Source organism: Ornithorhynchus anatinus, chromosome X5 (genome assembly GCF_004115215.2).
Source record: "Ornithorhynchus anatinus isolate Pmale09 chromosome X5, mOrnAna1.pri.v4, whole genome shotgun sequence".
In the NCBI taxonomy this organism is placed as follows: Eukaryota; Metazoa; Chordata; class Mammalia; order Monotremata; family Ornithorhynchidae; genus Ornithorhynchus; species Ornithorhynchus anatinus.
This window is the reverse complement of record NC_041753.1, coordinates 7093631-7197428: the sequence shown is the minus strand read 5'-3', so window position 1 is coordinate 7197428 and position 103798 is coordinate 7093631. Positions and strand designations below refer to the sequence as shown.

Below are 103798 nucleotides of genomic sequence, written 5' to 3'. Positions count from 1 at the left end.
AGACACCGTCATTATTAATAATAATAATAATAATAATAATAATGATGGTATTTATTAAGCGCTTACTACGTGCCAAGCACTAAGTGCTGGGGGGGAAACAAGGTGATCAGGATGCCCTCCATCCCCATTTTACAGATGAGGTCGCTGAGGCCCAGAGAAGTGAAGTGACTTGCCCCAAGTCACACAGCTGACAAGCGGCGGAGTCGGCATTAGGACCCATGACCAGCGTGGCTCAGTGGAAAGACCCCGGACTTGGGAGTCAGAGGTCATGGATTCTAATCCTGCCTGCGCCCCTTGTCAGCTGTGTGACTGTGGGCAAGTCACTTCACTTTTCTGGGCCTCGGCGACCCCATCTGTAAAATGGGGATGAAGACTGTGAGCCCTACGTGGGACATCCTGATGACCCTGTATCTCCCCCAGCGCTTAGAACAGTGCCTGACACATAGTAAGCGCTTAACCCATACCAACGTTATTATGACCTCTGACTCCCAGGCCCGGCCTCTTTCCACTGAGCCACGCTCTGAGTCGGCTCACTATTAATAACGCTAATAACCACAACAGTAACACGAAGACATCGCCGACGACGAGAAGAATAACATAATGAATAATCCGACGACGGAACCGTAACGACAAAGATAAGGACCAGCCTAAAGAGGAGGGCTACAGAAGGCCCAGGCGGCGGAGACTACAATTCCCAGCGTGCCCTTCGGCAGCGGGTTCCCCCCAGCCCGGTGCATTGTGGGCGCGGGCCGGGGAGGGGGCGTGACCTAGGGGTTCGGGGCGTGGCCTGCGTCGTGGGGGCGTGGCCGGCGACGTCGGGGGCGTGGCCGGCGGCGGCGGCGGCGGCGGTCGGGGCAGCGCGATGCAGGCGGCCAGGGTCACCCCGACATGGGGGCGGCAGCTGCTGAGATTGGGGGCGCCCGGGTAGGTTTCGGGGCGCTCCCGGTGGGGGGGAGGAGAAGCGGGGATGGGCGAGGGTTGGAGGGGGAGGGTCCGTCCCCCCGGTGATCCCCGCCCCCCTCCCCCCCTCCCCCGTGTCTCCCGCAGCCCCCGGGGAAGTCTGGGCCCGGGGAGACCCCGGCTGCACCCCGAATTTCGCCTCTTCGCCAACGCCGCCACGGAGGTGAGAAGGGACGGGGAGCGGGAGGGGGAACGGGCCGTCCCGGCTCGGCCCGGCCCGGCCCGGCCCGGCCCGGTCACCTGCCGCCGGACACTGGGGGAAAGGTCGGAGGGGGGAGGGGGCCCGGGCGGGGAAGTGGGGGAAAGGTCAAGGGCGGCGGCCGGCGCGGCCCGGCCCGGCCCGCCCCCGCCCTCTCCCCCGTCTCCCTCGCTCGTCTTCCTGTCCGGGGACCCCTCCCCCCCGCACCCCGGGCCCTCCCCCCCAAGGGCTTTCCCCCTCCCCAGGACCCCCCTCTTCAAGGTCTCCCTTTTCCCCGGCCCCCCGCCCCGCCCCCCCCCCCCCGGATCTCACTTTTTGGGGCTTTCCTCCTCCCAGGCCCTCCTTGTGGACTCCCCTTCTCCAGGCCCCCCTACCTGAGCTCCCCCCTCTCCAGGACCGCTCCCCCTTATGGGCTCCCCCTTTCCTTCCCCAAGCCCCTCTTCGTGGACTCCCCACCCCCAAAGCCCCCCTCCCATTATGGTCTCCTCCTTCCCCAGGTCCCCCCTCCTCCCCCCATGGACTTCCCCTTCCCCCGGGCCTCCCCCTCATGGGCTCCTCTCTCCCCAGGCCATCGTGGAGAAGTCCGGCCCGGTCTCTTCTCCCACCTCCATCAGTGACAAGCAGGTGCAGGCCAAGGTGGTAGGTGTCCCCCTGACCCCTAACCCCTCTCTGCCTTCACCCCTCTTCTGCCCCCCCACCTCCAGCCCCCCCTTCTCACCCGACTCTGATCCCCCTGCTCTTCCCCTCCCCATCTGGATCTCCTAGGAGTCAAAATCCTTTGCGGTGGGCATGTTCAAAGGACAGCTGACCACAGACCAGGTCTTCCCGTACCCCTCAGGTATACCGTAGGGAGAGAGGATGGGGAGGGTGGCCGTTTGGGTGTGGGTGGGGGTGATCTTTGGGGGTGACCCTGCATTTTGTCTCCGCCAGTTCTGAACGAGGAGCAAGTAGGCTTTCTGAAGGAGCTGGTGGGGCCGGTCTCCCGGTTCTTTGAGGTGAGTCAGGTTTGGGGTTGGGGAGTCGCCAAGCCACCAGACTCTGATCCTTCCTTCCTCTCTTCCTCCTCCTCTTCCTCCAGGAAGTGAATGACCCAGCCAAGAACGATGCGCTGGAGCAGGTGGAGGAGGGCACCATGCAGGGGCTGAAGGAGTTGGGAGCGTTTGGCCTCCAGGTGCCCTCGGAGCTGGGGGGCGTGGGCCTGTGCAACACCCAGGTGAGAGGCCGCCCGCTCGCCGCCGTGGCCGAATGCAGTACCCTGTGTGGAGTGCTCTGGGGAGGGCCCTAGCATTAGTAAAGGGCCCATGATGCAGGAGACCTGAGTTCTCTTCCCGGCTTCGCCACTCGCCTGCCGTGGGGCGTTGGGCAGGTCGCCTCGCTTCTCTGGACCTCATTTTCCTCCTCCATAAAATGGGGAGTCAATGCCCGTTCTCGCCTCCTTAGATTGGGAGTCCTGTTTGGGACAGGGATTGGTTCCAACCTGACTTGCATCTCCCCCGGCGCTTAGCACACAGTAAGCGCTTAACACTGTCATTATTGTCATTATTATTACCACCCCTGCTCATAAGGACTGCAATCTAGTGGGGGAGGCGGATACAATAGGAGAGATGCGCTTAAATAGCATGTAACCCACTGCTACGTATCGTTGTTGTGAGAGCAGAAGTTCTGAGATGATGCTAGGGAGGTCAAGGTCTAGACAGGGGGAACAGTGAATGGTAGGAGGGGCGGGGTGAGGGGTGAGAGCCCTGGGGGAGGTGGGATTTCAGGAGAGCTTTGGTCTCGTGGATGGGGAGGGGGAAGGGGGCCGCAGGCCGGGGACGGGGTCCGAGACCCAGGGAGCTTGAAACAGAGAGTGAGATCCACGCCCCCCTCCTGCCCCAGCCATGTACTGGCTAAGCACTAAGAGGCTCAGTCTCATCTCCAGTCTTTGACACCTCCCACCCCGGCAATCCTCCGAAAGGGAGAACGGAGGCCTCCGGGGTCCTGGTTGCTGGGGGGTGGGGGTGCTTTCCCTGGTAACGGGGCCTAGCGGGCCCCGAGGCCTGTGTGCGTGCCTATCTTCCCCTGGCCCTCCTGCCCGCAGTATGCCCGCCTGGTGGAGATCGTGGGGATGCACGACCTGGGCGTGGGCATCACCCTGGGAGCCCACCAGTCCATTGGCTTCAAAGGGATCCTGCTCTTTGGCACCGACGCCCAGAAGAAGAAATACCTGCCCAAGCTCGCGTCCGGTGAGGGCCTGGGGGGCGGAGGCCAGAGGGGGGGCCGGGCAAGGTCGGGGCAGGGAGCCGGGGGGTGGTTCTGTGGCCGTGCCCACCCAACCGTACCCGCTCTCTACTCCCCGACTCTCAGGGGAGACGCTGGCGGCCTTCTGCCTGACGGAGCCGGCCAGCGGTTCGGACGCCGCCTCGATCCGCACTGCGGCCGTGCCCAGCGCCTGCGGCAAATTTTACACCCTCAACGGCAGCAAGATCTGGATCAGGTCTGGGGCTCCCCATACCCCCTCCTCAGATACCCTCAACCTCCCGCTCTGACCCTCCCCGACACTGTTCCCCCGGGCCTGAAACACTCTCCCTCCTCTGCCTCCTCTTCTCCCTCTCCTTTCTTCCTCCCTTTTCCTCATCTCCCTCCTTCTTTCTTTCCCTTGTATTATCATGCATTTGCCCCAGCACTCAGTACTGTGCTTGCCTCAGAGTAAGTGTTTAATAAATACTATTATTATTATTTTAATGGTATTCGCTAAGCACTTTCTACGTGAAATTCGAATACTCTTACTATTTATAGTATTCATTAAGCACTTCCTGTGTGTCAAACTCCATTGTAAGCATTGGGGTAGGTATAAGTTAATTAACTCAGACATAATCCCCGTCCCACAAGGGGCTCACAATCTAAAGTAGGAGAGAGAACCCGCATTTCATCCCCATTTTGCCGCTGAGGAAACAGAGGCACCGAGAAGTGAAGTGACTTGCCCAAGATCACACAGCAAGCAGTTGGCAGAGCCAGGGTGAGAACCCAGGTGCTCTGACTCCCAGGTCCAGGCTTTTTCTTCTAGGCCAAGCTGCTTCGTCAGTTGTTGGTGTTCTGCTTTCCTAAGCTTCCAATATAGTGCATTGCACCCAGTGGGTGCCCGTTAAATACCATCCAGGCCCTTCTGCCTTAACACCTCCATCCCCTCCGCCCAAACCTCCTAACCCCCCATCCTCTCTATCCTAACCTCTCCTCTGCCTGCTTTCTCCCCTGGCAGTAACGGAGGCCTGGCCGAGATCTTCACCGTGTTTGCCAAGACGCCGGTGAAGGACCCCAGCAGCGGGGTGGTCAAGGACAAGATCACGGCCTTTGTGGTGGAGCGCAGCTTTGGGGGTGTCACTCAGTGAGTGGTGGCGGGGAGGGGAGGGGTCCCGGGGACTCCCGAGGAAGTGGCCGGCAGTGTTAAGTGGGGGGGCCGGGCTGAGCGGGGAAGAGGGACGTTGACAACCGGAGATGGGGAAACGTGACGTGGGGCTCCCCCCGCCACCCTGACCACCAGGGTGAACGGGAGCTGCACCCTAATTGTGAGCCCTACAGGGGACACCTGATTACCTTGTATCTACCCCAGCGCTTAGAACAGTGCTTGGCACAGAGTAAGCCCTTAACAAATACCAATATTATTATTATCATGAATAATTCAAGTCAGGCCTGGTGCATGCTGGGGAGACGTCATCCCGCCCTGGGGAGTGGGGGGTGGAGGGTCTCGGGGTGACTCATCCATAAACCCCCCCGCCCCCCCCCACAGCGGGCCCCCGGAGAAGAAGATGGGCATCAAGGCCTCCAACACGGCAGAGGTTTACTTCGACGGGGTGCAGGTGCCAGCCGAGAACGTGCTGGGCGAGGTGGGCGGAGGCTTCAAGGTGGCCATGCACATCCTGAACAACGGGCGGTTCGGCATGGCCGCTGCCCTGGCCGGCACCATGAAGGGCATCATCGCCAAGGCCGTGAGTCGCCTGCCCCGCCCAGGCCGGGGGACCCCCCCAGGGCCCTCGCCCAGCATTGGTCTCTCCAGCCCAGTTCCGCGCATCCATCCCTCAGAAGGATTCCTTGAGCACCTGCCGTGTGCACAGCGCTGTGCTAAGCACCAGGGAGATCCCAACCATTTGTAACCTCAGTCCCTAGACTGTAAGCTTGTTGTGAGAAGGAAATGTGTCCGTGTATTGTTGGATTCTACTCTCCCAAGTACTTAGTACCGTACTTTCCACATAGTAAGCACTCAATAAACATGATCGAGTGAATCCCTGCCTTCGAGGAGCTCACAGTCTCAGGCAGTCAGCCTGAGTATTGAGCTCTTACCATGTGTAGGACACTGTACTAAGCACTTGGGAGAATACAGTATGATGATAGAACAAGACACGTGCCTTGCCCGCAGCAAGCTTATAGTCTCCGGCTAGAGCTGAGCCACCGGGCTTCGTTCAGTCCCTCCTGATTGGCCTGGGGGTCCTTGACGGTTATTTAAGTCTCATCTCATTTGCCCCAAAAAGTTTCCGCAGGCCCCACCGTGGAGGCTCCCCCTTGCCCCTCACGCCCCTCCCACCCCCGCACCCCCCAGGTGGAACACGCAGCCAATCGCACCCAGTTCGGCGACAAGATCCACAACTACGGGCTGATTCAGGAGAAGTTGGCCCACATGGCCGTGCTGCAGTACGTGACCGAGGTGAGCCGAGCCGGGCCGCCTCGCCCGCCACTCCCACTCCCAGCCCCCTTCCGTCCATCAATCAACCGTATTTATTAGGCGCTGTGTACAGAGCAGTGGACTAAGCATTCGGGAGAGGATGACACAACAATATAGCGGGCACATTCCCTGCCCCCGGCCAACACCCAAAGCCTGGACCCGTAGGGGCCGGTGGGAGAACAGAGCGGTTACGGGTGCACGACCTTGGGGTCATGCGGAGCCTTCCTCCCTCAATAATAATAATAGTTTTAATCAATTGATGGTATTTTTTGAGCATTACTATGTGCAGAGCACGGTTCTAAGCGCTTGGAAGAGGACAAAAAAGACTAAGCAGACACGTTCCCTGCCTGTACCGAGCTTACGGTCAGAGGGGGAGGCCCACATTAATATGAATAAATAATTTAAATTAAATAATTTAAAAATACATGCAGAAGGGCTGTTGGGGTGGGTTGGATAGCCATTGTCCAAAGGTCACAGATCCAATTGTTACTCTGTGTCGAGCGCTGTACTGAGTGCTGGAACAGATACAAGATCATCGGATCTTGGGGAAGCAGCGTGTCCTAGTGGGTAGCGTCTGGGCCTGGGAGTCAGAAGGATCTGGGTTCTAATCCCAGCTCTTTGTGACCTTGTGCAAGTCACTTCTCTTCCAGTGTCTCTGTTACCTCATCTGCAAAAGGGGCGGTTAGGAATCTGAGGTCATACGGGACGTGGATTGTGTCCATAGCTTGTATCCACCCCAGTGCTTAGTACAGCACCTGGCACATAGTGAGCATTTAACCACAATCATCAGGTCCCACATGGAGGCATACTATCTAAGTAGCAGGGAGAACAAGTATTGAAACTCCCGTTTTGCAGATGAGGGAATGGACTCACAGAGAAGTGAAGTGACTTGGCCAAGGTCCCACAGTAGACAAGTGGAGCAGGATAAGAACCTGAGTCCTCCAACTCAGAGGCCCAGGCGCTTGGCCTTAGGCCGTGGGGCTTTTCCTCTCCTCAGACACACTTTGAGAGACCTCCCTAAGGAATCGATCAGTCAGTGGTTTTGAGTGAGCTTTGACTACGTGCAGATCTTGGGAGGGGACAATAGCTCAAGTAGACCCGATCCCCGGCCCGGGAGGAGCTGTGGTCTAAGGGAAGCCTGATGGGCGGCGCCCCCCCTTTCCTCTCCTCCCCCAGTCGATGGCGTACATGGTGAGCGCCAACATGGACCAGGGCTCCAAGGACTTCCAGATCGAGGCCGCCATCAGCAAGATCTTTGGTTCGGTGAGGAGTCCGGCGGGTGCGGGGGGGCCGGGGCTAGGGGGACTCCCGTTGGCCCCCACAACCTGGGGGCAGGGCGGCGGGGACGGGGGTGGTCTCCCACTCCCCCGGCCACCCACTCCCCCGGCCACCCACACTGACCGCCCCCGTCGGGCTCACTCTGACAGGAAGCAGCCTGGCTGGTGACGGACGAGTGTATCCAGATCATGGGGGGGATGGGCTTCATGAAGGTGAGGGGAGGGAATGTGGGAGGGGGATCCCCGGTGTAGGGGGCTTCTCCCTGGGCCCAGGCAGAGGCAAGTCCCGAGGCTTCGACCCTCCCGGGTGAAGTGGGATGACTTGGGGTTGGGGATGTGACTGTGTCTGGGGCGGGAGGTTGGTACCTCGCCCTGGGTTAGGCGGGTGTGGGGGCGTCGGTGCCTCTGGTGGGATTGGGGGGAGGGGAGAGCCCTGTGCAGGGGCCCCGACCCCTCCCCCTCTGGCCGACAGGAGACAGGGGTGGAGCGCGTGCTGCGGGACTTGCGCATCTTCCGCATCTTCGAGGGGACCAACGACATCCTGCGACTCTTCGTGGCCTTGCAGGGCTGCCTGGTGAGGGGCCGGCGGGGGGGCGGCCGCCTGGTGAGGCGAGGGAGGCCTGGGGAGGCCACCCGGGGACCGGCGTGACACCGGCCCCTCCTTCGGACCCCCGCTTCTCCCCCGCTCCCAGGATAAAGGCAAGGAGCTGACCGGACTGGGCAAGGCCCTGAAGAACCCCTTGGGCAACGCCGGGCTGCTGCTGGGAGAGGCCGGGAAGCAGCTGAGGAGGTGAGGAGGGCCGGGGGGCCCGGGACTCCTGTTCCACCCACCCCTGACACCCGCCACTCTTCACCTCATCCCCCTTTCCTCCTCCCCCCTCCAGGCGGGCCGGTCTGGGCAGTGGCCTGAGCCTGTCCGGAGTCGTCCATCCGGAGCTGAGGCGTAGCGGAGAACAGGTGAAGGCCGGAGGGGGGGAGGTTGGCGAGAGCGGGGGGTCCCCCACCCCTGATCCCTTCTGCCCCTCGACCCTCGGGACCTCCCCCATCTGACCGTCCCCCTTCCACATCCCACCCTCAGGCGGTGGCCGCCCTGGAGAGTTTTGCGGTGGTGGTCGAGGCCTTGCTGGTCAAACACAAGAAGGGGATCGTGGGTGAGTGCCCGGGAACCCCCTGCTCCCCAAACCCCTCCCTGCCTCCTCCCCCTCTCCCGGTGCCCGACGTGACGTGATGTGTGTGTCGTCCCCCCCGCGCCCCCCAGATGAGCAGTTCCTGTTGAAGCGGCTGGCTGACAGTGCCATCGATCTCTACGCCATGGTCGTGGTGCTGTCCAGGTGAGTGGGTTTGGGGCTCCAGGTGGAGTGGGGTCCTGAGCGGCCGAGGCCCTGATGCCCCACCCCCTCCCCCGACCACAGGGCTTCGCGCGCCCTGAGCGAAGGCCACGCCACGGCCCAGCACGAGAAGATGCTGTGCGACACTTGGTGCATTGAGGTGAGGGCGCGCGAGAGGATGGGGGAGCGGGGATCCCGGCGGGTCGAGCCTCTTGGGGTCCCCTGCCCCCGCTGACCGGTCCGCCACCCCCAGGCGGCCGCCCGCGTGAGGGAGAACATGACGGCCCTGCAGTCCGATCCCCAGCAGCAGCAGCTGTTCCGCAACCTGCGCGGCATCTCCCAGGCGCTGGTGGAGAAGGGCGGCGTCGTCACCGACAACCCCCTGGGCTTCTGAGGGGCGGCGGTCCCGGCTCCCACGGCCCCCCGACCCGTGCCTTCCTCTCCGCCGGCCGTCGGCCGGTGGACCGTGCCTTCACGCCGGTGCTGGGGGAGCCCCGATCCAATAAAGGTTTCCAAACCGACACCCTCACCTCTCCCTCCTTCCCTTTCTTCTTCTGGGGTGTCCGTTAAGCGCTTACTGCGTTCCAGCTACCGTACTGAGCGCTGGCGCAGATACAAGCAAATCGGGTTGGATGCGGTCCCCCTCCCACGTGGGGCTCAGTCTTAATCCCCATTCTGCAGCTGAGGTAACTGCGGCACAGAGAGGTGACTCACCCGAGGTCTCACAGTCAAGTGGAGTGAGGATTAGAACCCATGACCTTCTCCCCACCACTTCTCGGCAGGGAGGCTCATGCTCCGCCCCCACCCCAGCGGGCACAGCCTGAGCCATGGCACACTCCTTCTATTGCTTTATTTAGTGTTTTATACAGACAGGGCGCTAAAATAAATACAGTAAATAAGGCAGCTCCACAGCTCCCCACTGCTCAAGGCACCGGATGAGGGGTCCCCCCACCACCCCCGTCTGCTGTACCGTGACCGCCCTCCCCTCCCCCCGGGAAGGATTGGGGGTCTGAGTGCAGGGGGTGGGGGTGGGGGTCACAGTCTGTGGGTGCAGTGGGGGGGATGGAAAGAGGGACTTCTTCATACAAAAGGGGAAAAAGATCTATAAAAAGTCTCAAAAGGTTTAAGAAAAAAATGTGAAAACCCCCCAAAACGTTTATAGAAAAAAAAGGATAAAAGACCCAAAAGGGGTGGGGGGGGGGGGTGACCGAGGCACTGGTGGGGGCGGGGCCTACATGACATCCACAAAGAACTCACTGGGGTTGCCCATGGCCATGTGGAAGCTCTGGCGGCTGGCGGTCAGCTCGGGTGGCACGGACCCCAGGTCCCGCAGCGGGGGCGCCCCGGGGGGCTGCAGGGGCGGCGGGGGAGGGGGCGGCGGGGGCGGGGGGATCATGACCACCATCATGGGGTTGTAGGGCATCCCCACGCCCGGCGGAGGCGTGTAGGGGTGGAGGCCCGGGTGGGGCCGCGGGCCCCGGGGAGCGACGGGTGCCCCTCCTACCCCGGGCTCGGTGCCGCTCTCGCTGGGCGGGCCGGCGGCCCCCCGCCGCAGGCTGCCCCGGCTGGATGGCTCCGACTCGCTGCCGCTGCCCGACTTGGACTCGGGACCTCCGCGCTCCTCGGGGCGGCCCCCGCGCCCGGCCCCGCCATCGCTGCGCGGTGACCCGCTGCTCCGGCTCCCTGCGGGGGAGAGAGGGCCGTCGGGAACCCCGCCGCGCCCCTGGCCGTCGTCCTCGCCCCCGCCATCCTCACCCCGCGCCCCGTCCTCCCCCGGGCTCCCCGTGGCCGAGGAGTCGGGAACCCCACCGAGCCGAGGGGTCCCCCGGCCGCCGCCCCTCACCCTCGCTGTGCTGGCTGCCGGTGCTGCCCCCGCCGTAGCTGTAGGAGGAGAGCTCGTGGTAGGGGGGCGGCTGGGGGCTGTAGGGGTGCGGGGCCGGGTACTGGTAGGAGAAGGCGGGCAGCAAAGGCCAGGGGGTGGCCCCGGGCAGCGGCAGGGGAGCCAGCGTGTCCTGGTCCGAGGCCCCGCTCGACCCGTCGTCGTTGAGGGAGAGGTTCACCAGGTCTATGGGGAGAGAGAGCGGGGGCGGTCGGTGTGGGAGAAATCGAACCTACCGCATTTATCCACGGGGCACTGAGGGACGGGGAGCAGACAACCTCCCACCCGGGGCCCGGTCCGCCCCCCCCCTCCCCCCACCCCCCTAGCACCGCAAAGCCCGCGCCCGGCCAGCCCGGGGGGGAGGGGGCCCGGCAGATGGGGGAGGCGGGATGCGGGGAGGGGATGGGCCCTCACAGCTCTCGCAGCCGCCGCTGAGGTCACCGAAGACGTAGTAGCACTGCTCGGAGAAGGTGATCTTGTTGACGGTGTGGCGGATCAGGCCGGCCTTGAGCAGGCTGCTGGCGTATTTGCGGGCCTCGCGCCGCTCCGGGAAGCCTTCCACGTGGTGGTACAGCCAGTCCACCACGTCAGACCCTGCGGGCGGACCCGACCTGACCTCAGCCCCCGCCCCACCCGCCCCTTACCGACCCACCCGTGGAATCTCGCGAGCGCCTTCTGCGCGGGCCGAGCTCTGCGCCAAGCGCTTGGGAGGGGACCGTACCCAGGAAGGCGTTGGGGATGGTGATCTTGAGCCACATCCGGTCCCGCACCTCCAGCCCGGACTCCGGGGCCGCCATGGCCTTGGTGACCGACGCCATGTCCGTGTGCACCGACAGTCCTCGCCCCTCACAGCCTGGGAGCCGGGGGAAGGGGAAGGGGCCTCAGGCCGAGCCCCGCCCTCGTCCGCCCTCCCCATCGCCCACCGCGGCCCGGTGAGGGGGGAGGCCGGGACCGAGAACGGAAGGGGGATAAGGGCCACGCCGGGGCCGACAGCAGAAGGGGGATAAGGCCCATGCCGGGCCTCGGTGCCTAAGGGAAGGGGCCGGGATGGATGGGGGCGAGGCGGGGTGCGGGGTGCGTGGCACGGCTGACCTTCGGGCAGGGAGGATCCGGACGGGATAGTGCTCATGGACGACGAGCCGGGATAGGCCGGAAAGGCCCCGGTCAGGGCCGCCGAGTGGGACACCCAGGCTGCCGGGTCGATGGGCTGGATTGGCTCATCTGCGAGGCGCGCGGGCGGTGGGGAGAGGGAGAGGTGTCCGGAGGGGCCTGCTTGGGCCGCCACCCTGGTCCCCACCTCCCGCCCTCCCCGCCCGCCCCCGAGGGCCACCTCCCCACCCTGCCCCCGGCCTCCACTCACTGCGGGGGAGGGTGAAGTAGGCCTGGGGGGGCGGGTCCCAGCACTTGGCCACGGTCAGCACGATGGGGCTGTGGGAGTTTGGGGGGGACACCGGTCAGAGCAGGGAAGGAGACAGAAAAACCGAGTCTTGTTTGGACCTGGGTCACCCCGAAGACCCTGACTTCCTAGGGAATAGGTGGGGATTGGGGGGACGGGCAGGAATATGGTGAGAATGGATTTCGGGGAGGCGGGGGCGTCCTCTCCCCTCACCCACGGGGACCCTCTCACCCGGGCTTATGCACGATGTCCCTCAGCACTCGCACCGCGTCATCGTTGCTCATGTTCTCGAAGTTCATGTCGTTCACCTGTGAGGCCACGGGGAAGGGGAGAGATGGTGGGGTGAGGGGAGGGAGGTCCACCGGTGGTGGAGGGGGAGAGGGGAGCCGGGGTCCCGGTAGCACCCCCCACCTGCAGGAGCATGTCCCCGGGCTCGATGCGCCCGTCGGCCGCCACGGCGCCGCCCTTCATGATGGAGCCGATGTAGATGCCCCCGTCGCCGCGCTCGGTGCTCTGCCCCACGATGGAGATGCCCAGGAAGTTGTACTTCTCTAGGGACAGCGGGGGGACGGGGTCAAGGCCGATCGCCCGAGCCCCACGGGGATCCGGCCTCGGGGCCCCGCCCCCTGGGTCTCTCCAGGCTAGCACCCGCCCTCGGGCCCGTACCCATGTTGAGAGTGACCGTGATGATGTTGAGAGACATGGTGGAGTCTGTGACGCTACTAAAAGATGAGGTCTGTGGGGGAGAGAAGAGAAAAGTTTGTGGAGGCTCTTCACCCGAGGAGGGACCCAGGACCCCACCCTTCGCCCAGCCCCTCAAACCCCAGCCCCCTCACATGCCTGATCCAGTCCCAGCCCCACCGTGGGCTACTCCTTCCTGGATCTCGGGGGCGGAGGCCGCCAACCCAGCATCCCCCAGAGGTCTTGCCCTCCCCGACCTCGCTCCTGGGACTAGGCCCCCGCCCCCCCCGGGCTCCATCCAGCCCCTCACCCGCTCCAGCCGCGGGGGCCGCTGCTTCCGCCGCCTACGGTGCCTCTTGAGGAGGCGTGACGCGCTGCTCTGCTCCGTGGAGCTGCTGAACCTGCCCCGACAGAGACGGGGAAGCAGAGAGCGATGGGTGGAGGGTCCGTGGCCAGGGGAGGTGGGGAGCAGGGCGGGGGCAGTGGATACAGAGATAAGGACCTCCACGGGGGTAGGGGCAAAAAAGAAGGTTAATCTCTGGACGTCCTGTGGGGATCACCAAGCCAGGAGCATCCCCGCCTTCACTTCAGGATCCTGGGGAGAGGTCCCCCAACCCTCTACTGAGCAAGTCCGGCCGTTCCCCCATCCCGCTGCTGGCACGGGGAGGGGAGGATCGGGGCAGCGCAAGGAGCGGAAGTGACCGGCTCTCTCCCACCGAAGCCCACCTGCTCATGGTATCGTCCTCATCCGAGTCTCCCAGGCTGGTGCTCTCCAGCTCGCTGGTCAGCAGGGTGGACGAGCTCTCGTAGCCGGCCAGGTGCCGCTCCAGCCGCGAGGGGCCGCCGGGTCGGTGGCCCCCGCCTGGCCACGGAGCGGGAGTCAGGACCCGGGCCGCCCCGCCCCCTCCGCTGCCGCCCTCGCCCGCGTTGCGGGACCCCGTCCCCTCACCCCTGTTCCCGCCGCTCTCTCTCCTCCGCGCCCACACCCGTCCCCCTCCTGGGATCCCGTCCGCTCACCCCCGTGCTCGCTGCTCTCCCTCCTCCGCGGCCGCTCCCGCCGCAGGGGCACCACCGACTCCGTCTCCGTCTCGGGGTCCAGGTTCTCCTGGCTCCCGGACACGTTGGGGCTGGATGAGGAGAGGGAGACCCGGACGGTTACGGAACGGGCGAGACGCCTCGCCCACAATCCCGGTCCCCGGGGGTCCCTCCCCCCCGGAGACTCACTGGAAGGAAGGGGGCCGCGAGTCGCCGATGCCGCTGGTCCGCTCGGTGGGCAGGGGCGGCAGCGGCGGGGGCGGGAGGGAGGGCTCCGGCCGGGGTTCGGCCGCGGCGGCCGGAGGCGGTCCCGTCTCCGGGTGGGGGCTCTCAGACGACACCAGCTGCAAGAGGGGCGGAGATGGGGTGAGAGGGCCGGCTCGGGCACCCCGAGGGGGACACGCCGCGCGTCACCGTTCCGCCCCAAAAGAGGGGGTGAGGGCAACGAGGAGAGGAGCGGGGGCTAGGCCGCAACGCCTCTGGGAGACGTGACGGAGGAAGCGTGTGCCAGTGAGGAGCTAAGCCCCAGAGGGGCAGAAGTGGCACGGACCAGGGGTGGGAAGCGGAGTAGGAGGAGGGGGCAGAGGGGGCAGAGGCGGCAGCCGGGGAGGGGGTCCCGGCTGGCCCGCTCACCCACGAGACGACCCTGCCGTTGAAGCAGGGCAGCTGGGCGTTGTCGTCCGAGATCTCTTCCTTCACCACCCTGCGGAGAGAGAGGAGAGAGGGGTCCGGGCCGGTGCGGGTGTCAGGGGGTGGGCTCCCTTGCCCCGTCCTGCGACCTCGACCCCGGTGGGACCCCACGGGCTCTGGTCGGTGGGAGGCTCGCCGTTGAGGGGATGCCCCTGGGGGGGGGGTCCCAGATTGGCATCCAATTCCCCCCCCCCCCCGAGACCCACCGCCATCGCCCCCCAAATGGGGGCTGGGTGGCAGCCGGGACCCCCGAAGGGGTCGGAGCCAGAAGGCCGGGGGTCAGCCCCGCCCCTCGCCCCTCGCCCCTCCCCCCGCGGCGGGGCCATTATCTGGGACCGAGCCCAGCGTTTAGGGCAGGGCCCGGGCCCGAACGGGCGCTTAAGGAGGCCGCCCCCCGGTGATCCCGGGGGTCGTTGGGTCCCTGCCCCCGCCTCCGGGCCTCACCCGAAGTCCTGGTCCATGGACTTGAAAAAGTACTTGGCGCCGGCGGGCCGCTGCAGGACGCTCTTGAAGTCGGCCAGGGTGATGCGCTCGGCGGGCACGGGGATCTTGACGAGGTACGGGGTCTCCTCCTCGTCCAGGTGGTAGATCACCTTGGTCTCGCCCGCGCCGCCGCCCCCCGCGCCGCCGCCCGCCATGGTCCGGTCCCGTCCGTCCGTCCGTCCGCCCGCCCGCCCTGGCGCGCGCGCGCGCGCCGCCCCCAGCCCGCGAGCCCCTCCGAGCCCCCCGCCGCGCCTGCGCACTCCGCCCCTCCGCTCCCCGCCCCTCCCCTGGCTCGGACCGAGCCCTTCCCCCGAGACTTGGGGGGGCGCCCCCCCCGCCCCCCGCGGGGCAGGAGGCGAGCCAGGAAAGGGGCGAGGGGGCCGGAGGACGTGCGCCCCGCTCCGCCTCGGCCTCGGCCGCCGCGCGCCCCCGACGCCGACGTCGGCGCGCGCCCCGCCCCTCGCGTCACGTGACCGGCGGTCGGGGCCCCCGCCCCCTTCTCCACCCCGGGCGCCCGCCCTCCGGGGTCACGTGACGCGGGACCTCGCGCCGGAGCGCGGCTGGGCTCCCCCCCGGCACGTGACGTCTCCTCGGCCCCTTGCCACGTGATCGCTCCCCTCAGCAACGGCCGCTCCGCCCTCCCGGGCCCCGAGGAGCCTCCCCTCCCCGCCCCCGGGCCCCCTCCCCGTTATCGCAGCCCCCAGGCCTCCACCCCGCCCCACCCGCGTTGGGCCTGCTGCGCCTCCGCAGCCCCCCACCCCCCAGCCCCTCCTTCGCAGCATCCCCCTCCCCACCCCACCGGTGACCCACATAAAGCCCTCTCCATTCAATCGTACTCACCCAGCCCTTACTGCGTGCAGAGCACTGCACTGAGCGCTCGGCCGGGGGTGGTCCCGGGCGGGGCTCGGCCCACAAGCCCGCACGGGCCGACCGCGCCTCGGTGCCCAGCCTTGACGCCGGCCGGTCCTTTTGGGGGCACGGCCCCTCTCGCCCCAGCACCCGCCCTCCGGAGTCCCCTCCACGGCCCCAGAAGCAGAGGCCAGCCACACCGGGTTAGAAACACAAAAGATCCCACTCGGTTTTATTTACATCCGCTGCTCTGTACAATCAGCCGTCCAATATTATTAAAACAAGGTGGGGAGGGGAGGCACTTCACACCCCTCCTCTTTTCGGATTCTCCCCCTCCCCCTTCCCTTTCCTCCCCCCAGCCCAACTTCCCCCACCCCCACCATGGCAAAATGGAGGTTCTGGAAAAGAAAGAGAACAGGAGAGGGGCGGGCGGTCTAGGGAGACTAAAACGGGAATTGAGGGATAGGGTTATATACACTAGAGTTTTACAGAGGGCAGGACCGGGCCTGACCCTCCTAGCCTCCCTAGGGGGTTGGTTTGGGGGGGGGGGGGGGTCGGGGGAACCGAGAAACCTCAGGCCCCCTGGCCCCTCACCCGCTCCGGCTTTCAGAGGACACCCGCTGTGTGCGTTGGGGGGAGGGGGGGGGGAGGGGAGGGGAGCCGCTGCCCCAAGGGGGAGCGGCAGAGAGTCCGGGAGGGGAGGGGTTGCCCAAGCCCACCTAGGGCTCCACGGGTTTCGGGGGGCCCCCCGCCCGGCGCGCCTCGGGCCGCAGCTCCTTGCACTTCTGGCAGTAGAAGATGTCGGGGACGTTGGTCTTCTTGATCTTGGCGCAGGAGAGGTGGATCCAGGTGCCGCACAGGCTGCACTCGATCATGGGCCGTCCCGCGAAGGGCTTCTGGCAGTAACACGTGATCAGGTCCCACGAGTCGTCCCCTGCGGAAGAGGGGGCGGTAACGGTCACCGCCGCGGGCCGAGCCCCGGCCCGAGCCCCGGCCCGAGCCCCCCAGCTCCCTGCCCGGTCGTCGCCTCTGGGGGATGGGGGCGGGGGGAGAGAAGAGATGCGGGCTCCCTCACCTGACTCCACCATGATGTCCTCGTCCATGACCCTCATCTCGCCCTCGCTGGAGCTGCCGTCTCCGTCCTGGCTGGTCTCCGTGCTCCTGCTCTCCTTGACCTCCCCGCCGTCCGCGGGGGCCGGGCCCTCGGAGGTGGGGGGCCGGGGGGCCTCGGGGACCGGAGCGGGGGCCGGGGCCTGGGGGGCGGGAGCCGTGACCGCCGCCGCCACGGCCGCCCCGGTCGGCCCGCCCCCGGCCGCCGCCGCCTCCTCGTCCTCCTCCTCCTCCTCCTCCTCGTCCTCCTCCTCCTCCTCCTCCGAGTCCGTGTCGCTGGCTGGGGCCCGGGGTGGGCCCGGGGGCGGGGGCCGCTCCCCCCGCTCGGCTTTTTTCAACTTCCGCTTCTTGCTCTTCTTGATCCGGGAGCGTTTCTCCCCGTCTCCGGCCGGCCGGGCCCGCCGGGGGACGCCGAAGGCAGCCCCGAGGCCCAGCTTGCGAGTCTTGCGGTCCTTCTTGCGCTGCGGCTGCGGCTGCGACGGCGGTGGCTGCGGCTGCAGCTGCAGCTGGGGGTCGGCGGGGAGGCTGCCGGGGGGCGGGAGGGCGGGGCGGGGCGGTTGGGGGGCCGCTGCCGGGCCGCCCCCCGGGGGCGCGGGGACGGGTTTGGGCCGGTCGAGGTCAAACAGGGAATCCTTGAGTTTCATCTTCTCTAGGAGGGTGGCACTGTCCGGGGGGAGGCGGGGGAAGGGCGGCGGGCAGCTCCTGGTCATGGCGGCCGCGGCCGCCGCCCGCTTCTTGGAGGACTTGGCCTTCTTGACGAAGGTCTGGATGGTGCGGAGGTCCGAGGGGGCCGAGTCCCAGCCGTCGCTGTCGGCCGCGCTCTCCGCCCGCAGGGGCGAGCTGGGGCCCGAGGCCGGCCATTCGTTCTCCTGGGGGAAATGGAGGGGGAGGGGGTGTCGGAGACCGGGGGGGGGGAGGGTCACTCCCTGACCCTGGGCTCCCCTGAACCCCCGTGCCCCCACCGGGCCCTTCAGGCACCACCCTCCGGGACCCCGTGAACCCTCCATGCACCCCTCGCCCGCGGCGACCCTCCCAAGACCCCATCCCTAAAAATCCCCAACCGAGCCAGTGCGATCGATCGAGGGCGTTCGCCCGGTGCTTCTAGACCCATCCTCAAACTCCCTCTCGCACCCGACCTAGCGTCCGACGCAGCGCTACGCGCACAGACGGGTGTCCGTAAATCGCATCGGTCCCCTGATCGTCCCAGGGCCTCCCCGCCGCCGGCCGACCGTCTACGAGCCCCCTTGGCCCCCAACGCTCCCCCCGTCCCGGCGACCCCTCCGCCGTGTTAGACCGGAAGCTTCTCAAGGTCGGGGATTGTGACTACTACCTCCCTCGCTCTCTCCAGAGCGTTCAGTCCAGTGCTCGGCACACACCGAACGCTCAAAAGAGGCCGCTGATCGTGCCAGCCCACCACCATCCCCGTACTTCCTCCGCCCGAGGTTTTGGGGGGTGGTCGACGCTCCCCGGGACCCCCCGCACTGACCTCTTTGGTGGGGGGGATGTAGCCGGCGTAGGCCAGCACGAAGCTGCAGAACTTATTGAAATCCTCGATGGTGCGACGCCGCTTCTCGGGGGGCTGGGGGGGCGCAGAGGGCGAGAGATAGAGAGAGAAAGAGACAGAGGATCAGGCTGGAGGGCGGGGGTGTCAAGACGCCCGGGGGTCCCCGTTGGGTCTGGGGTCTGCGCTCTCACCTGGGTCTCTGGCTTCAGAGTCGGAGGCGGATCTGGGGGGGGGGGGGGGGCAGAAAAACGGGCGCGTCAGGGGGGCTCCGGGCACCGGCCCCGCCCCCGGCCCGCCGCCCCCGCCCCGAGGGGCGGAGCCGGGCCGCACCGCCCTCCTCCTCCTCGTCGTCCTCCTCCTCCTCCTCCTTCCCCTCCCCGACCTCGCTATAGCGCTCCCCCCGCCCCGCCTGCGCCGTCACGAGCGAGCGGCCGCCCCGCCCCCGCCCCCGCCCCCCCATCCCCGACCTCGCCGCTCCTCCACCCCACCCCCACCTCCACCCCCGCCCCCGCCCCCACCCCCACCCCGCCATACCGCTGGCTCCCGGCAGCCGCACATCCCCAACCTCGCAGCGCAAACGCGCTCCGGGCTCCCGGACCCCCCGACCGACCGACCGGCCGACCGACCCCGACCCCGACCCCGACCCCGACCCCGCAGCGCCGCGGTCCCGCCCAACCGAGCTCCGAGCTCCCCCGTTTTGCGATTTTCTTTTTCTGGGGCCCCCCGGAGCGGCCCTCGGCGCCCCCGCCCCTTCCTCCCTCCCTCTCCCCTTGGCCGAGCGGTGCGGGGCCCGGCGGGGGGCGCGGCGGGGGGCGCGGCGGGGGGCCCGGCGGGGGGCCCGTGGGGTTCTTCCCTCCGGCCGTCCGGGCGGCCCCGCTCTCCTCCCGCCGCCCAGCCCGGGCCCCCGCGGCCCCCCGACATCCCAACCGCCACCCCCCCGCGCCGGGCCACCATTCAGCCGCCTCGTCCGCGAACCTCGCTACAGCGCGCTCCGCCGCCACCTCCCAACCCCCCACCCCGCCCCGCCCCGGGGGTCTCTCGGGAGGACCGGTCAGGCCCCCCCGGGGGGGGGGGTGGGCGCGCGCACACACACACACACACACACACACACACCCCGGAAACCCCCACCCCCCGGCCCCTCCCTGCCCCCACTCTGCTCCCTCCCCGGCGGAGCGGCTTCTCCCCCAGCCCCCCGGCAGCCCCCCGCCCCGCCTCCGGGGGCTCCCCCCGCCCCAACACACACACACACACACACACACACAGAGGCAGAGAGGCAGACGCACAGACAGACAGACAAGGACAGAGCGCGGCGGCAGCCCCCCGGCCCCGGCCCCGGCCCCGTCCGTCCCCGGCCTCCCCCCTTTGCAGTGTCCCTGAGCTGCCCCGCTCCCCTCCCCCTCTCCAGGCTCCGGTTCCTCAACTCCCTCCGGCTCCGCTTCTCCCGGGGTGTGTGTGTGTGTGTGTGTGTGTCCCGCCCGGGATCCCGGTCCCCTCAGGCCGGGGGTCTCCCGGTGTGCGTGCCCCCTCGCCTCCCCCCCGCCCATCTCTCAGCCCCTCCCTCAGCCCGGGGCTCTCCCGGCTCCGGTCCTGCCGGTGTGTGTCCCCCTCCCCCGCCCCCGGCCATCTCTCAGCCCGGAGCTCTCCCTGCGCCCCCCCTTCCCCGCCGGGGGTCGCCCCTAGCCGCCCGGTCCGGTCCGGTCCGGTCGGGTCCGGTCCGGCCCGGCGCTCTCTCTCTCTCCCTCCCTCCCTCCGGGCTCCGGGCGGCCGTCTCCCCTTCAGCCCCCGGCTCCCCCGGCGCCCCCGCCCGCCAAGTCCCGGCCCGGCCCGTCCCGTCCCTCGTCCGGCCACCCCCGACCCCCAGCCCGGGGCTTTTTTCCCTCAGCTTTCTCTTCCCCGCCCGCCCGCCCGCCCGCCGCGCGCCCCGGCGGCCCCGGTTCCCCGGACTCACCTTCGGGGCTGGGCTCCGCCATGGCCTCCAGCATCGCCGCCGGGGCCGCCGCCGCCGCCGCCGCCCCCCCACCCCCCGCCCGGGGGGTCCCGGGGCCGCCGCCGCTGCCGCCGCCGGTCCTGCGGCCGGTCCTGCGGCCGCCGCGGGCTCCGAGCCCGGCCCGGCCCCGGTCCCGGCTCTGGCTCCCTTCCTTCCTTCCTTCCTTCCTTCCCTCGCTCGTTCGCTCTCTCGCTGCCTGCTCCGCCCGCACTCCCGGGCCGGCCCCCCTCCCCCCCCCCCCGCGCCGCCGGCCGCCTGCTCCCCCCGCTCTCCCCGCTCCTCCTCCTCCTCCTCGCCCCCTCCCCTTCCCTCCCCGTCCCCTCCCCTCCCCTCCGCCCTTAGCCGCGCAAGGCACCACGGGGGGTGTAGTTCGGACTCCCCTGGTGGGAGGCTGGCGGCTGGGGAACGCAGAACTACAACTCCCGGCGGGCGCCGTTTCCGCGCATGCGCACCGCCCAACGGCACCCCCGCTCCACACACATACACCCCCCCTTCCCATAGTCTCCCGGGGGCTGGCCCCCGGGGAGGGGCGGGGGGGGGGGGGGGGGGGGAAGGGCGCGCGGGGCTTGCTGGGAAGTGTAGGCCGGGCGGAGCCGGCCCCGGCCTAAGGGGGCGGCTCGGCCCTTCCGTCCTCTGGGAGCCGGGCTTCCTGGGAGCCGTAGTTCTTCCGGCCGACTCTCCGGCCCCGCTCCTCGGATCGCTGCCCTGGGCCACGTGTCACTCCCCCGGCGGCTCCTCCCCCTCCCCCCACCCGGTTCCCGACCTCCCCCGTCGGGGGACGGGGCCGGGGGAAATCCACGCAGGAGGGAGGTCCCGGCTCGCCAAATCATTGGCCCGCCAGCCTTGGAGGTCTACGGGGCGGCGAGAAGAAAATGCCCCTGTCCCTTTCCCAGAGACCTGTGATAACTCAAACGTGAGGGGAGACAGAGCCCGGTTCAGCCCCAGCGTAGCCTCCCTAGCAACCCATGAATTACACTGAGCACTTACCGGGTGCAGGGCCGTGGACTTAAGCAGTCGGGAAGAGTACAACAGAGTTGGTAAAAATAATGGACTGACGAGGGGAGGCGGTACCCGGCTCTCATCTCAGGGCCAGCCTCCCTCTTCGACACTAGCAGTGGATCGTGTTTATCGAGTGCTTACTGTGTGCAGAGCACTGGGCTAAGCACTTGGGAGAAGACGGCGGAGTCGGTAAAGTGACGGATTGGGCGATGGGGTGGGGGAAGCCGCCTCCCCCTCTTCCACAGGCACCCCCGCCCCTTTCTCCTCTGCCACCCCGGCGAGCCACGACCACCCCTGCCAGAGAAGGACGCCAGTTTAGGGCAGCTCAGCATTCTCCATTTTATTGGTGCCCCTTCCCCCTCCCACGGCCCTTCCATCGCCAGCAGGTGGGGAGGTGGAACGGGGAGGGAAGAGAGGGGAAGGGAGGGGAGGGAGAGGACGGACCCTTCAATGAGCCAGTAGGAAGGGGGCTGGGGGAGCGGGAGAGGACGGAAACCAAAACGACCAGGGGGGAGACGGACAGAAGGAAACTCAGACAACCAAAAAGAAAGGAGAGCCGGAGCGGCGGGAAAGAAAGAGAGGGGGCCGTGGCCCTCTGAGCCGGAGGCTTTTTCAAAACATAGCAAAGTGCGGGTCCCGGACTGGTCGGTGGTGCTCGTTTCCAGGTTGGGGGGGAGGGGGGGACGGAGGGAGTGGGGGGACTCGCGCTCTGGCGGAAGGCATCTTCACAGACCGTAGACGCTTTCGTCGCTGTAGGCGATGTATAGAAAGAAGTCTTCCTCGTGGTGTTCCTGGAGCGGGAGGGGACGGGCAGGTGAGGGGCAGGGGCGCTGGGGTACCCCGAGTCGCCCCCACCAGACCCCACCCACCCCCCACGGGGTGACGGTCGAAGCTCAGGTGCCGGTGCTGGGGGCCAGAAGCCGGGTGGTCCCTCCGCAGCCCAGAATACACACACGCCGTCGCCGCCACGATGGCCTACTACAATACCCGTCAAGCCCGTGGGGGCCGGGGAGGGGGGAGAGCGCAGGTAGGTAGCAGGACAGCGGGTCAGCTGCCCTTGGACCATACCTGATAAAGCTGGCCCATGGTGGCGCTGGTGGGGGGAATGACGTTGTTGACAAAAAAGAAGAGGGCGTCTTCGGCCCGTAAGTGGATTCGCTTCCGGATCAAGAAGTAGAATTGGCCGACTGTGAGGTAGAGGTCAGAGGTCGGTGGGGTTGTCTGGCCTGGGGTCTCCCCCGCAGCGTCCCCCCCCCCCCCCTTCATCTAGGGGCAGTACCTGTGAGGTCTGAGGGCACCAGGTATTTCTTCTTGTCCAAATCTCCTATCCGGGCCTTGGGTGCCTTCTCTACGATCACCTGGAGAAAGGCGGGGTGGCACGTCGAGGCGGGGGCGATTGGACGGCAGGTCGTCAACTGACGGTCCCGTCCGGCTCCCGGCGTTTCCCCTCCAGTCCCGACTCCCCTCTGGGGCCCTGGGCATCCCGGTCCTCGTTCCTCTCCCGGGCCCTCGGCGTCCCGGGCCCGAGCTCTGGGCCGGGACAGTGTCTGTGTCTCTCCCGGAGGACAATGAGGGCTCTGTCTGGGAGCCTGGGGGAACTGGCACTGGCCGCCCCTCGCTCCCTCCTGTGCTCGTCTTCGGCTCCCGGGTCACGCCTCATAAATACCCGGCCCCTTCATCAGCAGGCCACGGCCCAGAGAAGTGCTCTCCGGCTGCCGATTAGCACCTGGGGCCGGCAGCCTGGCTCCAAGGGGCAGGAGGGAGGGGAGGCCTGGGCTGCCCCTTCCCCCGGCGTGGAGGAACCCGGGCAACCGGCTCCCCGGCGCAGACCCCCCACCCCGCCCCCTCCGACTCCCAGGCCCTGCTCCTGCCGCCCCGGCCCCCGTCCGTCCTGCGGCGGGGAGTGGGGGCGACGGACCCGGGCCCGCTCTTGCGTTGACAGCTCCACGGACGCCCCCTCCCGCGGCCCGCCCCGCCCCGCCCCGGCCCGGAGGCTCGGCTCGGCCCCGCCCCCGCCCTCACCGGGACCCGGTCCGGGTATTTCTTGCGGATCTTCTCGCCCTCGGAGCGGCGCTTCTCGAACGGGTGCTCCTCCTTGTAGACGAACTTCATCCTCCCGGGGACGGCGCGGGGGGACCGGGACCGGGAGCGGGAGGAGGAAGAGGAGGAGGAGGGGGCGTCGGCGGGTCAGGCGGCTCAGGCGGGCAGAGTGTGCGGAGCGATCCCGGGGGCCCCGGCCGCGGCTGCGCCACTTCCCGATTCCCCGGCCCCGCCCCCCCCTCCCCCGCCTCCGTCCTTTCTTGCGCCGGCGGCGGAGCGGCGCTGACGTCACCGGCCGGGGGCGGGGCCGGAGGGGGCGGGGGCACCCCCGCCAACGGCACGGATGGGGCGACGCCGCCGCCTCCTCGAGGACTGGCCGGGAGCCCGGGGGGAGGGGCGGGGCGGGGGGGGGGCCCCTCCTCCCGCCGACGCCGGGAAGGATTCACGAAGCCGGACGCTACGCCGGCGGAGCCTGCCGACGCCAAAACAAAGTAGCGCCGGAGGGAGGGAGGGAGAGGGGGCCCCAAACCGATGACCGGAGAGCCGGAGGGGGAGGCGCCCCCCCCGGCCAGTAGGAGATGAGGGACGTCGGGAGAGGGGGGCGTTGCCCGATTCGGATCTTAGATTCCCTCCGGTGCGGGGGGGGGGGGAGGGAAGAAATACGTCAGCGCGGAGGGACACACTGAGGTTGAGAGCCCCGCCCCCGCAAATCATGTGACGGAGGGAGGCGGAGTGGGAGGAGGCGTCACGTGGCGAGGCGCAGAAGTAGATCCGGCTGCGGGGGGCGGGCCTCGGTCCGCGCATGCTCCCAGGCCCCCCACCCGCCCCCCCTCCCCTCAGCGGGCATCTGCGCCCTCGGCTCAGCCGGGCACCGCCGGAGCCCGCCGCCCCCTGCCCGCCCCCCTCACGGCCGCCCGGCTCCAGGCAAGGAAGGGCCCCGGGCAGAAATGTCCGGGCTGGTCCCGGGGGGCACGCGGAGCTAGGGGGGTCCCCCTCCTCACCTACCGGCGGCTGGGCCCCCAAGGGAGAGTGAGGCGCGAGGACTGCTTTGTACAAGAGGTTTTTTTAAAAAAAAAAAAAAAAAAAATTCAAACCACAATGGGCCCCATGGGCTCCCCAAGACCCTTCGGGACCACCCTTTCGCCCTCCTCCCCGCCCCCCACCCTCTCTCAAACCGCCGTCTGTTCCAAGGAGGCCCCGCGGAGGCCCCCGGGGCTACCACCCCTCCAAACCCACCCCGCCATCCCCCCAGCCCCGCCGGGGCCTCGGGCGGGGAGGGCGGGGGCGCCACTGTCCGCAGTCCTCCGACGGGGGGCCGGCGGGGAGAAGGGGCCGGCGGGGCCGTGCCGCCGCCGCCGCCGCCTCCTCTCCCGCTACGAGTCCGAACGGGAGGGTGAGGGGGCCGGGCCCCACTCCGCCGTCTCTCGCCGCTTCTCGTCTGAGCGGAGCCCGCCGAGGGGGGAGGGGGCGGGGGGGGCGTCCGTCACCACAGTCGGTGCTGGTGTAGGTTCCGGCTCAAGACGGAGCGGACGTCGGCGGTGAACCTGGGGAGGGGGCCGGGGAGAGAGACGAGGGAAGCGAGGTTGAGGGTCGGATCTCACCGCCCCCCCCCCCCGGCCTCCCCGTGCCGGCCCCCGGCCCCGCGGGCCCGGCTCACCTGAGGGCATCGAGCATGGGGAGCAGGTTCAGGAGCGCGGTGTCGCTGGGGTCGCTGAACCAGGACTTGATTGGGATGGCGTTGTCTGGTGGGGGCGGGGCGGGGAGTCAGACCCCGCAACTGATCCCCAAAGACGGGGATCGAGCCCTCCTCCCGCCCCCGCCGCCCATCGACGGCGTGACCCACTCGCTCCCGCCCGCCCGCCCCCCGGGCTCCTCCTTCGGCCCTACCGGGGTGACTCCTGTAGGCCCCTGGGGAGTTGTCCAGGATGACGATACTGGAGAGGTCGCTGTGGACCACCGACAGGTCCTTGATGTAGCTGCCCAACTCCAAAGTGCAGTGCTGGGAGGGGGCGCAGACCGAGCCGGTTAGCGACCGAGATCCCGGTCACCGTCGTCCCCCGCGCCGCCGCCCCCGGCCCGGCCTCCCCGCAGCTCACCTGTCTGTAGTACCTCCTCTTGAGGATGCTGCGGCTGTTGTCCAGCCGGTCGGCCACCGCTGACCCATAGATCTCCATGCTGGCCGTGAACACCACCAGCTCGTACCACTGGCTCACCTGCGGCGCGGGAGTGGGAGGGGGGCAGGAGGAGGCACCTCGGGCTGCACTCTCCACACCCTCCATGGCTCCCGAACCCCTAGGACACCCCGACACGCACACCCCCACCCAGCCCCTGCTGGTACTCTCCCTTCTGACTCACCACTTCTAAAAAGAAATCCACGTGGGGCCGCTTGTGTACAAAAAAACGGACGGGGTGTTTGTCTATCACCACCTGCGGGGGAACGGGGGAGCTCAGGGGACGGGGGCGCCCACTGCCCGGTCCGAGGGGGGAGGGAAGAAGGGACGCGGCTCACGGCGGAGGGGGGTGAACCCGGGAGGGGTGGGGACGGGGCGGGCCCTCGGACCTTGAGGATGAAGTCGGGGGGCGTGCCGGGCCGCACCGTGGGCCTCAAGACCCCATCGTGATGAGAGTGGATCAGGGTCTCGTCCAGGTCCAGCACGAGGATCTTCCTCTTCACCTGGCCTGGGGGAGGGCGGAGGACGCGTTTGGGCGCTGGGAACCCAGGTGTCCTGCGGCCAGTTCCCAGGCCTACACGCACGGACACCCCATCACTCCCCTAAGCCAGACGGTCCTGGGGCTCCTGGGCCCCAATCTCCCTCACCCCCGACCCCCCAGCGCCCCACCGTTCCCCCCTTCCCAATCAGGGATATTTATCGCGTGCTTACTACGTGCAGTACACTGAACTAAGCGCTTGGGAGAGGATAAATAGAGCTGGTGGACATGATCCCTGCCCTAAAAGGAGTTTACGATCTAGAGGGGGAGACAGATGTTAAAATAAGTCACAGATAATGAAGATGGGCAAGTATAGGGATAGGAACGTAAGGGCTGGGGGGGAGGTGGCTGGGGTGAATATCAAGTGCTTAAAGGGTACAGGCGGTACAGAAGGAAGGGCAAACAGTGTGGAGGAAATGAGGGATTAGTCAGGGAAGGTTGCTTGGAGATCTGACTTGAGGAGAGCTTTCTAAGTGGGGAGAGCGGTGGTCTGTCGAAAATTAAGGGGGAGAAGATTTCCAGGCCAGAGAGAGGATGAAGGAATTCGGCGGCAAGACAGACGAGATCGAGGTACAGTGAGTAGGCTGGCGTTAGAGGAGCCAAGTGTGCGGGCCCGGTCGGAGTAGGGAATCATGAGGTGATGGTGAGGAGTTCCTGTTTGACACGGGGGGGGGGGAGCAACTACCGGAGGCTCTCGAGTGGGGAGACGTGGACTGAATGGTTTTTTGGAAAAATTAACCAGACGGCAGAGGGAGGTATGGACTGGAGCAGGGAGAGAAGAGAGGCAGGGAGGTCAGCGAGGAGGCTGATGCGTCAGTCTAGGAGGGATAGGAGAAGAAGTGCTTGGATCGGTGTGGTGGCAGTTTGGATGGAGAGGAAGGGGTGGGTTCTACAGCGGTTGCAAAGGTGGGACCGACGCAATCGGGTGACAGACTGAACTGTGACCCAGAGCCTGGCCGCTACCCTCGGGTTGGGGGACCCGGGTCCCCAGCTTCCGTGACCTCACCGAGCCGGTTCCGGGAGACGAGAGACAGGGGGAGGACGTCATAACGCACAGTCTGGTACTGGATCACCTGGGAGGAGAGGAAGAAGAGGGTGAGAGACCAAGCCGGGGAAGCCCACCTCCCCAATCTGAGGCGCTGTGACGCTGTCCTCTGGGGCCACACGCACGGCTGGATGGAGCCCCGGGGGCGATGGGGGGGGGGTGACCGGCCGGGGGGGAATCAGAGTGGAGGTGGGGGGCTGGGGAGGGCGAACACCTGGGTCCTGGAAAGGTGGGCCGGGGTCAGGCCGGTCAGCTGAGCTCCGCTGGCTCGAGGCCCGGGGGGCCTATTTTAACCAGCCACCTGTCCTCTCGTGTCTCTGTGAGCTGAGTCACAGGTTGCACGGGACCCCAACCCCCCCGCCCGCCGCCCCCCGCCACCAAACGCAGCTGCTGGGGACCCCCCCAGAACGCCAGCCCGCCGAGCCCAGGCACGTCCCATCCGTGCCACCAGAAAGGCCAAAGCTGGGCCCGGCTTGGGCCTCCTGCCCTCTGGCTCCCACGGGCACCTGGGCATCGGCCTCACCTCTCCCCGCCCAGACCCAGGTACCCTGCCCCGGAGCCCCTAGCTCAGCTCCTCACCCCTAGGCATCCTACAGTGGTCCCTGGCCCCCAGACCTAGGTCTCTCCACCCCCGGCACATGCTGGGCTTTGGGAGGGGAGGACCAGGTCTGCCCCTGTCCAGAGTCCCCCAGTCAATCCATTCACCGTATTCATTGAGCGCTTACGGCGTGCAGAGCACTGTACTGGGCACTTAGGAGAGAAAAGACTAGAGTTGATACATCTGTTCCCTGTCCACAGGGAGCTTATGCTGTGCCCAGCCATCCTACCGGTCGGTTCCCCGCACCCGGTGGCATCTGCCCTCCTACTGGTCTCCGCGTCACCTGACCGGGGCCCGGGCGGGGGAGGGGGGACCGCTCGGGTGTCCCGCTCCTGCTATCTCGGGCTGCGAATTCCGGGCATGCGGAGAATGCCTGGAGCAGCTGCCCTGGGCCAGGGGGAGGGGGATGGCCGAGGGCGGGTGGGGGCGGCGGGCAGGGAGCAGGGTGGCCCTCACCCGGCCCGTGTGCGGGAAAGTTGGGCACCCCGGAGAGGGGCAGCCACCTTTGGGCCATCTGGGAGGCGGGTGAAAGCAGAGCCTGGGACGACAGCCCTGCCCTTCTCCCCTCGGGTCCTCGAGCATCCCGTCTCCCTCCCTTGAGCGCACGTACCCTCGCGCGGTCCGCCCCACGGGAACCTCCGGACGGAGGTGTCCGCCAGACTCCCTCGACAGGAAGGCGGTAGGGGGAGAGTGCCCCGCCCCGGGTGGACGGGCCAGGATGTCTCAGGTCGGGCCTCCGGCTGCCCCCACCCGCCTCCCCGGGGCCCAGGACTTCCCACGGGCCGCAGCCGCCGCCTCTCCCCACAGACACCTTCCGCCTCCTCCCTCCCGGTCCGCTTTCAGTTTCCTGCTGGCATTTCCTGAAACCTTCGTGATAACCTCAAGGGGGACTCCGGTCCTGCCGGCCGGCCGGCCGCCCACCCTCCCTCCCTCCCCGTCCGAGTGGAGGGGAGCCCTCCCCACCGCCATGCCCTCTCCCAGCCGCTCCTGCACTCAGCTGGTCAGAGACAACCGGTTGCGCCAGTTGAGGTCGGCTGGGCTGAGACCCCGACACCACCGGGACCCCTGGACATTCTCAGGCTGCTCTTTTTTTTAGGGCCTCGGGGACCTCCCGACCCCAGGTCTCCCCAACACCGCAGCGAGGGTCCCGACCGTTCCAATGGGCCTCAACTTTCGGTCCCCGACTCCAGTGTACCCCTCCCACCCCACCCATCCCCTTCCTCATCTTAGCGTTCTCCCCGGGGACGCTTTTGGAATGGCCCCCTCCAAATTCAATCCCGGTATCCTCAGGACCTCTCGGGCTCCTTCTCAGGCCGACTCAGGAGCGCTCAGGGCCCAGTTCCTCCAGGGGAAGGAGAAGGGGAATCCCTCTCCCCCCTCAGGATTCCCCCAAACTTCAGCATCTCCCTGGAGACCGTCCCCGCATTCTGCCCCACGGCAACCTCACCTCCCGGGCCCCATCTTATTTCCAGGCCCCCCCGAAAGTTCAGAGACCCAAGAAGGCTCCCGTGGGGCTGGAGTTCTGCGAGGGGAGGGGAGGGGAAGCTCTACAGGTCTCCTGGCTCTAAGGCCTCCCCGGGAGAGATTTTTCCCCCCTTTCACGGTTGACTACGCCCCGCCCAACGTCGCAGCCCCCACCCCCCACCCGGCGAGGCCCCGCCGCCCCCAGCGCCCCCAACTCCCGCTGCACATCACGCCCCCCTTCCAACCCCTCTAGACCCGCCGCCTCCCTCCCGGCGAGGCCTCTCCGCTGGCCCGGCTCCTCCAGCGGGGGTCTCCCCCCCCGACCCGCCGGGGTCCGCCCACCCTCACCCCCCCCCCCCCCCCACGAGGGTTCCCCCAACTCCGGCTCCTCCGATAACGGGCTCCTCCCCCCCCCACCCCCACCCCCGACTTCCCCATGGAACGGTCACCTCCCGCAGCCTCAGCCTCAGCCTCCACTCCGGGAGGGGGCGGGAGGGGGGAGGGGGGAGGGGGAAGGGGTCCCGTCCCCCGCGCCCAGCCCCCCGCCCCCCGCCCGGGGCCTCACCGTGCGGACCTGCCGCCTTAGCAGGTAGAGGCAGAAGCTCCAGAACTTGGCGGCGAAGGCCACGAAGGTGCGCAGCCCCAGGAGACACTGGGTCCGCATCATCCCGACGCCCCCGGCCCCGCCGGCCCCCGGGCCCCCGCGGCCCAGCTCCGCCAGCCCCCCGGGGGGCAGCCCCCCGCCGCCGGGGGGGGCGGGGGGGACGGGGGAGGGGACGGCAGGGGAGGGGGAGGGGGGACGGACGCACCGGAACGCGCGCGCGCACACACACACACACACACGGAGGAAGGGGGCGGGGGGAGGGAGGCCCCGAGCGGAGAACGGGGGCGGAGAGGGGCCCCCGGAGACCTCCCCCCTCCGGGGAGGCTACGGGGGCGCGGGAGGGGCGAGGGGCGCCCCTGGACGGGAGGGGGGAGGGGGACAGGAGGACAGGAGAGGGAGGGATGCCAGGCGCGCAGGCGCACTGGGCAGAGCGCGCGAGGGGGCTGCGCGCGGGGAGCCAAGGGGGGGCGGGGGAGGGGGAGCCGCGGGGCGCGCGCCCAGAGCCGGGGCCGGCCTCCCCCTCCCGGCCGACGGTGACCTTTCAACCGCTCCTCAGCGGGCCGCCCGCCCCGGCCGCCGCCGCCACCGGATCCCCCCGTCTGTCAGGCGCCATTTTACCGCCCAGGAGCCCCCTCCCCCACCGCCGCCTCCTCCCGCCCCTCTATGTGACGTAGCTTCCGAGGGAACCAGGTCCCTTTTCCCGGACCCCCTCCCGTTCCCGCCCCTTCCGGTTTTGGAAGGCCTCACTTCCGGTCTGTGGAGCGCCACATCCTCTCCCCTCCAGGGCGAGCGACGGGAGGGAGCGGGCGGCCTGCGCAGGCGCAGAAAGCGGGCCGGGGGCGGGGCGGGGCGGGGCGGGGCGGGACAGGACAGGAGGGAGGCTCCGCCTCAGGCCGAGGATCGGTCGGTTACCGGGAACGGAACGGCTCGCCGGCGGTGACCAGGTCGAAGCCCAGCCGCCCCTAGTAGTCTTACCTGAACCGTGTCCACCCCGATTATCTCGGATCTACCTCAGCGCTTAGAACAGTGCCCGGCGGGAAGTAAGCGTTTAACAAATACCACCAGTATCTTTATTGTTATTCCTTTCTTCGCCCCTCGAGATCCCCTGCGACCCCACGCTGACATATAATCTCCATTTGAAGCCTAAAAAGTGGGGGGGGGGGAGGGTTGCGGCGGGTTAAAGGTCAAAGTTTTAAACGAGGCCAGGGGGATGGTCCTCATTATTATTATCATTGGTTCTGGGTTAAGGCTGTGGGCTTCCACTCCCACCACCTTGAAGGTAGAAGAAGGACTCCCCATTTCCCACGGTTTCGAGCTCCAATTCCTTTCCCTTAAGGTCTCAGACTAAGCCCCCCCTTCTCCTCAGCTCCCCCTCCCCATCGCCCCGACTCGCTCTTTGCTCTACCCTCCCTCCCCGCCCCACATCCCTTGAGTATATATGTACATTTCTATTATTTATATTGATGCCTGTTTACTTGCTTTGATGTCTATCTCTCCCCTTCTTAACTGTGAGCCCTGTGTGGGCAGGGACTGTTTCTCTTTGTTGCCGAATTGTACTTTCCAAACGCCTAGGACGGGGCTCTGCACACGATAAGCCCTCAATAAACACGACTGAATTGAATTGGTCCTTTAAGTTCGTTATAGACGGGGAACGCGTCCGCTAACTCTGCCGTATCGTCCTCCCCCAAGCGCTTAGCCCAGTGCTCGGTGCGTAGTAAGCGCTCGGTAAATCGTGGGTTCTAATCCCGGGCCACTTCTCAGCTGGGTGACTTTGGGCAAGTCATTTTGCTTTGTTCTGTTTTGCTCCGCCGCCTGTCTCCCCCGTTTAGACTGGGAGCCCGTCATTGGGCAGGGATGGTCTCGATCTGGTGCCGAATTGTCCATTCCAAGCGTTTAGTCCAGTGCTCTGCACATAGTAATCGCTCAATAAATACTATTGAATGAATTTAACTTGTCTGGGCCTCAGTGACCTCTGTAAAATGGGGCTGAAGACTGTGAGCCCCACGGGGGACAACCTGATGACCCTGGATCTACCTCAGTGCTGAGCACGGTGCTTGGCACATAGTAAGCGCTTCCCAAATACCATCATTATCATTATGATTACCATGATTATAAATACTACCGATTGGCCACTTTTTCCACACCGCCCCCGTTCCCCAAGTCCAGTCGGCAAAAAGTTCCAAGCAGGCAGCGGCAGGGGCACCCGAGCCGGGGGCGCGGGGGATGGGGGATTCCGGCCGTTCGACCGGCCGGGGCGTGACGTCACAAAGCGGAGCGGGAGGGGCGCGGGGCCACGAGTTTCCCAGCGCGGCGGCCGTGACGTCATCTCCGCGCGTCCCCGCTGGAGGGCCCGGCCGGAGCGGCGGCGGCGGCGGCGGGAGGAGGAGGAAGATGGAGAGTCTGGCGGTCGGAGGCGGCCTCGTGCTGCTGCGAGGTAGGTCAGGGCCGCCAGCGCGCTGGGCGGAGCCTGACGGAGTCTCACCCGGCCCGGGGGGGGGCGGGGCCTGGGCGCGAGGCGCTTGGGGCGAGGGGGCGGGACCTGGGCGCGAGGGGGGCTGCGCGAGGGGCGGGATCTGTGCGCGAGGCGCGCTTGGGTGCCAGGGGGCGGGACTTGGGGGCGAGGGGCGGGGGTCTTTGCGCGAGGCGCCTGGGAGCGAGGGGGCGGGGCCTGCGCGCGAGGCGGGGCCTGGAAACGAGGGGGCGGGGTCTGTGCGCGAGGCGCGCTTGGGGCGAGGGGGCGGGGCCTGCGCGCGAGGGGGCGGGGTCCGTGCGCGAGGGGCGGGGCTGCGCGCGAGGCGGGGCCTTTGCACGAGGGGGCGGGGTCCGTGCGCGAGGCGCGTTGGGGAGGGCGGGGGCTGAGCGCGGGGCGGGGCCTGTGCGCGAGGCGCGTTGGGGAGCGAGGGGGCGGGGCCTGTGCGCGAGGCGCGTTGGGGAGCGAGGGGGCGGGGCCTGCGCGCGAGGGGAGACTGCGCGCGAGGTGGGGCCTGTGCGCGAGGCGCGCTTGGGAGCGAGGGGCGGGGTCTGTGCGCGAGGGGCGGGGCCCGATAGGGGGAGCGGGGTTCCCCCCCCCCCCCCCCCGCCCCCAGGCATCCGCTCTAGACTGTCAGCTCGTTGCGGGCAGGGGATGCGTCTGCTTATTGTTGTAGAGTCCTCTCCAAGCGCTTAGTCCAGTGCTCTGCACACGGTAATCGCTCAGTGAGTGAATCAATTGAATCCGCTGCGAAGCGCATTGTCTGTCCCCACCGGCCCACCAACATAGACCTTACAGTCTGGAGGGGCACAGAGAGCCGGTTTCCAGTGGGGGACAAGAATAATAATAATAATAATGATGATGGTATTGTTGTACATTCTAAGCGCTTAGTACAGTACTCTGCACATTGTAAGCCCTCAATAAATACGATTGAATGAATGAATTTCTTACTATGTGCCAAGCACCGTTCTAAACGCTGGGGGAGAAACAAGGTAATGAGGTTGTCCCACGCAGGGCTCACAGTCTTAATCCCCATTTTAGAGATGAGGGAACTGGAGGCCCAGAGAAGTGAAGTGACTTGCCCCAAGTCACACAGCTGATTAGTGGCAGAGCCGGGACTAGAACCCACGACCTCTGATCTATCTGTCTCCCCCGATTAGACTGTAAGCCCATCAAAGGGCAGGGACTGTCTCTATCTGTTACCGATTTGTACATTCCAAGCGTACTAAGGGTACAGTGCTCTGCACATAGTAAGCGCTCAATAAATACTAATGAATGAGTGAATGAAAGACTCCCAAGCCCGGGCTCTTTCCACTAAGCCACATAGTCCTCATATACGGAGATTGTGTCCTGGCCCAGCCCACAGATTGGAGACGTTGGGCCGTGCAGGTGTGGGAAACGTTCTGCCCTATTCAGTGGAAGCAAGGAGGGCCCCTTGGAGACGTGACAAGGGTACAACTGTTAACCGCAAAAGGAAAGCAAGAATGAACAAATGGGGCACATTGCCCCGAGTGCAGGGTAGCTGACGGGAATGGCTCCTAAACTTTTCCCGCGGGTGTCTCTCCCAACAGATTCCTTGGAGTGGGAAGGGCGCAGCTTGCTGAAGGCGCTGATCCGGGAGGCTGCCCACAAGTGAGAGTCTCAGGAACAACGGGGACCCTCCATACACACACACAAACACAAACTCCAGTTCACCCCCTCTCAGCTTCCCCCCCCACACCCCATTCCCCTTCCCCATCCTTTGCCGTAAATGCAGTCTGCGGTTCAGCGCTAGGCGTTCAGATACACAAAAGACTTGTTAAGGTCTCATTCCCTGCCTCCAAGAGCTGGCGATATCCAGGGGAGCCAAGGGGATGTGAATCACCTGCCTGTATCCTGGAAGTCCTCCCTCTTCATATCTGACAGACAGTGACTCTCCCCTCCTTCAAAGCCTTATTCAAGGCCATCTCCTCCAGGAGGCCTTCCCTGACTAAGCCATCCTTTCCTCTTCCCCCACTCCCTTTATTCACTGCCCCCCCGCCCCGTCCCGGCCTCTCAACACTTCTGTCCACATCTGTCATTTATTTATTTATATTACTCTCTGTCTTCCCTGCTAGACTGGAAGCTCTGTGGGCAGGGAATGTGTTTGTTATATTGTAGTCTCCCAGGCTTTAAGTACAAGGCCCAGCACACAGTAAGCACTCAATGAATACGATTGATTGATTGACGTACAGTAGGCGATCCCCCCTTCCTGCTTCCAGAACATTTTGCATTTTGGCTCTAGGGGGGAGCAGGTTCAGGTCTTGGGCTGCGAAGTGAGCGAGGAAGAATTCCGGGATGGATTGGACCCCGAGACTAACAGCCGGTGAGTGTTGGGGGAACGCGGGGGAATTTGGGGGGCTCCTTTTACATCTTTCACTCGTCCCCTCTCCCCCTTTGTGTGGTGGGACCAGCCACTTTGTCCCCTCTGATTATCTGGTTACCTACTTACTTAGTAAGTACAGTGCTTGGCACCTAGTAAGTGCTTAACAAATACGATTGATCAGATCAATCGATGGCATTGATTGAGCACTTACTGTGGCAGAGCACTGTACTAAGCCTGCAGTACCATAGAGTTGGTAGACGGGATCCCTGCTCTCAAGGAGGGAATAATCTAGTGAAGGAAAACAAACGTAAAATTAGAGATAGGGGAAATGGCCTACTATAAGGCCATAAGGATAGAGAAGCAGTGTGGCTTAGTGAAAAGAGCACGGGCCTGGGAGTCAGAGGCCCTGGGTTCTAATCCCAACTCTGCCAACTGCTGGCAGTGTGACCCTGGGCAAGTTGCTTCACTTCTCTGGGCCTCAGTTTCCTCAACTGTCCAATAGGGATCAAAAACCCGTTCTCCCTCCTACTTAGACTGTGAGCCCTGTGTAGGACAGGGACTGTGTCAGACCTAATCAACGAGTCCTTATTCCAGGGCTTAAAACAGTGTTTGACCTAGAGTATGCGCTTAACAAATACCATAAAAAAAAAAGATACGGTTTTATGAGCTATGGGGCTGGGGTGGGGCAAGTATCCAAGAGTTTAAGAGTACAGACTAAAGTGCACAGATGACATAGAAGTGAAAGTAAAGGGTGGTGAAATGGGCTAGTCAGGGAAGGCCTCTTGGAGGAGGTGGGATTTCACTTATTATCCTGGGGATCTTCCTGCCTCCTCCCAGGCCTTGGCCCCCCATCTTTCCTCCTCCTCTTCATCATCATCATTTAAAAGCTCCCCTTGGGTGCACAGCCCTGCGTCAGGATCCTGGAACTGTCCACTAGCCGCCAGACACCAAGACCCAGCCTTCGTGCAGCTTACAGTCTAAGGTTGCAGGAAAGAGACGAGCAGTCACAAATTGCTAAACTCACAATAGGGGCAAGTGAGAGTAGGAGCGTAGGTTCCAGCCATTGAGAGTGAAAGGGAACGATCAGACGCTAGGGAACAGAACGGGTCCATGCTACAGACCAGAGGGTGCTTGTTGTAATCGATCAGTCATATTTATTGAGCGCTTGCTGTGTGCAGAGCACCATACTAAGCGCTTGGGAAACTACAATAATGATGATGATGGTATTTGGTAAGCGCTTACTATGTGCCAAGCATTGCTCTAAGCAAGTGCTGTGAGGGATACAAGGTAATCAGGTTGTCCCAAGTGGGGCAGTCTTAATCCCCATTTTACAGATGAGGGAACTCAGGCCCAGGGAAGTGAAGTGACTTGCCCCAAGTCACACAGCTGACAAGTGGTGGAGCCGGGATTAGAACCTATGACCTCTGACTCCCAAGCCCAGCCTCTTTCCATTGAGCCAGTGGGTATTTGTTAAGCGCTTACTCTGGGCCTGGCGCTGTACTAAGCGCTGGATTGGATATAAGCAAATCGAGTTGGACACAGTCCCTGTCCCAAGGGGGGGGGCCCTCACAGTCTCCGTCCCCATTTGACAGATGAGGTAACTGCGGCACAGAAATGAAGTGATTTGCCCAAGGCCTCATAGCAGACAAGTGACAGAGCCGGGATTAGGACCCATGACCTTCTGACTCCCGGATCCGTGCTCCAACCACTTCATCACTGTTCTAAGCGCTGGTGTGGACCCGAGCTAATCGAGTTGGATACAGTCCCTGTCGCACACGGATTCTTTTCCTCCGCTCCGTGTAGTACACTGCCGTTGCTTCGAGCGGGATCCTTCAATAAATACCATTACCCATGCTGTTGTTCGTACTATTGCTACTGGATGCTGTCGTATCCCGGCATCGAGACAACAGACAGACAGACGGACACAGCCCCTCCAATTTGAAGAGGGTGGGGGTGGGATTCCCCCCACCCCAAGGGGCGTGACTGTGGAACAGCCACTGTGACTCTCCCACAGATGGTTTCCTCTGTGGGCAGGGACTGAGTCTGTTTATTGTCGTATTGGAGTCTCCCAAGCGCTCAGTACAGTGCTCTGCACACAGTAAGTGCCCCATAAATAGGATCGAATGAACGACTGGAGAAGCTAGAGAGCAGCGTGGCCTAGTGAATAGAGCCCGGGCCTAGGAGTCGGAAGGACCTGGGTTCGCATCCCGGCTCCACCACTTGTCTTGCTTCGTGACCTTGGGCAAGTCACTTCACTTTTCTGGGCCTTGGTTACCTCATCTGTAAAATGGGGATGGAAGCTGTGGGAGAAGGACTGTGTCCATCCACTTTGCTTGTATCCACTCCAACCCTTAGTACGGTGGCTGGCACACAGTAAGCGCTTAACTAATATTGTAATTATTATAATTAAACACTCAATAAACTGCACTGAATGGTTGCCTGAGGGAACCTGACCATTCCTCCCTCCCCCCCGCAGGCTGGTGTACCATGACGTCTTCGGGGACCCCTGGGCCTGGACGGGGCCCGGTCGCCCACTGGAGGCCCTGGCACTGCTGCGCCCGTCAGGGTCGGCCTCCCTCACCATGGCCGTGGACTCGCTCAGCTGGCTGCTGCTCCGCACCCCCTGCCCTGCCCTCTGCCAGGCCCTGAGGACCCTGACCTTCGGGGACCCCAGCACCGGTGAGCCCTCCCCTCCAATCCCACCCCTCCTCTCCTCCCCGAGACCTTCCCTTTCAGGAATTTGCCAGGCAGCCCCCATCCCCTCTCCAGAACGGCCCCGGGAGTGTCCCCAGTTGTCCCCAACTTGTCAGTTGCCAAGCTGTCGAGCCGCAGTGCATTCTGTGCCTTCACCTGTGACCTCGTGGAGCAGGGTGCTTTCTCTCCCACTCTGCCCACTGCTTCTCTCGTACCTCTGCTTCTCCCTTTTCCAGCTTCCAGCACCGCCTCCCCTTACCTGTCCCCAGCGCCCGCCGAGTCACGTCTCCAGACGTGGGTCTCAATCGGCCCCAGCCTTCTGGGCCTCCGTCCTCTGTCTTCTTCCTGCACCCCAATCTCATCATCCCCTCCAGACTGTAAGCCTTCTGTGGGCAGGGAATGCATCCGTTCTGTTGTCCTCTCCCAAGCGCTCAGTCCAGTGCTCTGCACACAGTAAGTGCTCAGTAAATACCATCGACTGACTGACTGTCCTTCCCTCGGCTCTCTGGCCCAGCGGAAGGAGGCCGGAGGGTCGGGAGGCACCAGGCCTGGCTTCCCAACTCACCTCTGCCACTGGGCCTCAGTATCTCCCTCTGTAAAACAGGGATGGGATTGCCAAGCCCCGGGCGTCACTAGGTGATTGACGCAGGACTCTGCATGTAGTAGACGCTTCTTCAGTAGTCCCCGGTCTGGATCCCTTTCTTCCCCCACCCCTGCTGCCGTCACAGCCCGATCGATGGGTCTGTCCCCCTCTCCCTCGGCAGGTTCGCGACGCCCCCGGGTCTTGGGGCTGCTTCACCAGGAGCTGCACGCGGACGGGCCGCTGGGCTCCCTGGCCCACCTGGCCGTGGCAGAGGTGACGCTGGGGGGGACCGGCCCCCAGGCCACAGCCCAGATACGGCACCGCCGGCCCGGGGGCCGGGTGACCGAGCAGGTCAGCGGGAGGTTGCCGGGCGGGAGGGGTGAGGGTGGGCGGCGGGCCCGGGCCTGGGGGCCAAGACTCCACCCCTCTCCCCTGGTCCCCAGACGTACTTACTCTCCGTGCTTCCGGATCTCAGCCTACGGACACAGGACCTGCCTTCCCAGGGACCCCCGGCCGCCCCCCACCCCCCGCCTTCCACGGTAGGTGGGGTCAAAGGGCAGCTGGGGCCGTGGGCCAAGGCGGCGGGGTCCCAGGTAGGGGGCGGCGATCATCTCCCGACCGTTTGCCAGGTGGATCCCATGGCGGACTTGACCTTTAACCTTCACCTGTCCGAGGAGGAGAAAGAGGCCCGGGCAGCCCTGACCCTGCCCTACCAGTTCAGCTCTGAGAAGTAAGACAGAGGAGGGGCGGGACCCTGGGGTCCCCAAGGGGCAGGCGAGTGGGTAGGAGGGAGGGGAGAGGCAGGAACTGGAGGGGGTGGTTGGTGCCTCGGCCGGCTTAGTGTCAGCCCCCCGGCCACTGGGCAAGGACAGTATTACTAATTAAACTTCCGCTCGGGTTATAGGGCCCAAAGTCCTCTCTGGGCGCACGTATCTGGGGAGTGGCTGGTCCTCTCCTCCGCCCTGGAAATCAGGCAAAAGGACTCATGGCTCCGGCTTAAACAAAAGCACTCCTGCGTCGGTGATCTGGTTAGGGTTATAAAACCCCGGGATGGCCAGGAGGGAGGGGCAGGAGAGTGGCCAGAGATCTCTGCCCCCACCCCGGGCCTGGAAGAGTTAGTCATTGTCTCCTGTCTGGAGGAAGACAGAATCCGGCCGGGCTCTCTCGCTCTTATCTGAGTTTCTATCTCTACAGAATTGGGGGGGGGGGGGGTGGCGGACAGCCCATGGTAGAGGGGAGTGGGCAGAAATGGGCTTGGCCTGGTGGGTGACCAGGAAAGAGCTGTTTGGGAGGAGTGGGGAGGAAGGTCCACTGTATCCTCACGTCTCACCTCTGTTGCACACTCCCCGCCCCCCGCCAGGCAGCGCTCCCTGCTCCATCCCTCCCCCGCTCGCATCTTCTACGAGCTGGACTCGGACGATGACCTGGACCAAGATGATCCGGATGATGACCTGGACGTGTAAAAGGGCCTGGAGGGGGTAGGCGCGGGGGGGTGGGTGAGGTCCCATCTGGCCCAGGGCAAGGGACCAAATGGGGCCCCGGGGATGGATTCTCTTAAATAAAACCTATTTTTGCAGAAAGGGATTGGATCGTCACACGGGGGGAGACTGGGACATTCTGTGGTAGATTGTCCTTTCCAAAACAGCAAAAAAAAAGTTTTATTTCTGTACAAAAAGGCACACGCTAGAACCCCCCCATCCCCTTTTTTCTCCACCTCCCCCTACCCTTCCCCCTCCACCCGGGAGTCTGTCCATCCAGCGGGGGGGGGGTGTCTTAGCATCTTCTCTCCCCCCCCTTCCTCCCCCTCCCCCCCCAACCAGTGGCTCAGATGTAAAGGCGTCTTTGCCCCCGCTCCCCGCCCCTTCCCTGGACTCTTTGACAGCTCGCCGAGTAGGCCGAGCGGGACGGGATGGGGACGCGGCCCCCTCCCGCTTCAGACGTACTCCTTGCCCGAGGTAGTAGCGGGGTAGGAGCGGGGGGCCCGGTACGCCCCCTTCCCCTCGCTGCCGGGGCAGGAGCAGGCCAGGAGCCCCCCGCCCAGCAGCACCAGGGCCGAACCGGCCCAGCCGATGAAAATGGCCGACCCGAATTCGAACCTGAGGGAAGAGAGAGGGGAGGGTCAGGGGGCCGCCCGGTTTCCCCCATGGCCCTCGCCGTCCGCCCGGGACTCAGGCAGCCCTTCCCCCCGGCCCCCACCCGGGTACCCCGCCCCCCTCCGGCCCCCCACTCACTTGGTGTTCATAGGGATGAGCGGGTTATAAAAGTCAGTGACGATCTGGTGACCATACCAGGAGCAGGCCGTGAGGGCGGCGAGGCCTGGCAAGGGGGTGGACGGAGCGGGAGTGAGGCTCAGACCGCCTCCGGGACCCTCCCGCCCACCCATCCACCGAGGGCCCCGGGCAGAACCAGGCCTCTGGGGTGAGGGAGTGCGGTTGGTCCCGGATCCCGCGCCCGGCATTTGGGGCTGGTTGAGGGGTGGGCGGTGAGGCCTATGGGCTGTGACGGGGAGGGGGCGGGGACTGACCGGCTACCAGGAAGATGATGCCGCCCGTCATGGCGATCCGGGCCTTCTTCACCTTGTCGTCCCCGCCGCAGCGGGTGCACTTCATCCCCATGGTGGACACCAATGTGGCCAGGAAGCCCAGCACCAGCGACACGACCATCAGGGCCCTCGTGGCCTGCAGGGCCGCTGGGGGAGCAGGAGGCTGGGGGTCAGGGGGCGTCGAGGCCTGGTCTCTCCCTACCGGGGTGGGGGCTTCCATCTAGGCCCCAGGGGGACAGTGGCCACACACACCACCTCACGCCCCCTTCCGGGGGTCCTGAGTTACCCGAAGACCCGGCCCTCTGTAACCGGATCCCTCCCCCTGGCCTTTCTCTTCCTCCTCTTCCTCCTCCCGTCCCGGCCCCTCCCTCGTGCCCGGGACAACGCCCCAGGCCAGGCCAGGCCCCGGTTTCGATGAAACCGCCAGGCGGCCGGCCCCGAGCAGGCGGTGTGGCCGCGACCCCCGCCCCCCCAACACCACATCGCGAACACACACCCCGTCTCCCTGCTGGCCCGGGGCGCCCCCACGACCCCTGCCGTCCCCCTCTATCAGCCTCTTCTTTCTACCGTTAATCGGTGCGATAAGATTAAACTCCCCCGCGGCCGGGGACCGGGAGCCCTGCCCTCCAGCCCCGCGGGCGCCCTGCCTTCCAGTCCCAGCCCGCCCCTTCCTCAGGGATCCCGGCGCGACCCCCGGGCCTAGCCCCTCCCTTTGTCCGGCCGAAAAGGGCGGGAGGAGGGGGAGGGGCGAGGAGGAAGGGAGGGGGGCGGGGGGGGCGAGGAGGAAGGGAGAGCAGGGGGAGTGGGGAAAGGGGTGGGGGGCGAGAAGGAAGGGGGGGGAGAGGAGGTGAACTGGGAAAGGGGGTGGGGGTCGAGGAGGAAGGGAGGGATGGGGAAGTGGGAAAAGAGGTGGGGGGCGAGAAGGAAGGAGGGGAGAGAAGGGGTGAACTGGGAAAGGGGGTGGGGGGCAATGGGTAAAGGGGTGAGGGGGAGGAGGAAGGGAGGGAGAGAGGAAGTGAGGGGGAAAGGACTCGGAGGGGCGAGGCCTAGGCCTAAGGCGGGGAAAGGAGAAGGCGGAAGTCCTCGTCCGTCCATCGTCCGTCCACCGTCCGTCCATCGTCCGTCCACCGCCCGTCCACCGCCCGACAATCGTCCGTCCATCGTCCGTCCACCGCCCGCCCGATCCATTCTCCCCCTCCCACTGAGTGGCCTCCTGCCCCCGCCCCACCCTTCCCGAAACCCGACGCCGGACCTCCCGTACCCGCTGGCCCCAGGCGGCCGGGGGTCTCCGGCGCCCTCTCCCCGCCATTTCCCGCCCACCTGCGGTGACTCGGGCGTCCGGCCCGGGTCACTCCAGCCATCCAGGCCACTTCCTGAGTTCGGAGCACTGGACTAAGCGCGGGGGGGGGGGGGGGAGGACGCGACAGCCTAGACGGGAGGGGCCGGGGGACCCAGGGGGCCGGGGGACCCAGGGGGCCGGGCTCACCTGGTTGGGCCAGGATGGAGTCGTAGACTTTGCAGCTGGTGACGCCCGTGCTCTGGGAAGCGCAGTCCATCCACAGCCCCTTGTACATGGCCTGGGCCGTGATGATGTTGTCCCCCGCGTACGAGCTCACCTGCCACTGGGGGATCACCGTGCTGGCGAACAGGCCCACCCACCCCACCAGGGCCAGGGTGAACCCCAGCAGCTGCAGCCCCGAATTCGCCATCTGCCCCCGCAACGACCCTCGGCCGAACGACACCAACCACCTAGCCGACCTACGGGAAACCCTGCCCGGGGGGCGACTCGGGCCCAGAGGAAAAAAAAGGCAGGCGACCCTACGGCGAATCCAGCGGCCCGGCCCGGCTCCGGAGCCGACGAGTTCGGGGTGACCGGCGGCGGAGGAAGAACGGTTCCACCCGCAGGTCCCACCGCTCCTTGCCGGGCGGGGAGGGGCGGTCCCGCAGGTTCGGGCGACCCCGTCCCCCGGGTAATCCCGGGACCGGCCTCCGCGGAGGCTCCGGAGGGACCCGGCCGAGCGACAGAGTCGCGAGGGAATCGATCGGAGGCCACCCAGCGGAGGGGTCGCGGAGGTCGGGGATTCCCGCAGCCTGTCCCGGCCACCCCGCCGAGACCAGGACGTTCACCTGCGGCCGGGCGCAGGTGCGACGCACCTGTATATATGGCCTCGGGAGCGCGCCTGGGAGGGGCCGGAGGTGACCGCGGGGGCGGGGTCCGGAAGGGACGGCGGGCCGGGGGCGGGGGGGCACCGGGAGAGAGGGTGACATGACGTCACCGACAGGGACCGGAACGCCCCCGGCCCCACCCGGACAGGTGAGCGGGGCCAGCGTCGGGCCTGGCCGAGACGCCCCCGGGCCCTCGACGCCGGGGGCCGACGGAGAGCGGGAGAAGGTGGGGAGGAGGGGGGCCGGGGGGAGGGGTCGCCCGGGGCCCGGGCTGGGCGTGGGGGCCCCATTATTTCAGGCTCTGAGTCACCACCAAGCCCGGCCTTCCCCTCTGCCCTCTGCCCCTTCCTTCTGGCCCCTGCCCTCTGCCCTCTGCCCCCCCATACCCCCTCCTCCCTGCCCCGCCTCCTCCCTTCTGTTCCCTCCTCTCTGCCCTCTGCCCCCTCCCTCTCCTCTCTGCCCCTAGCCCTCTCCCCCCCCCCGCCGCCTTCCCCTCCCTTTGCCCCCTCCCCCCTGCCCCTCCCCTCAGTGCCCCCCCCACCCCCCCCCCCCCCCGGCCTGTCCCGCGTCCCCGTCGCCCGGAACGGTCCGCTCCGGCGGGTGCTCGGGCCCCGCCCCTCTGCGGGACACAGGTGGCCCCGGCCCGGCCCCGCTCCACCCCGCCCCGCGGCACTGAGGGCAGGGAGCCGGGCTGCGGTGGAGGCCTCCCTCCTGCGGACCGGGCCGGGCCCGGTGCCAAGGGAGAAGGAGCGGGAGCTGGAGCGACAGGCGCCTGGGTCCCAGGTGGGCAGCGAGGAGGCCGGGGTGGGAGGAGCGGGATCCGGCCGGGGCCAGGGAGCCCCTCTCCCGCGCTACCGTCATCCTCCCGTGCAGCCCGGCCACCCTAGCACCATCATCATCATCATCATCATGGGATTTGCTAAGCATTTACTATGTGCCAAGCACTGGGGTGGATACAAGGTAATCAGGTGTCCCCCGTGGGGCTCCCAGTCTTCATCCCCATTTTACAGAGGAGGTCACTGAGGCCCAGAGAAGTGAAGTGACTTGCCCAAGGCCACACAGAAGACAAGCGGCGGAGCAGGGATTAGAACCCAAGTCCCCCGACTCCCAAGCCTGAGTTCTTTCCACTAAGACACGCTGCTTCATCCTCCTCCGTTGCAGGTCGGGCCGCTCGGCCGTGCTATCGTCATCGTCATCGTCATCATCATCGTGGGATTTGTTAAGCACTTACTATGTGCCAAGCACTGTTCTAAGCGCTGGGGTAGATATAAGGTAATCAGGTGTCGTGGGGCTCCCCAGTCTTCATCCCCATTTGACAGATGAGGTCACTGAGGCCCGGAGAAGTGAAGCAACTTGCCCAAGGCCACACAGCAGACAAGTGGCGAAGGCGGGATTAGAACCCATGTCCTCTGACTCACAAACCCTGGGCATGTCACTCCCTTCCTTAAAACCCTCCAGTGGTTGATTATCAACCTCCACACGAAACAAAAACTTCTCACTCTGGGCTTCTTGCCCCCTTCTACCTCTCCTCCCTTCTCTCTTTCTACTGCCCACCCCGCACGCTCCGCTCCTCTGCCGCCCACCTCCTCACCGTCCCCCGTTCACGCCTATCCCGCCGTCCACCCCTGGCCTACTACCTCCCGCTGTCCTGGAATGCCCTCCCTCCTCACCTCTGCCAAACTGTCTTCCCCTCTTCAAAACCCTACTGGGAGCTCACCTCCTCCTAGAGGCCTTCCCAGACTGAGCTTCCCCTTTTCCCTCTGCTCCCTCTCTGCCCCCCTTCACCTCCCCTCCGCTAAGCCCCCTTTTTCCCCTTTCCCTCTGCTCCTCCCCCTCTCCTTTCCCCTCCCCTCAGCACTCTGCTCATTTGGATAGATTTTTAATACCCTATTCATTTTGTTAATGAGGTATACATCCCCTTGATTCTATTTATCGTGACTATGTTGTCTTGTTTATGTCGGTCTGTCTCCCCCGATTAGACCGTAAGCCCGTCGACGGGCAGGGATTGTCTCTACCTGTTGCCGAATTGTCCATTCCAAGCGCTTAGTCCAGGGCTCTGCACATAGTAAGCGCCCAATAAATACTATTGAATGGATGAATGAACCCCGATCTCACCGTCCTCCGGTGCGGGCGGGGCGGGGCCGCTCCGACGCCCCCTTCCTCGCCTTTGCAACCCCCCTTCCCGCCTCCAGGTGTCGCTGCAGCCGCGCCCTCCTCCCGCCGCCTCGGCTGGGGGGGCTCGCGCCCCCTCCCCCCTCCCCCCCCCCCCCCCCGGGCTTTTTCGGGGTTCGGGCCTCCCCCCCCCCCCCGCGCCCCCCGACCCCAGCTCTCCCCACCCCGAGTCACCACCACCCAGGAGAGTCAGGAAAGGAACGCGAGGCCGCGGAGAGGCCATCGATCCATCCATCAGGAGTATTTATTGAGCGCTTACTATGTGCAGAGCACTGGACTAAGCGCTGGGGAGTTGTTATGACAGTGGCCTCGTGGAAAGAACACGGCACGGGAGACCAAGAGGCCTTCCCAGACTAAACCCCCCTTTTCCTCAGCTCCCCCTCCGCTCCCCATCTCCCCGACTCGCTCCCTTTCCTCTACCTCCCCTCCCCACCCCACAGCACTTGTGTATGTATGGACATAGCTAGAATGTTATTTATTTATATTGATGCCTGGTTACTTGTTTTGATGTCTGTCTCCTCCCTTGTAGACTCTAAGCCCGGTGGGGGCAGGGATTGTCTCTCTTTATTGCAGAATTGTACTGTCCAAACGCTTAGTACAGTGCTCTGCACACAGTAAGCGCTCAATAAATACGATGGAATGAATGAATCCCGGCTCTAGCCCTTGCCTGCTGTGCGACCTGGGTCAAGCCACTTGACTGCTCTGAGCCTCAGTTTCCTCATCTGTAAAATGGGGATTCGATACCTGTTACGGTCCCCTCCAGACTGTAAATCCGTTGAGGGCGGGGAACGTTTCTACCGACTCTGCTGTACTCTACTCGGCCAAGCGCTTAGTACCGTCCTCCACACAAAGTAAGCGCTCAATAAATACCATTGATTGACTGACTGTTCTCTCTCCCGCCCCCTTAGATGGCGAGCCTCACATGGGACGGGGACTGTACCCGAGCTGATTATCTTGTACCTACCCCAGTGCTCGGCAGAGTGCTTGGCACATAGTAAGCGCTTAACAAAGATGATCATTTTTATTATCACCCCTCCACAACCTCCGACACACAGTCGAGAGTAGAGAGGACAGGACAGCCTCTCCCACTCTGTCTCAGTGTTTCGACCTTTGTCACCGCCTTTGTCTTCTAGACAGTCTCCGTTTCGATCTTTCTCTCTCTCTTTTATGGTATTTGTTAAGCACTTACTAGGTGCCAAGCACTGTACTAACCACTGGGGTAGGTACAAGATAATTGGCTTGGACACCGTCCCTTGTCCCACCAAGGGTTCACAGTCTTCACCCCCATTTTACAGACGAGGAAACCAAGGCCCAGAGAAGTGAAATGGCTTGCCTAAGGTCACCCAGCAGACAAGCAGCAGAGCCGGGATTAGAACCCAGGTCCTTCTGACTCCCAGGCCCGGGCTCTATCCACTGGGCCACGCTGCTTCTCCACTGCGCTTTGCCATCTGTCCCTCTGCCCGCCCTCGCTTCGAGCCCGCCTCCTTCAGATCTCGCTGCCCACCTCCGTCCGGTGGGCGCGAGTGACCCCTGAGCGCGGGGAGGGTGGGCAACACGTGCGTGGAGGCTCCGATGTCCCCCTCGAGGCTGGACGAGCTCCGCCAGTGTTGGCCGCCACCTGTCTGCCCTCCTGCCCACCCCCTGCCCGCCCCCGCCTCCTGGCACCCGTGGGCTGGACACTGAGACCGGGACATGGAGTCGGAGGGGACGGAGAGACCCAGAGGGTGAGACGGCCAGGGAGATGGGGCCGGAGACACTCAGAGAGACACTCCCCTCTTCTGCCCCCGCCCATCCGGACCATCCGGAGCCCTCCGCCTCGGCCCCTCCCCGTGGGAAGCGGGTTAACGACCCGCCCTCCAACCTCGTGGCAGGCGGAGACCCCCCCCCCCCCCGCCTTCCCCCCCCCGCCTCCCGGACCTGACATTTGACGGCTCTTGTCGAGCAGCTAAAAATAGACCCCAGGGCGGGTCAACTCGGGGCACCTCGCCCCGCCCCCCCTGGGGGGGTCACGAATTCCCCCCACCTCCTTCTTCTCCTCCGCCCCCCCCCCAGGTGTCCCAGCCTCCCCCTCCTCTTTTATGGTATCTGTTAAGCACTCTCCATGTGCCCGGCACTGTAATAATACTAATAATAATGATGATGGAATTCGTTAAGTGCCTACTATGTGTCAAGCACTGTTCTAAGTGCTGGGGGACATTCAAGCTAATCAAGTTGGACCCGGTTCCCGTCCCGCCTGGGGCTCACGGTCTCCATCCCCATTTTACAGACGAGGGAACTGAGGCCCAGAGAAGTCAAGTGACTTGCCCAAGGTCACAGAGCCGACAAGTGGGCAGAGCCGGGATTAGAACCCATGACTTCCTGACTCTCAGGCCAGCGCTCTATGCACCGCTCCGGGGTAGATTACAGACTGATCAGGTCGGACCCAATCCGGGTCCCGCCTGGGGGTCCCAGCCTTTGTCCGCATTTTCTCAAGCGCTCAGTACAGTGCTTTGCCGTCGGCGAGCCCTTAGGAAATCCGACTGACTGAATAAGGTCACTTGCGGCCCGGAGGAGGGAAGTGACTCGTCCAAGGTCACACGGCGGACAAGTGGCGGAACCGAGATTAGAACCCAGGTACCGCTGACTCCCGGGCCCGGGCGGAGGGGTGGAGGGGTGGGGGGCCCGGCCGCCTCGGCCAATGAGAGCCGGCGGGGGCGGGGCCTCCCTTGGATGGGCGGGGCCGGGGCGGGCGCCGGCCAATGGGGAGAGTCCGGGGGCGTGGCCCGCGCCCGGCCCCGCACGCGGTTGGGGAGAGGTCGGGCTCCGGGCCGGGGCCGCCGCCAGGGGGCGTGGTTTTGGCGGGGTTGGGGGGAAACGGGCTGCCGGCCAATGGGCAGCGGGGGGCGTGGCTCCCGCGGGGACCCGGGCCTCGACCTCCATCCTCGGGAGTCCAAATCGTCCCGCCGGCCCCTCTTCTCCTCCTCCTCCTCCTTCGCCTCCTCCTTCTCCTTCCGCTCCGGCCATCCCTTCCTCCCCACACCCGCACGCCCCCCACCCAGCGATCTTCGTCCCCCGCCAGTCCCCCGGCGCCCCCGTTCCCCAACCCCAGGACCCCAGGAGCCGGACCGGCTCAACTCCCACCCACGCCCCCGACCCCCCGCCGACCCTCTCCTCCTCCTCCTCCTCCTCCCCCCTCCGCCGCGATGCCGTCCGGTTTCCAGCAGATCGGGACCGAGGTAGGGGGTCCCGGCGCGGGCGAGATGGGGAGGACTAATAGGGATAATGATGCCGGTATTTGTTAAGCGCCCACTATGTGCCAAGCGCTGTTCTAAGCACTAGGGTAGATACAAGGGAATCGGGCTGTCCCACGTGGGGCTCGCAGTCTACAGATGAGGTAGTTGAGGCACGGACAAGGGAGGTGAAGTGGCTCGCCCCAGGTCACGCAGCAGACGAGTGCGGAGCCGGGATTAGAACCCACGTCCTCTGACTCCCAAGTCCGCGATCTTTCCACTAAGCCACGGGGACCGCCCCCCGCCAACTTTCCTCGGAGGGCGCCCCCCGCGCAGGCGCCCTGCGTGGGTCCCGTCTCAGGATGGGGGCTATTTATACTCGACCGGGCGATCGCGTGACCCCCTCCCCCCCCCCCCCCCCGGCCCCCCCGCCCCCGGCCCGTGCCTGGTGGTCGCAGGGGTCTTGGGCCGTCGGAGAAGCCCGAATCTAGCTCCGGGCGGTCAGGACCGGACCCTTCCTCCGGGCGGGGATGGACGGCCGTCGGACGGCCCGGGCCCCCGGCGTGGAGGTGTGGGGGGTTGGGGGTCGCTCCGACATGAGAAACGATGCAGCTGGTGGCAGGAGGGGAGGGAGAGCCCCCTCCCCCTCCCCCCACCCGGGATCTTGTAAAGTAGCTCCCGGCACTGGGGAGGGGGGCGGGAGGAGCCTCCCAAATCCGGGAAGCGCCCCCCCACCCCCCGAGAGCGGGAGGTCGCGGGGGGTCTCGGGGCAGTGTGGCCTGCCGGACGGACCACGGGCCCGGGGACCAGAAGGACCCGCGTTCTCATCCCGCCTCCGCCGCTTGTCTGCTCTGTGACCTTGGCCAAGTCGCTTCGCTTCTCTGGCCCGTGACCTCCTCTGTAAAAGGGGGATGAAGACTGTGAGCCCCACGTGGGACCGGGACCGTGTCCCAACAAACGGACGGGCTTGTAAGGGTCCCAGCGCTCGGTACGGTGCCCGGCACATCGTAAGCGCTTCGTACCATTTTTAAAAAAGGAGGGGCGGCCCGGGGGGGGCCCGCGGAAGGATTGTGCCGGCTGTGCGCCCGCCGGGCCCACCCACCCCCCGGGCGCGGCCTTCCCCCTCTCGCTCCCCCCTCCTCCCTCCGGCCCGGCTCCAGCTCTCTGAACTTTCCCCCTGGCCAGCGGTCAACGCCCCCCCCCCCCCCCCTCCCGCCCCATGGTGGGCCACGGTGGGAAGGGGCAGGCGGGCCCCGGGCTCAGGTTTCCGTCGGAGACAATCTGTGCTGCCAGGTCTTGTGCCCACCCGCCCCACCCCGTCCGCAGCCCGCCTCCCCCTTCTGTCCCTCCCCGGGGGCCTGGGGGCGCAGCCGACGTTTTATAGAGAGCCCTTAGAAGGAGGGAGAAGCCCCCTCCCCAATCCCCGACTCCAGAAGCCGTATAACGGTACAGTGGGACCGGCGAGCTACTCTGAGTCCCAAACCGAGAGACCCCTCCCCACCCCTTTTTCCCCTGGGGTGGACGGACACACACACGTGGAGCTGAATGAAAACAAGTGTGATCGATCACACACACACACACACATACACAGACGGGCGAGCAGAGATGGTAGAGAAAGGGAAATAAATGCCCCAAGGGCAAAGATGCGGAGGGATTGGGACGCAGGCATCGGGGCTCCCAGCCCGCCGGCAGCTCTCCCCGGCCCCGACTCCCCTTCCGTCTCCCACCTCCAGCTCCTCCGCCCGGCCCCCTCACTCCAGAAACATTGCGCGTTGCCTGTCCACCCCGGCGTTCAGTACAGCGCTTGGCCCGGAGAAGGCGCTTAGCAAATGCCGCCGTTATTATTGGTCGTCGGGGGGTGGGAGGACCCCACCGGGCCCCGGGACTGTGTGTGTGTGGGGGGGGAATGGGGAGAGCAGGGCCCGAGCTTTGGGGGAGGGGGGGCGGTTGGAGGAGGCTGGGGTCGGCGCCGGCGGGGCCGGGGAGCCAGATGGCGGGGAGCTGGATCCCAGGATCCCAGCTTGGGCTGTTTATGCCTCGGGCCGCCTTAGTTTCCAAATAAGGGTGAGTTTCCCGGGCCTGGCCTGGCCTGGGCCGCCCTGCCCTTCGGAGGAACCCGCGGCGCCGCCGTCCTGGCACCCCCCCCACCCCCACCCCCCCGGGCATCGGCCCATCGCTCACATGTCTCCCCCTCCCCGTCCCGCCCTGGACCCAGGCATCCTGCCCCCCCAGCCTTTCCCAGCCTCCGGGCTCCTCCGGCCCCCTGGGGACTCTGCTCCTCCTCCTCCTCCTCCTCCTCCTCCCTGTGCCCCAGACTTTCTCTCTCTCCCCCCATCTCTTTCTTCCCCCCTTTCCCTTTCCCTCTTTCTCCTCTTTCCCTTTCCCTCTTTCCCTCTCTCCCTCACCCTTTCTCTATCTGCTCTGTCTTTTCCACTCTCTCCCCCTTTCTTTCTCTACTTCCCTTTCTACCCCACTTTCTCTTTCTTTCTCTCTTCCTCTTTCCTCTCTCCTCTTTCCCTCTCCCCAGCATGGATAGCGCCCAGATTTAGTCAGAGGGTGGGATCTACTCCCAGCTCCTCCACTTGCCTGCCGTGTGACCCTGGGCGAGTCACGTCACTTCTCTCGGCCTCTGTTTCCTCCACTGTAAAATGAAGATAAAATGCCTGCTCTCTCTACTTCTTAAACTGTGAGCCCCATGTGGGAGAGGGATTGTGTCCAGTCTGCTTACAGTATATCAACCCTGGTGCTCAGTACAGTGACTTGTAGATAGGAAGTGCTCACCAAAAGCCACAACTCTTCCTTCTTCTTCCTTCTCCTTTACCTTCTTCTGATAATGATGATGACGATGACGATTATTAATGACTAGGAGGGGCAGCCCCCCAGGCAGAGGGTCACGGGGATCCTGGTCCTTGCCGTCTTCTCGGCTGTGCTCGGCTCCCTCCAGTTTGGCTACAACATCGGGGTGATCAACGCACCGCAGAAGGTGAAGCACGGGCTGAGGGGCGGAGGGCGGTGCGTGCCCGGGTCCCCTCTGACCCTCTGACCCTCCCCTTGGCCCAGGTGATCGAACAGAGCTACAACGAGACGTGGCTGGGTCGGCAGGGTCCCGGGGGTCCCGGCTCCATCCCCCCGGCCACGCTGACCACGCTGTGGTCATTGTCCGTTGCCATCTTCTCCGTGGGTGGCATGATCTCTTCCTTCCTGATTGGTATCATCGCCCAGTGGCTGGGCAGGTAGGGGGGCGGGGCCGGGGGCACGGGTGGGTTGCGGGAGGAGCAGGAGGGGTGGTCGAGGGGGCGGCTCCCCGGGATGCTCACGGGTTCCCTCCCTGCCCCGATCCCCCCTGCAGGAAGCGGGCGATGTTGATGAATAACGCCCTGGCAGTCCTGGGCGGGGGGCTCATGGGGCTGGCCCAGGTCGCTGCCTCCTATGAGATGCTCATCCTTGGACGATTCATCATCGGCGCGTACTCAGGTACATCCCCTCCGCACCCCAGTTCCTCCCCCGCCCCACTACCGTTCCCTCCACACCCCAGTTTCTCCCACTGGACCCCGAGGGCCCTCTACCTCCCCCACTGCCATCCCCTCTGCCCTCCAGTTTCTTCCCTGGACCCTGGGGGCCCCCACCTCCCACCCTGCCATCCCCTCCGCAAGCTAAATCCTCACCCAGCATCCCCACCCAACACCCCCAGCCGGGGCCAACTCCCTGCTTCCATGCCCTGGACCCTGAGGACCCCCCTTACATCTCCCCCCAACCCACAAACCTCTTCGGCCCACTGCTACACCCCCCCACCTCACTTCAATCAGTCGTATTGAGCGCTTACTGTGCGCAGAGCACTTCAGCCCCTCTCAGCCCTTTCCTCCCTGCTCCTCGTGCCCCTTTCTCCCCTTCAGCTCCCCTTCAGTAACCCCTCGTGCTCCTTCCCCCCACCAGGGTTGACCTCGGGGCTGGTGCCCATGTACGTGGGGGAGATCGCCCCCACCCACCTGAGGGGGGCACTGGGCACGCTCAACCAGCTGGCCATCGTCATCGGCATCCTCATCGCCCAGGTAACCGGCCTCCTCCCCTGCCAATCCACTCGGGGGTGGAACCAGCCCAAGGGGACGGGGCCAAGGAGGAAAATGGGGGGCGGGCCGGAAGGAGGAGCGGGCTACTGAGCTGCTCCTCGCAGCCCTCCCCCTCAGATCCCTCTAGACTGTAAGCTCCCTTATGGGCAGGGAACGTGTGCTAATTCTGCTGTCTTGTACTCTCTCAAGCCCTGAGTACAGAAGCAGCATGGCCTGGTGGCTTGGACCCGGGCCTGGGAGTCAGAAGGACCTGGGTTCTCAACTGGCTCTGCTACTTGTCCGCTGGGTGACCTTGGGCCAGTCACTTCACTTCTCTGGGCTTCAGTTCCGTCATCTGTAAAATGAGAGTTAAGACTGTGACTTCCATGTGGGACAGGGACTGTGTCCAAACATTAGGTTGGATCTACGCCAGCGCTTAGAACAGTGCTTGACACATTAGTAACCGCTTAACAAATGCCATTATTATTACAGTGCTCTGCACACAGTAAGCGCTTAATAAATCCCACGGATTGATTGATTGATGGCTGAATTTCCTTGACCTCCTTGCTCCCCCGTGTCCCCCTTGTAGGTGCTGGGCCTGGACTCCCTGCTGGGAACGATGGACTTGTGGCCTCTGCTGCTGGGCTTGACCGTGCTGCCCGCTGGGCTTCAGCTGCTCCTCCTGCCCTTCTGCCCCGAGAGCCCCCGCTACCTCTACATCAGCCGCAACCTCGAGGGCCCCGCCCGCAAGAGTAAGGCCGGACGCCCCTGCCCCTCCCTCCTCCGACCCCTGCCACCCCCCCTCACATCCAGGCCTCCCCCTGCCCTCACCCCATTTCTGCCATCCTCCCTCCACCCTCCCCCTGGCCCCTCTGGTCCCCCTCTTCCCCTTCTCCATCTGCCCTTCTCCCCAAGCCCCCAGGCCTCCCCTTTCCTCCCCTCCAATATTTCAGTCATCCCCCACCCTCCCGGTCCTCCCCCCTCCTCCTCCGCATCTCCACCTGTCCCCCGACCTCCTCCCTATCCCTGCCCATCTCCCTGCCCTCTTCCCCATCCAACCGCTCCAGCCCTTCCCTTCTCTCCTAGGCAGCCCTCCAAGTCTTCTCCCACCCCTCCTCCTCTTCCCCATAAATCCTCCTCAGCCTTCTGCCCCATCTCCAGCCATCCCCCTCACCCTCCTCCCCATCCCTACCATCCCCCACCCCCCACTTCCCTCCCCAACAGCGGTTACCCTGAGGCCATTCAAACTCTCCTCCAGTCTCCAACCCCATTTCCTCCCAAGTCCCCCTTCTCCCTCCTCATCTCCATTCCTCTCCCCCGCCCACCAGGCCCCGGCCCCTCCCATCTGACCTCCCTCTGGAACCCGCGACCCCCCCAGCACAGCTCGTGTGGCCCTGGTACAGGGCATTGGGTAGGGTGGGGTGGGGGGGGCGGCACGGACCCTCTGCCCAGGTTCTGGTCCAGGCCCTGCCCCGTTAGCCCCCATCATGACCACAACCAGGTCGCCTGGCAACCCGGAGCCTGAGAGGCAGCATGGCCTAGTGGAAAGAGCCTGGGCCTGGGAGTCAGAGGACCTGGGTTCTGATCCCAGCTCCACTACTTGTCTGCTGTGTGACCTTGGGCAAGTCATTCACTTCTTTGGGCTTCAGTTCCCTCATCTGTAAAGTGGGTATGAAGTCTGTGAGCCCCACGTGGGCCATGGACTTTGTCCAGTCTGATGAGCTAAGATCTACCACAGTGCTTAATACTGACTTTGGCACATAGGAAGGGCTTAATAAATCATGTAAAAAACAGAAGTCATTTCTCCGTGCCTCAGTTTCCTCACCTATAAAATGGGGATTAAGACTGTGAGCCCCATGCGGGCCATGGACTGTGTCCAGCATGATTATCTTGTATCCACCCCAGCACTTAGTACAGTGCCTGGCCATTGCAAGTGCTTAACGAATACCATCAAAAAAAAAACATTCTGGGAAGGAAGGGGGACTAGAAAGGGCACCGGGGAGTCAGATACAAACACCATAAAAAGAAAAAAGGGAGGCAGAAGTTTGCAAGGGATTCTCCCCACCCCCTCTTAATGGGGACGAGCTCCCCCCGTCCCCGCCAACGCCCCGACGGCTGGCTCCCCAGGCCTGAAGCGTCTGACGGGCTGGGCGGACGTGTCCGGGGCCCTGGCAGAGCTGAAGGAGGAGAAGCGTCAGCTGGAGCGCGAGCAGCCCCTGAGCCTGCCCCAGCTGCTCCGCAGTCGCATCCACCGCCAGCCCCTGCTCATCGCCGTCGTCCTCCAGCTCAGCCAGCAGCTGTCCGGGATCAACGCCGTGAGCGCCAGCGGGAGGACTGAGGGGAGATCCGGGTTGGGCGGGATTGGGGGACGGGACCCGGGGGACAGGATGCCCGTACCCACCGAGCCGTGGGGAGATACTGGCCGAGGCAGCCCCTGGGGAGCTGGGCTGGTGGTGGGCGGCCGGGTGGGGGTCCCGGAGGGAGGGGAATGGCTGGTGGGTGACAGTTGGAGATTGGGGTGAGTCAGGCGAGGGGACAGGAAGGAGAAGGAGAAAGGGTTGGGGCAGACCCGAGAGGGACGGGGTGAGGCCATCCACAAGCAGAGGGGGAGCTGGGCGATGGGTTGAGGGAAGGCTCACTCCTCCCCCACCTTTCCCTCCCCATCTTCCTCTCCTTTTCTTCCTCCCCCTGTTCTCCCTCCCTCCTGCCCCTTTCCCTTCGCCTCTTCCTCCTCCTCTTGTCCTTCCACTATCCCTCTTCCTCCCTTTCCTCCTTCTCCTCTCTTCTTCCTCCTCCCTCCCCCTCCTCCTTCCCGTTCCACCATTCCTCCTCCTCCTTCTGTTGCCAGGTCTTCTACTATTCAACAAGTATCTTTGAGTCGGCAGGGGTGGGGCAGCCAGCCTACGCCACCATCGGGGCCGGCGTGGTCAACACGGCTTTCACCATCCTCTCGGTAATGGCCCCTTGGGGACCCCCGCCCTCAACTCTTTCCGTCCTAACCCTTTCCCCCTGCCCCGGGCTCCCATCAGGAACCATGGGGACGAGAGTAGTAGTAATAATTATTCCAGTATCGTTAGGTGCTAATTATGTGCCGGCTACTGTACTAAGCACTGGGGGAGATCCCAGTTAACCAGGTTGGACACAGTTCCTGTTCCACCTGGGGCTTACAATCTAAGTGGAGGGAGAAAAGGTATTTTCATCCCCATTTCATTTACTGAGGAAACTGAAGCCCTGAGGAGTGAGGTCACTTGCCCAAGCAGATGGGCGTCGGAGCCGGGATTAGAACCCAAATCCTTCTGGCTAAAGGGACCAGACCCCTTCCCAACCACCAGCCTCCCCCTGGGGGTGTGCTGCTTTCACACTTGGGCCGCCTCCCGACCCTCCGCCCCCTCAGCACACCCTAGAGACCTGGGCAAGCTGTCTCCCAACGCCGTTCTCTCTCCTCCCCGCCTCCAGGTGTTCCTGGTGGAGCGAGCTGGCCGACGGACCCTCCATCTCCTGGGACTGGCTGGCATGTGTGGCTGTGCCATCCTCATGACCGTCTCCCTGCTCCTGCTGGTGAGGGCGTTAAGTGGGGAGAACGGGGCCTTGAATGAATGAATGAATGAATGAATGGGGGTGGAAGAGGGACAGGGCTCTCTGGCCCTCCTGGCCCTAAAGGGAAGAACAGGAGGCAAGATGTCCATCCATCAATCAATCAATCAATCAATCATATTGCCTAAGTTAAGCATGCAGAGCAAGCGCTTACTAAGTGCCAGGTGCTGTACTAAGCCTGGGGTGTATACAAGCAAATCAAGTTGGACACAGTCCTTGTCCCATGGGGGTGGGGGAGGCACCTCATAGTCTCAGTCCCCATTTTACAGATGAGGTAACTGAGGCGCAGAGAAGTGAAGTGACTTGCCCAAGGTCATCCAGCAGACAAGGGATGGATCCAGAATTACAACCCATGACCTTCTGACTCCCAGGCCCGGGCTCTATATAATAATGTTGGCACAGAGCACTGTTCTAAGCGCTGGGGTAGATAGAGGGTAATCAGGTCGTCTCACGTGAGGATCACAGTTAATCCCCATTTTATAGATGAGGTAACTGAGGCACAGAGAAGTGAAGTGACTTGCCCACAGTCACCCAGTTGACAAGTGGCAGAGCGGGGATTCGAACCCATGACCTCTGACTCCCAAGCCCGGGCTCTTTCCACTGAACCACGCTGCTCTATCCGCTACGCCGTGCTGTTTCCCTAAGCGCTTGGGAGAGCACGGTATAACACGGTTGGGAGACACGTTCCCTGCCCACAAGGAGCTTACGGTCTAGAGGGGGAGGCAGACATTAATATAAATAAGGAATTTATGGCTGGAATGGCTCCCAGAAACCCCTGGGACAAGATGCTCCTCAGTGAGCTGGCCTGGACTTAGATGCCGGCACTCTGGTTATTGCTATTTGTATTGGTTAAGCGCTTTACTACATGCCAGGCACTGTACTGATCGCTGGGGTGGATACAAACAAATCAAGTTGGACACAGTCCATGTAGGACTCACAGCTGAGGTAACTGAGGCACGCTGCAAGGGGACAGCCCCAACCGGGCCCTACTCCACGTGCCCCGGGAGATGCTGGGACGGGAGCGGGAGGTGGACGGGAGTGGGAGGTGGACGGGAGGGGGTGCCCCACTGACTCTCACCCCCCGCCCATCCCTCCCGCCCTGGCCCCAGGAGCGGGTTCCAGCCATGAGCTACTCCTGCATGGTGGCCATCTTTGGCTTCGTGGCCTTCTTTGAGATCGGTCCGGGCCCCATCCCTTGGTTCATCGTCGCCGAGCTCTTCAGCCAGGGGCCCCGCCCCGCCGCCATGGCCGTCTCCAGCTTCTCCAACTGGACCTGCAACTTCATCGTGGGCATGAGCTTCCAGTACATCGCGGTGAGCCCCCTCCCCTCCCGAACCCCCTCGTGCCCCTCAGGCCCGGGGCCCTGCTCTCCTGGACGGAGGAAAACCGATCAATTGACGGTACTTACCGAGTGCTTCCTGTGTGCCAAGTACTGAACTGAGTGCTTGGGAGAGTACCACACAACAATATAACAGACACATTCCTTGCCCAAAATGAGCTTAGAGTCTAGAGAGGGAGAAAAATCAACCAGTGGTATTTACTGAGCGCTTCCTGTGTACAGAGTTCCTGTTTACTGAGAGTACCACACAATGTAAGAGATACGTTCCCTGCCCACAGGGACCTTGCGATCTAGAGGGATGCCAGGATCGGGGGATCGCTCGGGATCGGGGGGCGGGGGTGAAAGTTCACCGGCGAAGCGTTGGGGGAGAGATGGGGAGGCCGGTTCCCATCAGCTACCTCCTGGGCCACCCCTGAGTCGGCTGCCGCCTCTTCCTCCTCCTCCCCCCAACCCCCAGGACGCATGCGGGCCCTACGTCTTCCTCCTGTTTGCCGTCCTCCTCCTGGGCTTCTTTCTCTTCACGTACGTGAAGGTGCCCGAGACGCGGGGGCGGACGTTTGACCAGATCGCGGCCGGCTTCCGCCGCACACCCTCCCTGTTGGACCAGGAGGTCAAGCCCAGCACGGAGCTGGAGTACTTGGGTCCGGACGAGAACGACTGAGGAACCGCCACGGCCGTGGTGGGGGCGGCGGAGGCCGTGGGGCAGCAGCCCCTCCCCGACCCTTCCCACCCACTCCCTCCCTCTGAAGCACTTTAACCTTCTCCGCCCGAGGTCTGACGGTCCTGGACCCGGGTGGGGGGGGGGGGGGGGGGGGGGGGGGATGTCTCCCCTCCTGCCAGTGCCCCCTCCCCAGCGTGAAGCCCGTTGGTATTATTTATCTCTTGTGGTTGTGCTTTGAATTTAACCTTAGGCCCCGGTCCGCCCCCACCAACTCACCTTCCCCCCATCCCAAGCCCTCACCATTTGCCCGGGCCCCTGACCCTCTACCCAAAAGATGGGAGGTGGGTGATGGGGAGGGGGGACGACACCGAGCCCTCTGGCCCCCCCACCCTCACTCTGGGGTTGTTCACCCAGAACAGGGGGAGTGGAGGAAGAGGGGGGAAAAGAGATTAGGCCCTGGGCCCCCCTTCAAATCTGAAGCCCCACTCTCTCTCTGCCATTTCTCGCTGTTGGGAAGGTGGGGGGGTGGTGGAGGGGAGGTGGGTTGGGGGGCTCAATCCCTTGACCCCACGAGGCTGGGCGGTGGGCAGGCTGGTGGGGAGAGGTGGTGGTTGGCTGTGTGCGCTTGAGTTCAGGGCGGGCTGGGGGTGGGCCCTGGGGCATTTTTCTATGTTTCTGAGGGTGGAAAGGAGAAACCCTGCAGACTCCGTTGTACTGAATGTGTATATATATATATATATAAAGGTCACCGTATGAGAACAAGTGTGCCGCTCTTGGCGGGTGTGACGGGCAGAGGGGGCTACAGAGGAAGGGGTCCTGGGGGCCAGTGGTCTGTCTGGGCCTGTCTCCCCCCTTCCTCCGCCGGGTCGGCCCCTTCCCCATCTGCTCCGCCCCCTCCCCCCGCCCACCTCGGGCACCAGGGTCACGCCCCCCTCTTCCCCGCCGTCCAGCCGTAGGCACGGAGCCGGAGAGAGCGGGACGCCCGCGGCAGGCAATTGTGCCAATTTATTTTTACTGCTGCGGTCCGGGTGGCGGGGACACGCGTCACAACACTGCTGCGGCCAGGATAGAGAACCCAAAAAATAAACCAAGGGGTGGAAGAGCACAACAGCCAGGAGAGAGAGGTCGGGGGAGGCGGGCGGCCCCTGGCGCGGGCCAGGGGTGGGGACCGAGCTTCTCCCCACCCTCCGCCTCCACCGTCGGGGAGGAGAAACAAAATCAAACAGTCGCTCGACTCCTGGATCTTGGGGAGACGGGGCCGGGGTGGGTGATGGGGCAGCCGCCGTTTTCGGGCCACAGATGGTTTGGAAGTTGAGGGGAGTAGATGGAAGTTACCTATGTGCGGGGGTGGGCGTCAGTTGATTTCAGGTCCTGGCGCTGCTCCATGCCCCCCCGCCCAACCCCCGGACCCCCCCCCAAGTCCTCACCGGGTGGCGGCTCCGTGTGACCCCCGGTGGGTGTCACTCCAGGAGGGCGGGGGTGGGGTCACCGCCGGGCAGGGGGGCTGGGGTCTGAAGGATTGGCAGGGGGAAGCCGTTGGTCGGGGGGAGAGGACCCGGCTCTCCCCGCTCCCTCCACCGCCACTCCCCCCAGCGTCCCCTCAAACTCACGTCCAGCAGCTGATGCTGAGGCTCTGGCGGAGGTAGCAGGGGCTTCAGAGCCTCCAGGGGCCCCTCCTGAGGACCAGGGGCATCCACTGGGAGGGGGCCCAGGGACGCTGGCTCTTTGAACTCGGCCTGTGGGGGCAGGGGAGGCTGGAGCCGGGCTGCGGTCGGACCTCTCTAGGCCCACCCCGGGGGTGTTTCATCATAAGAACGATAATAATAGCTGTGGGATTTGCTCGGCCCTTACTACGTGCCAGGCACTGTACTAAGTGCTGGGGTGGACACAGGCAAATCGGGTTGGACACAGTCCCTTGTCCCCTGTGGGACTCCCAGTCTCAATCTCCATTTTACAGATCAAGGAACTGAGGCCCAGAGAAGTGGAGTGACTTGCTCAAGGTCACAGGGCAGACAAATGGCAGGGCCAGGATTAGAATCCGTGACCTTCTGACTCCCAGGCCCAGGCTCTATGGCACGTCCACGCCCGCTGGCCCGCCGCCCCCTCCGGGGCCCCTCTCACCTCGGCGGCGGCGGTGACGTGCGTCCGGGGCCCGGGAGGCGGTGGTGGCGGTTGCTGCTGCCGGCGTCGTTGGAAGTACGGCCGATTGCGGGGCCGCTGGGGCTCGGGCCGGGAGCTGTCGGCGGGGCCCTGCAGGGGCTTGGTCTCGCCGTCCCCGCCCTCCGTGGTGGGCTGCTGGGGAGGCCGGGGGCGGAAGGGCCTGCGGGGTGGCGAGATGGACGCTGGAGGTGACGGGCCGCCCAGGGGAGCAATCTCTGTCCCCGGCCAGTGTAGAGGACCCCACGCCCCCCACCCACCCCGCCTCCCTCTAGCCAGGCCCTGGGGACGATCTTCTCACCTGCGGTAGCGAGGCCGGAAGCGGGGCAGGGGGACCCTGTCATCCCCCTGATGCTGGTCCCCGTCTAAGGAAGTGGCGTCTTTGGGCTCCGACCCCTCTGGGCCCTGGGCGGGTGTAATTCCGGGTGAGGCTGGACCTGCGACTCCTCTTTTCCGCCCCCCAAGCTTAGGAGTCCGGGACCCCGGCCCCTCAGGGTCACTGGGGTCTCTGGGGACCGGGTGGGGTGGGGCAGGTCTCTCTGTCCGTCTCCCCCCACCCCTCGGCCCCCTCACCTACCTCCCCTTGCTGCTGCGGGTCGGGGGGCCGGGGGCCGCGCACGAAGCGCCGGCGGTAGAAGAAGGGGGGCGGGCGGCGGCGGCGGGGCCGCTGGGCGGGGTGGTCGGCCCGCTCCCCCTCGCTGCCGGGCTCCGCTCCGCCCACGGAGCCGTCGGCCACCAGGGCCAGGGGCGCCGCCGCCGGCCGGGGCCGCGGGATGAAGCGGCGGAAGCGACGCCGGTTTGGGGCGTAGCGGCTCCCCTTCACCGGGACCCCGCCGGGGCCGGTCACGTTGGCGGCTTCGGCGCCCTGGGTTGGGGAGGAAGGGAAGGAGGGAGCGGGCGGCGCGGGTGGGAGAGGCGACCTGTGAGGCCATTACTATCCCACCCTCCTCAACTACCCACCTCCTCCTCCTCCCCGCAACAACCCCGGACCCCTAGGTCCTCTGTGGGTCTGACCTCCCCTCTCCTCCTGGAAGGGAGGGTTGGAGCTGGTGACCCCCACCCTCCACTTCATTCTGATCCTCACTTCTCCCAGGGAGAGGTGTGAGCTCCCCCGGTCCTCCCCTCAGGCCTGGGGTCGGGGTGGGGGCGCCTGCCTCCCCCACAGGCCGGGGGTGCCACGCGAGGGACGGAGGGGATGAAGTGACCTCCCGGAAGCCCCCTCCGCTTCGGCCTCCTTCACCCTACTGCCGCTAGGCCCGGTGACCCCCAAACCTTCTCTCCTTCCACGACGTCGAACTCCACCGTCTCCCCATCCCCTACGCTGCGGAGAAACTTGCGGGGGTTGTTCCGTTTAATGGCGGTCTGGCGGGGGACGGGGGGGAGCAGAAAACAGACCGCAGGGGCGGCAGGTCGGTAGCGTAATTGACGGGGGAGGGGAAGCCCTAAAATCCCCGCATCTCCGAGGGACCGGGGGCACGGCCGGGTGAGGGCTACGAGGAGCCAGGCGACCCCCTTCCAGCCCCCTCTTTGTGCGGGGCAGGGACAGCAAAAATCTTCGGATCCCTGATGGGACTATAGGGAGGCTGGGACCAAAGGTCCCTTAGATGTTGGGGGTGGGGGGAGACGATGGAGAGGCCCCAGGACCCGCCTTCACCTCAAGCTTAAGTATCCAGGACCCCAACCCTCGTCCCCACCCGGCGTCCAAGGGTCTCTGCTCAGAGGTAGAGGACACGGGGGACTGTGCTGGGGCGGCCGGCCCTCTTGGTCCTCTCCCAGGGGATCGTGGCTAACGGCGGGGCGGAGCTGCTCCGCCTGGGAACACAGGAGGCCGGAGGGGAGGCTGGAAGCCGACCGTGATGCCAATGACCTGCAAAGCCTTCTGGTCCGGGGCGGCTCCCCCAACCAGGCCCCCAGCCCTACCTTACCTGGTGGACAAAGACATCCTCCTTGGTGTCGTTCCTGGAAGCGGGCGGGAGAAGAGGTTTTAAGGCCCAGAGGCCTGGGGGGGGGGGGTTCCACCCCCTACCTCACCCCCCCCAACCCCCAGGGTTCTAGTAGATGACCTCTAATCTCCCCGGGTGGCTGGGTTTTGAAACAAGGGTCACAGTCCTTTGCTCGTTCCTCAACAGGTGTGGAGAGGGCAGGACCGACCCCAGCCAGGGAAGGAACACAGGGATTGTGGGGTGGGCCCCGATGCCCCCGTTAACCAAGGAGCGCCGGAGGGGGGAACCCGACCCTGGGGCCCCTGCGGAGGAGCTGGGGGAACCGGGAATGGGTTGCTTCTTTGTGGGCTAGTGACTGCGGGAGAGGGGGCCGGGCTCCGGATGGGGAGGGGAAGGAAGGAGGGGAGAAGGCTGCCGTCACCACCGTGGACAAGCTGGGCTCCTTGAAGGAACAGGGAAGATGCAAAGGCACTTTGACTCCAGGAAGGTGCTAAAGTGGTCCGGGCCAGGCAGTTCCCTGCTTGCCAGAACCCCGCCTGCCCATCCGCCCGCCTGGAAGCTGCAGGCCTGCGCCCTAGGGCACCTCAGAAAGCAAGCGGGAGGGGGGTGGGAGGGAGCTGCCGCTGGCTGCTGAGTGTAGCTGTCCCCAATCCCTCCCTCCCAAGGCCCGCCAGCTGGAAAATTCCACTCCCTCCTGGGGGGCGGACGGGCCCAATGGGATGCTCCACAGAACTGTTTGGGGAAGGGAGCCACGGTGCTGGTTTTTGGGATGGCCACATTGCTGGGCATGGGAGAATACGCCCTCTTCCCCCAACCCCGACACACACACAAGCATACGTGCCGGTCACTGCCTGCCATTGGAACATCAAGAAGGGGAGGGAGAGGAGGGAGACCCCGCCTGATCAGTTTAGAGAAGGAAGGAGACAGACTAGATTTAGCCATTTCCCCTCCCTCCACACCCTCATCCTCCAGCGGGGGCTGCCTCCCTGCCCCCGGGGACCCTCAGATCAGGAGCGGGAGGCCCCGCTCCGTGCCCCTCCCCAAGATATCGTAGTTCCTGGGTCCGAGAGCCGGGCGGCCTGGTATAAAGGGCAGCCTGCAAAGAGGTCACTGGCCGGGTCGGGGAACCCCCTGGGAGCCCAGTGGGCAGGAAGCCCAGGCTGGTGAAGAGCCGACTGGATCTCGATCCCCCGCGATGCGTCGTTCGAACCGCCCCTTGAGCCGCAGGGGGTGGGGAACGGGTGAATATGTCTCCCCTAGCTTGCCGGGTCACCGTGGCAGCTTGGGCCTCCCAGAGACTTGGCGTGTCCGTGCCTCTGGCACCATGGGGAGGGGAGCAAACAGCCTGCACCCTTCCACCCCACTCCAAGACACCACTTTCTTTGCCCTTCTCGGAGGAGTCACCCCCGCGCCGGGTGGGGGGGGGGACGGACGAGGAAGAGGTCCAAGGGGAGTGAGGTGGCAGCAGGGGAGAAAAGGGCTGGAGGAGCGGCAGCAGGAAGTGGGGGCACACCCCCAAGCTGGGACCCAGAGATGGACAAAAGTTCTGTCCGTGCCCCGCCCGGCAGGGAGCTGGCAGGTGGGGCATTTGGACGGGTGAGTCGGAGCGGCCCCTGGGCTTTAGACACGGCCGACCAAGAGCTTCGCGGGGTTATCTGGGGCCCGCGAGGCTGACCGGGCCCCTCGGGTCGAGGGACCCCCCCCTCCCCCTGCTGCCACACCCACACCCCGGGGCGCTCCGGTACCTGTTGATGAACCCGTAGCCGTTGCGGACGTTGAACCATTTGACGGTGCCTAAGACTTGGGTCGCTGCAGGAGTGCGGGGAAGGGAAGTGGTTGGAGGGCAGACAGGAGGAAGAGTTGAGGTTAGACCGTGAGCTCCTCGTGGACACGAAACGCATCTGTTTTCAGACCCACTTCACTGCACTCTCCCACGCGTCCGGTCCAAGCGCGCTGCACACCGTAGGCGCTCAGCGAACACCCCCGATTGACTGCCGGAGGCTCTAAGCGGTCTCCGCCCGCCGCAAAGGCCCCAGACCTCATTCCCCCTACCTGCGTCTTCCCGCTACCATCAGTCGGGGGTATTCCCTTTGCGTCCCAAGGGCTCCCCACACCTTACGGGAGGTCTCCAAACACTTTCTCCAACTCACCCCGGGTCTTCCCTTCCTCCTCCTCCCGTCCCGCCCACCCCCGGCCCTCCGGCCACCGGACTCCCCAGGGTTCCCCGTGGCCTCGGCCACCTCGACCGCACCCGGGTTTCCTCCTTGGCCTCACCTGGCCGTACTTTTCCCTCGGGGGCCCTCCATCCTCACTGCACCCGGGCAGGGCCTGGGCCTCTCCCTTGCTCTCACCTCCCCGGGGCCTCGTCCTTCTCCTCCCCCACTTCCGGCTGAATCCCGCCCTTTCCCTCCGGGTCCCCCGCGCGCTCCCTCACCCAGGACCGGTTTGTCCGCCTGGCTCCGGGCGGGGACGGGGGCGGCCGTCGCCGAGGTGACAGGCCCCCCGGTTAGGGGCGCCGGGGTCAGCGGGGGAGGGGGCAGGGGGCCGACCGCCCCCCCGGGCCCCGGCTTCTGCAGGTCTCCCCCGACCACCGGCCCCACCATCACTACCACGGGGCCCGGCTGGGGCCCCACCGGGGCTAACACGGCAGTCGGCGCCGCCTCCGCCTCGCTCATCCCGCCGCCCAGGTCCGGTACCGGCCCCCGCCGCCGCCGCCGCCGCCGCCTCCTCCCCTCCTCGTCCCCAGCCCCCCCTCGCTCTTAGCGGCCCCGGGCTCGCGCTCCGGCCCTCGCGCCTCGGGACCCACCTCCCTCCGGCCCCGCCCCCTTCCTCTCCGGGCCCAATCAGAGCCGCCCCAGTCCCGCGCGCCAGCCCCGCCCCCAAGCCGCGGCCAATCAGAGACGAGGGCGGTGGGGCCGCCCCCTCCCTCCCCGCCCCCCGGCCTGTGGCACGCGGCCGCCCCCGCTTCCACGCTTTATATAGGCTCTCGGGCCCCGCCCCCCGGCCCGCTCCCCACGTGACCCCGCCGCGCCCAGCCCATTGGCCGCCTCCCGACCGGCTTCAGCCTCGCGGGAAATTCAACGGGCTTTTCCCCGCCCAACGGCCACCTGGCCCGGCGGGGGGAGGGGGGGGGCGGGGCGCGGGGTGGTTGCCCCTGGTTACGGTCGGGGGGGCGTTGGCGGAGTTGGAGCAGCCCCGCCCACCCTCCATCTCGCGCCGCTCCAGCGGCCCCCAAGGCCCCAGATCCCGGATAATCGGGCCCCCGCCAGCTGTAGACACTTGGACTCCTCCCCGGCCTCGGTCCTTCTCATTATGGTCCTTGTTAAGCGCTTACCGGGTGCCCAGCACTGCGGTAGATAGAAGCAATTGGGTCGGACGCAGTCCCTGTCCCACCTGGGCTCCCAGGCACAGTCCCCCTTTTACAGATGAGGCAACTGAGGCCCAGAGAAGTGAAGTGACTTGCCCAAGGTCACCCAGCAGACAAGCGGTGAAGCTAGGATTCGAACCTAAGTCTTTGTAACCTAAGTCGAGAAGCAGCCTGGCTCAGTGGAAAGAGCCCGGCCTTGGGAGTCAGAGGGCCTGGGTTCTAATCCCCGCTCTGCCACTTATCAGCTGTGGGACTATGAGCCAGTGACTTCTCTGGGCCTCAGTGACCTCATCTGTAAAATGGGGACTAAGACTGTGAGCCCCGCATGGGACAACCTAATTACCTTGTATCTACCCAGCGCTTAGAACAGTGCTTGGCACATAGTAAGCACTTAACAAATGCCAATGTTATTATTATTATTATTATTTCCACCTCCCAGTCCCAGACCGTCTCCGCTGCTTCTCATTAACCACCACATTGCAGTTGTGGAAAAGGTCACTGGTCAGAGCTCCCTGCAGGGAGGTATTTTTAGTTGGGAAGCTGTAGGCCGTAAAGCTCGTTGTGATGATGATGATGGGATTTGTTAAGCGCTTACTATGTGCAAAGCACTGTTCAAAGCTCTGGGGGTGATACAAGGAGATCAGGTTGCCCCATGTGGGGCTCGGCCTTCATCCCCATTTTACAGATGAGGGAACTGAGGCCCAGAGAAGTTAAGTGACTGGCCTAAAGTCACACAGCTGACAAGCGGCAGATCCGGGATTAGAACCCATGACCTCTGACTCCCAAGCCCGTGCTCTTTTCACTGAGCCACGCTGTTGCGGGCAGGGATTGTGTCTACTGACTGGTGTTCTCTTCCAAATGCTTAGTACAATGCTCTGCACACAGTAAGCGCTCAATAAAGCAACACGAACCTACTGGATAGAGCCCAGGCCCGGGCGTCAGAGAGATGTGGGTTCTAATCCCAGTTTCCCCCTTTGTCTGTTTATGTGACCTTGAGCACCACTTGATTTCTTTGTGTTTCAATTTCCTCATCTGTAAAATGGGGATTAAGGCAATGAGCCCCACGTAGGGCAAGGACTGTGTCCAACCTGATTAGCTTGGATCTACCCCAGCGCTTAGTTCAGTGCCTGGTAAGGCTTAACAGATACCATTAAAAAAAAAAAATTAAAATGAATAAGTACTGTTGACTGATTGGTTGATTGACTGGTGCAGGTTGCCTGGAGTAGAGAGCGAGCAGCCTTGGCACCCCGCGGGATTCAGCCCATGTCCTGATCAGACACATGCACGCACACACACACAACACACACAACACACAGGCCTCCGGGGATTCACCCCAAGCCCTGGGCAGTCAGACACACACACATACACACACGCCCAGGGCAGGAAGATGCAGACAGGCAAACAGGTCAGGGGCCATCCACACCCAGGGCAGGGACACACCCACACGTACTCACACGCACACACACAATCACCTCATCCACCCACGCTCCACCTGGTCACACCCTATTTTGGTATCAGTCTCGGTGTCATTAGCAGCGGTATTGATTAGGGACATCCGGGGGCGGCCAGAGCACTGCCCATGGGGCAAGGACAGCTACGGATGTGGAAAGGGCCGCGATCTCTGCTCTCAAGGGATTGCACCCTCTCTTTATGTTTTTGTTAAGCACTCTACTAAGTCCTGGGGTGGATCCAAGCTTAAGGGACACGGTCCCTGTCCCACATGGGGCTCATAGTCTTAATCACCATCTGACAGGCGAGGGAACTGAGGCACATGAAGCAAACTGACTTGCCCTAGGTCACCCAGCAGACAGGTGGCAGAGACGGAATTAGAACCCAAGTCCTCCGGTTCCCAGGCCCGGGCTCTTCCCACTCGGCCACATTGCTTCTTCTGGCTCCTCTTACACAGGAAAACACGCACATAAGCAAACACAAACACACACACAGCAAACTACATAAGCACGATCTCACCCTACACGCAACTCCTCTCTGTAACTCTGCTGTTCTGTCCCCGACACCGTGCTGTCTCCTGACCTAATAGGGTGCCTGCGACTGCCTTTCTATCACATACAATCTCTCTTCTTCCTCTCTCTCATATCCTGTTTTCTTCTCTATCTGTTCTCCAGTTCTCTCAGTCTACTCTCTGATTCTCTCTTTTGGTCTCTTCTCTGAGTCTCTCTCTCTCAGTCCACTGTCTAATTATTTCTCTCAGCCTATTCTCTGATTCTCTCAGTCCATTCTCTGGTTCTCCTTCTGTCTGCTCTCTGATATGTCTCTTTCAGTCTGTTCTCTAGTTCTCCGTCTGCTCTCTGATTCTCTCTCAGGGTGCTCTGATTCTCTCAGCAGGCTCTCTGATTCTCTCTGTCTCTCAATCTTCTCTCTTATTCTCTCCGTCCGCTCTCCGATTTGTTCTTTCGGACTGCTCTCTGCTTCTCTTAGCCTGCTCCCTGATTCTCCCTCTCAGTGCGCTCTCTGATTCTCTCTTTCAATCTGCTCTCTAGTTCTCTCACAGTCTGTCTGCTCTCTGATTCTTTCTCAATCTGCTCTCTGAATCGCTTTCTCAGTCTGCTCTCTGTTCTTCCCAGTCTGCTCTCATTCTCTCTCGTTCTGCTCGGTGATTCGCTCCCTCCATCTGCTCTCTGATTCTCTCAATCTGCTCTCTGATTCTCTCTCAGTTTGCCTCTGATTCTCTCTCTCAGTGTGTTCTTTGATTCACTCTCTCAGTCTGTTCTCTGATTCTCTCAGGGTACTCTCTGATTCTCTCTCTGCTGATTCTCTCAGTCTGCTTTTTGATTTTCCCAGTGTGCTCTCATTCTCAGCATGCTCTCTGATTCTTTCAGCATGCTCTCTGATTCTCTCTCTCTGTCTGCTCTCTGATTTTCCCTCTCTCTGGTCCTGTCTCTCCCAGACTAGCTGGGGCTCTCCCCCTTATCTCACAAATACTTTAGCCACTTTCCCCCTCTCCCTCCGGCTCTGCACCCTGACTGACCCTCTTCTTGGAGATGCCAGCTCCCTCCCTCCCTCCTTCCTTCCCTCCCTTTCCTCCTCTTTCTCTCTCTCTCTGGCCTCAGTTACCTCATCTGTAAAATGGGGTTTAGGACTGTGAGCTCCACGTGGGACAACCTGATTAACTTGTATCTCCCCCAGTATTTAGAACAGTGCTTGGCACATAGTAAGCATTTGACAAATACCAATATTATTATTATTATGTGCCAAGCACTGTTCTAAGCTCTGGGGTAAATATAACTTAATCAGGTTGGACACAGTCCCTGTCCCACATTCATTCATTCATTCATTCATTCATTCATTCATTCATTCATTCATTCCATCATAATAATAATGTTGGTATTTGTTAAGCGCTTACTATGTGCAGAGCACTGTTCTAAGTGCTGGGGTATACAGGGTAATCAGGTTGTCCCACATGAGGCTCACAGTCTTAATCCCCATTTTACAGATGAGGTAATTGAGGCACAGAGAAGTTAAGTGACTTGCCCACAGTCACACAGCTGACAAGCGGCAGAGCCAGGATTAGAACTCAGGTCCTTCTGACTCCCAGGCCCGGGCTCTTTCCACTAGGCCACGCAGATTGCATCTACCACCTCTGTCACGGGGTCCTCTCCCAAGCACTTAGTTCAGTGTCCTGCACACAGTAGCGCTCAACAAATGCTATGGATCGATTGATATCGGTGCATACTCATCCTTAGCACTCACTCATTAATCCATTCAAGTATCTATTCAGATTCTACTGATTGAACGTATTTTTTTTTTAAGTTTGCCTCCCCCATTAGGGAGGCAGCCGTCCGTGGGTGAGGAATTTTCTCGCACTTCCAATGAACTTTCCCAAGCACAGAGTACACCGCATTGGAGTCCGTCATAGGTAATCGTAATAACTGCTCATCACTTACTATGTGCTAAGCACTATCCTAAGCGCTGGATAAATGCCCGCTGGGGCGCGCTCAATTGACTACCGTTATCTCACTTCTGCTACCCGATTACAACGAGAAGCAGCGCCCCCTAGTGGACAGAGCCCCGGCTTGGGAGTCAGAGGATCTGGGTTCTAATTCCGCTCTGCCACTTCTCAGTCAATCAGTGGTATTTGATAATGTTGGTATTTGTTAAGCGCTTACTATGTGCAGAGCACTTTTCTAAGCGCTGGGGGAGATACAGGGTCATCAGGTTGTCCCACGTGAGGCTCACAGTTAATCCCCATTTTACAGATGAGGTCACTGAGGCCCAGAGAAGTGAAGTGACTTGCCCACAGTCACACAGCTGGCAGAGCGGGGATTCGAACCCATGACCTCTGACTCCCAAGCCCGGGCTCTTGCCACTGAGCCGCGATTTAGTGAGCATGTGCATACTATGTGCAGAGGACTGTTCGAAGAGCTTGGATGAGCACAGTTCAGGGGAACATGTGGACACGTTCCACTCATCTGCTGTGTGGCCTCGGACAAGTCGCTGCACTTCTCTGGGCTTCAGTTTCCTCATCTGCAAAATGGGGATTAAAGCTGTGGGACAGAGATTGGGTCTGACCTATTTAATTTGGATCTACCCTTTGCAATTGGATACAAGTGCACAGCGCTTAGGTCTCTATCCATCCCTTGTTTTCATTCAGTCATATTTATTGAGACCTTACTAGGTGCAGAGCACTGTACTAAGCACTTGGAATGTACAATTTGGCAACAGATAGAGACATCCCTGCCCAATGACGGGCTCACGGTCTAAATGGGCTCGAAATCTACATAGTAATTTATTTCTATTACTGTCTGTCTCCCCGGCTAGACTGTAGGCTCCCTGGGGGCAGGGAACGTATCTGCCAACGCTGTTACATTGGACTCTCCCAAGTGTTTAGTCCATTGCTCTACATATGATAAGCACTCAATAAATATCACTGATTAATTACACTCTCTCTTCCACTAACCTGGCTCAATTGGCCTTAGTTTTTCTATTTGAAATGGATGTTACAACTCTAGACTGGAAGCTCGTTGCGGGCAGGGAATGTGTCTATCTATTGTTATATCGTCCTCTCCCAAGTGCTTAGTACAGTGCTCTGCGCACAGTAAGCACCCAATAAATACAAATGAATGAATGACTGAATTAATATGAGTTTTTGTTGCACTCTCCCAAGCACTTAGTACAGTAAGAGGTAAGCACCCAATAAATACGATTAAATTAATTGAATGAATGATGGGTCAGTTTGTTTTTTTGCTTCCCCCAAACCCTCTTGATTGTAGGGGAGGTGTGGAATTGAATGAATGATGGGTCAGTTTGTTTTTTTGCTTCCCCCAAACCCTCTTGATTGTAGGGGAGGTGTGTGTGTGTGGCCCTTTGGGGCTGGATCATTTGAATAGAAATCAATCGATAAATGGTATTTATTGAGTGTTTACTGTGTGCAGAACACCGTAGTTCATGCAGAGCAGTGTACTAGCACTCTACTAGGTGCTTAGGACAGGCCAGTACAATTGAGATGGATGGTAGACATGATCCCTGCCCAAAGGAACTGGTTGTCTAGAGGAAGAGGGATGGGAATAAGATTTAAGGGTGAGGAGGGGGGAGGCCGTTGGCCGAATTTTGCTACAGGGGACACAGTGGGTCCCTGCCTAGGCCACTCTCTGGTGATTGCCTTCCCGTCTTAAGAGAAGCAGTGTGGTCTAATGGCTAGGGAGGCAGAAAGACCTGGGTTCTAATCCCGGCTCCGCCAGTTGTCTGCTGTGTGACCTTGGGCGAATCACTTTGCTTTTCTGCTCCTCAGTTTTCTCATCTGTAAAATGGGGATTAAGAGCGTGAGCCCCGCTTGGGACAGGGACTGTGCCCAACTCCGGGCATGAGAGCTTACCGTGAGGGTGGTCACTGACAGCGTTGGTGAACACTGGGCAAGGAGATGTATGAGATATGGCTCATGTTATCCAGACACGTAGCCTTCCTACGTCATCTCACTGAACCTACTCCAACCCAGCCCGCCCACTTCGCTCCTCCAGCGCCAACGTCCTCGCTTTACCTCCATCTGCCTATCTGGCCACCGACCTTCCTCCCATGTCCTGCCCCGGGCCTGGAACGCCCTCCCTCCTCATATCCCACAGACCATGTCTCTCCTCCCTTCAAAGCCTTACCGAAGGCCCATCTCCTCCAAGAGGTCTTCCCTGACTAAGCCCTCATCTCTCCTCTCCCCTCTCCCTTCTGCATCATCCATTCATTAGCATTTACTGAGCGCTTACTATGTGCAAAGCACTGTACTAAGCGCTTGGAATGTACAGTTCGGCAGTGAGCCCGTCACTGGGCAGGGATTGTCTCTATCTGTTGTCGAACAGATAGAGGGGAAGCAGCATGGCTCAGTGGAAAGAACCTGGGCTTCGGAGTCAGAGGTCATGGTTTCGACTGCCGGTTCTGCCACTTGTCAGCTGTGTGACTGTGGGCAAGTCACTTAACTTCTCTGGGCCTCAGTTACCTCATCTGTAAAATGGGGATTAAAACTGTGAGCCCCACCGTGGGACAATCTGATCACCCTGTATCCTCCCAGCGCTCTGAACAGTGCTTTGCACATAGTAAGCGCTTAACAAATACCACCTTGGATCTACCCCAGTGCTTAGAACAATGCTTGGCACATAGTTAGCACTTAACCAATGCCATTATTATTGTAATTATTATTATTCTCTATCCACCCCCAGCGCTTAAAACAGTGCCTGGCACAGCGATCACTCAACCCATATCACCATGATTATTATTGCTAAAAGACTATGGACAGAGAAGCAGCGTGGCTCAGTGGCAAGAGCCCGGGCTGGGGAGTCAGAGGTCATGGGTTCGAATCCCCGCTCTGCCAGCTGTGTGACTGTGGGCAAGTCACTTCACTTCTCTGGGCCTCAGTGACCTCATCTGTAAAATGGGGATTAACTGTGAGCCTCACATGGGACAACCTGATGACCCTGTATCTCCCCCAGCGCTTAGGACAGTGCTCCGCACATAGTAAGCGCTTAACCAATACCAACATTATTATTATTATTAAATGCGATCGATTGACTTCCTCTCAGGTAGATAAGGTTGGGGGCCGGTCAGTACCCCGCTGGCCCAAAACTGAACTAAGCGCTTAGTACAGTGTTCAGCACATAGTAAGCGCTCAATGAATACTAGTGAATGAACAACGAAGCCGAGGACGCGACGCGACGCTGGACTTTCCGAGCTCTTTATTGACACATTCCTCTCCGCGCCCGGGCCGAACGGCCTCCGCGGTTGCCATGGGAACCGCGCGGGCGGGGGAAACCACAGACAAGATGGCGGCCGGGGCGAGACGCTCTAACCTCCCGCGGGCAACTCTATGGTCGCGAGGGGAGGGGGGAGAGGGCAGTCCGCCGAAGGAGGGGGAAGGGGGCGGGGACGAGGAAGCCCGATTACGCACGCGCGGCGACAGTTCAAGGGGGAAAAGGGGAGAGGAGGGGGTCGGAAGCGCGTGCGTCGAACGAGTGGCGTGGTCGGGAGGCAGAGGAGGCGTAGTGCGCAGGCGCCGAGTCTGTAAGGGCGGGGTGGGGGGAGGGAGAACACCGCAGGTCCCCCTCGGGGCATGCGCAGAGTCAGCCGCGGAGGTTCTGGGGTGGGGCTTTTGCCCGCGCGCGTGCAACCTAGCTTCGACGGAGCCCGGCGCGGCGTGGTCTTCCCAGCGCGCAGACGCACTCGCGGCGTCCGCGGCGGGTGGGGCGCGGCGGGGAGCCACGGCGCATGCTCTCGGAAGTGGGCGGTCTTCTCGGGAAAGGGCGGTGGGCGTCGCGGCCCTCCGCGCAGGCGCAGAGAGGCCCCGATTGGGCCCGCGGCCCGGGGAGGGAGGGGGAGGGGGGAGCGGGTGGCGAAACTGCGCCTGCGCGTTGCCGCCGGGTCGGGAGCGCAGGGGACCGGCCGAGCCCCGGTGCGCAGGCGCGCCGGGGGGAGGTGGGCGGTAGGCGGGGGGAAGAGTGCGGGGAGGGGCGGTGCGCCTGCGCAATGCGGGGGCGGAGGGCGGGGGAGATAGGGAGAGCGCCTGCGCCGCTGTCACACCGCGGCTTGGTTGGTCAGTGGGGAGTCGGCGCTTGCGCACTGGGACCCGTGTGCAGCAGCTAGCGGCGGCGGCGGCGGCGGCGATCGAGCTCGCGGCGGGCGGACGGACGGTCGGGGTCGAGTCAGTGCGTTGTTGCGCACAGGAGGTGAGAGGGCGGGCCCGGCGCGCCTGCGCCGCGGGGCGACTAGGGGGCGCGAGGACGGAGCGGCGAAGGTGGTGGCGGGGCGGGGGGGGGGAAGAGAGGGAGGGAGAGAGAGAGGGAGGGAGGGCGGGCAGGCGGCCGCCGCCTGGCGGGGCCCGGCTGCAGGGGGCAGGGGGAGGAGGGAAGCCTGCGTGCGCGCGCGCGCGCGGGCTTGGCGCGTGGGGCGGCGGCGGCGGCGGCGGCGGCGGGTCTGGGCCGGTGACGTTGGCGCGCCGCGGGGCGAGCCAAGCCCGGGAGGGAGAGGGGGCGCCGGCCGGCCCGGCCCGGCCCGGCCCGGCAGGCGGCGGGGACGCGGGAGGCCCGGCGTGGGCCACGTGGGGGGAGCGAGAAGAAAGGCCCGCCGCGGGACCCTCGGGAGGCCGGGGGCCCTCGGCGCGCGCGGCCACGTGTGCGGGGGGGAGGGGGCCCCGCGGGGTCGAGGCCACGTGACGGGGGGTCGCGGGGTCGGGGAGCGTCGGCCGCGTGGCCGGGGCGGGGGCCGCGTGGTGCGCCGACCGACGGACGGACGCACGGACGTCGGGACGCACGGCGGGGCCCCGGCCCGGCCCCACGTGGTCCCCGGGAGGGAGCCCCCCGGGGACGCGCGGCGGCGCGGGGGCCGCCTCCTGGGCATTTTTGACTTCGTTTTAGGGGGGGGCGGGATGGAGCGGGGACGGGGTCGGGGCAGGCAGCGTGGTGCCATATGTCCAGCGTCTCCCCCGCAAAAAAAAGTTCAGTCTGAAGTCCTTGCGTTGCTTTTCGCACCCACAACCCCCCCCGAGAAATCCCCGCTTCTAGGACTGGGGGGTCCGAAGCCCCCTCAAATCTCTTCCCGGGTCCCGGAGCGGCCCACTGGAGGGGGGGTGGGGGCGGAGGAGGAAGTCTATTCTCAGGCCTCCAACCATGACACAGCCAGATCGGGTTTCCAGTTATTTTACTTTATCATTTTTCTGGTCCAGCCTTCTGGCCGCGGGCCCTCCTCCCCTCCCTCCCTCTGCCCCACCTTTTGAGCTCCCAATCGTCGGTTGTACCGCGCTCTCCTCCAGCTCCTACTCCCACCCCCATTGACTCAGTCTCCCCCCTCCCCCCCCCATGTACTAGGCTGCCATGGGTCTCCATCAGAGACCAAGTGCATTCTGGGACAAGGGGGAGGGCCCCGGGGCGGCCCGAGGGTAACCCCCCCCCAATGGGGTTGTGCCAGTGGGGCCCCCCCCCACGACACCCCCTCCAACCAGCCCTCCCTGGGAGGCCTGGAAGTGGGGGAATCCCCCACCCTGTGGTTTCCTGCCGAGCGGGGGCAGCGGGCGCAGCCCGGGATCCCGCCCCCCCACCTCTGCGTCAGCCGGCCCCACCCGCTTGCTCAGAGCGCCTTAGCTAATTATAGCCCTGCCACCCTGGCCCCAGGGCTTGGGGGGGGGGTGTGGAGAGGGAGGGAGAGAGGACCCAGGTGTCCCAGCCCGTCCTGCCGCTCCTACCCTTTCGCCCCACGCGCTTTTTACCCATCTGGGGGATGGGGAAGGGGCCAGGTGGCCGTTGCCCCCATTGGAGATGTCACTCACCCCGTTCCCCCTCCCCCCCCCCCCCCCCCCAACCTCCCCAGTTGGGAACGCAGCTTCTCAAAATGGCAGATGACCTGGACTTCGAGACGGGAGATGCGGGGGCTTCGGCCACCTTCCCCATGCAGTGCTCCGCCCTGCGCAAGAACGGCTTCGTCGTGCTCAAGGGGCGGCCTTGCAAGATCGTCGAGATGTCCACCTCCAAGACCGGCAAGCACGGCCACGCCAAGGTCCGGCCAGACTTTCCCCCTGCTCCCCCGCTCCCCACCGGCACAGCACTTCTTTTTCCATTCTCAACTCCCCGGCCTTGCCTCCTTATAAAGGCCCCCCTCCAGCTGGTATTTGGTCCCTGGCTTGCTGGTGGGGTGGGGAGCCTCGCTTCTCTTCTCAGTCTCCCCAAGAAGCTGAGGCAGGACCCCCCCCCCCGCCCCCCACCGAGGACTGTGGCCCGGCTTCCGCGCGGTGCCCCGATCTCTCCTGTGCTCCCCCACAACTCATCGTCATCAGCTGCCAGCCCGTTACCTGGGGTCCCATAAGCCCCAGGATCCCACCTCCTTCCCCGCCCTCCTTGGGGGTTAGCTGTGATGCCTCAGCCACCCTCGTGGGCCTCACTCCTCCTACTCCACTTGTGCCCTCCTCCCCCAACCTCCAGGTGCACCTTGTTGGCATCGATATCTTCACCGGGAAGAAATACGAAGATATCTGCCCTTCCACCCACAACATGGACGTCCCCAACATCAAGCGGAATGACTTTCAGGTAAAGCGGGGGGTGATGGGTTGGGGAGCGAGGGCGGGTGGGGTTGGGGGGGTCATCCCGCACCGGTTGCGAGGGCCTTCGACCCCACATCTCTCTGTCTCCGTGTCCCCGACCAGCTGATCGGCATCCAGGACGGCTACCTGTCACTGCTCCAGGACAGCGGGGAGGTGCGGGAGGACCTGCGCCTTCCCGAGGGCGACCTGGGCAAGGAGATCGAGCAGAAGTACGACTGCGGGGAGGAGATCCTGGTAGGCCCCGCGCCCGGCCCCCTTCCCCCGTGCGCGGCCCCGGCCCCCACACCTTCCCCTGACCCCCGGTTCCGCTCCCCTCTCCCCGCAGATCACGGTGCTCTCGGCCATGACGGAGGAGGCGGCCGTCGCAATCAAGGCCATGGCCAAGTAACTGGCTCCCAGGTAGGTCGGGGCGGGGCCCTGTCGGGGCGGGGTGGCCGCGGGGGGCCGGTCTCGGCGTGGGGGCGGCCCGGCCCCTCTGACCCCCGGTCTCTCTGGCCGTCGTTCCAGGGCGGCGGCGGCGGTGGCGGCGGCAGTCAGTGTTAACGCTGGAGGCCTGGGGAGGCCTGGCCAGGCCCGGTCCGGTCCGCCCCTCTCCCCCTTCCCGGCTGGGCGCCCAACTCGATTTATTTGACGTTTTATTTTGGTTTTTCCTCCGGGTCTGTCGGGGCTCCCCCGTCCCATCCCCGGCTTCCCCTCCCTGCCCATCCCCAGGGCCGGGCGGGGTGGAGGTGAGGCCTTGAGCGGGCCCCCCCCCACCCCTCCCCTGCCTCGGCCCCCACGCTCACACTACAGGCTGGGGGCACAGGGGCTCGTGGGTGGGGGGGCGGTTGGCCCACTGAGGTTTATTTTTTTTTTTATTATTAAATCTAGAAACAGGAACCTGAGGATTCTGATTCTGGCTAAGTGTCTCGCTCCCCCCGCCCGTCCCCATCCGTGTCCCCACCCGCCCCTCCCTCCCATCATGGGCTGGGGGCTGCGGTCAGGTCCCTCTTCCTTGAGGGTCCTGCCTTTTCCCCCCAAGGGGTCACGTCTGGGCAGCAGGAAGGGGGGCCCCCCAGAGCAGGCCCCACCAGGTTGACTGAGGGGTGTGGGGGCCTGCCTGCCTGCTGGATCCCCTCCCCACACTGCTCTGCCCCCCCCCCCCCCCAATCCTTCCCCTCTTGCCCCCCTTTCCTCCCCACCCAACACATTTGTTAAATCAACCTCAATAAAACTACAAGTTTAATATGAGCCTCCTCCCCACTGGCTGTTTCTCCTTCTTCCGGGCCAGAACCGGGTCCCCGCCAACCGGATCGGGGCCCTTCTCGGGGGGGGGGAACGGACGGGTGAATGAGGAGAACTGGAAGCCAGGAGAGGGGAGGAAAGTCTGGTTTTATTGGGGCGGGGGCTGGGCTGACCGGCAGGCACGGGAGCGGGCTCACTTGTGGTAGAAGCGCTGGGCTGAGCTGTGCTGGATGAAGGGCAGACGGGGGCCGGGCTGGCTGGGGGCGGGGAAGCCCGACTAGGTGTGGGGGGAAGAACGGGGGAGACGGTCACCGACGGGGCCCTGCCCGGCCCCCACCCCGGGAAAGCAGGTTCGGGCTGTCCCCTTGGGCCCGGAGCCGGGTGCGGCCCGCTCTGAGGAAGCGGAGGACACGGGACCGGGGTGGGGCGGAGGGCCCAGGCTCTCACCTTGGTGGTCGTCTGCATCTGGACGGGGATCTGGGGGGATGCGAGCAGGCCCGGGGCTGGGTGCAGGGCCTGGGGGGGGCAGGGGACGCAGGGATGTCTGCAAGCCCCGGGGAGGAGGGCGAGGGGCTGGGGAAGGGTTAGGGTGGGGACGGCCCTGGGGACAACCTCCCCCGCCCCAAATCCCTTTCTCCTCCCCCTCGACCGGCCCCAGCCCCGGGGCTCACCGAGTCGGAGAAGCCGGACTGCTGGTTGGCGTGTTCCAGCTGCTTCTGGAGAGACAGGGCCCCTCCTGGCTGCAGGAAGCCTGGGGGGGGCGGACGGAGGGTGGAGGCAGGGTCGGGACCGACCGGAGGAGGAGGAGAACGTCCGGGCGAGGACGGGGGGGTGGGGAGAGGCGTGGGATGCTCCTTACCTGGTTGTGCAGGTTGGAAGTGCCCGTGCACGGCAAAGGGCTGCTGGGGCTGGGACAGGTACGGGACCGTGGAGAAGGCCGCCGGGGCTGGGGGGCGGCGGGGGAGGGTCAGGGGGCGTCCCGGGAGGGGGGCTCTCCCGGCCCCGCCACCCCCCCCCACCCCCCCCCCGGCCGCGCGGCCCCGCCTTCCCCGCCCCCGTCTCACCCCGGAGCTGCTGGCTGGGGCTGTAGCTGGGCTGGGAGGGGCCGTAGTGTGGAGGCTGGGCGGCCCCGTAGGCTCCCCCGGGGCTCCCCTGGAACTGCCCGTGCTCCGGTGCCGCCGCCGCCGCGAACGCCGCCGCCGCCGCCTGACCCGCACAGTCACCGGGCTTGAGGAGAGGAGGGGGGCGCGGGGAGGGGCGGGAAGGGTTGGGGGCGCGGGTCGGGACCCCCCCCGGGGGCGGGGCCCCACCGGAGCCCCGGCGGCCCTCACCGTGAGCACTTGCGGTCCGAACATCTGCTTCGCCCGGTCGGCCGACATGAGGGTCCCGGGGCGGCTGTGTCCCCCGGGGCTCCCTGCGCGGGAGGGGGTTACGAGGAGGGAGGTGAGCCCCTCCGCTCCTCCCCGGCCCCCTCCCCCGGGCCCGGCCCCCGACCCCCCGCTCACCCTGCATGCTCAGCAGGTGCGTCCCCGTGTGAACGGCCAGGCCTTGCTGGTAGGCCGCGGACGTCAGTGTGGTCAGGTCGCTGGCGTGGAGACGGGAGGGAGAGGAGGAGGAGGAGGAGGAGGAGGAGGAGGAGGAGGTGACCGCGGGCACCCCCACCTCGCCCCTTCCCGGGCCCCGCCCCTTCCCGCCCCCTCCCACCTCTGCTCTTTACGGCGTCGTTTCTCCTCCTCGTGCAAGACCTTCTTGAGCTGCAGGAACAACTGGTGCTTCTCCTCCTGCAGCGACAACAGCTTCTCCTGCAGCTTCAAGATCTGACGGGGGAGGGAGGAAAGGCGGGAGAGGGGGGTGGCGGAGGGCGGGGCCGCGGAGGCGGGGGGCGGGGGAGGATCCGGCCCGGCCCGGGCGCCCCACCTGCTCCTTGGTCTCCTCCAGTGACATCCGCTCCTCCATCTCCTTCTTCTTCCTCCGCTCCTGCTCCTCCTTCATCTTCTGCTCCATCATCTTGTCCACCTCCTCTTCCTCTGGCGGGACGCGGACGGGACGCAAAAGAGCACACACACACACACACACACAGGGAGAGGAGGAGGAGGGGGGCGTCAGGCGGCAGGGGGTCGGGGGCCGGGGGTCCCGGGGCCGGAGGGGAGGGGAGGGGACGGCCGACCTTGCCTCTTGCGCTCGCGCTCCATCATGATGTGGCGGTGCAGCGCCCGCGCCATGGCGTTGGAGAGCTTGGGGCGTTCCAGCAGGGCGGGCATGGTGGCGGCGGGCACCGGGGGGCCGAGTCACCGGGATCGCGGGGGGCCGGTCCTTCCTAAGGCCGCCGGGGGGGAAATGCGGTGGGTGGGCCGCGACGGTTGGCGACGAGCGAAACCGCGGGGAACGGGAGGCGCCGCGCGCCGGGGATGGGGCGGAGGGGGGCGGGGCGGGGCGCCCCCTCCGGGGTCACGTGGGGCGGAGCGGCCCCCCCCTCCCCTCGCCCGTCACCTCTGGCGCGCGCCGCGCGCACGGCCCTTCCCCCCCCACGCCGGACGACCGCGCCGCAACGGCCGCGGGGCCGGTCTGCGCAGGCGCGGGCCCGGCCGGGAGGGGGGCGGGGGGGGAGGACGCGACCCCGACGGAGCGGCACCGCACGAGCCGTCTCCCCGCCCCCGCCTCCTCGGCGGAGCGCCTCGCGTCCGGCCGGCCCGACGACTTCCGGGTGCGGCGACGTCAGGCGGGCGGAGGGAGGGGCGCGCTCTGCGCCTGCGCCGGCGGCCTCGCGCCTGCGCGCCTGCGCGCCTGCGCGCGGGAAAGGGCCGTGGCGGGAGAGCCGGAGCTCGAGGCGCCGGCGCACGTGAGGGGAAGAGTGGCGGCAGCCGACCTCCCCTCTCACCCTCCCCCGGCCCCACTTTATTATTAGCGCCCGTCGGCGTGTCGCTTCCGGTTCACGGCCACCCCGCGGACCTGTTTTCTCCAGAACGTCCGGGATCCCGAACTTTTCTAACGCTTCTTCCCTCGTCGTCTCGGCCCGTCCACCTCTTCCACCGTTTTCCCTGGCCTTAGTGTCTCCTTCGGAGAATTAGGCCTCCTGAGGATGTGGCCAAGATCTGCTAATCCAAATCCGGTCTTCCAGCCCGCCAGCCCGTTGCGGGCAGGGGTTGTCGCTATTTGTGGCTCAACTGGACTTTCCAAGCGCTTAGTACCGTGCTGCGCACAGTAAGCGCTCAATGAATACGGTTGAATGAACTAGTCATGTGGACTCGCAAAGACCACTTTAGCTCAATTTGCCCCCACATCCATTTGTTTTCTGGGCAGTCCGTGGTATTCGCCCAAGCATTCTCCAACACCACTTTTCAAAAGACTCGGGGCTCTTTCCAGCCTGTTTTTTAAAATAATGATGGTGTTTGTTAAGCGCTTCCTCTATCCTAAGCGCTGGGGTAGATACAAGGCGTTGGGGTTGTCCCACGTGGAGCTGACAGTCCGGATCCCCGTTTTACCGATGAGGTCACTGAGGCCCAGAGAAGCCGACTTACCGAAGGTCACACAGCAGGCAAGTGGCGGAGGCGGGATTAGAACCCACGACCTGGGACTCCGCAGCCCGGGCTCTTGCCCTCCCTAAGTCTCGCTACTTCCTTTTCTCTGCCCATTAGGCCCACGGTGACAGGATTATGCAAATCTTCCAACGTGCTGTTGGGAAGGGGCTGCCTCGGGAGAGCCAATCAAAAGACGCTATGCAAATCAGGTTCTCCTGAGCACGTGCCGGCCTCGCCGGGGGGCGAAGAGCCCCCCGTACGCATGCGCGAGCGCACTCCCCTCCCCCCGCAGGGAAGGAAGGGCGCAGGCGCGGTGGCTCCTCGCCCCGCCTCCCCCACTTGCCTGCCTTCTGACGGTGGCCGAGTTACTTCGCCCGGCCTCCGTTTCCTCAACTGCAAAATGGGAATCCATCCCCGTTTTCCCTCCTTCTTAGACTGTGAGCCCCTCGTGGAACTGGGACTCTGCCCATTGCAATTGGCTGGTATCCACCCCTGCGCTTAGTACAGTGCCTGGCCCCGAACTGTATATTCCAAGCGCTTAGTACAGTGCTCTCCACATAGTAAGCGCTCAATAAATACTATTGAATGAATGAATGGCTCATAGTAAGCACTTTTAGCAAATATCGTCATCATCAATTTGTATCTAACCCCTTGCTGAGAACACTGGGTGCCACGTAGTAAGCGCTTAATAATGAATAGAATCAAGGGGATGTACACCTCATTAACAAAATAATAATAATAATGTTGGTATTTGTTAAGCACTTACTGTGTGCAGAGCACTGTTCTAAGCGCTGGGTAGATACAGGGGTAATCAGGTTGTCCTACATGAGGCTCACAGTTAATCCCCATTTTACAGATGAGGTAACTGAGGCACAGAGAAGTTAAGTGACTTGCCCACAGTCACAAAGCTGACAGGTGGCAGAGCCGGGATTCAAACCCGTCCTCTGACTCCCAAGCCCGGGCTCTTTCCACTGAGCCACGCTGCTTCTCTAATGCTTAACAAATATCTTAAAAAGCAAAAAAAAACCACCCAAAAAACTTCTCCAAAACACCTTCCCTAACTGATCTCTTCATTTTCCCTTTCCACCTTTGGTCCTACAGGGACTATGACTGTAACTGTGTGCCCTTTAAATATTTAATAGTGTCTCCCCGCCTCACAGCACCTGAGCATCTGTAAAATGGGGATGAAGACCGTGACCCTGACGTGGGACAACCTGATTCTCCTGTATCTACCCCAGCGCTTAGAACAGTGCTCTGCACATAGTAAGTGCTTAAATGCCAACATTATTATATCCTTATACCTTCCACTTCCCCATCCGTACTTTATTTCGTTTGTCCCTCCCTTGTAGACGGTAAGCCCCTCCAAATCAAGTGATATAGTTATTGAGCGCTCACTGTGTGAAGAGCACTGTACTAAGCTTGTGGGAGAGTGCAATTCAACAGAGTCGCTAGACACTATCCCTGCCCACGAGAGGCTTACAGTTACAGTTAAAACATATTAAAGATATGTGAATAACCTCGTCGTGGACTGCAAATACATTTCGTTATTATTTGGGACTCTCCTAAGTGCTTAGTACAGCGCTTTGCACACAATAAGTGCTCAATAAATACAATCGAATGAAAGTGCTGTGGAGCCGAAGGTGGGGTGAATAAAGGGAACAGATCCAAGTGCAAGGGCGGTGCAGAAAGGAGAGGGAGGAGGGGAGTCAGGGAAGGCCTCTTGGAGGAAATGTGATTTGAAGGCTTTGATCGGCTGTCGGAGAAGAAGGGGGTGGGAGTTCCGGGCCGGAGGGAAGGTTTGGGCGAGAGGTCTGAGGTGGAGGGCCGGTGAGCAGATTGGCTTTAGGGGAGCGAAATGAGCGTGCTGGGTGGCAGCAGGAAAACAGCGAGGTAAGGAAGGAGAGGGGTGAGTTCCTCGTGGGCAGATGGCACAACTACTGACTCTATTGTATCGTCCTCTCCCAAGCGCTCAGTACAGTGCTCTGCACACAGCAAGCGCTCAGCCAATACTGTGGGTTGATTACCCAACTGCCCCACCTGCTTGTGGAGGAGGGGGAGGCGATTGCCAGGAGAGCCCTGGGACCCGGCCAAATAGTGTTTCCGCCAGGCCCCGGGGGCAAAGGGTCTCGGGGAGGGAAGAGGCCCAGCCTTGCCCTCTGCTTGGCCTGAAATGGGGAGAGCATGGGGCTGGGGGGGGTCCACGACTCTGCTCCCCTTCCCCTCAGGAAGCATCGGGGTCTAAGAAACAGCCCGGGCCCTGGGAGTCAGTAGGGTATTTGTTAAGTGCTTACTATGTACCAGACACTGTTTTAAGCACTGGGGTAGATACAAGGTAATCAGGGCCATATGGGGCTCACGGTCTTAGTCCCCATTTTACAGAGGAGGTAACTAAGGCCTGGAGAACTGAAGTGACTTGCCCAAGGTCACAAGGCAGACGTGATGGAGGCGGAATTAGAACCCGCATCCTCTGACTCCCAGGCCCGGGCTTTCCTCTAGGCCACTTGTCTGCTGCATAACCTTGGGCAATTCACTTCACTTCTCCGGGGGGGGGGGGGGCTCCGTTTCCTCTGGGGGGGGGGGGGGGGAGATTCGCTACCCGCTCCCTCCTTCCCGGCTCAGACTGGGACCCACTGGAGAAGCGGTGTGGCCTAGTGGCTAGAGCCTGGGCCCAGGAGCCAGGACCTGGGTTCTAATTCCGGCTCCATCGCTCGTCTGCCGTGTGACCGGGGGCAACTCACAGCACTTCACTGAGCCTCAGTTGCCTCCTCTGTAAAATGGGGATTAAGAATGTGAGCTCCACGTGGAACAGGGGCTGTGTCCAACTTGATTAGCTTCTATCTACCCCAGCGCTTAATACGGTGCCTGGCACAAAGTAGGCACCAAACAAACACCAAAAAGAGAGAGAAAAAAAAGGACTGTATCTGATGTGGTTATCCGGTCTCCACCCCAGCGCTTAGCCCAGTGCTTGACACCTAGCCACATAAATGCCGTGAGCAGCACCGTTATTAAACGTTATTAGCCCTCTAGACTGTAAGCTCATCCTCCAGACCCTAAACTCATTGTGGGCAGGGAATAAGTTTTCTATATTGCTATACCGTACCTTCCCGAGTGCTTAGTTCAGTGTTCTGCACATAGTAAGAGTTCAATAAATATGATCGACTGACTGGCCTCTCTCCCAAACCGTAAGCTTGTTGTGGGCAGGGAATACGTCTGTTACACCGCCCTCTCCCAAGCGCTTGGTAGTAATAATAATAATGTTGGTATTTGCTAAGCGCTTACTATGCGCACAGCACTGTTCTAAGCGCTGGGGTAGATACAGGGTAATCAGGTTGTCCCACATGCGGCGTACAGTCTTAATCCCCGTTTTCGAGATGAGGTAACTGAGGCACAGAGAAGTGAAGTGACTCGCCCACAGTGACAGAGCTGACAAGTGGCAGAGCTCTGCACAAAGTAAGCGCTCAATAAATACGATTGACCGACTAGCTGGGAGGGGGAGAGAGACGGTCGGAGACGGGGCCGGGGCTGCCGTACCACCGGGCCGGGGAGCGGGGAGGGGGCTTGGCCTCCAGCCCGGGGAAGGACCCCGGATGGGGGGGGCAGAGGGACGGAGCGGAGCCGGGCCGGGGTGGGAGGGAAGCGAAGCCATACGGGGCGGAGGAAAGAGGGGCGACCTCCCCCTCGGGGCCTTTATTGGACTCGGTAACAAATCCCACGTATGTAACAGGCTGTACAGAGGCCCAGCTCCCCCCTCCCCTCTCCCCAAAGAGCAGCTTCAATGAGGGGGACCGGGGGCCCCGCCCCACCCCGCCCCACCCCGGGATTCACATTAGCCAGAAACAATGGAAATAAATTAAGTGACGTTGGGGAGGGGGAGGAGGGAGGGTGGGGGGCGGCGGACACGCCACAGTCAGTGCATGGGGAGGAAACCCTCCCCGCCAACCTTCCCCCAGCCCCGGGGAGGCCGCCCACCTCGTCTCCCCAGAATGGAGGAGGGGCGCAGATGGGGAAGGTCGGGTCCGTCCCCCCGCCCCGCCCCTCGCCGCCGCCGCCGCTCCGGGGGGTGTGCTTCGTGGGCGGTTTGGGGGGGCAGAGCCGCGGAGGAGTCGGGCGGTTGGAGGGGCCTGGGGGAGGGGGCGTGGGGAAGGGCGGTCCCCCCGCTCCCCGGCGCGCCCCGGCCCCCGGCCCGCCCCGTCCCCCGCCGCGGGGCTCACTCCACCCGCACCAGCAGCCCGTAGAGCAGCGTGGCGCCGGCCTCCTTGGTGACCCACTCCAGCTCGGCCAGGCTGAAGCGCGGGTCGGGAGGGGGCTCGGCCGGGCCGGGCGGGGGGCCGGCCGTGTAGGAGCCGGGCCGCACGCACACCTGGAAGGCCACCTGGGCCGTGTGAGGCCTCAGGGACTTTGGGTCCCGGAACCTGCGGGGAGAGACAAGGGGGAGGGGGATGTGGGATGGGGTGTGGATCGCGGGGGTGGTCGCTTAACATCTCCGGGCCTCGGTCTCCCGTGTGGAGCCACAGGGCCAGCGGCCCCCTCCCCGGGCTCTCCGCCACCCCGGGCCCGCCTCCTACCCCCCGGGACTCCCACCGCCCCGGGCCCACATCCCGCCCCTCTCCGGGCTCCGCTCACCGTCCTGTGCCCACAGACCCCCGCCGCCCCCGCGACCGCTCCCGGCCCCACGGCACTTATGTCCGCATCTGTCATTTATCGATTTCTTTTCGTGTCTGTCAGCCCCTCTAGACTGTCAGCTCCCTGTGGGAGGGAAATGGGTCTGTTTATCGTCGTATTGTCCTCTCCCAAGCGCTCGATACAGTGCTCCGCACACAGGAAGCGCCGAATAAATACGATGGAATGACTGAACGGATGCCTCCAGCTCCCCGCCGGCCCGGCCCGGCCCGGCCCCCGCTACTTACTGCACTTTGGCGGCACGGGGCTCGGCTCCGGCGTAGCGCAGGGAGGGGGAGAGGCGGACCCGGGGCGGGACGGGTCCCCGGGGCGGGGCGCTGTTCTCCCCCGGGGGGGCGGCCTCCTCGTACCCCCCACCCGGCTCCGCCTTGCCCGGCCGGCAGCTCAGGATGGACACGCTGCCTGGAAGGGGAGAGGGAAGGGAGCGTGGGAGAGTCAGGGAGATCGGGGGCTCTCCGAGGCCCAGCGACCCCCTCCCTGCCGCCACGCCCCCCGCCCCCGCCAACACCCGCCCTTCCCCGGGTCCCTCCGGGAGCCCTGCCCCCGCTCCCTCGGCACCTGCTCCCAGCTCTCCCCGGTCCAGCACCCTGCGCACGGCGGCCACGCTGCTCCCGTGATAGGCCATGTGCCACTTCTTGCTCAGCGTCGCTCCCTCGAGCCTCGGGTTCACCCTGGGGGCGGGCCGCGTCACCGACCGAAACTTCCTCCCCCCACACCGGGGGGCGGGCGCCAGGAAGGTGACACCCCTCCCTCTCCGGGTGGGAAAGGGGTCGATGGCCCACCGCTCGGCCGGGACGACCTCGCTTTCCGTCCCGGGAGGGAGAGGGCCGGTCCGCCCCTCCCCGCCCCCTGGCCGGCTGCCTCTTGGGGGTCTCGCGCGGCCTGTACCTGAGGTTGAAGCGGCACCAGCCGAAGGGCAGGGCGTACTCTCGGGGGGGCTCCCCGCGGCGCCGGTGAGCCTCGTCCCCCCGCAGCTGCCGGCACGACTCGCAGTAGCACAGGCTGCGCTTCGGGGGCGGGACGAAGTAGCCCTCTGCGGGGGGTGGACGGACACGGGGCGCAGTTGGAGGGGGGTGGGTCAGGGCTGGTGACTCCCCTCCCGTCCCCCTGGAATTCCCTTCCGCCCGCCCCCGGATGGGGGCACGGACTCACCGGGCAGCAGCAGCAGCTCCTGGAAGCGGGCGCACAGGGCGTGGTACTCGCAGCTCTTCAGGGGGCTCGCGTCGGCCGGGGGCGCCCAGCACACGCTCTCCTTGATTCCTGAACGGGAGGGGCCGGGACGGGGGTTGCGGAGTCAGGGAAGGGGAGGTCTAGGGACCCCCGGGGGATAGCGGGGGTGGTCCGCGGGCCCCCCCATCCCCCCGCCCCGGCTCACCGTCCACCACGTCGGCCTTCTCCATGTCGCCCTGCGGCCCGGCCCCCTCCCCGCCGACAGCCCCCGCTTCGGGGCTCACGATGGTCACCTGTGGGGGGGGAGGGGGTGAAGGGCAGTCAGAGGAAGTGGGGGTGGCTCTCGGCCATTCTCCCCCAGCCCCTTCCCCGAACGGGAATACTACCGGGACTTCGGGAACCTTCTCCGTCGGCCCGTCGTACTTATTGAGCGCTTACCGTGTGCAGAGCGCTGTACTAAGTGCCCAGGCGAGGCCAAGAGGACAATATAACAGAAACGGTCCCTGCCCACGAGGAGCTTACAGTCTAGAAGCGGGAGACAGACGTTAATAGAAATACACAGAATGACAGATAGAGACGTTAAGCGCGGAGCCAGTGGGGGTGGGCGACGCCGACGGACGTTCTCCGAGCTAAGGGGGCGGGTCCTCGCCGGAGGACGGGGTCCTCCCTGCCACCCCTCCCTCCCTCGCGGCCCGGCCCCCTCCGCCCACCGCCCCCCTCACCTGCTCACACTGGCCGTACAAGTCCACCAGGACGTGGCAGGGCTGGGGCAGGTCGGCGACGGCCAGGCCCTGGTCCAGCCCGTTGAGGTGGAGGTGGAGGCCGCCCGCCCCGTCCAGCCGCAGCCCCAGCACCGTCCCCTCCCGCACCGTGTCCAGGTTCGGCCCGAAGTTCTCACGGATCTGACCGGGGACGGGGCCCGAGGCTGAGGACCGGGCAGCCCTGTCCCGACCCGTCCCCCGCCCCCGGTCCTCCGGACTGCTAACGTCCACCCCCGCCTGTCCGGCAGGGCCACGCCCCCTCGGTCCCCGCCCGCTGCCGGCCCCCGCACCTTGAGGCCGTTGTGATAGACCCCGTGACCCCGCAGCAGCCAGGAGGCCCGTTTGAGGGCGCAGGCCGACGCGGGGAAGTTGAGGCGCTCGGGGGGGCAGGCGATGACCCCCAGGGCCAAGGAGGACGTCCACTGGCGGTTGAGGGAGTCCAAGCGCACCTGCAGGGGACAGGGAACGGCGCTCCACAACTTCGGGCCCCACGGGGCTCCTCCCCACCGAGGCCGAATCCGTCACCGGACGCAGAGCGGCCGAAGCCAGCCGGCCTCCGTCCACCCGAGGCCGGCCGGCACGGGGGGGCCCCGGCGGGAAGTGGGGCCACATAAGCGGTTGCTCCCCGGCCCAGCCCGGCCTCATTTCCGGTCACAGTCCCCCCAACACCCCCAACCTCTCCGGGGGAAGTCGGGAAGCAGTCGACGGCCCCCCTTGACACCCTCTAATATCCCTAAGTTTTCTCCGCTCCAAGCCATTCCGGGCCTGTGCTTGGCAAACTGATCTCTTCTCCTCGAAGCTGAGGCGAAAGCCTAAGTGTCCTGCCACAGAGATGTCTAGATCATTTCTCAGGTGACGGGGCGGGGGGACGGACGCTCGCCCTCATTTCCGGCCCGGACAGGGAGGGGACCGGAGGCCGGTGAGGGAAAAGCCTAGTCCCCGGGCTCCGCTTCCTGTCCCTACGGCAAGTAGAAATCTGTAGCCTGGAGAAGTGGCCACTGAGGGAGGCGACCTCACTTCTTGTCCAGGCAGGAAAGGGAAGCAGGATGTGGCCCCGAATGATGCCCCCACTTCGGGTCCTTATGAAAAGCGGCCCCCGGAAGTCCTGGGGGGGGTGGGACGGAGGGGGGTCCGGTTGAAGGGCCTTCTCCTTCGAGAAGCCTTCCCTGGCTGAGCCCTCCTCTCCTCTTTTCCGACACCTTTCTGCGTCACCCTGACCCGCTCCATTCGTCCTCCCCATAACTCCTGTCCGGGAGGCCTCCCTTTCCTCTCCAGACCAGAGACGCAGTGTGGCCTAGTGACTAGAGCTGGTCCCGGGAGTCAGAAAGCCCTGGGTTCTTATCCCGACTCCGCCACCTGTCCGCTGGGTGACCTTGGGCGAGTCGCCTCACTTCTCCGGGCCTCCGTTCCCTCGTCTGCACGAGGGACATTAAGGCCGGGAGTCCCACGCGGGTGGCGGACTGTGTCCGGCCTGACTTGCTCGCCTCTACCCCGGCGCTCAGTATGGTGCCGGGCACTCGGGAAGCGTTGAAAAGACATCACAGAAAAAAAGTTGGATTTCGGGACCCAGTCGGTGAGTGGGGGGAGGGAGGACGACGGCGCACCTGGATGAGCTGCTGGGGGCCGAGGGGCCGACCGATGACCACGATACCCTGATTGTAGCTGGCCACTCGTGTGGCCGTCAGGTTTCCGTTTGACAGAAGTATGTTCTTCCCGTGGTTCTCCAGGAACTCCAGGGCCGGCGGGATGCTGGGAACCTCGGGAGCACACTGCCGGGAGGAAGGGAGGTGCGACGGAGGGGGGGCGGATTAAAGGCCCATCTCCTCCAAGAAGCCTTGCCTAAGGCCTCCTCTCCTCTTCTCCCGCACCCTCCCTGCGTCGCTGACTTGCTCCCTTCATTCATCCTCCCTCCCATCCCCAAAGCACGTACGTATCTGTAATTTATCTATTTACTTATTTATATTGACATCTGTCTCCCTTTCTAGACTGTGAGCTCATTGTGGGCACGGAATGTGTCTGTTTGTTGTTCCCGAGCACTGAGTACAGTGCTTGGCACACAGTAAGAGCTCAGTAACTACGATTGAGCGAATGAATGGATGAAAAGGGACCCCAGTTGGCTCCGTCACTAAAGCCCCAAGGAAGATCTCCCCCTCCTCCATCTCCCCGTCCTCAACCCCGGTCCGGAGCCCAGAAGCTCCATCGGCGCGCGCCTCACCGGTGAGCCCGGCTCCTCTTCTTCCTCTTCGTCGTCCTCCTCCTCGTCGTCCACCTCGCTCCCGGTCTCCGAGGCGACGGAGGGAGGCTTGGTGCCTTCGGGCTCCTCCGCCAACGAGGAGCTGACGATGGAGACGCTGGACACCCGCCCGTAGAGGTCCATCACCGCCCACACGTTCTGTCCACGGGGGCGGGGGCGGCAGGGGGAGGGAAGAGATCCGGTCGGGGACACGCTGGATGGGGCTTCCTCCGGCCCGCCTCGTTCCCTTCCCCGGAGCACGGCTGTTTTTTATTATGGCATCTGTTAAGCGCTTACTATGTACCGGGCACCATACTAAGCCCCGGGTCGATCCAAGCTAATGAGGTTGGATACCGTCCAAGTCCCAGACGGGGCTCACAATCTTAACTGGATAGGGCACGGGCCTGGGAGACGGAAGGACCTGGGTTCTAATCCCGGCTCCGCCACGTGTCTGCCGGGTGACCGTGGGCAAGTCACTTCACTTCTCTGGGCCCAGTTCCCTCATCTGGAAAATGGGAATTAAGACTGTGAGCCCCATGTGCGAAAGGGACTGGGTCCAACCTGATTAACTTGTATCCACCCCAGTGCTTCAGGACGGTCCCCGGCACCTGGCAAGCGCTTAACAAGTACCATCGTTATTATTACGGAGAGGGGGACCGGGGCCCAGAGAATTGAAGTGACTTGCCCAAGGTCACCCAGCAGACGAGTGGCCGCGAGCTCACTGGGGGCAGGGAATGTGTCTGTTTCACTGGGCTATTGTTCTCTCCCAAGCGCTTCGTCCAGTGCTCTGCACACAGTAAGGGCTCACTAAAAACAATTGGCTGTCTGAGTGACAGGTGGTGGAGCCGGAACTAAAAACCAAGTAATTCTGACTCCTGGGCTTTTGCCAGTAGGCCCCCCTGCTTCCCAGCAGGTCAGGACCAAGAGGTGGTCAGTCCACCCTGGGAGGAGCGGTGGGGATGGTTTTGGGGAGAGGTGGCTCAGTCCACAACCTGGGCCCGGGGCTTTGGGGGAAGAACGCGCTCGGGCCCCCCGGCCCGCTCCCGGCCTCCGGTTACCTTGGCGATGCCTGTGGCAGCGGGGCCCATGTCCTCCCCGTTTAGCCGAACGTGCATCGTGTCGTCCGCCCCCCGGAACACCCCCACCCGGCTCCCGACCTGGGGGAACCGGACGCACGCGGGGGTCAGGCGGGGGTCGCCGGCGCGACCCCGACTTCCGCCCCCGGTCTCCATCCGTCCCCTCGGCCCCGCCCCCGTCCCCCGCCGCTCACCCCCAGCCTGTCCAGCGAGCGGCCGTAGTTCATCCGCTGGAGCTGGCCGTTCCTCCGCACCTCGCAGCCCGACACCGTCCAGGTCAGCTTGGCCCGGAGCTCGGGCAGGGACGGGGGCAGCCCCGGCCCCCCACTGCCGCCCGCCCCGGGCCCCGCCTCCCCGGGCAGCAGGGTGGTCAGACCCAGGCGGAAAGAGCCCGCCCACCGCTCGTCCACCTCCTCCACCTTCACCTGGGGGTGGGCCGGGGACAAGGTCAGAGAGCACGTCCCGCCCCGCCGGAGGCGCCTGATCAACTCCATCCCGGGGACGACCACCGCCGGCTCCCTCCGCGACTCCCGGGGGCCGCCACGTGGCCGGTTTCCCTCCCGCCCCGCCGCCCTGGAGAACGGGCCCCGAGATTCCCTCCGCCGGGACCCCCGCCCGGCCCCGCCCACTCCGGCGCCCACCTCGAAGACCTCGTCGGTCCGCAGCTCCTTCATGCTGAAGACCAGGCCGTGGGCGTAGCCGGCCGCCCGCACCGCCCGGCCCCCGTCGCCCTGGAACGTCACGTTCTTCCCGCAGTTGCTGTGGAAACGATGGGACACGCCCGCCGCTGCGGGGATGGCCGGGGGCCGTCAGCGCGGGGAGGGGGACGGGGGGGGGGGGGAGGAGGGTGGCGTCTCTTCCCTCCCCTTCACGCCCCCAGTCCCCAGACGGGAAACGAGCGGTCAACCTCCTGACGTTGCTTTGCTCTTTATGGCATACGTTGAGTGTTTACTACGTTACTACTATCACTCTACTAAGCACCGGGGCGGATACAAGCTAACTGGGTTGGACACGGGCCCTGTCCCACGTGGGGCTCAGAGTCTTCATCCCCATTTGACCACTGAGGGAACTGAGGCCCAGAGAAGTCAGGGGATTCTCCCGAGCCCACAGAGCGGTCGGGCAGCGGGGCCGGGATTAGAGCCCGGGTCCTCTGGCTCCCGGGCCCGGGCTCTATCCACTAGGCCACGCTGCTTTCCTCTCCCACCCGGAAGGGACGTGACTTCCTTTTCCCACAGGGAACTGAACGAGAAGAGGGAATCGGACATGCTCCCGGACAAAGAGGAAGTGGGGGGCCGAGGCTTGTGACATCTCTTGGCCAGGCGGAACGGCAGGCCTGTTGGAAGGCGGCACGGGGGGGGGGGAGGGGGCCCTCACTTCCTTGGCCAGCAGGAAGGACCGGGGGACCAGGAGCCTCCCCTGAATTCCTCGCCCTGACCGTTCTGAGAGGCGGATCCTCCCTTGCGGACGGCCGCCAGAAGACGGTTTCCTCTTCTTTAAGTTTCCCTATCCCCACTCCCGCTTTTGCGGGCCTCTCCCGGCTCCCTCGCTATATACGAACATCTCCCGCTCCCACCCCAGTCACCCGGAGGGTCACGGCCCCCACCGTGGCCGGCCTTCCACGGCTCCCACTGAGACCCACGTCCCCCCCGGGGTTGCCGCCACGTTCCCGGACCCGAGGGGTGGCCTGTGTCTTACCGGACGTGACGGGTGCTGCTGGGTGAACCTGGGGTACTTCTGGCTGAAACTACAGCGCTACCCGTGGGGCGTGGGGGTGCGCAAGTGTGTTTTTCTCGCACTCTCGTCTCCCCTCTCCCCGCCAACCCAAGGAGGGTTTGTGTGCCTGTGCGCGTCCCAGGAAGGGGGCGGGTATACAGGCAGGCGTGCTTGTTGGGAGGCCATATGACTCCACCCCTCAACTCTCTCCAGGCCTGGGGGGGCGAGGGGATCCCCGACCCGTCCGCCCGCCCGCCGACCCGCCCGCCGGCCGCTCACCGGGGGACTGCAGGGGGAAGGACTTGTCGGTGGCGTTGCTGGTGGACAGGCTGTTGTCCATGGGGCCGGTGGCGCTGGTGATGGACACCTGGACACACTGGCCGTACAGGTCCACCACGGCGTACACCTCTGCGGACGGGACGGAGGGCGAGGAGGAGAAGAGGGGTCGGCCGGGGGCCGGGAGCGAGGCCCGGGCCGTCCCGGAGGGGCGGTCGGCGGGGAGGGGAGGTCGTCACCTTTTCCGGGGGGCAGCCCCGAGCAGGCCACGCCCTGGTCCAGACCATTGATGAAGTAGTGCAGGTCGCCCTTGGCCGTCCGCATCATGCCGATGCGCGAGCCGGTGCCCAGCGAGTCCAGGTCGCAGCCGTAGTTGTTGCGCATGGTGTTCCCGTCCTGCATGATGGCCGTCCCGCTGGGAGGGGGGGAGGGGAGGGCGAGGAGGGGAGCGCAGCCGGGGGTCAGGGCCCGGGAGTCGGGCCCCGCCGCCCCCGCATCACCGTCACCGGAACACCCCGCCTCCCGGGCACGAGACGAGCTCCTCTCCCGGGAGCCCGCCCGCCAAAATCCAAGTCGGGCCCAGACACCTGCCTTCCACAGTAGAAGCCCTGCACCGCTTCACCCCCATCAGGCCGGCAGGCCGGCCCGTTCCCCTCCTGTCACCCGGCTTCCCGCCGCCTTATAAGCCGCCTCGCTCCTCAGCCCTTCGGGGGGGGGGCTCTCCCTCCCTCCCGGCCCTCCGGCTCGGGGAACGGGTCAACCGACCCCGTTGTATCGTCTTCTCCCAATGGCTTCGTCCAGTGCTCCGCACACGGGAAGCGCTCAGTAAATGCCGCTGATCGACTGGCCGTTCCCTCTGGGGCCTCCCCGCTGCCAGGGAAGCCCCGAGGGAGCCGTCAACAGACTGCGTCGGTGGGGTCGACGGGTCGGCTGGGCCCGAGCCCCGAGAGTCTCTCCGGGATCTCCACGGAAAAGCCCCGGAGGCCGGAAAGTGGAGGAGGGGGCGGGGGGAGCCTCCCGTCCCTCAGCTGTGGTCCAACCCGCCCCGGCCACCCCCGCGGCCCAGCCCTCACCTCAGCATCCACGTGTCGTAGTCGATGTCGGTCATGGTGTTGGGGAATTCCAGGTCCTCGGGTCGGATGGCCGTCACCCCTGAGGCGGGAGCGGGAGGAGGAGGAGGAGGAGGAGCAGGCGGAGGAAGGGAGGGGCGGCGACGGTCCCTGCTTCCCCCCGGGGTCTCGGGGAGCCCTCCGTGACTCCCCGCCCCGTCCCCTGAGACCACTTACCGGCCTCGATCGACCCCGACCAGCGATCCACCATCTTCTGGATGACGATCTCAAACAGCTCGCCGTCTCGCAGGGCCCTGCCGGGGTCGGGGTGGAGCCCAGGGTCAAGTCCGGGGTCGGCAGGGGCAGCGGGATTCGCAGGGGTTGTTTTTTCATGGTATTCGTTAGACACTCGCTTTGTGCCAGGCAAGCTAATCAGGTTGGACACAGCCCCCGTCCCACATGGGGGCTCACAGTCTTAGTCCCCATTTTACAGATAAGCGCAGATAAGGGAACGGAAGCCCAGAGAAGCGGAGGGTCTCGCCCAAGGTCTCACAGCAGACGAGTGGCGGGGCCGGGACTAGAACCCGGGTCCTTCTGACCTTCGGGCCCGGGCTCTAAACGTTAAGCTACGCTACCTTTTCATAATAACGACCGTGCTATCTGTTGAGTGCTCACTACGTGCCAGGCACCATACTAAGCGCTGGGGTAGATCCAGGCTAACGGGGTTGGACACTGTCCCGAGTGGGATTCGGTCTCGATCCTCCCCTTTCGCAGTTGAGGGAACTGAGGCCCGGAGAAGCGAAGGCACTTGCTCGAGGTCACCCGGCGGACAAGTGGCGGGGCCGGGCCCCAGCCACCAGGCCGTGCTGCTTCTCAGCGCCGGGAGCCGGCGGAGCAGGGAAGGAGGGGAGAGGAGGCGGCGGGCCCGGGACTGACCGGTTGGAGATGACGATGGCGTCGTTGAACTCGCTGCGGCAGTTGTGGCGGAGGGCCGTGCGGCCCCCGTTGGTGATGACGGCGTTGCTGCCGTGCAGCTGGTGGAAGCGGAGGTCGCTGGCTCCGCCCCCCGACGACGGCGAGCTCGGGGACGGCTGGTCCGGGCCCTCCGACAGGTCGTCCGGGAGCGGCGGCGGGTCTGTGGAGGGCCAGGGGTGGGCAGGCGGGCGAGGGAAAGGAGAGTCGCCGAAGCCCCCCACACCCATCGCGACCCCGCGTCCGCCCGCCTCGCACCGCCCCCCGCCTCCCGCCCCCCGGGGCCTCACCCGCATCGTCCACGATGGTGGCCTGGGCGGCTTGGCCGTAGAGGTCCACGACGGCGTAGACGGCCGGGGGGACGTTCCAGGCGGCCGGGCCCTGGGCCACCCCGTTGACGAAGAAATGCAGCGTCCCGTCCTCCCGGCGCACGACCCCCACCGTGTCCCCCGCCTGCCGTCCCCACCGCGAAGCAAGGGGGGAGAGGAGGGGGCGACCGAGTCAGACGCGCGGGCTCTCCGACCCTCCCAGCCCGCCTCCTGCCGCTGCCAGGGGAAAAGGGGGGGCAGCCAAGGTCAGACACGGGGGCTCTCCAAGTCTGGCCGCCCCCGACCTGCCGCTGCCACAGAGAAATGGGGGGAGAGGGGACGGCCGGGTCAGATTTACGGGCTCCCCCGAACCTCCTCCGACCGCCGACCGGTCCCCCGCCCGCGCCTGCCACAGGGAGATGGAGAGCGGGAAGAAGCAGAGGCTGGGTCAGACAGGTGGGCTCCCCCCGACTCTTTTCTTGCCCCAACCCGGGGTCCGTCCCCCACGGCTGCCTGCCCTCTGCGGCACCGCCCACCTTGAGCCGGTCCAGATTGTGCCCATACTCGTCCAGGATGGTCGTCCCATTGTGCATCACCCCGTTGCCCGTCATCATCCACGTACCTGGAGCCGGGCGAGACCCGGGTGGGGGGAGGGGCAACCGGATGGGCCCGAGTCAGCGGGGGCGGGCGGGGAGGCCCCAACCCGGCCTGCGCGTGCACGCGTGTGGGCGCGTGAGGCAGCGGGACCCCGGGGTGAGATCCCGGGATCTAGTCACGGCTCCCCGTGGGACCCCGGACGAGTCACTTCACCTCCAGAGACCCCAGCCTCCTCATCCGGAGAACGGGGAGGGGGGTCCCCGGCTCTCCCCGCCTCTTAGCTCGGACCCCACCCGGCTTTTAGCCCTCTGCCCGGCCCGGAGCGGGCACCGAGTCAGCCCCGGCCCCAGTGGGGGACTGGCGGGATCCCGGGAGTCGGGGGAGGGGGCCCCCCCGCGTCGTCCCCCCCGGTGGCCCACCGGAGCGCAGGTTGGTCATGGTGGAGGGCAGCTGCAGGTAGGCGGGGTTGTGGGTGGTGACGCCGATCTCGATGGAGCCGGCCCACTTGTCCACCATCTTGTCGATGCGCACTTGGAACAGCTCTCCGTCGCGGAGGGCCCGGCTGCTCAGCACCACGCCGTGGTTGAAGTCGTCCGTGGCGCTGGGGGGTGGGTGGCCGGAGCGTCGGCCCGGGGTCCGCCGCCCCCCGCCCCCGCCTCCTCCCCGGCGCCCCCCTACCGCCCCCGGGGACCTACTGAGGCCTGAGCGCCGTGCGGCCCTCGTGCGTGATGGCCGCCTTCTGGCCGCAGTTGGGGTGGAAGAGGAGGCGGTCGGGCTCGGGGGGCAGGCCGGGGGTCCGCCGGTGGGCCCCCTCGGGGGACAGGGCCCGCAGGATGGCGTTGTTGCGCCGCAGCCGGTCGCTCTGGTTGTGGTTGTGGACGATGGTGACCTTCACGGCCATCCCGTACAGGTCCACCACGCCGTACACCACCGGAGGCGTGAGGGGCGTGGCCACCCCTGTCCGGCCCAGGGCCGACGGACAGACACACGGACAGACAGGCAGCCGCCGGTCAGCGACGCCCGGGCCGCCCCCCGGCCCGACCTCGGCCGCCCCTTGCCCCCGCCGCTCACCCTGGTCGACGCCGTTGATGAAGAAGTGTAGGGCAGAGCTAGCCTTGCGGGTCAACCCGATGTGATCCCCTTCCTGTGGGGGTGGGGTGCGGGGAGGAGACGGGAGCTCGTGACCTCCGGCCCGGCCCTCCTCCCCGCCCCCGTCGCCCCCCCGCCCCCAGCGGGCAGTAGCGGGGGCCTGCTTGCTGAGAGATCGGGCCCCATCGGATGGGAGCCCGATGCCCGCCTGGCATCAGGCAGCCCGTCCTCTCCGCTACCGGCCGGGGTGGGGGGCACCCGGCGGAGGGGAGAGGGGAGGGGAGGTGTGGGGGGCCGCTGAGGAACTGGACTCACCTGCAGCTCGTCCAGGCTGAACTCACAGTATTCTCTGCGGGTGCCCTTCCCGTTGGTGAGGATCCCACAGCCGCTCATCATAATGGTGCCTGCTGGCGGGAAGGGGTGGGTGAACGGCGGGGTCGGGGGTGGTCGCGGTCACCCTCATTCCCTGGTTCCCCCTGCAGCGGCAGCCCGGCCCCCAGGCCCACCCGCTGCCAGCTCCCCCCCCGCCCCGGCCCCCCGCCCAGGGCCTTGCCTGAGCGCAGGTTGGTCATGGTGGCCGGATATTCCAGGCTGTCGGGGTTGTGGGTGGTGACCCCGATCTCGATCGACCCCGACCACTTGTCTACTAGCTTGTCGATCCGAATCTGGAGTGGGCGGGGGGACCGGACCCCACAGACACACACACACACACACACGCACAAACAGCTGACTGGGCAGGGCCGGGTGGAGCTCCCTCCCTCCCTTTCCCGGGACGAGACCCCAAGCCCGGCCCGGTCCGCGACCCCAGGCCCGGCCCGGTCCGCCGGCCCGGCTCCCCGTCCTTTTCCAGAAGGCCCCGGGGCACCTCGAACATCTCGTTGTCCCGCAGCGGGCGGTTGGTCATGACGACGCCGTTGTTGAACTCGTCGAGGGGCCGGCGCCGCTCGGCCGTCTTGTTGTTGTTGCTCAGCTTGATGAGGGTCCCGCACTTCTCGTGGAAGAGCAGCGCCGCGTTGGAGGGGGGGGGCCCCGGCCGGACCCTCCGCCCCCGGGGACCCCAGGTTCACGCTCAGCAGCCCCCCGTTGTAGGCCGACAGGATGGCGTTGCTCACCACCTCCGACAGCTCGATGCCGGAGAAGCCTGGGGGGAGAGCCGGGGGAGGGGGGCCGGGGGGACCGACCGGCTGTCACCGCGGGCTGCGCGGGGTCCCCGTCGGCTTCCCCCGGTCCCCCGCCCCGGCCCCCGGCCGCACTCACCGGATTCCGCCTCCAGGCTGTTGGGGAATTTCTCAGGCCTGGCCTGGCCCCGGGGCACCAGGGAGACTGGAGGAGCGAGGCGGAGAGTGAACGGGTGAGGGGCAGGGGGAAAGGTCGCAGGGGGTGGGCGCGGCTTCTGGACCACCAAGTACAGGCCCCAGGTCCTGCCTCTGCCCAGCTGGGTCCGGACGCCCACTCCCCCAAACCTCCACCTGTCTACCCCACAGCTGTCCAGCTGGCTCCAGAGCCCCTGCTTCCCCGAACCCCCACCCAACCAGCCCCCGACCGTCCGAATGGTTCCCCGACTGTTTCCCCCAACCCTCACCCGTCGGACCTGCTACCGTCCAGCGGGCTCCCGGACCCCTGCTCCCTCAAATCCCCGCCTGCCCACCCCGCAGACCATCCAGCGGGCTCCCAGACCCCAGCTCTCCCAAAACCCTCGGCCGCCTGCCCCCCGACCCGTGACCGTCCGGCTGGCTCCCGGACCCCCATCCCCCTGAACTCCAACCCGTCCACCCCGGCACGGTTCAGCCGGCTCCCCCGGGATCCCCCCGAGGGGTTGAAGGAGGGTCCTCACCCTGGTCGCCGGCCGCGCCCTCCTCCGCTGTCCCCGTCAAGGTATCCGGCGGGGTCCCGGGGGGCTCGGCGCAGGAGACCACGGTGACCTGGGTGCACTTGCCGTAGAGGTCGACGACGGCCCAGACCCGCGGGGGCAGGCCCGAGGCGGCCACCCCGCAGTCGCGCCCGTTGACCCAGAGGCGCAGGTCGCCGGCGGCCGTGCGCTGGACGCCGACGCGGTCGCCCTCGCCCAGCTGGTCCAGGTCCTGGCCGTACTCCTCCAGCACCGAGCGGCCGTCCCGCAGCACCGAGCAGCCCGACACCACCCACGAGCCGCCCTTCAGCCCCGTCGCGCTGCTCGGGAACTCCAGCACCTCGGGGTCCAGCGCCGTCACCCCGATCTCCAGGGACCCGCTCCATGAATTCACCTGGAGGCGACGGGCGGCGCGGTGGGCGGGCGGCGGGCACGAGTACCCTCTCCCCACCCCCGGCCCCCACCTTCCCCCGGCAGCTCGCCGTGGGTACGGGACCTCAGTCGGTCCACCGTATGTATCGGGCGCTTTGTGCGGACCACTGGACTAAGCGCTTGAGGCAGGGCGACAGAACAAGACGCATTCCCTGCCCACAATGAGCTTATAGTCTAGAGGGGAAGACGGACGTTAATAGAAATCATTTATGTTGCTTCTCGACAGTATTTATCAAGGCCGTACATTCCTCTCTGGGCCGTAAGCTTGTCGTGTCTTTCGGGGAATGTGTCTGTCAACTCTCTCTTATTGGACTCCTCCAATAGCTTAGTACAGTTCTCTGCGCACAGGGAGCGCTCAGTGGGTCACATCTATTGAGCACTTACTGAGTGCAGAGCACTGTACTAAACTCTCAAGAGAGCACGGTACAACAGAATTAGCATTCACGTTCCTGCCCACAACGAACTTATACCTAGAGATCTAGATTTACACGTGCTACAGCCGATACCCCTCTAGATGATAAACTCGTTGTGGGCAGGGAATGTGTCTGTTTATTGTTACACTGCCAAGCGCTTAGTCCAGTGTTCTGCATACAGTAAGCGCTCAATAAATACAACTGACTGACAATACCACTGATTGATTGAACACAGAGCGCCGGACTATACTTAACTGCTGTGATCTCTGTCCTCTAAGAGATTCACCCCTCCCCTCATGGGCCTCCACCCCATCTCCCTCCCACCCCCAGGGTCTCTCTCCCTCTCCTCCCTCCTCTCCAGAATCCTACTCTCCCACACCGCTCCCTCTCTGAACTCCCCTTTTTTAAAATGGTATTTGTTAAGCGCTTACTAAGCTCTGTACTAAGCTCTGGGGTAGATACAAGCAAAAAAGGGTTGGACACGGTCCCGGACATGGGGCTTGTAATCTCCGCCCCCAGTTTACAGATGAGGGCACAGAGAAATTCAGTGACTTGTCCAACATCACACAGCAGACAGGTGGCGGAACCGGGATTAGAACCCAGGTCTTTCTGTCTCCCGGGCTCTAGCCGCTGCTTCTCTTCCTCCCCACCCTCCAGCATCTTACCCTCCGCCTCCCGGCACACCCTTCAACTCCATCTCTCCTCCGTATCTCTCGCCGCCAGAGACCTGCCGGGGTCTGATATCGTAAGCCTGGTCCCACCCCCCGGTGCTCAGCGCATCGTCGACGCTTAACAAACCCGCCGTGTGGAATCCAGTGCTCCACACATAGTAAGCGCCGGGTAAATACCGCTGATTGATTGCCACTGATCTGCTGTGTGACCTTAACGGTAATAATAATTACTGCGGTACTTGTTACGCGCTTGCCACGTGCCGAGTACTGTAGTGAGCGCCGGGGTGGATGCGAGATAATCGGGGTGGACGCAGTCCCTGTCCCACATGGGGGGGGGTCACGGTTTCAATCCCCATGTTACAGATGAGGACCCGAGGCCCAGAGAAGTGAAGCGACTTGCCCAAGGTCACACAGCGGACGTATGGCGGAGTCGGGATCAGAACCCACGTCCTCCGACTCCCAGGCCCGTGCTCTTTCCACTGGAGCGCGCTGGGCAAGTCACTTAACTTCTCTGGGCCTCGGTTTCTTCATCCGTCGAACGGGAATCAAATCCCACTCCCTCTTCCTTAGACTGTGAGCCCCACGTGGGACAGGGACTGGTCCCACCTGAGGATCTTCTATCCATCCCGGTGCTTAGAACAGTGCAGGATACCTAGTAAGCACTTAAATCCCATAGTTACTACGATCCCAGCCCTGTCTAGAAGCATCCCCGGGCCCCGAGGGAACGGGCCAAACGGGAACCAAACGGAGGAGGCAGCGCGGCCCTGGGAGTCAGAGGACCCGAGTTCTAATCCCGGCTCTGCCCGTAATAATAACGACGGCGTTTGTTGAGCGCGGGGCTCACAGTCTTAACGCCCGTTTTACAGTTGAGGGAACTGAGGCGCAGAAAAGTCTGATGACTGGTCCACAGTCACAGAGCGGACAAGCGGCGGAGCCGGGATGTGAACCCACGGCGCGGCTCGGTGGAAAGAGCCCGGGCTTGGGAGTCAGAGGTCACGGGTTCGAATCCCGGCTGTGCCACTTGGCAGCTGTGTGCCTGTGGGCAAGTCACTTCACTTCTCTGTTGCCTCAGTTACCTCATCTGTAAAATGAGGATTAACCGGGAGCCTCACGTGGGACGACCCCGATTATCCCGTATCTCCCCCAGCGCTCAGAACGGTGCTCTGCGCATAGTAAGCGCTTAACCAACACCAACACGATTATTATTCTGACCTCTGACTCCCCAGCCCGGGCTCTTTCCACGGAGCCCCGCTGAAAGCCCCCCTCTCGACTGTCGGCTCGTCGTGGGCGAGGAGGGTGTCGGTTGATCGTTCCGGTGTCCTCTGCCAAGCGTTTAGGACACAGTGGGAGCTCAACAGACACGACCGACCGCGCCTGCCTGTCTGCTGTGCGACCCCGGGGGGGGTCCTTCTCTCCCTCGTCCTAAGACTGTGAGCCCCAGGTGGGGCCTGCTGGTCCGGCCTCGACCCCGGCGTTTAGGACGGCGGCGGGCACGTGGTAGGCGCCTAAGAAATGGCCCCAGGTGGGCTGCCGCGCCCCGGAGGCTGCCGGGAGATGTAGCGTCGGTGGCCAAGGGGGCTCTGACAGGTGCCGGGCCCCTCCTTCGACCGATCGATGGGTGGTCTTTCTCCGCCGGTCCCCCCCCCTCCCGATCCCGCCAACCTTGCGGTCGATGCGGACGGTGAAGACGCGCCCGTCCTGCAGCGGGTCCCGGCTGAGCACCAGCCCGTGGTTGAACTCCTGCACCGGCTGCTGCCGCTGCGCCGTCCGGTTCCCGCACGACAGGCTCACCAGCTTCCCGGTGCGGGGGTGCAGCTCCGCCCCGGCCCCCGCGCCGCCCCCTCCCCCGCCGGGACCGCCTCCGGCCCCCGCCCCCGCCCCGGCCCCGGCCGCCATCCGCCCCTCCCCCCCCCCCGCACCGCTCCGCCCGCCGCCGCCGCCGCCGCCGACACCGGATGGTTTGCGACAGCGCGCGCACGCGCGACGGCGGCGCTTGGCGGCCCCCTGGCAACGGCCGCCGCGGGGCTGCCCGAAGGGAGGGAGGGAGGGAGGGCGGGGGAGGGGGGCGGGCCGGCCGTTGCGACGGCGCGCTTTACGGCGGCGGGCACGACTCCGGCCCGCGCCGCCGCTTTACGGCGGGGGGGGGGGAGGGCGAGGCCGAGGAGCCCTGCTTTACGGCAGGGACGTAAACGCGCCCCTCCTCGCCCCCTCCCACGCCGTTGCTTCGCGACAGAAGGCCGTCATCGCTTTGCGGCAACAGCGCCCCCTGTCGGCGCGCCCCGGCTCCTACATTCCTTCATTCGTTCAATAGTATCTATTGAGCGCTTGCTATGTGCGGAGCGCTGGACCGAGCGCTGGGAATGGACAGATCGTTCATTCATTCAGTAGTATTTACTGAGCGCTTACTATGCGCAGGGCACTGGACTAAGCGCTTGGAATGGACAAATCGGTAACAGATACAGTCCCCGCCCTTTGACGGGCTGACGGTCTAATCGGGGGAGACGGGCAGACAAGAACGATGGCAATAAATAGAGTCGAGGGGAAGAACATCGCATAAAAACTGTGGCAAATAGAATCAGGGTGACGTACATCTCATTAAATAAAATAAATAGGATGGTGAAGATATATACAGTTGAGCGGACGAGTACAGTGCTGAGGGGGGTGGGACGGGAGAGGGGGAGGAGGAGAGGCCCATCCGATCAGTCCGGCCTGTCGATGGAGCTATTGCTTCCTTCATTCAATCGTATTTATCGAGCGCTTAGTGGGTGCAGAGCACTGGACTGAGTGCTTGGAGAGGACGCTTCGGCGACAGAGAGACCATCCCTACCCGACCACGGGCTCACGGTCTAGAAATAAAGAAAAATCCCTACCAGAAGTGGGGCTCGAAGCCACGCCGCCACCCGTCCATTGGATCTTAAGTCCATCGCCTTAAACCACTGGGCCATCCTGGTGACAGAATGTCACCCCTCGGCCAGGACTGTGTGCAGAGCACTGGACTAAGCGCTTGGGAGACTCCAGTACAACCACAAACAGACCCGTTCCCTGCCCACAACGAGTTTACGGTCCAGAGGGGGAGACAGGCGTGAATAGAAACCAATCAATGACAGAGATCTAAGTGCTGTGGGGCGGGAGGGGGGGATGAATATTGATTTATTCAATCGCCTTTATCGAGAGCTTGTGTGCATTCATTCATTCAGTAGTATTTATTGAGCTCTTAATCTGTGCAGAGCACTGTACCGAACGCTTGGAATGTACAATTTGGCAACGGATAGAGACCATCCCTGCCCAATCCCTGCAGACGGTCCCGGCAGAGCACTGTACTAAGCGACTGGGAGAGGACAGTACCACAGTCTAACAGACACATTAGGGAGCAAGTCAGGGCATCGCAGAAGGGAATGGGAGAAGAGGAAAGGAGGGCTTAGATGGGGAAGGCCTCTTGGAGGAGATGGGCCTTCAGTAAGGCTTTGAAGGGGGGGGAGTGATTATCAATCAAAGGGTTTTACTGAGCACTTGCTGGGAGCAGAGCACTGTGTTTAGCTTTTTTACTTTCTTTACATGGTATTTGTTAAAAGTTGACCATGTGCCAGGGGCTGTCCTAAGCACTGGGGTAGATATAAACTCATCAGATTGGATCCAGTCCACTTCCCACAAGGGGCTCACAGTCTTAATCCCTATTTTACAGAGGAGGGAACTGAGATACAAAGAAATGAAGTGACTTACCCAAGGGCACCCAGCAGACAAGTGGCAGAGTCGGCATTAGAACCCAGGTCCTCTAACTCCCAGGCCTGCGCTCTATCCACTAGACTATGCTGCTTGGGAAAATACAAATCAATCAATCAATGGTATGTATTGAGAGCTTGCTCTGTGCAAAGCACTGTACTAAGCTCTCCGGGGAGTCCAGTCAAACAAGGTGGGTAGAAATGTTCCCTTCCCACAATGAGTTTACAGCCTAGAGGGAGACAAATTTCAGGCCACTGCCTACCGGGAGCTGATGCTCTAAGGGGGGAACAGACAAGACTTATTAACAATTAGAACAGAAGGAAGAACAAGGATAAAACCAGCCAAAGTACAAATGAGGAGGCCACTTATCCAGTTTGACTTTAGGCCGTCTGGTTTTGGGCCGGCCTGTCCCCCATCCTGGGCTGACGGGGAACCAGTAATCAAGGCAGTAATCACACCTCCATTACTGAATCAGCCTTCTTGCAGACTTCCCAGCCTCCTGCTTCTCCCCAATCCAGTCCATACTTCACTCTGCTGCCCACATCATTTTTCTGCAAAAAGATTCAGGCCATGTTTCCCCACCGCTCAAGACCCTCCAGTGGTTGCCCACTCACCTCCACATCAAACAGAAGCTCCTCACCATCTGCTTTAAAGCCCTCAATTCCCTTTCCCCTCCTACCTCACCTCACTGCTCTCCTACTCCAA

At 64.4% G+C, this 103798-nt stretch overlaps 12 protein-coding genes and 1 non-coding gene across 17 annotated transcripts; 4 read left to right on the top strand and 9 right to left on the bottom strand.

Moving 5' to 3' along the window:
- Positions 1-824: 824 nt before the first annotated feature.
- Positions 825-8983, top strand: ACADVL (acyl-CoA dehydrogenase very long chain). The gene is made up of 20 exons (XM_029055335.1): positions 825-924; positions 1048-1123; positions 1727-1798; positions 1925-1997; positions 2090-2154; positions 2238-2372; positions 3240-3384; positions 3506-3635; positions 4398-4523; positions 4926-5124; positions 5733-5837; positions 7032-7118; positions 7283-7345; positions 7605-7706; positions 7825-7922; positions 8017-8089; positions 8211-8283; positions 8391-8463; positions 8545-8620; positions 8714-8983. The coding sequence occupies exons 1-20, from the start codon at positions 863-865 to the stop codon at positions 8852-8854; spliced, it is 1974 nt and encodes a 657-aa protein (XP_028911168.1). The 5' UTR covers positions 825-862; the 3' UTR covers positions 8855-8983.
- A 308-nt stretch (positions 8984-9291) lies between these two features.
- On the bottom strand, positions 9292-14789 carry DVL2 (dishevelled segment polarity protein 2). Its single transcript, XM_029055330.2, has 15 exons — positions 14586-14789; positions 14085-14154; positions 13641-13795; positions 13434-13543; positions 13143-13278; positions 12727-12817; positions 12402-12471; positions 12147-12286; positions 11967-12043; positions 11700-11767; positions 11432-11560; positions 11061-11192; positions 10754-10933; positions 10304-10525; positions 9292-10143 (listed from the first exon to the last, which is right to left on the bottom strand). Exons 1-15 carry the CDS (start codon positions 14777-14779, stop codon positions 9692-9694), a joined length of 2226 nt encoding a protein of 741 aa, XP_028911163.1. The 5' UTR covers positions 14780-14789; the 3' UTR covers positions 9292-9691.
- Positions 14790-15827: 1038 nt separating this feature from the next.
- PHF23 (PHD finger protein 23) lies at positions 15828-20094 on the bottom strand. The gene is given in 7 exon segments (XM_029055427.1): positions 15828-16407; positions 16549-17065; positions 17068-17151; positions 17183-17452; positions 18070-18162; positions 18279-18310; positions 20036-20094. Coding segments are annotated over 7 exon segments (1245 nt in total). The 5' UTR covers positions 20070-20094; the 3' UTR covers positions 15828-16192.
- Positions 20095-21387: 1293 nt separating this feature from the next.
- Positions 21388-23349, bottom strand: LOC100083105 (GABA type A receptor-associated protein). The gene is made up of 4 exons (XM_029055421.2): positions 23096-23349; positions 22353-22431; positions 22142-22260; positions 21388-21864 (listed from the first exon to the last, which is right to left on the bottom strand). Exons 1-4 carry the CDS (start codon positions 23183-23185, stop codon positions 21799-21801), a joined length of 354 nt encoding a protein of 117 aa, XP_028911254.1. The 5' UTR covers positions 23186-23349; the 3' UTR covers positions 21388-21798.
- Positions 23350-24157: 808 nt separating this feature from the next.
- On the bottom strand, positions 24158-29629 carry CTDNEP1 (CTD nuclear envelope phosphatase 1). 2 transcript variants are annotated; one of them, XM_029055393.2, is made up of 8 exons: positions 29495-29629; positions 26829-26895; positions 25674-25792; positions 25469-25540; positions 25210-25326; positions 25001-25112; positions 24771-24855; positions 24158-24657 (listed from the first exon to the last, which is right to left on the bottom strand). In XM_029055393.2, the coding sequence occupies exons 1-8, from the start codon at positions 29594-29596 to the stop codon at positions 24597-24599; spliced, it is 735 nt and encodes a 244-aa protein (XP_028911226.1). In that variant the 5' UTR covers positions 29597-29629; the 3' UTR covers positions 24158-24596. The 2 variants fall into 2 exon arrangements, with proteins under 2 accessions (XP_028911226.1, XP_028911227.1); XM_029055394.2 differs by having other exon boundaries at positions 29504-29629.
- Positions 29630-31756: 2127 nt separating this feature from the next.
- On the top strand, positions 31757-39166 carry ELP5 (elongator acetyltransferase complex subunit 5). The gene is made up of 8 exons (XM_039910886.1): positions 31757-31967; positions 33575-33635; positions 34267-34347; positions 36824-37026; positions 37806-37975; positions 38068-38163; positions 38254-38354; positions 38985-39166. Exons 1-8 carry the CDS (start codon positions 31757-31759, stop codon positions 39085-39087), a joined length of 1026 nt encoding a protein of 341 aa, XP_039766820.1. The 3' UTR covers positions 39088-39166.
- Positions 39167-39436: 270 nt separating this feature from the next.
- Positions 39437-42309, bottom strand: CLDN7 (claudin 7). The gene is made up of 4 exons (XM_029055403.2): positions 41653-42309; positions 40149-40313; positions 39856-39940; positions 39437-39720 (listed from the first exon to the last, which is right to left on the bottom strand). The coding sequence occupies exons 1-4, from the start codon at positions 41873-41875 to the stop codon at positions 39558-39560; spliced, it is 636 nt and encodes a 211-aa protein (XP_028911236.1). The 5' UTR covers positions 41876-42309; the 3' UTR covers positions 39437-39557.
- A 5110-nt stretch (positions 42310-47419) lies between these two features.
- Positions 47420-57846, top strand: SLC2A4 (solute carrier family 2 member 4). The gene is made up of 11 exons (XM_029055341.2): positions 47420-47719; positions 50580-50696; positions 50774-50946; positions 51063-51187; positions 51647-51762; positions 52349-52511; positions 53887-54074; positions 54608-54712; positions 55216-55317; positions 56463-56666; positions 57150-57846. Exons 1-11 carry the CDS (start codon positions 47687-47689, stop codon positions 57351-57353), a joined length of 1530 nt encoding a protein of 509 aa, XP_028911174.1. The 5' UTR covers positions 47420-47686; the 3' UTR covers positions 57354-57846.
- A 493-nt stretch (positions 57847-58339) lies between these two features.
- Positions 58340-64177, bottom strand: YBX2 (Y-box binding protein 2). The gene is made up of 10 exons (XM_029055357.1): positions 63888-64177; positions 63199-63262; positions 61436-61469; positions 60783-60872; positions 60088-60375; positions 59812-59915; positions 59475-59673; positions 58964-59089; positions 58781-58864; positions 58340-58688 (listed from the first exon to the last, which is right to left on the bottom strand). The coding sequence occupies exons 1-9, from the start codon at positions 64126-64128 to the stop codon at positions 58814-58816; spliced, it is 1197 nt and encodes a 398-aa protein (XP_028911190.1). The 5' UTR covers positions 64129-64177; the 3' UTR covers positions 58340-58688; positions 58781-58813.
- An 8699-nt stretch (positions 64178-72876) lies between these two features.
- EIF5A (eukaryotic translation initiation factor 5A) lies at positions 72877-76572 on the top strand. 2 transcript variants are annotated; one of them, XM_039910786.1, is made up of 6 exons: positions 72902-72979; positions 74616-74801; positions 75224-75328; positions 75445-75576; positions 75668-75741; positions 76213-76572. In XM_039910786.1, exons 2-5 carry the CDS (start codon positions 74637-74639, stop codon positions 75728-75730), a joined length of 465 nt encoding a protein of 154 aa, XP_039766720.1. In that variant the 5' UTR covers positions 72902-72979; positions 74616-74636; the 3' UTR covers positions 75731-75741; positions 76213-76572. The 2 variants fall into 2 exon arrangements, with proteins under 2 accessions (XP_028911258.1, XP_039766720.1); XM_029055425.2 differs by lacking the exon at positions 76213-76572 and having other exon boundaries at positions 72877-72979.
- A 122-nt stretch (positions 76573-76694) lies between these two features.
- GPS2 (G protein pathway suppressor 2) lies at positions 76695-79252 on the bottom strand. 3 transcript variants are annotated; one of them, XM_029055365.1, is made up of 10 exons: positions 78734-79250; positions 78484-78593; positions 78271-78383; positions 78072-78151; positions 77898-77980; positions 77631-77793; positions 77426-77512; positions 77238-77317; positions 77014-77082; positions 76695-76843 (listed from the first exon to the last, which is right to left on the bottom strand). In XM_029055365.1, the coding sequence occupies exons 1-10, from the start codon at positions 78825-78827 to the stop codon at positions 76760-76762; spliced, it is 963 nt and encodes a 320-aa protein (XP_028911198.1). In that variant the 5' UTR covers positions 78828-79250; the 3' UTR covers positions 76695-76759. The 3 variants fall into 3 exon arrangements, with proteins under 3 accessions (XP_028911198.1, XP_028911200.1, XP_028911201.1); XM_029055367.1 differs by having other exon boundaries at positions 77631-77772; positions 78734-79249; XM_029055368.1 differs by lacking the exon at positions 77014-77082 and having other exon boundaries at positions 78734-79252.
- Positions 79253-84250: 4998 nt separating this feature from the next.
- Positions 84251-102318, bottom strand: NEURL4 (neuralized E3 ubiquitin protein ligase 4). The gene is given in 31 exon segments (XM_029055564.2): positions 84251-84496; positions 84992-85166; positions 85323-85435; positions 85653-85797; positions 85917-86024; positions 86140-86227; positions 86657-86836; positions 86986-87144; positions 88300-88464; positions 88911-89087; positions 89987-90085; positions 90199-90429; positions 90646-90791; positions 91997-92125; positions 92233-92408; positions 93067-93145; positions 93280-93356; positions 93979-94177; positions 94305-94467; positions 94859-94944; positions 95339-95520; positions 95615-95876; positions 95991-96063; positions 96324-96412; positions 96562-96673; positions 96874-97030; positions 97032-97149; positions 97266-97331; positions 97843-98251; positions 101036-101239; positions 102244-102318. Coding segments are annotated over 31 exon segments (4647 nt in total). The 3' UTR covers positions 84251-84291.
- Positions 102241-102324, bottom strand: TRNAL-UAA. The gene has a single exon. It is a non-coding gene; the product is annotated as a tRNA-Leu (tRNA).
- Between the last annotated feature and the right edge of the window lie 1474 nt (positions 102325-103798).

Bases quoted from the DNA above. Each gene is read 5' to 3' on its own strand.
- CTDNEP1 (XM_029055393.2), bottom strand. From the start codon at position 29,596: ATGATGCGGACCCAGTGTCTCCTGGGGCTGCGCACCTTCGTGGCCTTC. The intron at 25,793-26,828 runs GTGAGGTCACGG...GCCCTCCCCCAG, and splicing joins CGTCTCCCGGAACCGGCTCG to GCCAGGTGAAGAGGAAGATC. The intron at 25,113-25,209 runs GTGAGCTGCGGG...GCCCCCTCCCAG, and splicing joins AGAGGAGGTACTACAGACAG to CACTGCACTTTGGAGTTGGG.
- CLDN7 (XM_029055403.2), bottom strand. From the start codon at position 41,875: ATGGCGAATTCGGGGCTGCAGCTGCTGGGGTTCACCCTGGCCCTGGTG. The intron at 40,314-41,652 runs GTGAGCCCGGCC...CTGCTCCCCCAG, and splicing joins CTCCATCCTGGCCCAACCAG to CGGCCCTGCAGGCCACGAGG. The intron at 39,941-40,148 runs GTCAGTCCCCGC...CCCCCTTGCCAG, and splicing joins CATCATCTTCCTGGTAGCCG to GCCTCGCCGCCCTCACGGCC.
- EIF5A (XM_039910786.1), top strand. From the start codon at position 74,637: ATGGCAGATGACCTGGACTTCGAGACGGGAGATGCGGGGGCTTCGGCC. The intron at 74,802-75,223 runs GTCCGGCCAGAC...CCCAACCTCCAG, and splicing joins GCAAGCACGGCCACGCCAAG to GTGCACCTTGTTGGCATCGA. The intron at 75,577-75,667 runs GTAGGCCCCGCG...CTCTCCCCGCAG, and splicing joins ACTGCGGGGAGGAGATCCTG to ATCACGGTGCTCTCGGCCAT.
- SLC2A4 (XM_029055341.2), top strand. From the start codon at position 47,687: ATGCCGTCCGGTTTCCAGCAGATCGGGACCGAG. The intron at 51,763-52,348 runs GTAACCGGCCTC...TCCCCCTTGTAG, and splicing joins TCGGCATCCTCATCGCCCAG to GTGCTGGGCCTGGACTCCCT. The intron at 55,318-56,462 runs GTGAGGGCGTTA...CCCTGGCCCCAG, and splicing joins CCGTCTCCCTGCTCCTGCTG to GAGCGGGTTCCAGCCATGAG.
- LOC100083105 (XM_029055421.2), bottom strand. From the start codon at position 23,185: ATGAAGTTCGTCTACAAGGAGGAGCACCCGTTCGAGAAGCGCCGCTCC. The intron at 22,261-22,352 runs GTACTGCCCCTA...TCTACCTCACAG, and splicing joins GGTGCCCTCAGACCTCACAG to TCGGCCAATTCTACTTCTTG. The intron at 21,865-22,141 runs GTATGGTCCAAG...CTCCCGCTCCAG, and splicing joins CCATGGGCCAGCTTTATCAG to GAACACCACGAGGAAGACTT.
- ELP5 (XM_039910886.1), top strand. From the start codon at position 31,757: ATGGGGGATTCCGGCCGTTCGACCGGCCGGGGCGTGACGTCACAAAGC. The intron at 31,968-33,574 runs GTAGGTCAGGGC...CTCTCCCAACAG, and splicing joins CGGCCTCGTGCTGCTGCGAG to ATTCCTTGGAGTGGGAAGGG. The intron at 38,355-38,984 runs GTAAGACAGAGG...GCCCCCCGCCAG, and splicing joins TACCAGTTCAGCTCTGAGAA to GCAGCGCTCCCTGCTCCATC.
- YBX2 (XM_029055357.1), bottom strand. From the start codon at position 64,128: ATGAGCGAGGCGGAGGCGGCGCCGACTGCCGTGTTAGCCCCGGTGGGG. The intron at 59,674-59,811 runs GTGAGAAGATCG...GCCACCCCGCAG, and splicing joins TTCCGGCCTCGCTACCGCAG to GCCCTTCCGCCCCCGGCCTC. The intron at 59,090-59,474 runs GTGAGAGGGGCC...CTGCCCCCACAG, and splicing joins ACGTCACCGCCGCCGCCGAG to GCCGAGTTCAAAGAGCCAGC.
- ACADVL (XM_029055335.1), top strand. From the start codon at position 863: ATGCAGGCGGCCAGGGTCACCCCGACATGGGGGCGGCAGCTGCTGAGA. The intron at 925-1,047 runs GTAGGTTTCGGG...TGTCTCCCGCAG, and splicing joins CTGAGATTGGGGGCGCCCGG to CCCCCGGGGAAGTCTGGGCC. The intron at 2,373-3,239 runs GTGAGAGGCCGC...TCCTGCCCGCAG, and splicing joins TGGGCCTGTGCAACACCCAG to TATGCCCGCCTGGTGGAGAT.
- GPS2 (XM_029055365.1), bottom strand. From the start codon at position 78,827: ATGCCCGCCCTGCTGGAACGCCCCAAGCTCTCCAACGCCATGGCGCGG. The intron at 77,981-78,071 runs GTGAGCGGGGGG...CCTCCCGCGCAG, and splicing joins GCACCTGCTGAGCATGCAGG to GGAGCCCCGGGGGACACAGC. The intron at 77,794-77,897 runs GTGAGGGCCGCC...CCTCTCCTCAAG, and splicing joins TCGGACCGCAAGTGCTCACG to CCCGGTGACTGTGCGGGTCA.
- DVL2 (XM_029055330.2), bottom strand. From the start codon at position 14,779: ATGGCGGGCGGCGGCGCGGGGGGCGGCGGCGCGGGCGAGACCAAGGTG. The intron at 14,155-14,585 runs GTGAGGCCCGGA...CTCTCTCCGCAG, and splicing joins TCCATGGACCAGGACTTCGG to GGTGGTGAAGGAAGAGATCT. The intron at 10,526-10,753 runs GTGAGGGCCCAT...CTCTCCCCATAG, and splicing joins CAGCGGCGGCTGCGAGAGCT to ACCTGGTGAACCTCTCCCTC.